We start from the raw sequence: 127217 nt of genomic DNA on the forward strand, positions 1-127217 counted from the left end.
CCGAAAAAGGTCAAACTGATCGATGCCTTGCAAATTCCTTGGTAAGCCGTTAAATAATTTCATCGCTGCATAATGGACATTTTTTTCCCTTAAAGTTATTGAGGAGTGTATGGGATAAAAGTAGGGTTCAGTTCCTCTTGTGTTATTACCAATACAGTCCTCAAAGTAATACTGGTGCTTGTGGAGAAATGGAAGTAGTCTATATATGTAGAGACCACAAACTGTCAGAAGGTTGTTTTTCTAAAGTGACCCCGAGACAATTCTCTATGTCCAAATGATAGTATAGATCTTGTTGCACATATGCAATAGGTCATTCATATTTTTATTAATTCGTTATCAGCATAATCAACATTCAAATAAATCGGTAGGTACAGGTGAATGTGCTTGGCTCTAAAGGTGGACGATGTATGCCGTTCGAAAGAAATGTTGGTTCAGTTCAGCCTTAGAGGGCGGGAATAACAATCCGTCAATTTTTTTCCAAGTTAAGTGGATTGCAATCATCTTAACTGCCGTATGCTCTATTGAATGTTAACACATGAGTGTTAATAATATAATATATATATTATATATATAATAAATATCATCAAATTCTGTAAATCCATATATTCTACAAACAAAGCATTCTTAGTATGTGAACAATTGATCGAGGTTACAATTGGGAATTTGTGAAATGTCACTCACTGCTTGGATGTACGTTGGAAACTTCCGGAGAATTTCAAACGTTTTTTTTCCTTTACGGTAAAATGCTGAGTTGAAATTGCATCCACTGAAGGCATGAAATCCTATGGCAATACAGAGCACAAATTTGGACCCAATGATGCAAACAATTTGACATCAATGAATGTCTGAATATTGCCGGTCCAACATGCATCGAGATTTGGTCGTTTTTCTCGATGAAATTCATATTTTCCAACATAATGATCAATATATCTGTATCAGAACATCGCATTGATACATGAACATCAGATTTCAAGTGACAGACATGGAAAACCATATATGTGTTTGCTTCTTCGTGACCTGGACACGTTAACAATGGATCCGATGATCGTTGAATTTTACGTTGTTCAACTTCATATTTGTGGCATTCCATATAGTTTACCAAAACTGTTTTATTCCCAATCCACGATGCCATGTGATCATTTAACCAATCGTCCATTAAAAATTCAACGAGCGCGTGGTGGGTGCGGGCGTGGGAGACGGCGGAACCTGGGGAAAAATACAAAATTTCAAGTGATTTTACCAGGGCTGAAATTTTCTATATGTAATATTGATGTTAATCAGAAACATAAAAGTGAAGTCAGCCGATCGGCGGACGGTGTAAAATACGTCAGTCGAGCACGTGAACTTGGGAAAAAAATTTGAAAGTCAAGTGATTTCATCCCGAATGAAAACACCTCCATATTTCTTACATATATGGAAATATAAAAATGACCGTCAGCTGCTTTTCTAGCGGGGGAAAGACCGTTAGTCAGAGCAAAAATGTATGAGCGCGCTCATGCATTTATACGGCGCGCGGAATTGTCAATGATCTGACTGACGGTCTTTCCCCCGCTAGACAAGCAGCTGACGGTCATTTTTACATTTCAATATATGTAAGAAATCATATGGAGGTGTTTTCATTCGGGATGAAATCACTTGATTTTCAAATTTTTTTCCCCAGTTCACGCGCTCGACTGACGTATTCTCCACCCTCCGCCTATCGGCTGACTTCACTATTTTGTTTCTATTCAACATTAACATTACATATAAAAAATTTCAGCCGGGATAAAATCACTTGAAATTTTGCATTTTTTCCCAAGTTCCGCCGGTGCCGCCTCCCACGCGCGCACCCACCTCTACTTGACCAGCTGACGGTCAGTTTCGTCATTTGCAATGTGACTACAACATACAGTATGAATTTCAGCCGGGATGAAATTCCTTGAAAAAAAAGGCCCTGCCTCCCGGACTGTTTGTGGTTGTATTCTTGGGATCCCAAGGAACTGCAGGAGGCTTGATAGAACCAATCCCCAAAAATAGTCTCTGACAAGTCGCGCTTGTTCAATAATCACAAAGTAGCAACAAAATCACTTAACTATTCACAAAACTTACATCAAATTAATTTCAATTAATATCTTAGTTGTTGAGTTAAAATACTATTTTCAAATATTTCTACTTTTTGGAGCTCCAAAATGGTATGCGTGGAAAATGCAGTGCAACTTGTTAACAATAATTCAGAAGTTAGTTGACAGACCACGGTTTTTATCATATTTACTCTTCATCTATTTCTACTAACAGGAAGTACCTACATTGTACACCTACATAAGATCACTTGTTGTGACTCAAAATGTTTCAGGAGAATAAAAATTACAATTATCAATTAATTCTTGTATTTTCTTGTGAAATGTAGGAACAAAATAAAAGTAATATACCACATAGGATGTGGATTCTGTAGAGAAAATGGAACAAATACAATAATTCAATTGAGAAACATACACTAATTTTAAAATTCAAGATACTCAAAATTTGTCAAACAAATAGATGCAAATAACAGTGGAATCTGAACAAAAAAAATTAATTGCAGACGTTGATTATATAAGAAGAACAAATTACAAAATTACTTCTCTTCGCACCACTCGTTTTCTTTGCGTACTTGTTCTTCCTCAGAAGCTGTAAAGTCATTCTTGATGTTGAACGTTTTCCTTATCTCCTCTGGTGCCTTTCCCTTGATCATATTCGCAACTGTTTTACATGTAACGTCCAACAAACCTTTGATATCAAGATAATTGGCTGCCAGTATAAGTTCGAACAGGGTACCCTGATCAACCTTCAAAAAATCAGCATCCCAAGATGAAATATCATCAGTTCTTTTTTCCTTGTTTTCATCATCTTCCGGTGGTGGTGGGTCGTCTTTGTGGTAAGTAGCCCATTGAATGACTTTTTTCAATATAGCAGAATTCACGTTCGGAAGGGGAACAATTTCTTCCTCTTCATCATCCATACCTAAATCTTCTAACATAGTTTTTATTGTAACGGAACATTTTGCAATTTCAACATCAACGTTGAAAGTCTCCCCGTCAGATGATTGCAACTTGATTTGCGGCATCTGAAAAAATTCAATAATATGAAATGGCGAACCTACAGTTCCTAACACATCACATAAACCACAAATAAATAAAATGAATACTTACAATAATTATTTATGATATCTGAACTTTGAATTAGAACGAAATAAACAGTGACTGATTTAAGAGAAATATTTCAGATCGGTACCACAAATTGTTTACAGCAAAACGGATATTTTTTCTGACTCTTTTCTTTTGATTATGACTTGTTCATAGACCTTTTCAACATAGAAAATTTTATTTTTTTTTATATTATGTAGTCACACATCTATCTATATGTTATGAATAAATATATACATATTAATGGTTAATCTAATATGCTTATCCATTAACAAACAGATATATTATATAATTTTTCAGACGAAATATAAAATTATGGCAATATTTGTAAGAAGCATGCTTTCTTTTAGTAGATTGATTATGGTGGTCTATGGTTTATGAATCTCCATCTGTGGTGTTAACGGGTGAAGTTTTGGATTTGGATAATTTGAAATTGCTAATCACATAACAGAGTTGTTGATAATTCATTAATAATTGATTCGCAATAATGGATGAAGAATTACAGCATAATACCCTTAGTAATGATATGGATTGCAGTTCATTTTCGACTGGTGATATAATTCCTGCTACACCTGAAATCCAGATACTGAATAGACGTAGACGAAGCGGAAGGTGGAGGAAGTGTTCTACTGTCCGTTACTCTAAAGCTGAAAGTGCAGCTTATATGGATCTTAAAAATCCGGTGTGTCCTACTATCACCAAAACTTATGTATATCATAATTTTAGAAAATTATTGAATTACAATTCTGAAAAACATCCGGTAAACAACTATGTGAAGTTAATGGGACAATACAATATTAGCCCTGCTAATATTCCATATGTACAGGGTCTCGATTATGATGACAGAGAGTTTACAATATTCTTAAATATGAGAATGCTAGAAAAGTTGCCAGAATTGGATGAAGCAATTGAAGTTTTTGGACACCTGGATTTCCAAAACATTATGAACAAAGATGTCCCTATTATTGTGGTACATTTCTTCAGTCGAATGGATGGAAATATTTTGAAATACGCATACTGCTTGAATAAGCTGATTAAATTCGTTCCAGAAAGTTGTGTCCAACTGAAACAAGAAACTGAAAAATACCATAGCACTGTTATAGACTACCTTCAGGATCTAAGTTTGACCATCATATCTATGGATGATCAATGAAATGTTCAGTTCAAAAAAGGTAGATAAAAAAAAGTTTGTTTTTGTTTGAAAAATTTTTATATTGTTTTCCTGTTCATCAGTATAAGTTGTCATATATCACTCCTTGTTATAATATATAAGGTAAATGCATTTATGAATAGTGTTTTTGAAAAATGTATTGTTTTCTTATATATCTTTATAAATTGTCATCTATTGCTCATCTTTACAGTAGAATAAAATAAATGCATTTATGTATAGAGTGTGTAGAGTAGTGTTATAGTATTACTGAGCTTTATTTTTTTTAAGAGAACTTATATTTTATTTTTTTAATAAATGCAATATTAACACTGTAGTTGACTAGGTGTTTGCTTACAATAAAACACTACAATTTCAACTATTATTGTTCAGAGAATATGTAGTATAAAAATTTTTTGGAATATTCATAAGTAACAAATAATGCGGCTGTAGCTGGAATTGTCCTTACTAAGGTAGGTGTTAAGCCATGATAAAGTGCGGACAATCCCTCAACCTTGCTAATTTTCACAATTAATCTAATCAAGCTATCACCGTTGTTATTTACTTGAATTCGAGATTTAGCTACATCAATAGGGTAAGTAGAAGTCCAAAAGAGTGCACCTCCTACACCACCAGCTGTCATGGTCTTCCAAAGCCCAATTTCATCTTTTGTTTGCCCCTGGGATGTGAGTAATTGTCTGCAACCTTAAAAAGAATATAATTAGTAACTAATATACAGGTCTGGTGGAGGGTACTCTGGGGATAGGAACTAACCTATGAGAGGATGAGAGAGGAAAGTTAAAGGCAAATGGCATTAATTACACAAAGAAAAATTTTAGTTCATGAAGTTCTTGAACTGGTCAGAACAAGAACAAATACATTTAGGATACACATAAGATTTAGTAAATTGTATCTGCACTCCGGCTCTCTATAATTCGGAAACTTGAACTACAATGCGATTATATGCGTATGGTCCGTATATACAAATTTGGTAACCGAGAGTTACCAGGGTTGCGTTCACAAACTTACTCAGAGCAAGGTCTGAGTAAGCTCTGATTACCCGAAGCGTTCACAAACGTACTTTTAGTTCCCCAGAGTATGCTCTCTGAGCATGACCATACTCATACTCTACTCTCGGAGTAAGTTTATGAACACACCCCAGAGCAGCTAGTACGGTTACTACTGACAGATAATAGGGAATACTCCCTATTCCTGACGAAAATGATGTATTTTTCATGAAATATCTTTGAAACGTCACATTTTGACATAACTATTTCAACCGTTTCCCAAAACAATAGTACTTAAGAATGCAAAATAAAAATGGGTATTTTAAATTTAAAGCGTTTCGTTTCTATTGTACAAGTTGGCAACATCGATTGAAATGTGATAATAAAGGACAACAAATGCACTATCTTGATGAGGTAGACCAATATGGCCGTCTATGAAATCTGCGACTAACGAGGAAGGTAGTATAATTGTATGGGATTTTACGGCCGGTTGCTGTTGAGGCTCGCCAGTGAGTACGCGCCTCATGATGGCTGTAAATCAACAGCTGTTAATTTATAAACAAGCCGTTGTTCTTTTCATTTTCTAGTAGGCGCTGTTGCCATATCGTAAACTAGAAACGAAGCGATTTAAATTTTAAAACCTCATATTTAAAGAATGATTTTGAATAGTTTCCGGGGTGCAGGTAGTTCGACATATACGGATCGCCCACTTACTAACCGAAAGAAACCAAAGTCTATATACGGACCATATCCTATGACTGCAATTTTAATAATGAAGTGTTAAGTGTTCATAAGTGTGCCGACATTGAGACTTGCACCAATAGATTTCTTCCAGCAGCATCCAAGAGAAAATCTGCAATTAAATCTGAGATGAGCGCTGAAGTGTAGGTGCGCTATAAAATGACTCAAATATCTTTTCACAAATTTTTAACATTTTGTATCACCGTCGACGCGGAAGTTGGTTATTTTGGAGTTTTTGGACTGCAATTATAAATAAACCATAGACACACAACGCGTTTTTTTAATTCACCAATCTGGTGTGATTGAGGTGGAATATTATAATTTTTCGTGAAATTCACCTCTTCTCAAAAAGTAATATGAAGCAAAATTAAGTTTGCTAAGACTTATACTTATAGCCTATTGTGATTTTACTGGACGCAACCTAGAAAGTCCATTAGAGTTGTCAAAATATATGGAGCAAGAAGATATAGATTTAGAAAGTAGGCGCAACTCAGCAGATTATCTTGTCCTACTGATTAGAGGTAAGTTTGTCGATTCTGATGCAGAATGATCTGCGCATGATCATGATGGTGCTCAGAGAACGAGCTCTCGGTTAATCCTGGAAAAACGGAGATTATTCTTTTTTAGGAGTATGGTGCCTTGCAACTTCAAGCTTCCTAGCTTGTTTGGGATTGGGCTCGTTCTATCCGCGCAAGTCCGATATGTCCGTGTGATACAGGACCGCAAACTCTGGAATAAACACATTGAGGCCCAATCGAGTTAGGCTAATGTAATTTTTTGGGTCTACTTTAAGGGTACTTGGTAAGGGATGGGGCTTCAACCACACATTATGCACTGGTTGTACTCTGTACTGGTGAGGTATCTCTGGTGTAGTGGACTTGTGGACTTCCATGGGGAAGAACTGTAGCCGCACCATTATGACTAAATGCCCAAAGAAAAGCCTCTCTAAGCATTACAGGCGCTTTGAGATCCACCCCTACGGTAGCCATGGAATGTCTGTTGGGTTTACCTTTCTTACACCTTGTAATTACAGAGATGGCTATGAAGACATCTCTTAGAGTCTGGGAACAGGGACAATGGCGTGACAATGGACTGTTTAGGGGCGAGGGCTCTCAAGATGGTGGAGGATGTCAATGCGTCCCTCCTCCACAGAGGGGACCGCACGGGCACCAGCTTTTACTTCGCCGAACCCTACACGGCAATTGTTCCTGATAGAGGACCTACGGTCTACACCAAACAGGCTTCTTGTGCCTGAAGGTCCCACTTGGTTCACTGATGCCTCTGTGCTGTCCACAAGAATCATAGTGGGAATTGTGGGACCTTGTTTTAACCTGTCCATCCTCCTAGGGAAGGATTATACTCCGAAAAACACATCTACACCATTTCCAAATGTATTTCAGAAATCGTCAATTTTATTTCAGAAATCGTCAATTGTATTTCAGATTAGTCAATTCGATTTCAGAAAGCGTCAATTGTATTTCAGATTAGTCAATTCGATTTCAGAAAGTGTCAATTGTATTTCAGATTAGTCAATTCAATTTCAGAAAGCATCAATTGTATTTCAGATTAGTCAATTCAATTTCAGAAAATATCAATTGCATTTCAGAAAACATCACTTGTAATTCAGATCAGTCAATTTAATTTCAGAAATCGTCAATTGTATTTCGGAAATCCTAATTCGAAATTACACACATTTCATATAGGTTACAGAAATGGTTATTGGAAATACGGTTTATCCTCTTGAATCCTGAGATCAGACTGAAAGTGAGATAACTGTGATATTTGGAAATTCGGTTTAATGTAATGTAAAAAACATTACTGAAGTTCTTTGAAAAACCGTTAGATCTTTTTTTGGAAGACATTTTATGGGTTCGTGATTTCGTGAATGAGTCATATGGAGCATGGAGGGATTGCTTCTGGTAGTTATTGATGGTAATCTTCACAAATTGAACGAAGAAACGAACGAATAATAAGATTAAAGCAGTTCCTACATTCAATCATGAACACAATTATTGAAAAGAGAAATAACGCAACAGTATAGGCCTTCTTCAGCTGCTCGCGTAACGCGTGAATTCAGTATCATTGACATCAGATTCCATGAGTTCAGTGTTTTAACAGTGATTGCGGGAATTTGGACAAAATGTATCTCTTTTTTCAAATCTTCATTGAAAGCTTGCCAACGTTCTGAAGAAAATTTCTCTTTTTCAACTCACACTTTTTCACATTTCTATGTAATTTGAATGATATTCGTACTTTCTGAATCATAAATGACCGTTTCTGAAATACATATACTTCAATCTGAATTACAATTGACGATTTCTGAAATTCAATTGACTAATCTGAATTACATTTGATGTTTTCTGAAATTGAATTGACTAATCTGAAATACAATTGACGCTTTCTGAAATTGAATTGACTAATCTGAAATACAATTGACGCTTTCTGAAATCGAATTGACTAATCTGAAATACAGTTGACGATTTCTGAAATACACTTGGAAAAGGTGTATATGTTGTGAGAGTCAGGCAACCCCGAAACCCCTTTCAAAGGAAAAGGTTAACTCATATTCAGTAAGGGAATGCAAGGAAGTTCTGCGCGAGCTGGGCTCCAGTAACGTTGTAAACGTTATTTGGTGTCGGGCGCACTCGGGGCGTCCTGGAAACGAGAAGGCAGACATACTTGCTATGCGGGGGGGCCGCTAACTTTTGTTGTTCCGGCAATTACTGACTACCTATTAAACAAACATTCAAAAAATGGGACTGACTGGTTGCTCCCGGATGCAGGAGCACTGATGAAACTGTTGAACCTATTCTGTTCCATCTGCAAAAACCTTGTACAGTTAAAAGGATGACACAGATGGAAACACAACACCCACTATGGTAAGGGTAAGAGGAAACCTTATCTGTCTACGCTTAGTTTTTCGTTCGCCTGTCTCAGGGCTCGAGTCTCTTCAACTACAAGCGGACAAACAATGGGTCACTAAGCCTAGTTCAGCCCGGTTTGGCAGTGCACGTAAAAGAAGAGAAGGAGTAATTCAGCAATTTTAGGGAAACGCGATTACGTCGATGGAGGCTAATGTCAAGATAAATTGACAGAATTGGTATTGTCCGCAGTGACGCAGCATAGACAATGGGTAAAATTAGAAAGAAATTAATTTAGAATAACTTCTTTTGTGCAACAACACGGTTCATTTAATGAGTAAGTCGCAAGAAGTGCTGCAGATACTTTCATGACTTAAAAGAGTTAGTGGAGTCCAACAAATTTAAATTATTGAATTGATGTGGCTGATTCTCGATGAAAATCCATAATTGAACTTGAAACAGATTTTACTATTTTCACAAAATAAGTTTTCAAACCACAACACATATTTCACTATCCCAACAGCATCTTCAGGTGGGGTGAAGTTTGCCTTACCAATTAGTGAAAATCATTTAATCTGTTTCAGGTAAAATTTAAATTTATTGCATAGCAACATTTTTATGTGAGCTACACCAATGAGCACCAAATGTGCAAGCTAGCATGACGTAGATGGATGCAAAACCAGAATGCCCTAGTATTTCTGATTTCCTATAATGCCTCCTGTATCTCCTAAACCATAAGCTGTTCAGAGTTAAGACATCACAAAAGATTTCTCATGAAAAAAACTATATTTATAATGTAAGTATGAACAAAATCTATCCTTATATGAGGGGTTCAGAGCTGAAGTGAACCAAGTCCATTCAGCCTAGTTTTAAGATGAATGGCTTAGAAGTTGTTTATCACCAATTAATTCAAAAGTGACTTCTTTATTTATTATTATTCTTATGTAAGCATATGCTTACATTCTAACCTTTTAAAATCTAAAGAAGTCACTTTTGATAAACAACTTCTAAGCCATTCATCCCAAAATTAGGCTGCATGGACTTGGTTCAGTTCAGCTCTGAACCCCTCATATGTATGCCCAACCTGTTTGGCAAATGAAAATTTCACTGTGTAAGCCATAAATCAATTATCATTTTCTCCAATCATACAAAAATTACCTTCATATCCTCCAAAGAAAAAGAAATAACCTGGCATTTCCCTGGCAATGGTAGGAATAAATCCTCTATATAAACCTAGAATTCCCTCCTGCTGCAGAATACCTCTGACCAAGTTCATAGGTCCAATTTTAGAAGCACCTTCAGATTTTGTCTCATATAATGCTTGGAGTTTGCATTTTATTAATTCTGTAGGACATATAGCAAGGGACGCAACAAATGAAGCCATTGATCCTGCACAGGCGTTCTCCAATGTTGTCAATTGTTTGAAACTGTTATTATTTATTTTTTGAATAATTTTTTGGCAGATTCCATAAGATAAAAATAGTATAGAGTTTTCTGCTACATTGCAAACTAGGGCTGGTACTGTGCCTGCATATAATCCTTTTATCACACCTTCTGTCTTAATTGTTTTTTTCATACATTGCATCATACTCTCATTTACCAAAGGAAAAGTTTGCATCTTCACTTTAACTGTATCCAGAGGTTGTCCCACATACACCACTGCAATGCCCCCTGAAAAAAAAAAAGAACTAATAATTTATAACAATAGAGTCTCTGATAACAAATTCAGTTCTTCAGAACAAGAAAATAAGCCCAAATAATACCTAATGATCCGGAGGTTAAATCTATAAGTCCGTCTTTCAGATGATTTGTACCTGATGAAGTCATGTTCCCTTTATAATTTTGTTCTTGATCTTATTGAAATACCTATACATTTCTTTTTAAAAACCGAAAAATTCTTAGAAAATCTAACTTGTCACATTGTCGCCCATCATAGAAATTAAACTTAAAAACTTAGGTTAGTGTATCATAACCAGACATTGAACTCTATGGTTCCCATAGAGTTCAATGTAACCAGATCATAACCTGATCATAACCTAATTTTTTGATGTTTATCGTGTTCTGTGTTTGACATTTAGGTTAATTAAAAATAAATAAACAAACAACAAACATGAAAATCAACATTTCTGGCATTATTGGTGGTTGATAGCTAAAAAACAAAAAATTATGTCTGGTGGTTGTTCATATTTCTTATGGCCTTGTCGTTTGATGAAGCCCCTCCTCATTACTTATTATTTTTCAACGAAGAGGGGCCTGCAATGAGAAACTAATTATTATTTGATCTATGTGGAAGTTAGCAAACTAAATATTGCAAAATGAGTATTATGGAGTGCCACGAAAAAGGAATCCTTCGGGAATTATCATATGAAGAAACAGTTCATAACTCTTTAAATTTGGATACTTTTTTCTGCAAACATATTATTGAGAAGAGTTATATTGCAATTTATATGATGCATAATATACATATACCTGCTCTTATACTCAGGTGAGGCGAGGAAAGCTAAATGAGTATTTTGTATTTTGTAGTTAATCTAAGAAAATTCAATAAACCTAAAATATGCCATTACATAAATATCGTTAACATTATAGGCATTTTTTTTTTAAAGTATAATAATTTCTTGAGGTCAGTCTTCTATAAAGTTTCAATGCAATTATATTATGCTTTTCACTAATGAGAGTTTCAAAAACCACTGCACAATTTTCTTCCTGAGCTAGACATCATCAAAACTGATTATACACAAAATTTTGTTTGCCTTCGATGATATGTCAGTAATCGATCAATGAAGCTTTTAACTTTTTCAATATTCATATTGAAGGGGCAACAGTTTAGAATCGTAAAATGGTTACATCATAACGATAGTAATTTGATGCAAGAATGATATTCAAACTTCTCACAATTTAATTATCGATTGAACACTGATTGATATTGATCAGTTCAATTAGGTCCCTTAAGTAAATCACCAAATTACTTGCATGAGGTCTCAAGAGGAAATGGTAATTGTAGTAGTACTATTTATTCTTTTGAATGTCAGCAATACTTAATGAAACGAAGTGTGTATGATTGAAGTTCTTTATTAAAATTAACTACAGGAAAAAAAACAACTTTGACATTAAATTTGAATGAAAAAAAACTTCTAAACTTTAAGAAAACTAAAAATTTTTGGATAGATCATGCTAAAAAAATTATTTAGATTGAAGACGCCATGCATCTAATTGATTATAGATTCTGATTTAGTAGTGGCCATCTCAGTTGATCTGTAATTAGTTTTTGTTATTGTAGTATGAAAAGATGCAAGCATGTGTTCATACCTGTGAATACAAATTATTTAGACCAAGAAATACAGGAGCTAATGGAAGAAGCAAACATTCAATACTTGGTGTCCCTAAACGATAACAATAAGTCATTTAGAAATTTTGAAATACTTGGTCATGTAATTCTAGGAAATGATAAAATAATATTGAGGAAAAGAGAAATGAAGGTGGAAAATCACATATCAGACGAGTCATTATTATGTATTCTACCTACTTCTGGTACAACTGGGAAACAAAAGTTAATTAGAATTGAATCTTATTGTATTGAGACAAATGTGAAGTCTTTGAGGTGAGGTGAAAATTTATGTGAAATAATTATCATCACCTGAAATGTTTCAGCAAAATATTCAATTTGGTTGAAACTGATGTGATCTTTTTCGGAACTCCTCTAACATTTGACCCATCATTAGTAGAACTGTTTCTTGCTCTTGAATCTGGAGCTAAACTTCTTATTGTTCCAGAAAAAATCAGATTGAATCCAGAAAGGCTTTTTCGAACATTATTTTCTGGGCAAAAGGAAATTTCAAAAGTCACATTTTTTCAGACAATACCGTCCTTATTTACAAGATGGACAGATAAACAAATTCAGTTTATATTGAAGGAATCTTCTTTGAAATTTCTGGTGCTAGGAGGAGAAGCTTTTCCCTCGAATATATTGGAATTTGAGAGATCTGTGAGAATCTTTAATATTTATGGAATTACAGAAGTTTCTTGTTGGGCCACAATTTACGAAATAACAGATGATAGTAACATATTTCTAGGAAATCCTTTGGATGAAACAAAGTTAAGAATTTGTGAAAATGGAAAGGAAGTCATCGAAGGTGTTGGTGAATTATACATAGGTTAGTTAAGGTTCCAACCCATAATGTTGTAAATATGAAAATCAAGAATTTTGTTATTTTTAATAGCACCAAAAACATTAATGGCCTTTTGTACAGTTTCACTAAATAATGATTTAATTCTCAAACTACATTCAAACAATTTTCATTAATTAAGTATAGTTTAAGGATTCAATCATCGCTTACTGAAACTGTGCAAACAGCCATAAAACATTAAGGGAAAGAAATAGCAGGGGTTTTTCCCGCACTTTTTGGAAAAGTGCCTCTTTGCAACATCAGCTGCGTGCGGGAAAAAGGTTGTAGAAATTTTTTTTTACCATTTTCAACTAATTTTTCAAATTATTAAGGATAGCCTTAATACTGATACTATCTTTCCACTGTTATTATGCTCAATAAAAAAAAATTATTCTGAAATAACTTTGGCTTAAAGTCTCACATGTGTGACGAGATCGCAAATCAATTATAATGGGGAATTCTCCTCAATTTGGGTTATCACTGCATATGCAAGTTTAAAATAAATAATTATGAGTTTCATTCATGATTTTTTCAAATTCACTGCGGAAACTATTCAAAATCATCCTTCAAATATGGAGTTTTTCCATTTCAAATAGGAAGTGATGCAAATTCCAATTAAAAAATGAATGGGCATTTTCCTGCGAATTCTGTGTAGAATTTTTTTAATCAAGATAACAGTGGAAAATGAACAATAATAGTTGCTGAAAATTTCATCCTTCTAATATTAAAAGGCAAAAAACTGATTGCCTTTGTGACATATCCTGAATAGGGAATATTTATCTAAAATTTCAAATACTTCGAGATATCTGCACATCAAAATTCAATGGGGAATCCAAAAATGTAATAGTTCATTGGGCAGGCCACTTGAGAAAACGTTATTGATAGCTACTCTAGTATAACCGGACATGGCAAAAACTGGAAAAATGAATTTTCTGAACCACTTTCACAGTTCTTTATATAATTTTAGATGAGATTAAGAAAGAATAACCCTGCATAAATTTTCAGGTAGTGAAACAAGACATTGTTATGTAAATGATGAGATCGAAAAGGTGGAATGGAGATCCACTGGAGACATCGTACTAAAAAGTCATGAAGGTCTCAAGTATTTAGGTCGAAAAGACAACAGGATAAAACGTTTGGGACATCGAATTTTCGTGAATGAAGTTGAAAAAAAAATTTCTGAGAATATAGAACTCACAGCAAAATGCATATGGAATTTAAAAGATCATAAGTTGCTTTTATTCATTCTTATTCCATTATTTGAACCAAGAAATAGATCAAAAATACTGGATAAATTAAGGAATAAGCTACTACATTTATTACCAACAGAACAATTTCCAGATTTTTTAGATATTGTATCTACATTTCCAGTTACTGAAAATGGTAAACTTGACAAAAGGACTTTGATTGAAATGTATGAACAAAACAAAGATGAACTAAGGAAAAATAAACCCTCTTGTGTTTTTCTAATGATATTGTGCAAATATCTTGGTCATAGTTTGCACAATATTAAAAGAATAAAAAATTTCACATTTGAAGAGTTAGGAGGCAACTCACTATTATATACAATGGTAACAAATGATTTCAAAGTCACTTTGAAATACGATCTACCTTCAGAGTTCCTCTCGTTACTGTTCAATGGGAGTATTGAAAAGTGTTTGAACTTTTTGGACAGTTTTCATGACTGGGATAAATATAGAAGTAACGAGCTCAAGAATGAGGAGCATGTGCAATTGATTAAACGAACCAAGTACTCCGCTAAAGTTGAAGTTGTGTGGAAATACAATTTGTTGGGTTGTGTTGATGCTACTCCATTACTTTATGAGAAACGGTAAGTTGAATAACTTTCATTTCATTCGTTTTACGCGGTGTTGTCACAGACAGAGGGTAGTATTCATCTAAGTAAATTATTTAACCAAAAATCCCCCTCGAAAATATTCAAGATGGCGGAATTATTATCCCCTGAATTTCGATGCGATTTGATTAAAATTGAAGTACGTGACTGTGGAAGATGACGACGCAAGTGGTCGTGACATATGTCACGTCTTGTCTAAGTTCTCACCCTAGTCGAAGTAGTTTGAATAGCGGTGCGAAAGCCCTTGGGAAGAGGAAAACGGAGCGTAGAACCAACCCCATCCTGTCCGAGTTCTCACTCCACCGTAACCTCCCTGGCTGTGTGCAAGCCTCTGGTAAGGTGAAAAGGTACGAAGAACAGAATCCTGCAGTTGTACTTTCTTCCGTCCTGTAATTTGAGGCTGAATTTGAGATCGGATACCCTTTTCTTTCCGTTTAATTCACTCTGTAAAATAATCACTATCTGTACATAATATCGAGAGAATCGTTCAACAAGCAATAGGAGACTATTGACCTACAATAGTTATCACCAACCCCCTATAAGAAGAAAACCTTGTCTTCGACTAGAAGCCACCAGGGTAGGTTTGCTATTTCCCCTATAAAGAATAGCCTGCGCTCGATAACTCTGAGGAAAAGCCGTTACGCTACATATAATGAAATATACAGGGTCGACCACAAAGTTATTGTGGAGTTTGATAGTTAAATTTCTATCACTGATTCACAGTAATAACCTGCGTAGTTCGTTTTAATAAAAAAAAACAATGGTGCAAATGTTACGAAAATGTTGATCTCTTCGAAATATATTTTACACTATTCTGAAGCAAAATGAAAGAAAAAGATTCTAATTTCTAATTATATTTTTTAGGGGAAGAACATATGTCGCCGTGGGAAGTTTCTCCAATTTTTTTGCCATATTGGATGCCCTCACTGGAGAAATACAATTTTGCAGGCAGTTTCCAGACTCCATAGGAAGTGAAGCTTCAGTGTCGCCATGTTTGAATTTTCTATATTTCGGATGCTTCGACGGACATTTGTACTGTATCAATTTGGACGATTATAATGTTTCTTGGAGTTATCGAACGGAAAATTCAATTAAATGCAAGCCAAGCTTTTGTCTGAACAATGGAGCTCTTGTTTTTGGATCCTATGATAAGCACATTCACTGCATCAGAATTGAGGTAAACACTTTTAGAATGTCAATCAACTCGGTCATGAGAAAACATGTACAGAGCATCCCATTTTGGGTGAGACATCCAGGTTTCTCGCTTGTTATTTAAGAAAGAGCTTTGCGTTCTTGTCCTACTTTTTTGTGAAACTCAAGTTGGCCTAATCAGATTTTGCATAACTGTTTCCGTTCATGAGATACAGGGCGATTTTGGAAATTGATACTCTCAGATAGAGAAGAAATACCCAATAAAATTTTTATAATTGATACAAATTTCCACCATTGCATAATATCTTAGTAATTAAACTGTTAATTGCTGTCCATTTTCCCTAATACATAATTGACAATATAAAAGGGTGGTTTTGTGAATCCTGGATAGCTCCTCTGTTGATGCACGAAGTTCTTCGGGAAGGTTGTGTCTGAAACACAATAATAATTCATAGCGATTACAGCTAGATCAGATTTGTTTTTTTTTCTCTCCAATGCCTACTTGATAAAACAACGCGCCTTAATGCATAGTAGGCATAATAGCAACAAGGATGTTTGTATCATCCATGACTGACTACTTTTAACAATCGAAAGCAATAATCCTACTATTAAAACTTGGGAAATTCATGGCCACCTAAAAAAAATTATCATTATGTGATGTTTTAGTGTTTTAAAGCATTTCTAGACATTCTACTTATATAAAATTATACATCATTTTGAAGGGAAAAAGTAACGAATTCAACGAGGTAATAAAATACAGGATGTTCCATTAAAAAAAATATAGGTTTGTGTCGAAAAAAAATTAGTACGCCACTGAATTCTACGGAGAATTCTGTATCAGACGTAGTTTTTAGCTCAGCATTATTCCTAATAACTCCGGAGATAAAGGAGGGGTCCGAAAGTATAAATTTCCAATATCCCCCTGTATATCATAAACGGAAACATTTATGCAAAATCTGATTAGGCCAATTTGAGTTTCACAAAAAAGTAGAACAGGAACGTGAAAACCGCAAGGCTCTATTTAAAATAACAAGCGAAAAACCCTGCTGTCTCACCCAAAATGGGATGCACTGTACAGGGGTGTCCCAATATGAAAATGAGCCACCCCAGACATGCCTCATATTATAATGTAATGTAAAGTTCTCTGGTCTAATCGAATTATCTTCTTTCTTAATGTCTAATTTATCAACAAAATTGCTTCACTAATTTATATATATATTATATATCTATTATATAGTGTGGTGGGGAGCACAATACGGCACATTGCAAAAAAAGCAACAATACCCCAGCAAAATGTGTATTATGTAATGGTCCGCATCCAGCGAACTATAGAGGGTGTCAATTTTATCATGACCTAGTCAAGAAACCTGAAAACGATAATAATAGGTTGAACATACAAAAAACATCATTCAACAACAAACATATGGATAATCAATTACCAACACAACAGCCGCAGAAAATGAATTACGCTGAAGCTCTACGCAAAAATAACAAAACTACAACACAAAATGAAGAAAACAGTTCAACAATACTAAGTACCTTTTTAACAGAATTTAAAGGCATGTTTCAGCAATTAATGCAACAAAATAGCATGATCTTGAGCATGCTCTCAACGCTGATCAACAAAATTCATTAAACTAATTAGAATAGCACAATGGAATGCCAACGGACTCTTGCAACACAAGAATGAAGTTGAAACTTTTTTACAACACAACTTTATCGACATCCTCCTCATAAGTGAGTCACATTTCACTGATAGGTCATACTTCAACATACCAAATTACATCACCTACTCTACCAACCACCCAGACAACACAGCACACGGCGGAACAGCAATTCTAATTAAAAACACAATAAGCCACTATGTAATGCCAGAATACAAAGTTGATCACCTTCAAGCTACTTCGGTCAAAGTAAGAATGTTCTCCTATGAATTGACAATATCAGCTGTCTATTGTCCCCCTAAACACAATCTGAAAATTAACCACTATAGAGATTTCTTTACCACATTAGGCACAAAATTCTTTGTCGGAGGAGATTTTAACAGTAAGAATACTCTCTGGGGCTCACGATTAACCACCACCAAGGGACGAGAGCTGGCCAAATTGTTGCAGGGAAAAAACTACTCCTTCTTGTCTACTGGAAGTCCTACATACTGGCCCAGTGATCCGAATAAAACCCCTGATCTACTAGATTTTTTTATAACAAATGGAATAGCTTCATCATATATGGATGTATGTTCAAGCTATGACCTATCATCAGATCATACTCCAGTAATAGCGTCACTGAGCACCTTGATAATCAATAAAAAGTCTCCACCAAAACTACATAATCGAAAAACCAACTGGGTTGAATACCGCAAATTAATTCATGAGCGGGTCTCTCTTTCCTTGAGACTGAAGGAAAAAAAAGAAATCGAAGAAGCACTTGATTCATTTACAACTATTCTTAAGGATGCAGCCATCCAAAGTACTCCAAGAAGTTGCAATGACAACAAACCAGAACCAATACCATTAGAAATTAAAAAGCTCATTGCTGAAAAACGCAAAATAAGATCTAGATGGCAAAACACACATGCTCCTGCAGACAAAACAGCATTCAATAATATAAGCAATAAACTTAAAAATAGGCTAAGAGAATTGAAGGAAGAATCATTCAATATATATATCACCGGATTGAACCGATACGACAACTCAATATGGAGACCTATAAAATCCAAGGTAAAACCAACAGAACAAAATGTCCCAGTGAAAAACTCAACTGAAACCAATGCTAGATGGGCTAGAAGCGAAAAAGAAAAGGCGAAATTGTTTGCACATTACCTGACAGAGGTATTCAAACCAAATGACCAGGTCATTGATGAAATTGTTGAGGAAAATATTTCTAACATCCCTACAGAAACTCAAAATATAAAGTTCTTAACACCTAAAGAAGTATACAAAGAAATCACTCATCTGAACCTTAAAAAGGCACCAGGTATTGATGGAATAACTGCAAAGATGATCAAAGAACTGCCTAGAAAAGGGATTGTTATGGTAACCTACATCTTTAATGCTATATTGAGACTCGGGCACTGGCCCAGATCACTGAAAACAGCAGAAGTACTCATGATACTGAAACCGGGCAAGAATCCACACGAAGTGACATCATATCGACCCATAAGCCTTCTGCCAATAATCTCGAAAATATTGGAAAGATTATTACTTCAGAGAATAAACGCCGAAATTCCCACAGATCATTGGATTCCTTCACATCAATTCGGATTCAGACAAGGTCACTCAACTGTCCAACAAACGCATCGAATAACGCAAACCATAAACCAAGCGTTTGAAAAGAAGCTATACTGTACTTCAGTCTTTCTGGATGTGAGTCAAGCGTTCGATAAAGTATGGCATTCAGGACTCCTATTCAAGATAAGAAATATTCTTCCTCTAAAATTCTTCAATATACTGAATTCATACCTTACAAACAGACAGTTTAGAACTAGAGTAGGGCATGAAGTATCAGATTATTGTCCCATTCAAGCTGGAGTCCCACAAGGAAGCGTGCTGGGCCCGTTCCTTTACCTACTTTATACCTCGGATCTACCAATAACAGCTCACACTACAACAGGAACATTTGCTGATGACACAACAATAATGGCAGCACATGAAGACCCAGCAACAGCGACTAAACTAGTACAAGAACACCTAGACAAATTACAAATCTGGATGAAAAAGTGGAAAATAAAAATAAATGAAACCAAATCAAAACAAGTAGACTTTACACTGAGAAAGCAACATTGTCCTCCAATCAAATTGAACAACATAATAATTCCACAAGCTACATCAGCAAAATACCTAGGCTTTCATCTAGACACTAGACTAACCTGGAGGGAACATATTATCAAAAAAAGAAAACAAATTGATCTGAAAGTCAGGGAAATTAATTGGCTCATCGGAAGAAAATCCAAGTTACCACTTATAAACAAAATATTGTTGTATAAAACTATCATCACCCCAATATGGACATACGGGATAGAAATCTGGGGATGCGCAAGCAAATCCAGCATAGCTCTGATCCAAAGAACGCAATCGAAAATACTTCGCATGATGGCCAACGCCCCATGGTATGTGTCCAACCAGACTTTACATGAAGACTTAAATATACCATACGTTGAAGAAGTCATCAAGCATAGAAGCAAACATCACCACGCAAGAATGGAAAACCACTCAAATATTTTACTCCAACCCTTACTGGCAAACACCTTATCAAGAAGATTGAAGAGACATTGGCCAGCTGATTTAATGGAATAATGAGATTCTCTCACTGGAGATAATCTCCCCGCCCTTTGACTACTTGTTAACACATTAACTTATAGAATATTATTCTGATTGTTAATAATTATTGAGATTAATAATACTAATTTATATACAGGCACTCACTCTAATTTATTTACAGTCACTGATTTACTTTTTACTACTTAATTGGTAAACTCTTCAGGATTCAATGTTACTCGACTTTATTCAGAAAACTAACTGCCTTGGATTCCACCGCGCGTATCTTGTACGTTGATGCGTCTCTGCTGGGCAATGTTCCAGAGTAGCCGAGAGATGTCGCGAAGTTTCTATCGGCGGCAGGGGCGTATTCAGGGGATTCGGATGTTACCCTGTCCCCTTCTTAAGACATTAGGTCCCCGAAAACTCTAGTTGGTGCGAGTGGACCTAAAAGCATCTGCCTCTGCAACACTCTTGTATTTCGAAATAACATTCCACAGTCTCTTAATTCCTTCGCCGTATGACGGGTTGAAACTGCATATCAGTATCTTAGTTCCAGTTTTATTGAAAATTACACTCGACATGTTTCGAACGATTCTGCAGTTCTCAGCTGCAGCAAGAGCTCAGGTTCACGGCTAAATTTCTTCCTGAAGACGAATGCTATTCCTCTGGACATACGACAATCGGCGACACGATGGGCCAGTGAATAATCTTCAGGCACAGAGAAAAGATCTTGCTGCTGCTCAATGATAACTCCGAATGTTGCTTTCCCAGTTCCACCAAAGCTTGCCATGAATTGGTCGAAGCTCATCTTATCATGCTCCACTTTCTGGGTGGTTGTCCTTCTCAGATGAGCTTCGTAATGTTCATCGTATTTCGCCAAACGATTTTCATGGACCACTCGTCTCTTTTCACTGGGTGGTTTTTGGATACGGTACACATTACATCGTTGATCCTTTTTATCATCTCGTATGTTCTTTCCCAATCCTTCTGTAACTTAGGTGATAGGTCATATTGAGTCTTCATACACTCGCTATTTGGAACATGTAGTGCTCGCCAGCTCTATGCATTCCGGGCTAACATCCAAACTCCAAGTCATAAGGCAACCTTATTTCTCGACCGAACATTATACAGGCTGGTGTCTGTACTGACGATCTGAAGGCCATGGTGAATAGATAAAGGTACCTGTCCCAGTATTTTTGATGATCAAAGACCACTTTAGTAAGATATTTTCCTACAGTTCGATTTATTTTCTCGACTATGCCATCTGACTATGGGTGAAGGGCGGGCTAATCATCACTGTGATCGTTCAGCAAATCGGCCACTGTCGAGTCCTCTTTGTTTGGAAGGGCATAAGCCTCAACGGATGTGGTGAAATAGTCCATCGCCACCAGTATGTACTTTATCCCATCTTCTGGGAATGGGCCAGCAATATTGATGGCGACTAGTTCCAGAGGACTGCCTACGTTATACTGCTTCATTTGCTCTTTACGATTTCCCATCAGGCAATTCGATCAACCACATAATCTGTATTTTCAGCACCAGTTCTTGACGTTTTCCTTTTATTCGACCCAGTTAAAAAGCTCTCTTACTTTTTCTATGGCTTTCTTGACACCGAAATTTCTGTCGTGTAATACTGTAATATTTCTGGCACTTGATTATTGCGTTTTGGAGCACGACATACGTCAAAATTGAAAGAGTTGATTTTCTTGGAAATTTAGGTGCTACCTGAGGATTCTTCGGATCCTCAGGAAAACGACGACCAAGACTACTGAAATAGGGAATACTCCTTCTGACGAAAATGATATATTTTTTATGGAATATCTTTGAAACGTCACATTTTGAAATAACTATTTCAACCGTTTCCCCAAAAAAAAATTATTTTAAGAACTTCAAAATGAAAAATAAAAATGGGTATTTAAAGTTTAAAGCGTTTTGTGAGAATTGTACAAGCTGGCAACATCGACTGAAATATGCCTTGATAATAAAGGACAACAAATGCATTTTCTTGATGAGATAGACAAAGGTCGTAAAATTTCATGGGATTTTTATGGCCGGTTGCAGTTGAACCTCGCGCCTGTAGATCAACAGCTGTTATTTTATAAACAAGCTGATCGGAGATTGTTCTTTTCATTGTCTTGTATGCGCTGTTGCAAAATGTTGAACTCCGCACAAAGCGATTTGAATTTTGAAATCCCATATTTGATCAGAAGTTTCCGGGATGAATTTGAAAAAATCATGAATTAAACTCTTAACTTATTCAGTACAAACTTGCATATGCAGTGATAACCCAAATTGAGGAGAATTCCCCATTGGGTAGACAGCATAAACTCAGTTATTTGTGGTAGATAGCCTCATTTTGCTGAGCGTCTTGACCTGTCACCCCTGACTTGAGGGGCTACTAGCTCATGGGCGGTCCTACGACGGCGTAAAGGAGGTAATCAACCTCCCTGCCCCCCCTGACCACTTGTTTTTCAAATTTCTTCTTCAATTCATGAAATAATAAAAAAAATTCATAATAATGAAATCTATTTCATAGAACCACTGCTGAATTTAATTTGTACTGCAATTTTTTTCCAGAGTGGAGAAAATATCTGGAAAACATTCATTGGAGAGAGTGTAGTTACAGTTCTGATAGTCCACCAAGAGAAAGAGCAAATTATAGTCACAACCTTAGCAGGTTCTTGCATATCAATTTCAGAAAAAACAGGGGCTATATCGTGGCAGCTTAAACTGGGAAACCCAATATTTAGCACACCCCTCTTATTAGATAATAATTTGATCTCCTGTGATGTTTTAGGAAATTTATACTGTACTAATCTAGATATGTGTAACAATCTTTTCATGAACAAAGTTGGAGGAGAAATTTATTCTTCGATTAAATATAAGAATAATCACTTCATTGTTGCATCCACCAAAGGAATATTGTATAAATGTGAACTGATTGTGGATGAATCCGTTTATACTATTGACATTGCCAAGAGCATAAACATAGGAATTTCGGTTTCGTCAACACCTACAATTTTTGTAATGAAAGACAAAACTCTTGTTGCTATGTTTACATCAACAGGTTATTTTTATTTGATAGATTATGAAACTTTTGAAATTGTCTTTCATTGGAAATGTCCCGGTGATATTTATTCATCGTGTGTTATTGATAATAATAACAAGAAATTATATGTGGGATGTAGAGACGATAATTTGTACTGCTTAGATATAGCTGTTACATGATGAGCATGATTTCAATTGTTGCTGTATGGAAAGAATTAAAAGCTTTTATGTTGTGCATAAATAAATTATATTTTATTATATGTGCTTGATTGATCACGAGTAAGATATATGAATACTTCAAAACATTTTGTTTAATTATTTACATGATATGAAAAAAAGCTATTTTTCTTAACTATTTCCTAAAATCTTATCGAAATTGTCACAGAAAAAATCTGGATTTCAAAGTGACGCCACTTTTCGATTCCAGATTAATAAATGTGAACCGTGAACCACCCGATAACAAGTAAAATCGCATTGAGTTCGTCCCAGACGTTCAAAAAAAAACTTAGCTACAACGCCACCTACTGAGACCTGCCGTGAGACTAAACTAGGTAAACAGGGCCCCCACCCCATTCATAAAATTTCATTAAAATTGTCAAAAAAAATTCTATAACTCAACTGACCATTTACCGAGTTTGGTAATGAATCTAAACCCCACACATAAACAACACCCAATCCTAACCTACAGAAGAAATAATCTCATCAAAATTCAGGAGTTCAGGGGGAAACACAGGTACATCACACAAGCTATTTTCAAAGGAGAGTTCCTTCCGTTCAAATTCACTCACCTTCCCATTACTATCTGTATATCATACCGAAAAAAAAGTTATAGTATCAGATCCCGCTGCAGAATCACTACGTTAATTACGTATAGTATAGAGTCAAACACACATTTTTACATACGTTTATGGATAGGAGAATACACTGATAACACCACAGCATGTAAAAAGTGGCCGCAAATAATTTTAATTAAATTAATGCTAATCAATATTCCAGGAGAAATTTCGTTCACTTCGTTTTGAAATAAAATATCATCCACATCATAACAATGCATGTAAAGAATACTAAAATCCATAGCTGCCGTTGCACACTCGGCCGCAACTACCTCGCAGCCAAGTGTAAGCACGTAACATTTCGATCTATTTCTACGTTCATGACGTACACGGACGTTTTTGATATCAAATTAAAGCTAATTTTTTTTCGAATATGATAATATATGGGTGTCTGTGAAAAAATAGCCGCGTGTTAGGTTTACCATCTGTTAAAAACGCGAGATGGAAAAAATAATGCATACTAAGTAAACCCCAAACATTGCGTTTCCAAAATTATCCCTCAAAGTTGAAAATATTGAGGTATAAAAAAGTTGTTTTGAATTTACCCTTGTAGTTTGATCCTCCCAAAAGTCCCAATCAAACACGAAACTACTCAAAAGACTTTATTTTCCATATGAAACATTTTTACAAAAATATTAATACATAAACATATTATAACTATTAGCCGAAGTTATCTCTTAAAAAATCTTATCACAGATAAATTCGAATTTTAGCATTGAAACAATCGAAATGCTTTTATCGAAATAATTTTAATCGAAGAAAGATTAATAGCAAATAAATAGATACTTAATGAATTGAAATAACAAAAAAAAGGTAAGTTAATACTTTCAGATATAACCAGTTGTATCATAACATCTCAGTTCATGAATACAAAAGTTCGAAGTGACGTAAAACTTCCTCTCTTCTAGGGTTTCCTTCACATCTATGCTGATTATTGGATGCCTTCCAACAATTATTTTTTTCTGATAGTTTCGAATATCTAATCGTTTCCAACAAGAGACATTGTAGAAATAAACCTTAACATAGAAAAATGTAATGAGTGAAAGCCAGCATAACGAAAATAAATAAATTGAGGGCTGCCAACATTGGAGTGAAAATAATATGCCTCTAATGAACACATAACAATATATACTTTTAAGGTAATCCATCCATTCAATTCGGTAGATTTGAATTTGGTATTAATTTGGAATTATAATTTTTTCAGGTTCTTATTATAATTTTTCTTACTTTTAACGAATTTTGTCAGAGATTACTGTTATTGCTTAGCTTGCATAGTGCCAATATAAAAAATACTACCTGAAACTCGCATTTGTAATTCTGAAGCTGCATCCACATTATGCCAAGCGGCCCTGCCGATCGGAAAAATCTCATCGGCAAAGCCAAGGAGCGAAGACGCATCCACATATGTGTCGGCTTCGCTGTCGGCATTCATTCATTTTTACTTCTCTAGCAAAATATCATAAAATATTTTTTTTATTTTTCTTGCAATGCCGACGGTGCATCTACATGCGTATCGGCACAAGTCGGCGATGCATCCACATAGCCAATCGGCACACTGCGGCATAATGTGGATACAGCTTGAAGGTCAAACTATGAGAAAAAATCTACGATTATGTATATACACAGGTCATTCGTTGAATGAATACTCACATCTCCAGTGTCAACACCCAAAAGTAGGGTGTTTCCATACACAAAAATGCAAGTTATGAATGATCTGAGAGTATCCCATGTATTGAACAGTTTTCTACTGCATTCATCGTTTGGTCCAATTATAAAAAATTCTATGTATTCTTCCTTTGCAAAAGAATCATCTCTACCTAGAAAATAAATATCGAAATTAATAATTTAAAATGATAGTTTAGTTATTTAGTTCGGAAAATATTTCTTCATTATGGTGATAGATCTGAATCATCAGCTTTCTATAAATAAAGGAACTGAATTTAATGATATTCACTAGGATGAGGTTTTTAGCACTTATCATCTTCCGCTGTCAAATAAGCATCTTCCTGTGGATAAAGGTAATATGTTGGTAGATTTTCACGAAGTTAGTATTATCTGAGCCATCTAAAGTAGTATATACAGCGTCATTCTTTCTAAAGGGGGGTCCACACCGTTTTAGTGGTCAGTTCAAAAAGAGAAAATGAATATCTTAGGTCAGAAACAACTAATTTATATGGGGATTTCATTATAATTCAATTCAATCAGTTCGTCATCTCGGAAAGTCAGAAATTTTTTCATTCGTCAAACGGAAAAAATAAAAATTTCAAATTTTTTTTATTGAAGAACAAATATTCATCCATGTTATTAACTTTCCGAGGTGAAATTTTCTCTTCTATGAATTTCCAGATGAAAAAATTTCTCGAAAAGTCTCGCCATTGGCTACAATTCGTTTCAGAATTGAAAACAGACGTTAAGTGCTATATTTTCGACGAAGTGAAAACTATTGTAATATTCGTAACTTCCATTTATCGTTCAAGTGTTCTGGCAACACCCCACATTCCCACTTTACGCCTTATACGGATGGCGAGAAAGTCCCATGGTATAAACTCCTCTTAACCTCATAAAGAATTATACTCAGAACTGCGATAAATGAGGGGTTCAGAGCTGAAGTGAACCATTCAGCCTAGTTCTGAGATGAATGGCTTAGAAGCTGTTTATCACCAATTAATTCAAAAGTGACTTCTTCAGATTTTAAAAGATTAGAATGTAAGCATATGCTTACATAAGAATAATAATAAATAAAGAAGTCACTTTTGAATTAATTGGAGATAAACAACTTCTGAGCCATTCATCTCAAAACTAGGCTGAATGGACTTGGTTCACTTCAGTTCTGAGCCCCTCAAATATTTTCATGAAATTCATTTTCAGTGTGTTATCAGGAATGACGTTTTTTCAAATTGAGCCCCTAATGGAGGACGCTAACGTTAAAGGGCAAGTCGCTATGACCAGTTTGTGATCTTCTCGGATAGGAATATTCTTCTAAGAGCTCAAATATAGAGATTCCAGAGGGAAAGCTTTAGGGTATCAGTGATGTCAGGCATGATTGCAAGCACATCAAATTTCGATGGGAAATCCAAAAATGTGGTAATTTATTGGGCTTGTTGTATGAAAGAAGAAACTTGTTAGCTACTTCTGGTATATTAAGATGAAAAAAAAAATTTACTCTTCATCCCGGATAATATAATGAAAATATCTCTTGTAGTTCTCCATATAATTTCAGGTGGAGTTGAGAAAGAATGATCCAGTTCACTCTGTGTGAGTATAGAATTACTATAGATGATTGTGGTAATACCATGAAGAATCTATTGTGATAGCGAAACACATGAAGTGGTAAAACCTCATTCTAATGAAAATCAGGTAATTCACTTTCAAAGTTCGATTATGGATTTTCATCAATGGATGATTGACTTACTCATCTGAGGATTACAATAAGCAGCTTAGCATTGGGGAAAGTACCTAATAAATGGAAAAGGGATAAAGTAACCTTCATTCCAAAAACAGGGGAAAAAACGGGACTGATCCTCGATCTTTTAGACCCATTTGCTTAACTTCCTTTTTGCTTAAAACGATGGAGAAACTACGCAAGAACAGGGAATGTGGAGAAGGTATCACTACACAAATATGAGCATGCATACAGGGCTGGTCGCTCAACAGGGAGTGGAATAACCCTAGACAACAAGCTTCTGTGGAATAAGCATATTAGAAATACTTCTAGTAGTGCAATAAGAGCTTTGACGGCGTGCAGAAATCTATCCAGTCAGACTTGGGGCTGCAATCCTAAAAAACTACGATGAACTTGCCCAACTAGAGCACTTGAGGTCATCACAGATCTCACTCCTCTACATCTAGTGATAGATAGGCCATCCTCAGAATATCTAGAGAAGGTACAGGCAATGAGAGAATTAAAAGTCAGAGAGTCTGGTCCTCTCTAAACAAGTACAAACCTACCTAGTGATGTAATGACTAAAAAGTAAGCATTGAGAAGCACTTAACACGATGCTTCGTAAAAGAGAAATATGAGAAAGCGAATACACTATCCGGCATTTCAAATTTAATACTATTAAATGGTATGTATACTGACGGTTCAAAAATCACGACAAGGGCTGGCGCTGGAATATACAGGGCAAGCAACCAATGTACAGGGTGGGCAAAATTCGTTGTCTACTGAGGGGATCTCGAGAACTATAGCAGCTAGAAGAAAACGGATGACACATTCTCGAGCTCTTTTTTCGTGACAATCCAAATCTGTTCTCATAACTTTTTTGTCTTTGGAGTTACAGATCTGAAACATGAACCTTCTTAGGCACTTTGATACGTAGAACCTACTGACAAAATATTTTTTTCCAATTCAAAAATATTAGGCTGCGGTTTTCACCATTCTTTGTTTCTCCAAAAATGAGCTCGGAAATGTGTCATCCGTTTTCTTCTAGCTGCTATAGTTCTCGAAATCCTCTCAATAGATAACGAATCGGGTCCTCATTACTTGAGTCTCAATTGTTGTACAACTCGCGCGTTGCAAGACTTCTGCATTCGAAACTTTGTGGAACCATCTGATGTGCATTATCTGTCTTAGATGACGTTGTTGCGTTGTTCAAGCTGTTTAATATGTCGCCTGTAGGGCGTCCAGCTTTCGCTTTCGTAAAGAAGCGTTGGGAGGACGACTGCTTTGTAAACAGCTGTATTGGTCTTCGGATTGAGGTCGTGATTTTGAAACACTCTGACCTTTAGCTTCCAGAATGCCCGTGATACCGAATTGATACGGTTGTGTATTTCCATGTCTAGGTAAGCCCTAGTATTTATGAAGCTACCCAAGTATTTGAACTGCTCGACCTGTTCTAGAGTTTCATTCTCCAGGCTGATACGGTACGGCTCTCTCAATCGAAAAGTCTTTCGATCGAAAGTTTATTCAATAGAAAGTTCTCTGCATCGAAGAGTCACTCGACCGAAAATGACGCCCACTTTCTCCTGATTGGCCAGATTGGTCGGAACGATTCGGAACGACTCGGAACTGGCACTCTTTCATCTTTGTCTTATCATTTCTGAAATTTGACAGAGAATTTGGACATTTAATTCTGCAGTACCAAAACGGTTGATTGTTTACATAACCTTTAATCTGGAAATTTTTCGACTTTCCTCAAAAATGAAATCAATTTGAATAATCATTTCGACGAATCAAGTAGGACCAATGATAATATGATGAAATGCATTGAAAGTGCTCTCTAGGATACATTCACTGATCAAACGGAATATATTTTCTATATATAATAAAAGTAGGTATCCATAAATTGTATCATTCTCTCATAGTACTAAGTTTAATCAAATGCAACCTTTGTTTTCAGGTAGTGTTGAATGATCAAAATACTGCAATATTCTGTATTTGTTTATAAGAGAGGAGTGTAGGGCAAGAGAACCTCACTTCTCAAATGTACCAAGATTTTCGAATTAAATGAGAATGTGATGACGATTAGTTATAATGTCATCTTAACATATAAATTCTACTGATTGAGGCGAATAGGGCAGTTGGCAATCAGAAAATTTTAAGACCTATCACATTCAATGCTGATTTTTCTTAACTCGAATAAATAATATAGATTACAAGAGACTAAGTACAAACAATGAGTATAATTTACAAACGAGCCATTCAAGAGATTCTCCTCAAACTATGGTTTCAGAAAGTGGATAATAAAAGGACAGATGGAATAACAGATACCTGTGAAATCAATAAAATTATTGAGAAAAACAGTGAACTGCTGATATAAGCTTTGCCGATAAGAAATATTTCAAAATTGCCTAATACAGCAATGAGAATCATACCATATGTCAAGTCATTGTATTGGAATAATTAAATATAAACTGTAGGTTGAATTTTCAAGATGTTCATTTGATTCATAAAACCGAATAAGATGTATTATCAAACATTCCAAATATTCTCCTCATACTATGATGTATACTTACTCTAGATACGAAGAACTAATAGGTAACATTTTGTTTCTTGATGGATAAGTTTCATTCACACTGATTCGAAGTGTCTGTTTTGAAATTTGCATGGGTTTTTCCCAACACCAATATATAATATAGATTACGAGAGACTAAGTGCAAGCCATTATTATTTTATACAAACAAGAGATTCTCCTCAAACTCTGTCTGAAAGTGGATAATAAATGGACAGGTGCATTAATGAATAGCCATGAAATTATTTGGTAAAACAGTGAACTGCTGATATAATAAGCTTTGCGAAGAAGAAATATTTCACAATTGCCTATTGAAACAATGAGAATCATATCGTATGTTAATTCATTGTGTTGAAATTATTAAATATAAACTATAGGTTGAATTTACGAAATGTTTATTTCATTCATAAAACCGAAAAAGAACTTTGATAATACATCGTAAATATTCTCCATATTCTGTGATATTACATATCAGGAAAAGAGGTCAAATTACTGGGTCTTCTAAATATTCTTTATTGAAGTCATTCTAGCTTTCGTTCAGTTTCTGGACTTCTTCAGGGACAATGTCCATTAATTAAAATATTGTATGTATTTATTCTTAGTTTCTGAAGAAGTTCAGAAACTGAACGAAAGCTAGGATGACTTCAATGAAGAATATTTAGAAGACCCAGGAATTTGACTTCTTTTCCCGATATCTAATATCACATCATTTAAAGAGGTCCAGATTTCCTTTAATCTAATTCTGCATATTCTCTTCACACTATGATGTATACTTACTCTAGATACGAAGGACTGATAGGGATAGTAAAATTTTGTTTCTTTCATTTATACTGATTTTAACTGTCTGTTTTGAAATTTACCAAGTAAAATGTTACTCTGATCTTAATTTTTCCCTCATTTCAATGTTCGATTTCAAAGATATACTGAAATAGTGATAGGCATTGTGAAATAAAAGAACACATTTAAAAAATCTATTTCAGTGAAAAACACACTCCGGAATATAAGACTAAAAGTCAATGTTAAATTACTCAATCTCAGATTCAAAACCAACTGGCAAATCTTGGATATATTGGAAATCTGGTGAGCAGGTGGTTTTAGTATTTCCCGTTCATTGGGTTACTAGGAATATATCGAGTGCAGTTGTCTCACATCTTCAGTGGGATATTTGAATGTTTTCAATTTACCTACAAAGATTTTCTTGTCTTGGAGAGCATAGGATAACAGAGTAGGTAGCAGGCAGGCATCAGGTTGAAATGATGTATCATTCTTGTAGGTGCTGAAATGTTTAGGGATCTGGCAAATCTTGTATATATTGGAAATCTGGTAAGAAGGTTATTCTAGCATTTCCTGTTCCTCCATGACTTCCATACAATAATACCATCTTGACTGAAAACCGTCTCTAACATGGTTATTTGAAGACACTCATTTACAATTCTTTGGCGTAGTTCGTCCAAATTTCAGGCCGAGTCACAAAAATCTTGGACTTAAGATGGCCTCACAAGAAGTCCAGAGGGTTCAGGTCAGGTGTTCCGGCAGGTCAGTCCATATAGGACCTCTTCTTCGTAGGTAGCATCATGGGCGCCCGCAGGGGGTGGCCAGGGGGGCCATGCCCCCCCGTGAGATTCTGGTCGCCTTATTGTTTTTCAGCACAACACCTTCAATATTATCCTTTGTTTTGTGAAACTCATTGGTCAGAGAGATATAAATCTTTGCGAGTTTTCGCTGAAAACTTTGAAACTATATTCAAAAAGAAATTTCAATGAATTCCTCAACAACAAAAAGAGCTGCTCAGTTATGGGCTGCAATAAATTCTTTCACTTTTGTGGTTTATTTAACGATAGCCAGTAAATATTCAAATATATTGGAATCAATAGCAAATACACTACAAGGTGTTTTTATCAATTTTGTAGATGTTCAACGTCACATAAATTTAATTATAGATATATGTGGAAAACATCGTTCCGATGATCCATGCTTCACAGAAATTTTTTCCGAAGCATCATCTATTGCTCAGAGTCTCAATATAGAGATTGGAAAACCACGAATTTGCTGTAGACAAATGTCTACGTGTGACGGCAGGTCACTCCATAGGACAGGTGCAATAATGAATTGCCATAAAATTATTTGGTAGAACAGTGAACTGCTGATATAAAACTGTAGGTTTCGATATCAAAGATACTGAAATAGTGATAAGATTTGTTAAATAAAAGAACAACTTCAAAAAAAAAATCTATTTCAGTGAAAAACACACTGTCTTGCGGGGGAAAGACCGTCAGACGGTCTTTCCCCCGCTAGACACGCAGCTGACGGTCATTTTTATATTTCCATATATGTAAGAAATATGGAGGTGTTTTCATTCGGGATGATTTTCAAATTTTTTTCCCAAGTTCACGCGCTCGACTGACGTATTTTCCACCCTCCGCCGATCGGCTGACTTCACTATTATGTTTCTAATTAACATCAATATTACATATAGAAAATTTCAGCAGGGATAAAATCACTTGAAGTTTTGCATTTTTTCCCGAGTTCCGCCGCCTCCCACGCCTGCACCCACCGATGGTATTGAAGCCGACGATCGGTTTCGTCATTTGCAATGTGACTACAACCTACAGTATTAAATTCAGCCGGGATGAAATTCCTTGAAAAAAAGAGACCCTGCCTCCTGGACTATAAGCAGAGTCTGCAGATCGGGTCATTGACGATGCTAAGCTTTTTGAGATGGGCTCTGAGTCTACAATGTCCTGTGAAAGCCGCCATTATAGATCTCCGATTTGTTCTAGAAAATCCTAGCCAACGACTGGTGTACGGGCTGGGAGGCACTATGCGAGTGACGCAGTCCAGGATGGTTGCGCCAGTACTCCAGGACCTTTAGCCTTATCCAGCTGTTGTTCCGGTCCCTGATCAAGGAATTGGAAATTCCTATACTAGGTTCCGGACCAATAAGCGTTGATGTTGCGCCTTCTCTGGCTAGAGCATCCGATGCATCGTTGCCACTGAAGCCAGAATGTCCACGTCCAGGTACCCAAATCAGTTGCAGTCTGTTTGAGGGCCTGTTTCGATATTGCTGGTTTTACTGGCCAGCAATCGAATAACAATAGAACTCGAACGACTGGGCCAATAGGCATCGTCTCTGAAATACTGACAGTAATGTTCAGGAATATCGGAACAGACGGTGAACCTACCAATTTGGATAGTTTAGATCTGCATTCAAATACCTGTGCCGAGTTGCATTTGTCTGCTGCGAGAGATTTAATTGCAGCTTGACTATCCGTTACGATTTTTATTGACCTACTCGCCCAACCAATGTTAAGCAAATGGTTGGCGCATAGATCAATAGCGAAGATTTCTGCCTGAAATGCTGTCGCCGACTTTCCCAGACTGGCACTGAGTTCGGTCAGCGGTCTACGACTGTAGAGACTCCGGCTCCAGATCCCTAGGGTTCTGGAGCCATCAGTAAACCAGCAAGGTCCTTGTAGATAGAATTCCTTGTGACGGAGTCATTCGTCTCTGCTTGGAATCAGAGAACTGAAGGTTCCATCCGTGCTGGTTCTCGTGATTATCTGATCAGTTCTCATGCCCATCACCTCGTCTGTCTCCAGTTGGACTGAAAGACGATTGGGCAAGAAAATGAGTTTGTCAGGCTCATTTACGGTAAGGTGGTGGAGCCTGTGATTGCTAGTCTTGCCTCTACCTGGATAAAAATGTGAAGGGGAGGAAGGTCTAATAGCATCTCCATGGACGCAGTTGGGGTAGAGCGGAATGCCCCCGAAATCATGAGGCATGCCGTTGTCTGGAGTTTCGAAGATTTGTTTTGGGTTAGGACGCGTTCTGTGCAGGACCACCAGGCGATACAGCCGTAGGTGATCAATGGTCTGATCACCGTGACCAAGGGCGGATCCAGGATTTTTTTCTGGGGGGGGCACAACGGGCAGACGAACAAAAAAATCAACAGTAACTGTGACAGTAACTTCAAGTTTATTTTAAAGAGTTTAAGTATGCATAGAAAGATCTGTCCGTCTGGGGGGGGCGTGCCCCCGTGCCCCCCCCCTAAATCCGCCCTTGACCGTGACGTATAGCCAGCGGAGCTGCTTCGGCGCTATCCCCCAAGTCTTTCCACAAATCCTTTGGCAGGCCCATAGGGAGTGCCTGGCTTTGTGGAAGACTCTTTCCACATGGGAGTTCCAGTGAAGCTTCTTATCCAGGGTAATGCCTAGATATTCGGATTCCTCTATGAGTTGAATAGTCTTACCATAGAGAATTGGGGGAGAAATTTGGAACTTTCTTCTCCTGGTAAAGGGAACAATCAAGGTTTTGCAGGGGTTCACGCCTAACTGCCCCCCATCACACCAACCCTGAATTACTGTTAGTGTTTCCTGAAGAGCAGCTGAGATGATTGCATCGTCATTGCCCGTCAGTCACATTCGATAGAAAACTTTCGTTCGGCAAACATGTTGAGATCATTACTACTGGAGTGAAGAAGAATTTGGGTTTTATTTGTCGAAATCTACGAGTTCTACTACATTTTTCGGACGTGGACCGCATGAAGTCCCTCTATTATTACTTAGTGAGATCTGGCCTGGATTATTCTTGTGCCGTATGGAACAAACACCATCGATTTACGCTGGGTCGCTTGAGAGGTTTCAAAGGAGATTCTTGAAATATCTTTCCTTTAGACGGGATAAATTTCATCCACCTCGGGGTACCCCTGACGGTATATTGCTTCTGAGACATCAGTTTCTCTCTTTGGAGGATCGTCGATTGCTCCACAGTGTAATGTTTTTGTTCAATGTTCTTCATAATTCCATACACCGTCCCACTATCTTGCAGAGGCTTTATTTTCGTATCCCTAGTCTGTCTGGTCGCGGTCAAAGCTTGTTCTACGGGCTCAGAATCGTACTGACCTTTTGAAGTTTTCACCTGTGTCTTGCATCCTCAGAATGTGGCCGCTCCATCTGAGTCGGGCCCTCGTTACTTGAGTCTCAATTGTTGTACAACTCGCTCGTTGCAAGACTTCTGCATTCGAAACTTTGTGGCACCATCTGATGTGCATTATCTGTCTTAGATGACGTTGTTGCGTTTGTTCAAGCTGTTTAATATGTCGCCTGTAGGGCGTCCAGCTTTCGCTTCCGTAAAGAAGCGTTGGGAGGACCACTGCTTTGTAAACAGCTGTCTTGGTCTTCAGATTGAGGTCGTGATTTTGAAAAACTCTGTCCTTTAGCTTCCAGAATGCCCGCGATGCCGAATTGATACGGTTTTGTATTTCCGTGTCTAGGCTAGCCCTAGTATTATTTATGAGGCTTCCCAAGTATTTGAACTGCTCGACCTGTTCTAGAGTTTCATTCTCCAGGCTGATATCTGTTTGAAGGCTTTCTGGCGGACTTACCAGGATTTTGGTCTTGTCGATATTGAGTCTAAGGCCTAAAGCTTCGTATATATGTTTATAGGTGTCCATCATTATCTGTAGATCCTCTGAGCTGCTAGCGATGAGTGAACAGTCGTCTGCATATTGAAGTTCCGTGATGAACTTGGTACGGGTTTTTGCTCTTAGGCGCTTCAGGTTAAACAGGCCTCCATCAAATCTGAATCTTATCCCAACACCTCTTACGGGCATACTCATGTCTGCAATTATCGATACAGCTATGGCGAAAATATTGAACAGTAAAGGCGCTAATACGCAGCCTTGTTTTATTCCGGAGTTGGTTGAGAAATGGTCGGTTGTGGAGCCATTATGCTGTATTCTAGCGGTGTTGTTGGTATGAAGGCTTTTACACAATGGTAGGAATTTTTCGGGTACTCCAAGACGTTCCATGATTTTCCATAGCGCTCTCCGATTCACCGAGTCGAATGCCTTACTTAAATCAAAGAGTTGTTACTTTTTGCTTAAATCGATGAAGGCTGTATAAATCCTTGATTGTTGTTCACGGGACTTCTCTTGTAGCTGTCGCAGTGTAAAAATTAGGTCCACCGTACCTCGATTTGGTCGAAAGCCGCACTGGGATTCAGGTAATAGCTTTTCTAAGAGTGGAACCACGATTAGCCATAATCTTCGAGAGAATTTTACCGGCTATACTAAGCAATGATATGCCCGTGTAATTGTTGCAATTCGACGTATCGCCTTTGTTCTTATAGAGGTTGATAACTGAAGCGTCTCTGAAGTCTTGTGGCACATCTCCCTGTTTCCAGATCTTGCGGAATAGTGTTAGGAGACTATTGACAATGTCTTCATCCAAGGCTTTGAATATCTCCGCTGGAATGCCGTCTAGACCAGGTAACTTATCATTTTTCATATTTTTAATCGCACTTATGATTTCCGACATTGAGATTTCGTCATCAAGCGATGTCATCGGACTATACGCGGGAAGCAGGTCTAAAATGGATAAATCCGAGTCGTTATTTTGATTCAAGACCTGTGAATAATGCTCCTTCCATCTTTCGAGAATTTTTCTATCATCAGTTAGGATAGCTGCATGAGCATCACTTATAGGAAAGCTGGCTTTTCTGCTTGGACCGTAAACAGTTTTAATAGTCTTCAAAAAACGCCTGTAGTCATGGTTATCGGCGTAAGCTTGTATTTCCCTTGCTTTTTCTTTCCACCAGCTATCCTTGATTTTTCTTATTTCTTGACGGACCTCGCGTTTTATGTTTATAAAACTTTTTTGGGCTGCAACATCGCCAGGCTTGTTAATTGCGGTTTTCATCGCTTTGTGTTTTGCGTCCAAAAGGGGTGCGATATGAGTTTCGCTGTCGGCAAACCAGTCTGGGGATTTTCGGGAGCGTTTTGTGCCCAGTATTTCTTTCGCTGTATTTGTAAGAGATGTCTTGAAGCGAAGCCAATGAGTCTCAATGTCGTCGTTATAATCCGGTGGTGTTAGGCTATCTTTGACGGCAGCTGTGAATCTTTCCTTTGTAGAAGGGTTTTGTAGTTTGGAAATTTCAAGGGCTCTTTTAGATACTTTGGCTTGCGTTGGTATTTTGGGCGCATTGAGATTTTCATTCTCGAGATTACCAGCCTATGATCAGTCCAGCACTCCAGATCTGCTCTGGGTTTAGTGACCAACACCTCTTTCAGATCTTTTCTTCTCACGATCACATAGTCACTACATGGTCATAGTTCCCGAAAGGCTAACCGAGCCACATAACGACCCCACTGACCCCAGTTCAAATAATAATAAAAATGAGGGCCTTCTTTTGACTTGATTCTCTCGAATATGCTACCCATGGGCGCCCACAGAAATTTTTCTCAGGGGGGGCAAAATATCATCTTTGGCTAGTTTTATTGAAAGAAAAATTTCTCTAACAGTAACTATCGAAAAATTTCTAGAAAGATGGAACAGCTGCATCGAGTTCCATAAAATCTTCAGATTTTCAACAAGAGTAGTTGCTCTTTCAGAATATGTATCACATTTCCATCTACGGTTAGTTTTATTGGAAGAAAAATTATTCCAACGGTGATTATCGAAACATTTCCAAGAAGATGGAATAAATTCAATGATCGTCAAGAACGAACGGATGCATATCGAGCTCCATAAAATTTTCAGATTTTTAACTTGAGGAAATGCTCTTTCAGAATATGTTTCACATTTTCATCATCTACGGTTAGTTTTATTCATAGAAAAATTATTCTAACGGTGACTATCGAAAAATTTTCAAAAAGATGGAATCAATTAAATGATCGTCAAGACCGAACAGCTACATCGAGCTCCATAAAATCTTCAGATTTTTAACTAGAAGATTTGCTCTTTCAGAATATGCATCACATTTCCATTTACGGTTAGTTTTATCGAAAGAAAAATTACTCTTACGGTGACTATCGAAAAATTTCCAAAAAGATGGAATAAATTAAATGATCGTCAAGACCGAACGGATGCATCGAGTTCCATAAAATATTCAGATTTTTAACTATAGGAAATGCTCTTTCAGAATATATATCACATTTCCATCTACGGTTATTTTTATTGAGAGAAAAATTACTCTAACGGTGACTATCGAAAAATTTCCAAAAAGATGGAATCAATTAAATGATCGTCAAGACCGAACGGCTGCATCGAGCTCCATAAAATCTTCAATGTTATACATATGGCCGACCTTAGATGCGAAAGATTCAATATCTAGTAATTTGGAATTCTTGGGCAAAATATTGAACAAAGAAACAAGCATTTCATGTTCTTTTGAGAATCTCGTTTCAAGGGCTGGAATCAGATGATATATGAATATTGGGTGAATATAGATTTTTTGAAGTAATCTTCAGCTGAAGATGCTTCATAATTAATTAGATCTGTACATTTGTCTACAGCAAATTCGTGGTTTTCCAATCTCTATATTGAGACTCTGAGCAATAGATGATGCTTCGGAAAAAATTTCTGTGAAGCATGGATCATCGGAACGATGTTTTCCACATATATCTATAATTAAATTTATGTGACGTTGAACATCTACAAAATTGATAAAAACACCTTGTAGTGTATTTGCTATTGATTCCAATATATTTGAATATTTACTGGCTATCGTTAAATAAACCACAAAAGTGAAAGAATTTATTGCAGCCCATAACTGAGCAGCTCTTTTTGTTGTTGAGGAATTCATTGAAATTTCTTTTTGAATATAGTTTCAAAGTTTTCAGCGAAAACTCGCAAAGATTTATATCTCTCTGACCAATGAGTTTCACAAAACAAAGGATAATATTGAAGGTGTTGTGCTGAAAAACAATAAGGCGACCAGAATCTCACGGGGGGGCATGGCCCCCCTGGCCACCCCCTGCGGGCGCCCATGATGCTACCTACGAAGAAGAGGTCCTATATGGACTGACCTGCCGGAACACCTGACCTGAACCCTCTGGACTTCTTGTGAGGCCATCTTAAGTCCAAGATTTTTGTGACTCGGCCTGAAATTTGGACGAACTACGCCAAAGAATTGTAAATGAGTGTCTTCAAATAACCATGTTAGAGACGGTTTTCAGTCAAGATGGTATTATTGTATGGAAGTCATGGAGGAACAGGAAATGCTAGAATAACCTTCTTACCAGATTTCCAATATATACAAGATTTGCCAGATCCCTAAACATTTCAGCACCTACAAGAATGATACATCATTTCAACCTGATGCCTGCCTGCTACCTACTCTGTTATCCTATGCTCTCCAAGACAAGAAAATCTTTGTAGGTAAATTGAAAACATTCAAATATCCCACTGAAGATGTGAGACAACTGCACTCGATATATTCCTAGTAACCCAATGAACGGGAAATACTAAAACCACCTGCTCACCAGATTTCCAATATATCCAAGATTTGCCAGTTGGTTTTGAATCTGAGATTGAGTAATTTAACATTGACTTTTAGTCTTATATTCCGGAGTGTGTTTTTCACTGAAATAGATTTTTTAAATGTGTTCTTTTATTTCACAATGCCTATCACTATTTCAGTATATCTTTGAAATCGAACATTGAAATGAGGGAAAAATTAAGATCAGAGTAACATTTTACTTGGTAAATTTCAAAACAGACAGTTAAAATCAGTATAAATGAAAGAAACAAAATTTTACTATCCCTATCAGTCCTTCGTATCTAGAGTAAGTATACATCATAGTGTGAAGAGAATATGCAGAATTAGATTAAAGGAAATCTGGACCTCTTTAAATGATGTGATATTAGATATCGGGAAAAGAAGTCAAATTCCTGGGTCTTCTAAATATTCTTCATTGAAGTCATCCTAGCTTTCGTTCAGTTTCTGAACTTCTTCAGAAACTAAGAATAAATACATACAATATTTTAATTAATGGACATTGTCCCTGAAGAAGTCCAGAAACTGAACGAAAGCTAGAATGACTTCAATAAAGAATATTTAGAAGACCCAGTAATTTGACCTCTTTTCCTGATATGTAATATCACAGAATATGGAGAATATTTACGATGTATTATCAAAGTTCTTTTTCGGTTTTATGAATGAAATAAACATTTCGTAAATTCAACCTATAGTTTATATTTAATAATTTCAACACAATGAATTAACATACGATATGATTCTCATTGTTTCAATAGGCAATTGTGAAATATTTCTTCTTCGCAAAGCTTATTATATCAGCAGTTCACTGTTTTACCAAATAATTTCATGGCTATTCATTAATGCACCTGTCCATTTATTATCCACTTTCAGACAGAGTTTGAGGAGAATCTCTTGTTTGTATAAAATAATAATGGCTTGTACTTAGTCTCTCGTAATCTATATTATATATTGGTGTTGGGAAAAACCCATGCAAATTTCAAAACAGACACTTCGAATCAGTGTGAATGAAACTTATCCATCAAGAAACAAAATGTTACCTATTAGTTCTTCGTATCTAGAGTAAGTATACATCATAGTATGAGGAGAATATTTGGAATGTTTGATAATACATCTTATTCGGTTTTATGAATCAAATGAACATCTTGAAAATTCAACCTACAGTTTATATTTAATTATTCCAATACAATGACTTGACATATGGTATGATTCTCATTGCTGTATTAGGCAATTTTGAAATATTTCTTATCGGCAAAGCTTATATCAGCAGTTCACTGTTTTTCTCAATAATTTTATTGATTTCACAGGTATCTGTTATTCCATCTGTCCTTTTATTATCCACTTTCTGAAACCATAGTTTGAGGAGAATCTCTTGAATGGCTCGTTTGTAAATTATACTCATTGTTTGTACTTAGTCTCTTGTAATCTATATTATTTATTCGAGTTAAGAAAAATCAGCATTGAATGTGATAGGTCTTAAAATTTTCTGATTGCCAACTGCCCTATTCGCCTCAATCAGTAGAATTTATATGTTAAGATGACATTATAACTAATCGTCATCACATTCTCATTTAATTCGAAAATCTTGGTACATTTGAGAAGTGAGGTTCTCTTGCCCTACACTCCTCTCTTATAAACAAATACAGAATATTGCAGTATTTTGATCATTCAACACTACCTGAAAACAAAGGTTGCATTTGATTAAACTTAGTACTATGAGAGAATGATACAATTTATGGATACCTACTTTTATTATATATAGAAAATATATTCCGTTTGATCAGTGAATGTATCCTAGAGAGCACTTTCAATGCATTTCATCATATTATCATTGGTCCTACTTGATTCGTCGAAATGATTATTCAAATTGATTTCATTTTTGAGGAAAGTCGAAAAATTTCCAGATTAAAGGTTATGTAAACAATCAACCGTTTTGGTACTGCAGAATTAAATGTCCAAATTCTCTGTCAAATTTCAGAAATGATAAGACAAAGATGAAAGAGTGCCAGTTCCGAGTCGTTCCGAATCGTTCCGACCAATCTGGCCAATCAGGAGAAAGTGGGCGTCATTTTCGGTCGAGTGACTCTTCGATGCAGAGAACTTTCTATTGAATAAACTTTCGATCGAAAGACTTTTCGGTAGACCGATCCTTACTCGGCTGATATATGTTTGAAGGCTTTTTGGCTGACTTACCAGGATTTTGGTTTTGTCGATATTGAGTCTAAGGCCTCAAGCTTCGTACATATGTTTATGGGTGTCCAGCATTATCTGTAGATCCTGTGGGCTGCTAGCGATAAGTGCGCAGTCGTCTGCATATTGAAGTTCCGTGATAAACTTCGAACGAGTTTTTGCTCTGAGGCGCTTCAGGTTAAATGGGCCTCCATTGTATCTGAATTTTATTCCAACACCTCTTACAGGCATACTCATGTCAGCAATAATCGAGACAGCTATGGCGAAAATATTGAACAGTAAAGGCGCTAACACGCAGCCTTGTTTTATTCCAGAGTTGGTTGAGAAATGGTCGGTTGTAGAGCCATTATGCTGTATTCTAGCGGTGTTGTTGGTATGAAGGCTTTTACACACTGCTAAAAAATTTTCGGGTACTCCAAGGCGTCCCATGATTTTCCATAGCGCCCTCCGATTCACCTAGTCGAAGTGGAAGGCCTTACTTAAATCGATATACATATGCTGTATAGATCCATGATTGATGTTCACGGGCCTTCTCTTGCAGCTGTCGCAGTGTGAAAATTAGGTCCACCGTTCCTCGATTTGGTCGAAAGCAGCACTGGGATTCGGGTAAAAACTTTTCTAAGAGTGGAATCAGACGATTAGCCATTATCTTCGAGATAATTTTGCCGGCCACGCTAAGCAACGATATGCCTCTATAGTTGTTGCAATTTGACGTATCGCCTTTGTTCTTATAGAGGTTGATAACTAAAGCGTCTCTGAAGTCTTGTGGCACATTTCCTTGTTCCCAGATCTTGCGGAATAGTGCTAGGAGACTATTAACAATGTTAATAGCTGGAACGCCGTCTAGACCTGGTAACTTATCATTTTTCATATTTTTTATCACACTTACAATTTCCGACATTGAAATTTCGTCATCAAGCGATGTCATGGGACTATACGCGGGAGCAGGAGTACAAACGCCACTTACTGGCCCAGAGCCTTTCTATGGTATAGGAATATGCACCAACAGGAGTTTCTGGCGAAGGAAAAAATCAAGAGAGACACTCTGCAGGAATAGATAATTCCAAAATATTCCTCCAGAATTTTTAGACTGCAAGAACCAATAAGTATTCGGATTTAAGCAAGAATAAGTTACGCCTCCTCACAGGACATTGTTGCCTCAAAAAGCATATGATGAAAATGGGGTTATCAGAAACTGACGAGTGTAGATTCTGTGGGAAGAAGAGGAAATTTCTATTCACATGATTACAGAATACCTCGCCATTGGAAGCCTGCGTAAGGAATGTCTTGGACAAGAATATTATAGGAGGAATGAGGACAGGGTCTCCTTGAAACCGTCTCAGATACTGGAGATCATTGGAACTAAAGAGCTGTAGGGCGAGCTGTAGAGGGCGCAGTTGTGAGAACAGCTCTTATGGGGGACACAGTAGAACTTAAGGTCGCATCAAACTATTATTAATAATAACTACTCAATTTTGTTATCTAGAGAAAATAAAATGCTTCCACTTACCTAGAGCAATAATGATATCATCTTTCAAAATCTGATACGTTATCCTAGAGGTTAAACTGAGACTTGTCTTCAGCTTTGCTGTTCTTATCAGTTCACACATTTGTGTAGTCTCTTCATCTGCATTATAATGGAACCTCTGCACTTCATTATTAATCACAACTGTACAAATTCCATTCCAAATATTTAAACAATTCGGATAAAGTGAAGAATAAATTCTTGAAAACCAAATTTGGATCAAAGTATTAGTATTACCATTGTTGTGGATTTTTACGATATTGATTCGACCTCTTGCTTTTTCATAGCAGATATAGTTCTTATAAACACTGAGAAAAAATATGCATGAAAAGATTAAAAGACAAAATTATTGTAAATCTCACCTATGATTGATTACATCTTCTATGAAAGTAGTATTACTCAAATCATTGAAACATTCAATAATTAAACTCCTAGGATAAGCAATAACTAAACACATATCCTTGTTCTCCCAATCTACAAAGTTTAATAATAAGATGGGATAGCAAAGTTGGGGAAATAATTTCACCAATGAAATTGATGTTTTTCACCCTTGTTGCTTTATGACGAGAAGTATAAAATGGTTTCCAGTGTTCTGTGAATATTCTAACCCTTCCATCTTCTGAACCCACAGCAATATAATGTCCTATAAGAAAATTTTTGAATGTAGAAGCACAACATTTTAGCTTTGTTTTGGTTTACGTTTTGTGTTAATTTTCATCTTAGAAGAAACTCATTAGGTCTATGAAATAACAGACTCTTAGACTATAGAAGTAATTCTTTACAAATATAACATCAACTCAATAAAAATGAACCAGTTTTACTAGGAATTTAATACCACCACATACATTGAATCACGATACCAAAACCTTACAAGACAATCCAAGAAATAAGCCACACATTATAGCTGAAAAGAGGAACAAACCTGAAACTGCTAAACAAGATATGCGGGGAATTTCTGCAGGACTGCTTACAATAACATATCTTATATCTTCTTGTAAATTCTGCCATGAAGACCAATTGCTGTATATTTTCTCCCATTTTTCCAAATCAATTCTATCATATTTGTCCACATAATCTACAAGTTCTTTCTCTGGAATTTCCTCATTACAACACCATTTCCAAATAGGCGTTTTCTAAAAATTAGTGGTACAAGTAAAATTTGATATAAGAATTCAACAATGGGTCCTTTGTTCCATTGTTACACAAAACAAATCTTTATGATACTTACTTTAGATAAATATTCCACGATCTCTTTCCAGTCAGAACTTACACATTTAGCAGTTCTCAAAGTTTTTCCGTCACATTTGAGAAGAATCCTCTCAATTATTTCAACTGGCAGTTCCATTTTCAAAGCACAATAAATGTTTTGATGATCACTGTTCAATGCCTAAATACTGTAGCTATTTTTAAATTTGCCAGGATGTCTATTCGCATCCTGTAGAAATTTAAGTTGATGTTTTTTGTTCTCAATAATGTCTTAATCACAGAGACGTCTTAAATTGGAGACAAGACTCAAATAAAAATAAATGAATGAGAAATCGAATAAAGAAACATTTGAGGTTAGATTTTGCCAAGGAGATATCTCCTTGGATTTTGCATTTGCGGAAATTGTAAGCAGTTTTTGAAATAGAATTTAGTCAATTTTATATCAAATAACTCGGCTTACAGCTTTCTATGCATACATAATGTGGAAAAATTATTATTTCAATTACATACACTGAAAAAAATTTAAATGCCGTATAAATGGCACCATAGATGAATGGCACAACAATTTGTGTTCTATGATCTGCGGCTGGGTGACTGTGCTAACCACAGACCTAATTTTCTATGGCTGTGGGCATAAAGTAAATCGGGTGTTTTCTGTCGCTGTGAGTTCAGTGGCTGTAAAGTCTAATGTTTTTTACATAGAGAAAGGTCTCTGGTTTTTTATTGATCTGGGCTGTGAAGTTCTATGGGAACTACCAAAGAGCATCAAATCAACCAAAAACTTCTTTCTCTATGGTATGAACCATAGACTTATTACATCTGTGGTATGTGGTATGTGTCATAGACAAACTAGTATGTTTATTCTGTGCAGACATCAGGGATATATCTGTGGTCTCTGGTTCTGTGGTTTCAACAAAGAGGTTGAGTTGAGTTCAGCCAAAATTTGAAAATTTATTGAGGTTGGAGCTCTATAATCTTTGGTTGGAGCATTTGAGCAACCGAGCGAGCAACTGAACAACAGCAACAGTTTTAATTTGATGTTGCGTGAGAAACCTCCAACAACATATTTTGGTATACCCATATTTTTTAAGAAATTAATAGAGAAATCGGGATATTCGCATTTTTTCGAAGAACCTAGAGCTTGTTGATATTTCGTGGAAACATTTCAGAATCAATTTTTTTAGTTTATCTTTACATGGGATCTTTACAAAATGAACTGGGAGAAGTCAGATCTTTGTGTGAAAGCACTGTCCAAGGCTCAAAACTCATATCTTGTGTCTGCTCCATGGTGCGAGTTGAAATAAAAAGGACAACATTCAAAAGTATTATAGTTTGCTTATATTTTCCCCCTGACTATCCAAAGTCACCACTGCTGATTGAATTGAGGAGTAAAACATTGTCTGCTCGTCTTCTAGAAAAATTGACATGCTCTTGTGAAACAGAGGCAAAAAAATTTCTAAATGAGCCACATATTTTGAATATTTTGAAGTTCATAAGAAGATATATTGATGAAACACCTTTAATTTGTTGTTATGATGAAATAAATGAATTGAAGTTGAAATGTAACCTGGATCAGGATGAGATAAAGTTAAAACAGAAGACTTCTTCTTTAATTTTCAATGTAACAGGAAACTTATACTACTTGAAATGTCGTATTATAGTACCAGATAATTATCCAGAACAGAAAATAGAGTGAGTAATTAATACCCCCGAGAGATTAGATTGATATCACAAAGTTTGCTTCAGGTTTTTGGAAGTTAAAACAAACTTCTCCAATGCATTGAATACACATATCATAGCTCAAGCAAAGGAAATAGCAAGAAGATGTGTCGAACCCCCATTGAAACCGAAGAAAAATGATACTCCATTCAAACCCAGCCCTTCCTTGAAGAAAAGTGTAGAATTTCTTATCAATTGTGTCAAGAATTTCCCTGAGGAAAAATGCCAGATCTGTGAAAAACGATGTCTTCCTGATGATCCAGCTGTAAATATCTTTTTAGTTTTAGTTGCATATTGAAGAGTGAATTACATCCCATTTCAGTTGTTAGAACATGATGAAAAATCACCAAAGCATGTTGAAAGAGTATATTGTGGACATCTTTTTCACTTGGATTGTCTCATAGATTATATGAAAAAGCCTCCATTTGGTAATAAGAAATGTAAAATATGTGGACACAAAATACATCATCATAAGTGGAATCTAACAGATAAATTAGCAGAAAATCGCTGGGCTCATGAGCAAGCTAGGGAGAGGGAGTTGGCAGAAGTGACAGATTTTTTTAATTAAATTAAAATGTGTGTTATCCACTTGCTTTCACGTGATTTTTTCATTATATACATTACTTGCCATATTTTTGAATTGAAATCATTATATGTAACAGTTACTATCTTCAATAAAGTATATATGTCTTTCACTAAAATATGAACTACTTCTGACCATAAAAAATTTATTGGTGGGGTACAAACTATTTTCTCTCTACTACCGAAGATGAATCTTTGCTGCTATACATATTATTTTACTACTCATATAAGTTTATAAGTGTTCTGTGCTACTTACTACACTTCTACTACTATAGACAGAGATAGTCTCTGTCTACTAATCTCTCTTCTCTTCTTTCCATCCAGTGAACTTTTCGAGTTCACTGTTTCCATCAGTGAACTATTTACATTGAACTCAATAAATAAAATAAAAATTATTGAATTCAATGACTATTTATGGAATCCATAAGCTCTTTGATCCTCTGCCATAAGCGAGCATCTCAGATCAATAAAAATTATTGATCTGAGGAGAGCAGAGTAGCGAGTATCCAGTCGAACTCATTCGTCTCATTCCCTAAGTACGCCCCTGCTCAGATAACAATGTTCTGTGGTAGCGAGTAACCAGTCGGAGATATGTGTAATATCTTTGAGTCGAACTAGTTCCCTAGTACCAAAGAGGATCTTTGCTAGTACCTGGTACCAGAGACAAGGAGTTGTCTCTGCCCTCTGTCCCTTGTTTATATAACCCCCTATAAACAAGGCTTGTACCAAAGAGGAACCTCTTTGCTTGTACCGAAGAGGAATCAGAGACTGTCTCTGGAGGAATAATCAGAGACAAGGTTGTCTCTGGGAATCAGAGAGGAACTCTTTGCTGGGAATAATGCAGAGATATAGAATATCTATATCTCTGGAATAATGTAATCTTTGGTAGTACGCCCTTACCAGAGATATATACAGAGACATGTCTCTGATATAACTCTGTTATATTTCTGGCCCCTACACGTCTGGAGAAAAATTATTATTGCTCGGTGGTAAACAACATTGAACTAAAGAAAGTTAGAAAGTTTAGTTCAATGGTAAACAAAGACTACAATCACAGAACACTAATATACACTCATTGAACTCTATGGGAACCCATAGAGTTCCATAGAGTTCAATGTATACACTACAATCAATAGTTTGTCTATGACAGAGATATAGAATCTTCTTCTATATCTCTGGTCTATGACTACAATTTTCTATGAATTTTATTGACAGTCAAAAGTCAAAACAATTTCTTTTATTAATCAAATATTTCTCTCAATGTAATGTTTTGATATGATATATTATCCAACATATGCTATACTTTTGGGAGTCCCATGATGTTAGGTGATTTTTTGAAATACTTGTTTGTGATAATCTCTTTACTTGATTTGGCTCATGGAAATATGGTACAAAAGACTGATTTCCCAGAATCTCATTCGAAGGACCATATTATTACAGAACAGACACAAGTTCCTTCTGCAGTAAAAAACATCAATAAAATCTCTGCGATTAATGCTTCTAAAGAAGACCTTACCCACCATCCTCGAGAAAATGTAGCTACTGAATCCACTTCTGATATTGCTAATGCACAAAAAAGCAAGCCAGAAATTGAAACTACTGCATACTATATTGTTCCCCGAAAAAACGATGGTAAAACAATAGTAGGAAAAAAAGGAGTTAAATTTGAAGCATCCATTGAAAACATTACTGTACTACCTGTTATAGATATCCATTCCAATATTTCCTCCACTTCTAGTATCCCCAAAGAAAATGATATAAATGTAACAGCACTTCCAAAAATTGATACTGAACATGAGGAACCTCCGAAAACTTATGTAGTTCTCATTGTAGCTGGTGTTTTCTCCATGCCTTTAGTAGCTTTAATATTTATTGGTTTATATAAGGTGGGTTCAGAATGGTGGCAGCATAGACATTACAGAAGGATGGATTTTTTGATCGAGGGCATGTATAACAATTAAAGAATACAATGATTAATGATAGAATTAAGAGGGTGGATCAAATATTTGGTCTCCAAAGTGATGAAAACGCAATATTTCTAATCCAGAACAGCTGTGACCATATTTCCAATTATACTGAATGAACTCTTGTGTTTAAATCGTGAAAAAGATATAGCAACATATTCTGATGAAAAATTTTTGGTGATTTCAGAAATATTTTTGTTATGGAATTTATAGGGTACATAAAAATTTTTGAGTAATGAAATATTTTTGAATATGTGATATGAAATTCTAAATATACAAAATTTTATAATGTCTTTTCAATTTGATATGAGTGTATTTTATTATATCTTCTGTGGCATTTTCAATAATACTCAGAAACTTATTAGAAATACAGAATACAATTAATTTGTGTTTTATTCACATATCTTTTAAATTGGGTTCCTAAATACATGGAATGGAATATAAACATTTGTTGTTGTCCAAAGATTGGAGTAAGATAATATATAGGGAATTCTCCTTCTGACGAAAATGATGTTTTTTTATGAAATATCTTTGAAACGTCACATTTTGAAACAACCATTTCCCAAAAGTAATTATTTTAAGTAATTAAAAATGAAAAATAAAAATGGGTATTTAAAATTTAAAGCGTTTCGTTTTCATCGCACAAGTTGGCAACATCGACTGAAATATGCGTTGATAATAAACATTGAACTCTAAAAGAGTTCTTTTAGAGTTCAATGATAATAAAGGACAACAAATACACTATCTTGATGAGATAGACAAAGATGGCTGGCTATGAAGTCTGCGACGAACGAGGAAAGCATTGCCTACTAGAATTCTAGTAGGCTATGAGGAAAGTCGTAAGATTTTATGCGATTTTATGACCGGTTGTTGTTGAGGCTCGCCAGTGAGTACGCGCCTGTAAATCAACAGCCATTATTTTATAACAAGCCATTGTTCTTTTTATTTTCTAGTAGACGCTGTTGCCAAATCGTAAACTAGAAACGAAGCGATTTTAATTTTAAAACCTTATATTTGAAGAATGATTTTGAATTTGAATATAGTTTCCGCGGTTCATTTGAAAAATTCATGAACGAAACTCATAATTATTCAGTTTAAACCTGCATATGTGATATCCCAAATTGTGGAGAATTCTCCATTGCTTGGTGTCGCCTATCACAATCAAAAAGTTGACTCTCGGACTCGGATATAGTCACATCCATTTTCAATGCGAAAGGATAGGATAGTATACAAATTCATCCATGTAACGCCTTACGCCAGTGCCTTATGAGTACTGTGAACGTACGTCAATCGCGTGGAGTACGCTGTAAGAGCAAAGAGGTTCCTCTTTGGTCATAGGAACCATATATTCGAATAGCCTCTCTATGGAGGGTACCCTCCATAAGACTATCCTAATATAAAATAATAATATAATATATCCAATTTATTTATTTTCCAACTTAATACCTGTACCGTAAGAACAGATGGCGCTAAAGCTTGTTTTTCGATACAGTGACTCTAACGAGACAGTGGCGACAATTGTGGTCTCGTTTTCCATCGTTTTAGCAAGAATATGGCGGATTTGGTCACGTGACGTGACGTGAGCCAATCCGCATTCCGAGATCCGCCATATTCTTGCTAAATTTCCAATGGAGGAGTTTCCTACATGTTTGCCAACCTAGAAAAAGGTCTACCAACGGGGAATGATTGCTTTCTAACGAAACCTACTTCATTCTTTCCGCAATGATCAAATATATTTATGAAATTCTACCGAGCTTTTAAGAGTTTACTGTTAAAGAGAAAAAAGATTTTCATAACCTCGATCGCTGATTGGTTGAAATTTATGTTGGTATCAATTGACCGGTAATCAAGGAGTCATGGGATCGAGTCCTGTCCGAAGGTGTAACTTTTTCAGAATTCAATAATTTTTCTGCATGCCGTAAATTTTCTTCAATGGGCAAGTTTCCTAAAACTCCAAAATCGAATTTAAAATTATTTATGGAAACCCTTTTCCATTAGTTATCCAACACGTAAAAGATTCGCTTCAAAATTAAGATATTTCAGAAATATACCCTTCGAAACTTCGAGTATGTAAAGGCTTGTGACGTAGAATGCCTTCACTAAAGTCTAGTAATTTTTGTTAATTAGACAACAGTGGAACTGATCAAGATGTAGAATTCTATATCCACACATTTCAAAAAATTGTTTCTGTAATCTGTGTCTATATCATAGACATAGTCTATGACATTTTGTGTCATTGTTTGATATTTTTATTCACTGTTTGTGTTCCTTGTCAAATGTGATCACCAAACTTGATATTTATTAAGTCTATGATGATCATAAAACTTTCATGACCTTTATTGATTCGACGGGCGTTGCCGGATTGTGAAAATGACGTAGAATGTTCATAAGAAAGCACTTCTGAAATCAGAATTTTCGTAAGTGAATACAGATAGAACGCAATATGTTAAAATTCTAAAAAAATATATTTCGATATATTTGAGTTATAAGGATTTCAATGACATATATTTTGAAATTTAGGAAAATACCCCATTAATAATTACAGCATGTGTATGAGATACAGTTTAAGTACTACCTAGTTTAAGATACCTAGTGTAAGAAATATATACCCATCGCAGACGATGGGTTGCCTTTAGCTAAATTTAACGTTTAACAATGTTAACATTTGATTTGTAATCAAATGTAATTGATGAAAATCTAGCATAAGTCGACATATTAATATCTACACAGGGGCGTGTATAGGGGTGTGGCCCAGGGTACCCGGCGCAAAATTATCCTTCGAATCTCAATCCCAATTGAAAAAATTTATCTAACCTAACAATTTCGATGGAGTAAGCGTCTAATAATCTAATTTCAAACTTCAATAAAATCATTGAAAAATATTCATTTCGAGTTTTATGTGGAATAGTGGCAATGAAAAGGATTCGATTTAATATCATCGAGTGAAGAGACAGACAAGTGCTCAGAGATATCTTCCATATGCACACTACAAGAAACTGCAGTGATTTTGAACATACTACTACAAAATACGAGTACTGAAAATCGTGGAAGATTCGTATTAGCTCTCATTTTTCATTGAAAATAATTTCGCAATCATCAACTAATGCGAATCATTCTCTGATTTTCCTTTGGAATTTTTTCAGATGCTTGTCTGGATTACTAGGAGAAAATTTGAAATGTGCACTACAGAATCCTCTCTCCAATTTATTTATTTTTTTCAAATTAATACCTGTACCGTAAAAACAGATGGAGCTAAAAGCTTGTTTTTCGATTGGGCCATCTATTCTCTGTTCATTTAATCTATGATACTGAACCATTCATTGTCCAGCCATATGTTTATGTTTTGTTTCGTTTTTGTGATCCCGTACTTGAAATTCAAAGAAATTTTATCGAACTTCTAGGGGTTGTATCTCAGCCATCTCGGATATTTTATATAGACAATTTTTGGTTATACAACTCATAATGACGGGTTCTACCCTCTGTCAAAAAAAAAGCCCCACATTTGAAACACCCTGTATAATCTAGACAAGCATGGATGTGACACGCTTTTGACCAGGCAACCTATTAGGTACTGTATGAAAGGGAATGAAGTAACCATTCCTTAAAAAAATCAAATGAATAAATAACGGCTGTCTTCCTGATCGTACCTGGCAACTTCATATTTTATGCGTACTAAAGGAAAAGTAGGCAACACATGTCTTTCCAATTCCTCGTGTAATATTCTGCCGAGTAATGCTCGATTTTCATCAATAACAAATCAGGGAAGGAGTTCATAAAAAGTTGATGAAATTCGATATTATTTAATACTATTGGTCCCTGATTTAGCTAGGCAAACCATTCGCGATTCATCAATGTCATATATCGTCTAAATTAAAAAATGTGTCATCACCAAATAACATATGAGGCTATATATTTCTAATAACGTATCTCGTACTATATGTTTGAGGTTTTGTTGAAAATTTTTAAATGAAAAGGTGGTACACATATTGAACTCACTTTCAAACTTTTTCGATACGAGGTATACTTTTAGTTCAAAAATCGTAAAAATCATTTTTCACCCCTAAGATCGCCACCTACCCCTGTTCCGGAACTTTTACTGAGTTGTCTTTATTAATATCGATGAACTTTCAGTTTCTAAATATTAAATTATCCGACCAACCACATACTGCTAATAAGAATCTTTCTTCATTTCGTGTTTGGCCTTGGACTAAAGGCACTTTTAGAACATTTTTTGTTTATCAGTTTTTCAAATAATTTTAATTTCACAGAAATATGAGAGATACTCTGTCATCGTGAATAAACCCAATAAAATTCATTTAAATCGTTTCGACATCTGCCAAATTCGGAAAACATCATTTCAAATGTAAAATAATGAGGAAATTCAAAAATTTCTCGTTGCTCAGAAAAACATCCAAATTATACAGTGAAAACGATAATTTAAAGATAATTCCAAAACTACAGAAGAACACCAAGGGGACATTCAAGTTTCTGTCTGGTGATCTCGGTCATTTCGAAATCGTCCATACCAAAGACATCAATACAGAAAGCCAGATAATGAGGAATGAATCAGATTATGGAAATCAGAAAATCATGGCACGCAGAAAAGAATTACAGGAGAATCCAATGAAAAAATTGATCATTTTGTACAGACCGTTGGTTGATTTGGATATTTTTAATTTTCAGAAAAATTTTAACTTCAATTATAATAGTTTGTGTACGGAGTGGAACAGATTTGTGATGAAAAACGGGGAAAATAATAATTGTGAGTACTTGGTTCGCTTGAATTTAAATTATAGCAGCAGGAACTTTTTTCTTCTCAATGACAATTTCTATGCCATTATACAGATTAGAAGTAATAATACTTTGGTCTCGAAGAGAATCTGTCGTCACTGTGAACGTAACCTTTTTTTTGCCACTTTGATACTGGTATCTCAGGAAAATATGCTTCTTTAGCCTAGCAGGTACTGAAAGATTTCTCTTAGACACTGACGCAAAGTTTCATTCACCAAGGGGTCAGACGGTATTAACAAATATTTTCAAGGTCTTTTGCATTGGAATGAATGCAGAATTTTCGTCTCAAATATTGCATCCCCATAGATCAATTTCCTCTATGTCCATTTGGTTCGAGAATGTTTTTGTATACGATTATTCAAGATAGCACTACTTTAGTGTAGCCCAATTACAGTATAAGGTCTTCGACCACGTGAGGCTTGCTGCTCCCCTCCAGATCTCTCCATCTTAAAGATAAAGATTCCCTCTCTACTATGCTAGTAGATCTCGAATTTCATTTCTGGACGAAGTTTATAGGTTGCTTTTGATAGATAGTGGTCTGATTTTAACAGAATGAAAACTTGTGTGCCCCTGGCCCAGAGTACTCACTCCAACACTTTTTCTGATTCACATCAATGCCCTCTGTAGGCAAAGAAAAACCTTATCCACTATTTTGCAGACAGCGGAACACTTCATTTCAGCATTTTCTTCGGAAAAACGACCTGAACATGAAGGTACAAGATATGGCTTAGCAGCATCACAACCGATGTGGTGTTTGTCAACAAAATTCTTACAAATTCGCTGTCAGTATTAATGCGAATTAGAAGATTCTGAAGCATGTAGCCTTCTTGAGACTTGTTGGAATCTGTCTTTCGTGGGACCTCATCTGGATAGCCACGTGGTGAACTTAACAAAAAGCTGGGATCTTTGCTCAAAGCTCGCAAATATTTTTACTCCTCCAACTTTGAAATACTACCGGGATTGGTATACCTATTGCTCTTACATTTGGGGTGCTAATAAAGCACCAACATTGCTCATACCTACTGGTTCACTCACTGACTCACTCTAGAATAGGGCTATTTGTCTGATAGGTACCTAATACCAATATTACCAACCGTTTGGTTTCTCCATCACATAATAAAATATAATAATAAATATTGTCCTACAGATACTTTCATCTTTCATGGCCAATGAAAAAACTGTGCGAACATTAAACTAATTTTTAACAATTTTTGTGAATAATTAGGGCCAATTTTATCACTGAGTTTTTCAACTTATTTTCATTTTTTTTACTATCAGGGGTTAGAATGTATCGAAGTGAACTATTTCATAACGAATCGGCCGAGTTACAAGAAATACGAATATACGGTTTAGCAAAAAAAGCCAAAGCTGCCATTATATACCTAATTTCCCAGGCAAAAAACGAATTGGACAATATTTTAAATTAATTTAATTTAATCATCTCGAGATTTATTTTTCCTGTGGCTTTCGATAATTCAAATTCGTTCTAGGATCTTTTTCATTAAATGTTCGTCATCTTCAATAATTTCTGGAGGAACGGTCTTTTCTGACGAGTTCCAGCTTCTGGTATAAAGGGGCTGTATGTGTGTGTCTCTGACTTGTACATATATTTCAACTCTTGAGGCCGAAAGAAACACTTTTTTCTCTATACTTTTTACCAATTCGCCCCATATATAAAAATATATAGCCATTTTGAGTTTTCATATTCATTGCTGTAACCCGTTACCGGGAATAAATCTACAAAAAGACATACAAAAAGAACAGACTTATAATTTCTTAGGGCTAATTGCGACTGTGTGCCCTCCTGTGACTGAAGAGACCCAACCGTGATCTACAGATCCTTCCACACTCCGGGCATGGATAGTCACCAACCAGATCTGGCCGCCGCTGTATTCTTCTCGAGTCTCCATGGTTGCGTTCACAAACTTACTCAGAGCAAGCTCTGATTACCCGAAGCGTTCACAAACGTACTTTAAGTTCCTCAGAGTATGCTCTCTGAGCATGACCATACTCATACTCTACTCTCGGAGTAAGTTTATGAACACACCCCATTATAGCTGTGCACCATAGACCTCCACTTTGACCTATCTAACGCTAGTTGTTATGATTGGCAATAACTGATTTCAGGGATTGATGTAGTGTATCCTTAAACCGCTTATACTGCCCTCCTGGTTTCCGGGCTCCCTCTGTCAATTCGCCATACAGATCTATTTTGGGGAGTCTTGTGTCTTGCGTCCTCAGAATGTGGCCGGTCCATCTGAGTCGGGCCCTCGTTACTTGAGTCTCAATTGTTGTACAGCTCGCGCGTTGCAAGACTTCTTTCTACATTCGAAACTTTGTGGAACCATCTGATGTGCATTATATGTCTTAGATGACGTTGTTGCGTTTGTTCAAGCTGTTTAATATGTCGCCTGTAGGGCGTCCAGCTTTCGCTTCCGTAAAGAGCAGCTTTCTTGGTCTTCAGATTGAGGTCGTGATTTTGAAACACTCTGACCTTTAGCTTCCAGAATGCCCGTGATGCCGAATTGATACGGACGATACGGTTTTGTATTTCCGTGTCTAGGTTAGCCCTAGTATTCATGAAGCTTGAAGCTTCCCAAGTATTTGAACTGCTCGACCTGTTCTAGAGTTTCATTCTCCAGGCTGATATGTGTTTGAAGGCTTTCTGGCGGACTTACCAGGATTTTGGTTTTGTCGATATTGAGCCTAAAGCTTCGTATACTAGGTATCCAGCATTATCTGTAGATTCTCTTGGCTGCTGGCGATAAGTGCGCAGTTGTCTGCTAATTGAAGTTCCGTGATAATTTTTGTTTTCATAATAATCTTTGCCACCGATGGAAACCTGACGCTATGAAGTTTTTCAAGCATTGAATTTTTATTCAAGGCTCGAATTTAACCTTCGAAATATATACCTACCCGTATTAGAAAATGAAAAATAAGTATAATAGAAAACCAAGCCTAAATTCACTCTATCTTATCCATTTGGTTTTCTTGATTTCTATTTTATTTTCGAGAAAAATATCGAATTCAGCTTGCAACCACCCATATAGTTTTGATATTCATCTCCAACTCCAATACATAATCATTTATCATCTGTATTTCATTTTGTACAAGAGTTCCCAATTTACTCAACGTTGCAAATATCTAATTCTGTGGATCTTTCAAATAGTTTCAAGAGTTGGGCTGTTCGAATTTTTGGTATTTTTATGGTACGTAATGATCATAATGGGAAAACTGAAAAACTTGGGTGATATCTTTTGTGTTCGAAAAAGATTCATCAAATAAATGAAAAACTATATCCCGAAACTCATTTCATTCGATAAAACCATTTGTGAGATAGAGCTGAAATTTTTTTTTAATGTTTTTCAACAGTCTGTATCTTTTAAAACGAGCCGATTCGGAAAAAATGGCGAAGGAAAAAAGTTTTTCTTTTGTCCTCAAGAATCTACTATTATTAAATATATTTGTATTTACGAGTCAAAGAGTCACCCTGTATTTTTTTCTTCAGATTATGATTTGGAATGCTTGGAGTGAGTATTTTTCCAGAAATAATATGAGGTGTATGAAATTTGTAGCCTTTCCTTACTTGTTCAGGACCTTCTTTATTTGTTGTTGAAGTTGAATATTCGAAAGAACTTATTACAACTTTAGAGTTGTAAAAAATTCTTTAAATTCTTTAATATTCTTTAAATTCTTCAAATATTTATAGATTTATTCATGTTTGACGTTTTCTCATGCAGGTAAGAAAGATCAAAAACCACATAACCAAGTGAAAAAATTTCTGTATTTGAAAACGTTGAGTAAAAAGCAAATAACAATTTCTCACCTCACATATATCTTTTGACTCAAATGAACTTCATTCCAGGTACTGCAGTAGTCCCTTGGTTGTACAATTCTAGAGCTCTAATTCCATATAACATTCAGCCATCCAACCTCATTTTCAAGCAGACTTCTCTGAACAACACAGCTCCTGAGCTTCCAAATACCTTCAAAATAGAAACATCGGAATATCATATGCAAGATCCAACACAAGATTCGAATGAAAATTATGACTATTGGAATTCATCGAAATTTGCCATGAGCTTGATCGAAATTCTCGAGGAAACGAAAGATGCCAAGGTAATTCCTATTATCACACTTTCTTATGACGAGTTTAGGCAGAGTAGATAACTTAAGAAAAAGACTCATGAGCAGATGGCTAACACGTGTATGCCATTTGCAAATTAGATTGGTCCCTTTCTTAGGTATTAGCGTTGATTGAAGTATACATGGTTAGAACTACACTGCGCAAAAAAATTAACGCACATTCTGAAAATCTCAATTTTAATGAAAGTTAACTATACATTGACTTTATAACTTATTTTTTATGTTCTCTCGGGAAGGTTTTGAACGAAACAAGACACATTAAATGGAAGAAAAATTCAGGATTTCACCGAATCTTATGTGAAAGAAGAGAAATGAACAATTTTGATAAGTGATTTAATACTTGGTATTTCCACCCCTTGCGTTAATTACAGCTCGGCAACGACGGTTCATACTCAAAATGAGTGATCTTAAAATGTTCTGGTCTAATCCTTCCCAGATTTCTCCGAGTTGGATTCCTAAGTCATTAAGAGTAGCTGGATGATTTTCTGAACTTCTCAGCCTTCTATTGAGGTTGTCCCAAACCTGCTCAATCGGATTGAGATCTGGACTTCTTGCTGGCCATTCCATTCGAGAGACTTCAAGCTCTTCAAGGTACTCTTGAACGACGCGCGCACGATGGGGTCTGGCATTGTCGTTCATAAAAATGAAATTTACACCAATGTATGGGGCAAATGGCACTACATGCTCTTCAAGAATGTTTCTTATATACTTATCAGCATTCATAGCTCCATTATCAACGACCACTAGGTCTGTGCGAGCAGTCAAAGATATTCCACCCCATACCATAATCGATCATTCCCGGAAACCAGTAGTATTCAGGAAATTGCACTGAGCATATCTTTCATGTGGACGTCTGTATACAAGGGAACGTCGATCACAATGGTAGAGGCAGAATCTAGACTCATCTGTGAAGAGAACTCTTTCCCAATCGGCCTCTTCCTAATGGATATGCTCTCTCGCAAAATCCAAACGCGCCCTTCGATGGGCTGGGGTAAGAGCTGGGCCTCTTTCCGCGACACGAGGCCTTAAATCATATTCTCTGAGGCGATTTCTTATTGTCTGAGTGCTAATTTGCACCTCATGAGTTTGCTCAAGCTGAATTTGAAGGAGGCGAGCGGTTGCAAACCGTTGTCTCAACAAAGAAACTCTCAAGTAACGTTCTTGAATGGCAGTTGTTACCCGTGGTCTACCCTGTCCTGGTCTTCGGACATTCATACCTGTCTCCCTGAATCGCTGCAACATTCTGGACACACTTGTATGGGAAACTCCAAACCTTTCTGCAATTCTTGTGTATATCCACCCTTCTTCTCGCAAAACTACCGCTTGGGCACATTCCTCTTGGGTCAAATTGCGTGTTTCGCGTTGCATAGCGATCGAGTGTAGAAAATCAAACGAAAGAAAAACTATTGATCACTAGAATTGATCGGGAACAACTGATTTTAGAATGGAGCCAATACATTCAAAATCTGATAATATCATCTTTTTTTATTCCTGCTGGGAAAAAATATCTTGTATTGAAGAAAACCGTTGAAAGTGGATAACATATGCATGCATAATTCTCATAAAAATAATCATCATTGTGAACACCTTCAGTTGTACAATAAATTTGAGATTTCCATAATGTGCGTTAATTTTTTTGCGCAGTGTATTTAGGGGGGACTACAGGGATATCGAAAACCGTTAGAAAACAGGATGGTTTGAATTACAAAAAAGTTGCGTCATTTAAGGATGAGTGTGTTGGTGTAAACAGTTCCAAAATATCTCTGATGGCTCCTGAAATAGGTATCTCGAATAAACTGAAAATCCATATTATCTTTTTTTCGTTTCAATTCTTTTGTTTTTGGAAGTAACTACAGGAAATTCGATTTGTAGTCATAATCCTATATAGCGATTATAGTGGTGTACTACTTTTTTGTAATTTCAGCCACCTTGTATTTTTGACGGTTTTTGATATTCCTATAGTCCGCCTTTAAATAGTTCTAACCCTGTATAGGTAATTCTCATGTGAATATTATATCCAATAGGAGATACAATTAATAATTAGTGGAATTCGTCATCAGACTGAAGAGAAAATTGTTTCGGTTGAAAACAACACAGAATCCCTGCAGCAAAAGCAGGCCGGCAAATATTTGACAAAATGTAGAAGAAAACAATCCGAAATGATAGAAATAGCTCTAAAAATCCTACTACCTAATTAGATTTGATATTTAGATGACTATAGTGATCAGAGATCATAGCATTTATGTTAAATGATACAGGGTATTTGCAAATGGTAGGTACGGCAAAAATGCAAGAAGCGATTGAATTGAAATTTCTTCAAGTACCATAGAGAGTTGTCAGACATCACCTACCGTCCTACTGCATTTGCTCAGCATCTTCAGTAAACACTCTGTATACAGATCGACTGAAATAACTCCGAGGAAAGAGCCTGGATCAAAAATTGTTTCAAATGAAGGTTTCTTAGATTTCAGGGAAACAACGAATGCGGACTTTCAATCTGACCTTGGAGTTGGATTTCAAGGTCATTTCAAGGTCAAGTAAATTTTTTTAATAGGTCAGATCATAAATTAGTTCAAATGAAAGTTTTTTAATCTTCTGGGGGACATCGAATGCAGATATTTAATTATTTTTCAGTTTTTTTGAAACACCCTGTCCAATCATTATGATTGCAATTCCTAAAAATTTCTTTCGCAATTCAAATCATAATCTTAGAGTCTAACAACACAGGGTACTAATAAAGCCTTTCTCCTTTACAGGGAGTTCGATCGAAGAACGATATATTCTTTGACATATCAAGAAACTGTAAGAGTTGTCCAGCTGTTATGGAAGTGAAAAAGTTCTCGTCAAAATTCATCCCAAAAAGGAAAGAATCGAAGGTTTTGCTGTTGAGCTGTCACAATTTCGAAAAATTCGAAAGGACTTTCACGAGGCTCTTGGCAAAGGACAAGATACGTTCTCTCAAGCCTCTATTTAAAAATTTCGAAAATCAAGATCAAGTGATGACGAAACTAGAGAGAGCTTTCGTCAATCACAAAATGCGAAAGAAAAACAAGGATGTGATTAAAAGGAACGTCATAATGTTGCAGTCCAACCTAATAGAAAATATGAAAGAACAATTAGATTTTAACGAGGATTCCAGAAAGAATGATGACACTCAAAACCAAGCAATTGAAATGATTAATTTGAATATTTCGAAGGAAAACGTGAAAAAAGAAGAAAAACCCAGCAACATAATGATAGTCAACGATGAAATCTTCAAGGGACTAGCAGAAGAAAGAATGAACTGTGACAACTGCAATATTTCCGAAATTAGAAAACAAAACATAATATATCTAAATAACTCAATCTTCAAGGAACTGAACAAGGATGAGGTGAACAAAATCTTGAGTAGGCCATACACAAGTTACAAGAACGAAGATCCAGAAATTTTTGTAAGAATACCTACGAGGCATGTCCCGAAAAAGTTGAAATCCTTACGACCGAATAAAGAATGCGATGAATATGACGAAATACCATTGGAGAACTTGATAGCAGTTGTTGCTGAAAAGAAGGGATCGGAATATGTTCAAAGGTCCAAAATGTGTTGGCAGGTATTCAAAGAATTCGAGGAAACCATGCAAAAAGCAAAAATTCTTAATTTTCCATCTCAAGATTCACCAAGACATGATAACAAACAGAAAAAAACCAGAAAATTTGAAAAACATGAATGTAATAATTCTGCACCCCCTCTGAAACCTCGCACTCAAAAAAGATCAACGCGAGGAAAAGAAGAAAATGAAGAAGGCGGATCTAAACCAAAATATACAGAAAAAGATTCTCACATAAAGGCCACTCCAAATAAGAGCAGAGCAAGATCTGATAATATTTTGAAACCTAAAATAAACGATAAGCCTACACCTGCAAAATTCATTGAGATCACGAGAGAACCTACACTTTCAAAAGTAAAAACGAAAAAAACCAAATCGAATAACAAAAGTAAGACTGATATAAGATCATCAACATTTGAAAAAGTGGGAATCCGAAATGTCAATATGAACATATCGACAATGGACAGATCAATTGAAAGAGTCGGTAGTGGAGCACCCTCCACTAATAATAAGAAATCCAGAAGCTTAGAAAAGAACAAAATGAAAGATGATTTAATAAAACCTCAAACAACTGCAACAACGAAGCCCAAAATGGAAAAATTAACGAATTTATCTGTGAAAAAAGCGAAACCGGAACCGAAACACTTGATGAAAAAGAAGAGTGGAAGGTTGAAGAGCATTTGGAAGAAAAATTGTACGCCCAAAAAAGAAATGGAAGAATTTATAAATCTCAAGAAGAATCGCAATTTATCTCTCAAACAACAACATTTGTTGCTCAAGGAAGATGAGAGTCCAGTGATAGAAGTTTTACATAAGAACACAATGAAATCTCCGTTATCTAGTTCACAGTCCGAATTTATCGGAGATCTTATCGAAACCCCTAAAAAGAAAAAAGTGAGAAGAGCTTCAAATTCACTGGATAAGTTCTCGAGAAAAATAATGGGGTCCAAGGATCTTGCAGATGAAACTGAAACCCAACTGATAATTGAAGAACTTTTAGCATCTTCTTTTCCCCCCGGACAACAAAAAACTCATCAACATACAGCCGAAAAGCCAAAGTCGAAAATACCTATACTTGGTACTCCAACAACCATAAAGAAGCAAATCGAAAAAGTTGTTGCTACGGCTTTAGCAACGAGGAAAATCAGAGAAAAATTCGACGAAAATGAATCCTTAGGTAAGATGACTCACAAGAAAGAAAAGTTCAAAAATAAAAACAGACCAGAAGAAGACAAAATCAAATCAGGCGAATCAGAGGAAGATGTCAACCTCGGAAGAATTGAAAAAAAATTTAATTCCGAGCAGTCAGATACCCATCCTTATACCGAATCGAAGAAAGAAAAATCGATATACACAGATTCGAAAAAAGAAATGAAGGAGATAGAAAAAGATAATAGACTTCAAATAGATGAAATTTTGGCTATGACTTCAACTTCAATACACGAAAAAATAAACCAACAGTTCAAGCATAATCCGGAGATGAAAAAAGAAAAACAAAGCGAGCAAGTCCAAGAAGATATAAGTGAAGAACTAGAGAAAAAATCATCTAAAACTGAAAATCATACGAAGAACAACGAAACCGATAGGTTTGATAATGGCAAAAGAGAAAACGACAATCCTGAGTCCCAACCGAAAACGCTTACTAAATGTGTTGGAATACAACAAGAATTTTCAATTTCCTCCAGTTCGACCACTACAAAAACTAAGGAAATTGAGGAAAAGGGAAATCAAACTATCGGAACAGAAGGTGAAACTGGAAAAAACGAAAAATCGAATAGTACAAATGCCGCACTGGAACTTAGAGAAGCTGGCGTAGATTCAGTAAAAGGAACAGGATTGAATATAGGGAGTGAACAAAAATTCGAACTCGGATTTGAAAAGGAAGGTGCTTCCAAAAAAGAAGTTCCAGAAATAAAAAATCAAAGTACGGAAATCGAAACTTTTACTGAAAATTTGAGCCTGACACCGGAAACTTGTTCTGGAAAAGATGATAAGCAAAGGGGAAAAAATACTATAGATGACAATTCGCACGGTGCATTACATAAAAAGGATCAAGTGAACCTAGAGGAGGATTCAAATTCTAAAAAAGTGAACATAACTAAAGCAGAGATCAACGAATGGCCAGATGATAATTTAGAGAAAAACAGAGAGAGTTTAAGAGCAGACATGAAGTCTACAGATGAGGGCTATTCTAGGGTACCAGACAATGAGGACATTAGAAGAAAACGACTCATCTATTTCGGGAAAAAAATGAAGAAATCTAGCCACGAAAAAGAAATATTCCGTTGCGGAATGAATAAGTCCCGAAGTGAAGTTGAAAAAACAAACAAAAGAAATTTATCAAAGCCTGAAATATTTATAGCGAATAACTCTTCAAACATCGAGCAACCAACAGATGCCGATAACTTTGTCAAGTTGCCTATAAAAGAACACATTGAGGCGAGTAAAACATCGCTTTCACAATATGAAATTCCAATGAGAACACAAATGAGTGAAAAAAGCATAGAAACAGAATGTAATCACAAGAATTCTTCCTTAGTCACCAAAAACGAGATCCAGCTCACCGATAGACAGAAAACAGCAGATCACAAAATAATATTAAAAGAATCAGTAAGTGACAATGTCATAATTATAAAATCAGCCAGAAGAGATTCGAAAGAAACCGTGAAAAGCACCCAAAGCGTCACAAAATCCATTTTGAAGCAAGTACAAAGGCAGTTGAATTTTCTCATGGAAAACTGTAAGCCTAAACTTAATAACCAGGCCGTGAAGAGATGTAGAGAAATTGCAGTAAAGCTAAGAAAATCCCACGAGAACCTTATGCGTAACGTACCTGCAAATGTATTCAAGATTTACCAAGAAGCCAAAAGAATCAGCGACAAACTATCAAACACCAACATCATTGCGAAAACATCTCAGGAAATTATCAGCAAGTTTACGAACACTTACGTCAAAAGAACCACAGACAGTGGAAGTCAAATAAAGCTCAAAGAAACCAGAAAACTGTCTTATAAACCAGAGAATAAGATTAAGTCGGTTATAGAAAACAAAGTCACCACAAAAATGAAACTGCTCAGAAAATCATCAGTAAACAAGAATAAAATCAAAAGGTATTCGAGAAAGCAAGATGAAAAAATTTCAACTGCTTCGAAAGGCAAGTGGAAGGAAGGGAACTTATCGCCATCAACATCGATTTCAGATATGCGAAATCGATCTATCGGTTCTCTATTCGCCGATACTGTCGCTTCAGCTTTAGCAAAATGCGGAGATATGGATAAAATCATGAGCAAATATTCAGACTCCCAACATAAACTGACGAGAGATCGAAAAATCAACAAAACTAGGACGGCAGAAAATGTCGAAGATTTTTCTAAACGAGATGAAAATAAAGTGGTTCTTCAGAAGGAGGACGAGTTTCTGATGAGCGATGGCGTTAGAAAATTAGTTTTTCATGTGACACTGGAGAAAAATGACCATAAGACGAACGGCGAAGAGTGGAAATGTTTTTCGAAAGCTGTTCTGGTTAAGAAATCTGACGAAGATCGTGAGAATCAATTCAATAAGGACAATCAGACTAAGGGCTCTACCGAAATTGATGACGGCATTCGAAAAAAATCTAAGGTCCAGCATTCGGTTCCCGACGAATCTGGTGAATATGATAAATCAAGAGAGGACAATGCTGCTAACTTCAGCAGAACAATTTTCAACACTCAAGAAGAAGCAGAAGCTCTACAAAAAGCAAAAGAAGATCTGACAACTCTGAAGATGTTACTCCAAAAAGAAAGAGCGAAAACTGAGGACGATAACTGCAACTCTGAAGATATAACTGAATGTGCTAATTTTAAAATGTACATCCAAGATAAAGATGTGCCCAAATCGTTGGAAGACCTACATAGGGACATAATTTCCGATAGATTAGGAAGATCTGCAGAAGGTTCCACTCCACCTCCTCCCCCTTCATTTGAAGACATCTCCTCTGATGAAGAAAAACTATTGAATATTGAATGTTCTAATCATGCTTACCCTTCTCGAACTGTTCATTTGGAGGAAAAATCTGAAGATAACGTGATTGAAAAACTTGGAAATATTTTGGAAAACAAAAATAATTTTGCCATAAATTCAAAACATCAAATTCAAAAATACTTGAAACTCAGCGATAATGAAGTAATTAAAGAAACTATACCAGAGGTTTTCGTTACCCCACTAAGCTCTAACACGGACTTGACTAAGAACCCCGATCAACTAGAAGTTAAACCCTTGGAATCATTGAAAGTTTCGGAATTATTACCACTCTTCGACAAGAAAACGGCTTTAAGTTCATGCGGAAAAACTGACATTGATCAATCGATTTCGATATCCAACGTAACTTCGGAAAAATCGACGAGAATACATCCAGAAGAGCAGCCAGAAAAATTAACGAGGAAAGAAGAAATCGAACGCTCTTGCAAGTTGAGCAACCATCCGAACTCGCTCGTATGCAGAGAAAGAAAAAACATTGTGAAAACCATTCTCGACAAATGCGAGACCCTAGAACAGAAAGTCGAGAACGTGCTCAGGAATGGGAATAAGGTGGAAAATTTAAAGGAAATATACACGGATCTTGAGCGCATGGGAAACTGCATCTTGAAGACCGTTTCCTCCAAGGATGAATTGTCAAAGGAAACATGCACAGTGCCCAAAGTTAACGCCAACATGAATCCCACCAGAACATTCGCAACAGCTTACTCCAGCAAGAGCTACTCTAGATTCAGAGATCGAAAGGCTGAAGGAAAAGAGAAGAAGAAAAAAGAGGAAGAAGACTTCAAAGTATTGGAAGAGATTCATGGCGAAGCCTTAGAGAACGAAATGTACTTCGGAACTGAAAGTAAAAGGTATAAAAAAGATCCACAGAATAAGGCACAAGCTATAAAGGCTCCAAAGAAAAATTCAATCTACCATGAAATAGTGAGAATGAGCGAACTCAATGATTTCGAAATAAACAAATCGAAAGAGATTGGAGAGATCCATGAAAAAAGTCACTTTATTGCAACAGATAACGAACAGCGAAAGTTACAGGCGGAAAAGACAACCAAACTAGATGACATCGAAACTGCAGCGACGGGCCCTTTAAAGCATAACAATCTAGACGTTTCGCCGAATTCAAAATCAAAAACAGTAGACAAGGAACAAGAGGAAACATTCCTTTCAGATGATACGGTAGAAACAGTCGTTTTCGAAGTGAAAACAACCCAAATTTCTGAAGAGTCCGCCGAACAAACGAATGTGAAAGATAGTGGTGAAAAAATAATAATTTCAGAAACTGCAGAAATACTTCAAGAGAAACAAAGTGACAATTCCGCCGAACAAACGAATGTGAAAGATAGTGGTAAAAAAATAATAATTTCAGAAACTGCAGAAATACTTCAAGAGAAACAAAGTGACAATTTCGAGAAAGGCGACAGTGAAACCTCTGGAATAATTCAAGATGTAGTTCAGAAAGATGAAGGTCTCGCAGGCGCTGAGATGACTGAGAACAATCTACCCATCCCCAGGAAACACAAAATCTTGGAAAAATTCGCTGCAATCAGTCAAGAGCCAGATTCCCCCATATTCAGGATAAACGACGAACTTACTTTTGACAGGGCGCAAAAAAGATTCGAAAAAATGACTCCAAAGACTAGAAGGAGTATCCCGAAGACACCCACCTCAAAGAGAGACGGAGAGCCTAGGATGATCTTACGTCTTTCCCCTTCCAAGGAACTCTACACACCTCCAAAGTCGAAGAAGAGCGATATCGACTTGAAAAAATTGCTACTTGAAAATCCGAAGGCCCTGATGCAGATAGCGTCGGAGATTCTGAGCAAAAATCAGTATCTGAAATTCCTTATGGAACTGCGATCGACGAAGGAATTGAAGGAGTATTGGATGACTAAAATTAAGGAAGGAATTGCCTCATCCAAAACTCTGAATGATCTGATAAAAGTGATAAATTACATGAAAGTCAAAACGGACCAGAAAGGTGCTAAAAGAGATTCTGTAGATTGCGCACAAAAAACGTCAGAAGACAGTACTGAAAAAATAGAACATTCGAAAGAAAGTGAGCAAGGATATGAAACTGAGAATCGGCCAGTTACAAGAGGATCTTCAGGTTCTCTCTCTAATAAATCGGACTTAGGGTTGAAAGAGGATAGAACCAGTCTCGAACTTGAAATGGATAACCAAAAACCCAAGACTGGACAATCCAATTTGAGGGCGAAACGAAAGAAAATGCTGAAAAATGAGAGTAAACATGACGCAAGTAGTCGAAGAAACATCAGCTTCCAACATAAAGATACCTACGACCATCCAGAATTCGGTTCTCTTCCTTACACCCTTGCGAAATATTTGGACAGCCCTCTACGAAAAGACGAAAGTAGCGTTGAAAATTCTTTGGAAGGAACGGAAGTCTCCAATTGTTTTTTAATCGAGTCTATAGATGAAAAAAGGTTGTCACATGAAGAGAAGATGGACGAGGAAGAAAACGAAGATAAAATGAGAATTGATGTTCTGAAACAAACAAAATATGCAAGGGGTCGGCCTGGAAATATTCTATCTGAATTGAAAAATGAACAAGTGAATTATGTTAAAAAAGAGAACAAGGAATTAGAAACAAATAAAAGTTTTCCTACCAAATACGAAAGAAATAATTGTATGCATGGTCATCAACACCAGGGTGTTTGTCACGAGAAAATTTGTTGTGGAATGGAAAAAATAAGTGAGGCCTCAGTCGGCAATCAGAGGGATTCAGATGGTGATGTAAACGACAAGAAAGAACAGCAAACAGCCATAGTTTTACCTGGAAGGGAACCCATAAAGATATCGTTGATCTCCGAACAAATCTCAGGATTTCCAGCTAGTTCGATGAAGGCAAAATCCGTAAAAAACGCCTTAGACAATTTGTCGGACGTATTGTCCAACTGTAGCAGTCCGGTATCATCCCTATGCAGCGACGGCACCCCTTATGCTTTAAGAAGAAGAACTCCTCAAAAACCTGGATTCAAGAGGAGCCATAGAGGCGAAATACTGCAGCGAAACTCTACTTATGGCACCAATTCCGAAAATATTCAGAAACCGCCTCAACGACCACCTACAGTTCACGGTCTCAACCTGAAAAAAATCGATAATCCACTGAAAAAGTTCGTGCGGAACCACGACGAAATACATAAAGCGAAAATGACAGAACAAATGTCGAACATAGAGGATTCACCTAAGGAAGACAGAAAGATTCGAGTTATCAAAACTAAATCTTTGTCCGAGGTGTTGAAGGAGGATCCGAACATCCTGAAAAAATTCCGGCAGAGGACGATGGTAGACGTTAATGCAGATCAAACGGAGGAAGCAACTAAAAAATTCGAGTACAGATTCCACGATTTCAGGAGGAAGGAGGATAAATGTTTGGAGATAAATGCGAAAAGGCAAGAAGAGCAGAAGAAGGACCTCTTGGAAAAGTTCAAGTGTCTCATACAAGCCAGAAAAGTGGCCACCGAAAGAACCAGGCAAAACATGAAACCAAACGAGAACCAACCTATTCAACCCAAAGTTTTCTCGAAGATCCTGGAGAAAATAAACTATTTCAAAGAGTTGGAAGATCCTCCAGACGATGAAAAGAGAACCATAACATCGGATAAGAACTCGGTGTCTCCAAAAGAAGGGCTTCATCCGAAAACCAAATTTGGCAACCGCAGATTCTTGCACACGAAAAGGAAACAGGTGAACGAAGATGAGCTGTTGACGTGGGTGCAGGAGCATCCAGCTGCTCCTGGGAAGAACATTGGCACAGGAAATGAGGATAGGTGCGATGCGAAGAAGCAGAATATTATTCATATACCCTGGACACCCACTTGTGAAGTTGACGCTAAGAATTGACTGGATTCGTTGGCGTAATGTTGAAATTTTTGTGATTGTACAAAGAATTTCCGAGTTGAAAATAAAGATATTGTCATATGCAATTGGGTACTTCTCTTACTATACACTATATCAGGGACAATTCATTGAAAATTGTTGCGATAAAATGTTGGTAGATTTTACATTCGCTTCTATCTTACGGTGACTACTTTAAATAAAATCACTTTATACTATCTCATCGAATGGGGCAAAATAGACCTCAAGGTCGCAGTGAAATGCAACCCCCTCAGCAAACTATGCCATTGAATGGTTGTGATATTCGAGTTTTAAAAAGCAACCAAATAATTTGTGTGTAATAGTATTCGCCTCTCCACTTGAAGTCTCTGGGTCCGTTCTACTGTTATAATTACTGACATGTGACTTTTATTTTTCGAAATCGGGCCTCTGTTATTGTGAGCATGAGGTTTGATAGACCAGTGAATAATGGCGCTTCAATCACAAGAGATTAATTAAATGAATGTTTGATAGACAATAGGTGAACATGTGAATAATCTCAAGTGATTTATGAAAGTCATTATACTCAAGGAAATAGATAGGTCGCGATAAAATTTAAATTATGCAGCTATCGTGGGAAAATGGTATTATCTAGAGTTGTAGATTTTCGTGAGATCTGGTAAAGAGGCATCGGATGATATTTTTCTAGATGTTGTTCAGCAACATCGGATTAGCATATTTTGATTTTAATTTTAATCATAAGAAACTTGCGATATCTCCTACGGAAGTCTCTTAAAATTACGTGAAATAAAGAAATAATGCATCGTTATTTCAAGATGAAGATCTAATTGATATTTATCGAAGTAAGAATAAGTTTCACGAATGACCAATATTTTTTAGACTACTCGGAAAACAAAACTATAATCCATATGATTTTCTTTCAATTAAATTTCCTAGCAGTATTCTGCTTCATAGAATTAATCAAATCAAATTTGATCTGTTCCATAAAATGGATAAATACCGGGTGGCCCACCACAGACGAATTAAAAATCGAAAATTGTTGAGAAACTATCCGGTTCAGGTGTAGGAAAACCTGTATAAAAGAGTAGGCAATTTTTGTTTTTCATAAATTGCTATTAAAAAACTCCTCATTTTGAATTTTTCGCCATATTCCCGAATAGGGGCGTATCCAGGATTCGAGTTTGGTGGGGGGGGGGAGGCACAACCCCCTCCTCCTTTCCCATCTCTCCCAACCTAAAATTTTCCGTTCTAATTTGAAAAAAATACTTTTTTATGCTAATGTGCAGACATATTCAGGCTTTCTCTATTCTCAAGATGAAAAGAAAAAAAAGATGTGGAAAAAAACCGGTTATCGGTCATATAACATAAGTAATAACACGAAAATATAAAACAAAATATGTATAGTCGTATTCAGAAACGGGTCCAGATCTGCCAGATTCGAGTGGACTATTAGAATCCACTGACGTGAATTTTCGGGAATAGGTTTAAAAATCATTTAAAAATTTAGTGCAAGCGAGGAAGGAGTTTTTGGTCTTGGGAGGTGGCACGTGCCCCCTGTGCTCACCCCTAGATCCGCTACTGTTCTCGTAAATGGTGCTTCTAAGGTATAAAGTGATCTGAAGAAACTCATCATAATTTGAGCTTACAATTCCATTTTTGAGGTCAAATACAGGGTGTCACAATTAAAAAATTCAAATTTGGTCTATATATGTGTTTTAGAACATCCTGTATATATGAAGATAATTTTAAATTGTGCTTTTAAACCCTCTGCACACATTACAAAAATAATTTCAAAATATCTTCATTAACTCCCTGAAAATGAGCTCCGACGCCGAAAGGGGCCACCAGGTATATCTCAAGCGCTTCTGGGAAAAATATTGTTTCTTTTTACTCTTGCGGAAAGTGTTCTCCCCCACTGCTTGGCCGAACGACACGCGAAACGTCAGATTCAGATTAGAATTAATCAAATTGGATTTTCTATTGTTCACTCTTTTGTGAAGCACAAAATGAAAGAACATAATGGTAACGAGACTACCTTACGACATTCTGCCGTCGTTAAAACTTGGTATTTCGAAAATGATGATTATCGACATCGTAAAATTCTGAGAGAATTATACTTTTCATTTTTACTCCCTGTTTCTTGTAGTAAACACAATAATGAATAAAGACAAGGAAGTAAAAATCTACAATATAAGTACTAAAAATTCGGGAAAGTCAATCGAAAACCATTTTCTATATGAAAGGAAAAACGAATGTGAACTAAAAAATATGCATGCGGTGTTCGATTATTATTTGTCTTTGTTGAATAAATATGAGTGAGTATTAAAATGGAAACAATAATTCAGAAATATATAAAAATACCAGTGTGAAATTAGCAGCCACTCGAGATGTAGCCACTACTATGCAGAATTCATTCTAGTAGACCGTTTGAGCAGTGGCGACGGAGAGTTTTTTCTCGGGGACTTTACAAATGATTTGAGATAAAATCGAGAAATGAATAAAGGCTTTGAAAAAAGTGTGCTTTTTCTTTTAAGTTGAACATGTTAATCCGTGAGATTCTTCATTCGCAGAACTTGAAAGAGTGGAAAAACAGGAGCGGCTTCACGGGGGCAACGATCTGGAGAAACGCCCTCTCATCTCAAGAACTCACAACCAAACAACAACAAAACCTGGGAATTTCTCAATTTTCCATTTCCTAAAATTAAGTGGTTCATTTCGTACTTCAATAGAAACTCCATATAAATAAATAAATATTCATTGCCTTTGTCACTCGTTACATTTCACAAACAGAGCTGTGCGACATAACGGAAACGTGTTCTCATGGCCTAACTGTATTCACGTCTACATAGCTTGGCACACTATGAAAATATTTAACACATCTCTTCATTAGGCGAACTTGGATGATTCAATCAAGAAGTCGGAGGTATAATGTCTTGAGCATATTTACGCGAGTTCCAGTGCCCAAATTTCCTCGTCCTAATTCTGAACGCACCCAATTACCTATTTGTTTAATCGTCTGTGATATTCACTAGCTAGAAGATGGTGCTGAGGCAGAAATCAAGACGCAGATATAAAAAAGCATTAGAATCATTTTTCCTACTCACGTTCTGAAAATATTACTTTCCACACACAATGACGTTGAAAAGAGGCAATTTTACAAATGCATATGCGTGCATTTGCGTAAAAGGAATAGCAGCGTTTTTCCGCAGGCGAATATTGAAGAGTAGCCTCGATCATAACATTTTGACATGTCTCTATGCGTCAATAGTAAAATTCTAACTTATCTCTAAGGGCTGAGCACACAAAAAATTATTTACTTCTTGTCTTATGACAATACTCCATCAGCTTCCAGCTTTCAATTTCAAGCAACAGCAACTGCGTCCTAATTTTCAACCCCTGACCGTCAGTTAGCTGTACGTTAACAATAGTTGAACGTACTTTATTCAGTGTTGATTTAAATTAAAGTTTCAATGTCAGGCGTTTACTCCCTACAACCTATATCATGTCTCCATGCCCGAACTCAAGAATTTTTGATATACTTACCAAGACTATCACGAAAACTCTCCGTGAAAGTGTTTGATTTAACTCGGAAAATGGCTTTTCCGCACTCGACTGCTGGATCGAAACTTCTGTCTCTTGCTGAAAAGTATTACTTTCCACATTTGCTAGGAAAATAATTATTACATGTTGGACCACAAATGGGGAAATGACAGGATGCCTGAATATCCAAAGTTGATTCATCATCAACACGAGTCGTTTTTAAATATTTTTTATTGCCCAACCCCTCCCACCGAGCCTCCTATACTTGAACAAAATAATAGACGAACCCTGAATCCGCTTCTGTTCGGTTATATTATAGTTATATGTAGCTTCATCGAAACTGAGATTTTATAAAGAACATATTCACTCAAAAAAAGTCCATGCAGGTATACAAGGTGAGTCTTTGACTAGTACAAATATTTTAACAGTAGATTCTTGAAGTCAAAAGAAACCCTTTTTTTATATCCTTTTTTCCGATTCGGCCCTGATAAAAAGATATGTCCATATAAGTTTTCTTAATGAGCTGTGCCACCCCTGGAAAAACAAAATTACCTTCAGAATCAGAATATGTGACACTACACATCTGAGGATCAGTGGATCTTTCAAACATAATTACTTTTTAATTTTTGAATATCAAATTACACGAAAACGGCGCATTATACGAGAAAATATGAGGAATACTTTCATTTTAAAAAACGATCAAATATTCATAAGATGGCGTCGAACATATAGTTTCAAGAGTTGGGTTCTTTGAATTTTTGGTATTTTTATGGTTCGTAATGGTTTTAATGAAAAAACTGGAAGACGTGGGTGATATTTTGTGTTGTAAAAAGATTCAAGAAATAAATGGAAAACAATATTCTGAAATTTATTTCATTCGATAAAACAGTTTGTGAGATAGGACTAGAATAGCTATTTATGTAACAAGTACATAAATTAGGTCTTTATGGACGAGTCCAAAAGTTTATGGCAGAGCGAGCAAAGCGAGCGAGGCCAATAACTTGGGCGAGTCCATAAAGCCTAATTATGTACAAGTTGCATACAAAGCTTTATGTTCGACTGCAATGCAGAAATTTTATTTTCTGAAATGGCTTATCACTGAAAAACATTAAGTGTGCTTTTGATTATCTTACCTTAGTAACCAGCGAACCTTAGCAACCTTAGTAAACACAGTTGTTTACTTCCTTAATTTTGTGACAAACGTCACAATAATCCAAAAAAATGGATAGTGCTGGAGAAGAAAGCGTAGAAAATTTAGCCGTAAACGACAAAGAATCTCTCTTACCCATTAATTTTAAAAGTGCTTATAAAAATATGTACGCAGCCTATAACAAGTCGTGTAAAACGAAGGACATTGTAAAATCAACAGAATACAGTATTCTGGCTTATTCAATAGTGAATTGAAAGCTCACAAAAGTTCTTCGCTATGGACTACATAGATGAATCGGAGAGTACTAAAATAAGTTGTACCACCAGAATATTGGGCCAGGAAGTAGTTGATGATAGCATCAAGAGTATTGCAGATCGAAAAGTGTGCTTCCACTTCGAGCTCGACTTCCTCAGGCATGCATTTTTAGGATAACAAAAAATTTGTTTTTAATATTCACTACCACACTAATGCTTAGAAAAGTCATTCATAATTTTGTTTCAAAGTCAAAGTTCAATTTTTCTTCCTTGAATAAAGTGTTATTTGCATCTAGTAGTGTTGTCCAATAAAGTGGTGTCCAATAAAGTAGTCAATTATGGACACTAAACGAATTCATAAATAAAGTGTTTATGATTCAGTCGAACATAAATAATTTTTTTGTTTGCCTGTATCTTTTAAACCGAGCCGATTCGGAAAAAATGGTAGGGAAAAAAGTCTCTTTTGACCCCAATAATCTACTGTTGAAATATTATAATTGTTCGAGTCAAAGGTTCGCCCTGTATATCTCCTGATTTGGCCGATACATGATGAAAATAAAAAATTCATAATTAAACTAAAAACTGATGTTTACTGGGGTGAGTTAACACGCATCTAGCTATAAAGAACGATACCATCCTCAGGTGGGTATGGGTGGAGATAAACTTAACAACTTAGTTTACTTTCGCTTAACTGAAGATACTACCTATCCATCGGAGATTTCAACTGTAAATCCCCATTATGGAACAGCATAACAGAGAATAGAAATGGCAAAAAACTCAAGGATTTCGCCGAAAAACAAAATGCCATAGTTATTTGACCAGAGCTACCGATATATCTTGCTTTTGGAAGAGGAATACCAGATGTAATAGATATCGCGATATTGAAAAATATAACTCAAGAATTCTCGATTGAAACTTTGGAAGATGGAACCTCAAACCACAATCCCGTGGAATTGACAATTGGAGAAGAACCAAGAGAAAAACTGCTGGAAATGAGAGAATATACCAATTGGACTAAATGCAGCCATTTAATACAATCGGAAATAACAGAAATTCCAACAATAAGCACTCCAGACGATCTGGAATGTGCGGTTGATAAACTGGAAGAGATTATATTGAAAGCTTACGAAAAAAGCACAAGAAGGGTGAAGAGACCAGCACCAAGTCATCCGCATGGCGATACGCCTAAAGAAGTAAAAGATCTTATACAAGAAAATCGAAGACTCAGAAGAATATATAGGATGAACAAAAATGATCTAAATAGAAGGAACCTCAACCGACATAGCCAAGTTCTGAAAAATGCCCTGAAAGATCTAAGAACAAGCAGATGGAACAAAAGGGTTCAAGAACTGAATACAATAGATCATTCTGCATGGAGAATGCAAAAAAGCCTACGAGGAGAAAAGACTGAAATTCCACCCCTACACGGAGAAAGGGGAATGGCTTATACCAATACTGATAAGGCAGATGCATGGCGGACTCGATCGAACGAGAATCGAGAATAAATTACAGGATAGACGACGATAATGAATGTTTGGAAGAACTGGTTGAAGAAAGAAAACCAGCGACTGCTGAAATAGACAAGCCAACATCGCCAAATGAAATCAGGGAAATAATTAGAAGTTTGAAGAAGAGGAAAGCTCCCGGAAGCGATAAAATAACGAATGTTATGTTAAAGAAATTACCTAGAAAAGGTATAGCCGCTCTAACAAATATCGCGAATGGAATTATGAGGATAGAACACTACCCAGAGAACCATTCAAAGAGAAAAAGTTTCCACAAAACTACAGACCGATAAGTCTACTGTCGGCGTTAGGAAAAGTAGTAGAAAGAATTATCGCCACGAGGCTAAATGAGGAAACCAAAAATCTGGAACTAATACCACCAGAACAGTTCGGATTCAGAAGAGAGCATTCAACAGAACAACAATTATTAAGGCTCACAGAGTACATAACAGAGGGATTCCAAAATAAACAAGCTACAAGTCTTATTTTACTAGACGTCGCCAGAGCATTCGACAGAGTATGGCATGAAGGATTAATATATAAGATGAGATGTGCTGGATATTCGATCAAAATATGCAAGTTGATCAGGAATTATCTCAAAAATAGAAGATTTTTCGTAAAAGTGGGAGGAGACTGCTCCTCAACAAGAGATATAGAGGCTGGAGTACCCAAAGGATCAGTACTTGGGCCACTTCTGTACAACATATACATCCACGATATTCCGAAAAATCCAAGAACCATGCTAACATTATATGCTGACGACACAGGCATAGCAACTCGACACCGCAACCCAGAAGTAATAGAACGAGTTCTACAAGAGACGATTGACGAAACAAATGACTGGTGCATAAAGTGGAAAATCAAGCTCAATGGACAAAAGAGCCAAGCAATATTACTACAGAAGAGAAGACTGCGACCCACAACAAAACTGGATATTGACGGGGAAGAAATCGACTGGAAAAATGAAGCCAAATATTTAGGAATAACGCTTGACAAAGGACTTACCTGGAAAAGTCATATCAAACAAGCAATCGACAAAACGAAAGCAGCGATGACTCTATCCTCTGATAGGAAGAAGAAGCCACATGTCGAAAGAGACAAAATTGAAGATAATCAAAGCCGTTGCTAGGCCTCAACTGACTTATGGATCAGTTGCCTGGGGTTTCGCGGCAAAGAGCCATATCAAAAGAATTCAGGCCACTGAAAACAAGCTGCTACGATGTGAAATAGATGCACCTTAGTTTGTCAGGAATAGACAGATTTATAAGGACCTGAAATGGGAAACCATAACGGAATTCATGAACAGAAAAGCAGAGAAATTATTCGAAACAGCGAAAAACCATCCGAATCAAGAACTCAGGAGACTAGTGGATTACGACCCAGAGGAAGACAAAAGGAGAATGCGAATTTACCGAAGGAGACCAAGAGATCAATTAAAAAGAGATTAAAATAACAACAGAAACTTATTGAAAAATTCAATAAAGTGTTAATCCAATAGAGGATAAACACATAAATCCCAGCACGATAGTGTGCAAGAAGAAAACCGACCGAGAGATGAACGGTTTATGGGCAAATGCCCGGAACCAAAATTCAAGAAGCAGTTGAGTGTTTTTAGTGGGTCTCGAGCTCTGGAGAGTGAGAAACCCCACACTGTTCCCCCTCAGGAGATGAGGGTGGTTCGTCTGTCTTGCAGATATTCCCCCTGCTACACCAAAAAAAAAAAAAAAAAAACTATAGTGTTCTGAAAAACAGTGAGTAATATAATATAATATAACTCTAGATAACGTGAAGCACAATATAGAGTCGAGTGGGTAAAACTCAACGCATCAAAATGCATATCTTGGGTAAGTATTATTTTGAATTCATTTTAATGCACGACAATGCAAAACAGCATTGTGGTGTTGTAATATTGTTATTAACAATATTTGCTACATGCGGTTATCGTTAGATATCAACCTCATCCAAATATTGGTTAACAATTTGTTGACCAATCATCCAAACTCATCCAAATATTGGTTAACAATTTTTTATCCAACGACAAGAATGGTCTGCATGTAGCCAGGATCTGAATCCAATTGAGCTTCTCTGGAATGAAATTCAAAGAGACATTCGTATTCAATTGGGTGCAGTTATCTCCGGTAGAGGTGGGCATACGAAGTATGTATTGAAAAATGTCAATTATGTTCTTTTTGTTTCAAATTACTGTAGAATTCCAGGCTTTTATTTGAATACGTGTACAGAGTTTGTCTCTGAAGTGTATATTCAAAAGAAATCAAGATATCAGGGTGAAATAAAAACTGAAAGATCACCAAAAGGATGGTCTTTGTAGTAAACTGAGAGTGAACTCTACAAATTTCCCGAAACGTTCCACGGGATCTTAAGAAATTTGACTACAAATAGTGTCTGAGTATTTCGCAGAAGTGCCTCCGGTGGATAATTCGAGCTAATAGATAATATATGCAAAAATGAATTATCCCGTTCCAAATTGAATCAACTCAAAATAAAGAATAACCTACTAGAGATGAGCAACTCGAAATCTGCCCATCAAAGTGTTTTTTCATGGTGAATTGATTATATAGTTTATTCTCACATCATCTCAGATGCCTAACGGTCAAACTCGACTGTTAATAAATTGCAGTTATTCCGTTTATAATTCTGTATGAATACATCCTCGATAAGAGCTGTTTGAAAAAAAATTACGTTATCCGAAGGAGATGGACCTGGATTCTCGAAAATCTGTAGTATTTCCGAACTGATTCACGATTCAAAATGAACGAGGAAATTCCACACGTTTCGGAGAAGACTTTCACCAGCAATTGGGTCTTCGGTGGAAGCGGTTTCAATGGGGATTTCTTGCGACCCCAAAATGTTAGGAATTGGGCCATACCGACGCCAGCCACTTCGTTATTTCCCGTATAGAAGTTCTCTTTCACTGTGGCACGCCCGCTAGTGGTTTCCGATGATGATCATCTGTTACTCAAGCTTACCAGCAGTTCAACCTATTTTCTTCAAAACAAAACAAAAATCCTCATCATTCATTATGTCAAGCATTTGAAAGAGCTGTCTGATTTTCTATTGTATTTTCACTGCAGACTGAGAAAATTTTTCATGACCCGGTTAATTCAAAAATTTTTTGCATGATCCATATGTTCGAACTAGGTTTTTCCTTTCATAAGGCCCCCAGTTTAGGTTTAAGCAGAATTTAACGTCGAACTCGGCTTCGATCTGATCTGACCGGTACAATTGGGACTATGTTACTCACAAAAATTATAGAATGGTTACCTAATACAAGAATAAAACAAAAATATAAATCTTGGCCCCCGCAAATTGTAATTTTTCACTTTTTTGTATAGGAAATAGTTTTGTAACCAGTGGCGGTAGAGCTAAATGGAGGGGCCCACCCGCAGGATTTTAGCCGAAGGCTATGTTATTTATGATAAGTTTTTCTTGAAGTTTTTCAGACACTAATAATAAAGAAAAATTGATGAAAATTATATAGAGGGTGAGTCTTTGACTCGTACAAATATTTTTACACTAGTCTTGAGGTCATAAGAAGCACTTTTTTCCAATTCCATTTTTTCCGAATCGCCTCGGTGTAAAATATGAGGGCTGTTGAAAAACCACAAAAAAATATTATTTTCAGTTCTATCTCACAAACAATTTTATCGAATGAAATGAATTTTGGAATATAGTTTTTCATTATTGATGTTTCGAACACAGGATATTACCCACGTCTTCCAGTTTTCTCATTATGACCATTCAGTTCCATAAAAATACCCAACTCTTGAAACTGAGTTGGAAGCTATCTAATGAATATTTGAACTTTTTTCTTATATTTTTTTATATAATGCGCCGTTTTCGAGTAATCTGGTGCTCAAAACTCAAAAAGTATCTGTAAAATTTGAAAAATTGGGTACTTTGGCTGAATACAACTCTATTTGAAAGATCCACAGATGTGTAGTGTCACAGAAGTAGCTTGTTATTCTGAAGGTAATTTTGTTTTTCCAGAGTGGTACAAGCTCATTATGAAAACTTAAAATGTATATTTTTTTATCAGGGCCTGATCGGAAAAAATGGTTTAGGAAAAAAGTGTTACACTGACCTCAAGAATTTACTGTTGAAAGATTAGTATGTACGAGTCAAAGACTCATCGTTTGAGCCATTCCATTATACAGAATTTTTTTTTTCGAAAAACAAATTATTTCAACACCCCGCAGTTACTGGTTTTCTAGTGTCACTGAAGATATGAAAGAGAAAATTGCTCAGAAGCCTGAAAAATTCTGACATTATAAGAACGATCAATAATTAAATACAATAATACAAAGATCAGATTTAACAAAAAATATCAACATGCTGATTTCACAAAGGATTAATTTTTATTCTAATAACGGATATATCCGTTTCTAGCCCCCTATTCAATTCTCCGATCTGGTTCAAAAATTTTATGAAATTTAAAGAAGCCGCCCAATAAAATGATCATCAGGTGGAGTTTACAGAGAGTGCCGACAAGTTTGATGAACATAAAAACTCTTAAATAGGGGAGCTCAGGGAGTGATATGCTGGGAGTGGAAACTCTATACCTACGTTTTTTCAAATATAATTTGGCTAATTTCTCTATTTTTCGGGATTATTTGTAACCTTCATTGTTTACTATTGAATTTATATGTTTTGTTCATTATAATAATATCAGAAAAATATCGTGAATCGGCAAGTACCACCGAATAAAATTACGGGAGCCCTATTTACTACTTTTTCGTTTAGCTTGGGGGCTCCTTAAGTGCCGGGGCCACCCCTCGCCGCTGGGTCTGGGGGGCCTTCTGCTACGCCACTGTTTCTACGAGAATGTACCATGGAAAAATATTTTGTGCCCTTAGTAAAAAACACGTTTTTCAGTTTGAGCTGTAGATATGCTCATTGCAAATTTTCTATATGTCAAAGTTTTGTGTCAGTTTTGTACCGAAATTTACCCTGGGGGCTTGGGATTTAGGATGATTAGGGGAATTGGGGGTGATGGAGATATGTTTCAGAAATGATGGGTGAACTTGGATAACATATGAAGTAGGTACTAGAGCTTCAGGGGTGTTCTGTTTTGGAACAAAGTTTTGTAATATACAGTTTTACTCCGAAATGTACTTTTCCTACCCCCAAATAAAATAAGTAGATATATTATATTATCTACCGTTTTCAATTCAGGGAATGAAGGCACGTACACCCACCTTTTTTTGAAATTGATAATTTTCTTTATGTAAATATTTTGTACTAGTTTTGCTCCAAAATACGAATCAAAAGACATTAGCCCTGATAAACAAAATAATAATAGTAATAATTATCTGAAATCAAGAACGATACAATATATTAAAATTTCTTTATAAATTGAACCAATATTTATGTGACAACGGCGAGTAAACTTTTGTTCTGTTTGATGTATATAATACATAGAGAGTGCAATTTATATTATGTATTTCTAATAAATTAAATGAAGCACGAATTTATAGAATCCGAACAAATTTTTCATTTACCTATTTTTTCGAATATAAGGTGTGTTGCACCTAGGCTGGTCGATGTATTCTGTGATTTATCCATTGAAAAGAATTGTCAATATGATATTATTTTTTATAATATAAAAGTTATAATAAATTTATTACGAAAATAGCATATTTAAAAAGAAATTAATAAGTAAATTTTGCTGAATAAATGGGTTCCCAAAAATCGTACAAAGGCAAATTCTGACCATTTTTTTTTTCACATTTTAATTTAAGGTTTATCTGAAAACTCCTAAAATATTTTTAGTAGGTACTTAGAAAAAATTTTCATATTTTCTCAAATAATTCTCAATTCGAATATGTATATATGTATAGGGTGATTCACCTCGATGGCCCTATTAGTCGTTTATGGCAAACTAATCACAATTTTTTGCTGAAAATTTGCATGTTAACATTTTCAACAATTAATTTTCTCCCTAAAATATTTTCAGGATTGTTGAGAATCCATTGAAAATTGATAGAATGACATATTGATTTATCAAAACATCATATTTTAGTTTTTTGAGAAGTAGAAAATGGTAAATAGAGTGAATGAGTTCAGCAATCAAGGCCCTTTCCCTGTTCCGCAAAAACCCAAAATGGAAGTGACTTTCAAGGGTTCCACAGCAGACGAATCCCTCTTTTTGAATAACAAGTAGTTATGAACATGATCATCGTTCCAAATAAATTATGAACAAGAATTCCATTATCGGTCTCAGGAATAGAAATATTGTCAAAATATTCTCTCAGGGACGTTTCGACTCCTTTATTTGGCCTTCCTCAGACGTCAGAATGAAAAACACAATCCGCTGTTCATTGAATTTATTACATCGATGTATAATTTCCTCCTCCGTTTCGAAATTTTGCCGGTTTTTATTTTTATTCCTGAGTACTTTCATATAAGTGTTTATTATTCTGACGCCAATAAAGAGTCGAAACGTGGCTAAAATAATAGATTATACATATTTTTTCTTCTTTCCTAGATCGAACCTAGAGTTTTTGTTCATAATTCATGGGGAAAGATACTCATGGTCGGTTAACAAGAAGTTATTTAAATTTTTCAAAGACTGGTACACTACAGAATAATATGGAAGCTGTATAGTTTTAAGATCGTTTGACTTTGCTGTCTTCTCTGTTGTGAACTGTGATTCCCTCTTATACCACAAACTTTGATTAGGAGTGTTTGGCGTTTTTTCTGGTATTTTTAAGGCTTTATCAATCCAATACAATAATGAACCTTTTTATGAAATTTGCAACGTTTTTTGTAGTTATCTGATATAATTCTATTCACTATTGACTGAAGAGGTTGATGATTCAGTGGTTTGCAGAAAACCCAAAATTTTCCCCCAAAACTCTCTCATTCACCTGCGTTTCAGCATGACGAAGTCTTGGACGTGTAAAACCGCCTATCAAGAATGTCCAACATCTTCAGCACCGAACTACAGGTCTGTAAGAGGTAAGTGGGTCATCGTATATAAACCCAAGTTCAAGGTATCGAGGAACTACTCGAAGTAGTGCCGCAAGTGAAGAAGCATCTTCATAGTGTCTTATTACCTGTTTACTTGTGCTGTCCGTTATCCTGGTGAAAATATCTTGCAAGGTGAGCGACATTTGTTTTTGTCCGTAGTTTCGAGAAGGGCCAATAGATTTTATCGGGGTGGTTTTACCAAGAATATTATATGACTCATCACTGGTGGATTTTAAGAGATTTTCAACAAGGCACCTAATACAGAAAATTTTTTTCCATCACTTGAGAAATTTTTGGATATTTTATATTTACTTGATGTTTATCCGCTCTTCCTATTAAGTATCTTCAAAAATAATCCAATAAATTATTATAAAAAATTCTATTTTTGGGGTTGAAAATGTTTGTGTTCCTTCAGAGAAATCATTGAATAGAAAACCAAAAATAATTATTGTATATCTACTTTTCGAATGAGCATACCAAGTAGGCACTCAAAATAGAAAATATAATTTTAAATTTTACATATTCGGCGCAGATCATGTGAATTAAGATTAGCATTTTACGTATATTTCAAGAATACTATAGTATATTATTATTTGTTTATATTGTATCTTTCATCTTATAATTCAGATTTTTTTCTATACGATTTTGTGAACAACGAATAAATAGGTACATGACGTACATGTTGAAGATGTACAAAAAATGTACAAAATCCATAATATAGTCAGTTATCATTTCCGCTAAAAAATATCTACATATCCGCCTATCATATTTGTCTCACAAAAAATGGAATTCTTTTGAACATTATCAAAGCTAATTGTCCAATTTGATGACAAGAACTTCTAATTTTTCCAATATTCAATATACTGAAGATTATATTTTTTGAAGTCCCAATCATTTTTATACAAAATTACCCTCTAAAATGAGTTACTTTTAACGCTCAGTGTATAACAGAAAACGAAAAACCTGATTCAGTTTGAATTTCCTCCAATTTTTCCAAATTCTTCTTAGATATAACAAAATTTTCTAATTGTATTTATTTAAACATTTTATAATATGACCTTCGAAGTAGAAGTACCAGAGCAGGTTTACACAACAAGCATAGGTTATTTATTGACACCCCCTATCTACAATGCTCATACCTGTACAGAGAAATGATTGATTTACTGTCGAAGTCAGTTATGAATGCGGCGTTTTCGTTAGTTCGTGCTTGCGAAGAAGAAATTGTCTTAAACCAGTGACTCAAAATTAGATTTGGTTAATCCCGAAGAAATTTGGAAACTTTTGACAATTCTTCCACTGAGCATCAGGTTCAACTTTTTGAACGACACCTGTACTTGAGGATGTTATTTTGATACTCACCATGTCATTATCTGACTTATGCAGATTTAAAAACAAAAATTTTACAATAGCATATTGGAATCAAATACTTAACTTCAAAACATTGATTTTGATTGATCAAAAATGCATAATGCTCAATTAAGATGAATTTATACGATGTTTGTAATTGTTACATGGCATGAGATAATTTCCAATTTTTTGAAAATCTTTGCATAAATATGTTACATTTTCTGCAATTGAAATCTGACAACTAGACAACTAGTGTTGAAAAAGAATTTTTTGTTCAATACATACTTTGTGAAATCAAAGTATCAAAATATGAAGAATGTTACTTCTTTGCTTATTTTCAATGTCGTCTCTTCTCCATAAATTTTTGTCTGTTTTCTCTTTAGTTAGTTGTTGAATGAACAATGGCATAAAGAATTATTACCTAGTGATCTCAACTAGGTCTCAGGTATTATAGCAGATTCTAATCACATTCCCGAATCCATATTTCCGCATCATCTCATTATCTTAATTACGAAGTACCGATGTTTCACTTAATTACCCATTCATTTTTTAATACCATCAATACTAGCACATCTCAGAAAACAGTTATCTAAATTACAAGTAAATCATCTAATCTTAGCTCGAGAAGGCCTGAGTTTCAATCAGTTCGTTGCTATTAAGAAAATAACTGTTTGAAGAGTGTATTAACTCAATTAACAAGCAGAAGTGGTGATCACCAATACGAATGATGTAAACTGGCTCATTGGACCTCATCAATACATAATCCATATAACTGCTTGAGGGTCGAATATAAAAGAATAATTGGATAAGTACTCAAATGAGTCAGGAGATTTCGCGAGGTTATTGAAATTCATAACCAGAGTAGAGCTGACACCCATCCAGATATCGGACTCGCCCAACGCTGCTTGGCTATTAGGAAAAAAAGTATTTTTTCAATCTTTCAAGTAGTAACTAGAATGGTACTTGACTGCAAATTATTCCTTTCGCTTTCTAAGATCGGCACGAAATATTGTACAATTCTTTTTTTCACCACTTTACAAATATTACTGAGTTTATTTAAGGAGAAGTAATAACTTATTATGCGTATCGGAATGGATGAAGATATTGAAAATGAGATAAGCAATTACTCAGTAAAGAATTTTTCAACAGTCGTGGACAAAATGTGTGACTTTTCACATATTATAACAATTCGGCGTTAATAATTGATATAATGATATGGTCGTAAATACTATTGAACTATTTATCCCTGAAGCTCCATGAGATTTTATCCAAATCAGATATTCCTTGCTGTCAACAATCATCATTACGATATTATATCCGATGAAAGTGAAAACACAGCAGAAGACAATAAATTCTTCGTCATCTGTTTCTTTCGAACATACCTATCACTGCATTCCAGCTCTCAAATTCTAGAAAACGAAATCTAACGTACTGCAGGATGTAGACGTCATCGGAGTGACTTTATTAAGGATGCAAAAAATGGTCGAGTTCCGTCAAAGAGAAAGTATGATCCTAAGGAGTCAATCAAATCGATGGTTCGTCATATATGCAATTTCATATTTGACTCAACGATATGAATGCGGATTCAAAAGAAAGATCAACAATGAATGTTTTCGTTTTTCCTCCAATATTGGTTTTCAAGTCTGTATTGAAACATACATTACTTTACCTTATCGAATTTTGAATGAGCTTATATCTAACATGTAAATGTATGATGTACCAATACAAGAGAAATAATGATACGACGATGGACTACGAAGAAAAACAAATATAGGTGTGAATGAATGGTTGCGAAAAAATTCAAGTCTTTCATATATATTTGTTAAGACGGCCCCTGCTTAAATAGAGGAAAAAAATTATATAAAAATGTTTTGTTTTCGAAACTATTCATTTACGATCTGTATATTGATGTAATGAAATGAAAACTTCACTATGTGATATCGGGAAATAAACCTTCTAACAATCCATTGCTTTTATGTCGACAAACTGTCGTATATCAAAGAACCGGGTCACTTTCAACATAGTAGGCCAAGAAGTGGTCGACGATCTCGAAGAGTAATTATCAAGGTTCTTCAACTACATAGTTACTCGTCTGGGTCGGAACCAGATTTAATCACCGATAAGTTAATAATTCCTTTTGGCGATAGCACAAGTAGGAAATGTTCTTTCGACGAAGAACAATGTGAAATAAAATGATTAATTTTTTTCTATATGATTCTACGAAACATTAATTTTCCTTATATTGATGATTAAAATATCTCATTCTTGCGTCACCAAAATGAGACAATTTACAAAATTGAGAGTTTTATTTTCTTACTGAGGTGGTAAGAACAATGACAACAGTAGCAATTTTAAAATTCCGCTTTTGAACATAAAGATGCATGGTGAACGGTTGCAAAATTATAACATTATTATTGAATGCAGAAAGCTTGACAAGTTGTGTCTAAAATCATTGTCCTATTGTTATCTGTTGAATTCAATAAAATTTTGACATGTAATGATAATGAACACATCTTGATGGAAAGGTTTTGCTCCATCCAGCACAATTTGTTTGGATGTGACATCACACAATAAATCTCTAATTCTTGAGAAATAAATGGAGAATAACCTCAAGATGGTATCTCTATTTGTTCTGTCTGAGTTACAGGTTGTTTTGATTTGAAATTTTTAAATTATTTTTGCCGAGCACTTCAAAACAATTCTACCTATTATTGTCAGATTTGGCAGAAAGCTTAGGTAATGAGTACATACCTTGCTAAATAATGTCAACTAAACTCTTGTTGTTACTACCAGGGGCGCAGGAATGTTCAATCCATCCTAAATTCTATATGCCACTGGCATGACTACAATTTTATAAAAATTTTTTATTTTACAATACTATCTGCGTCATCTGCGTGAATATTGTTCACAGGTATTGTTTATATTTCACTCAATAACAATCTCAGTTGATATTGGTTCTACAAAAACGTTTAAATTGGCAAATATGAAGCACCCTTTTTTCTGGGCATTCAGAATTAAATTGTTTAGTTTGACATCGATATTTTTTTTTACTTAAAATAAAAGTTAAGTTGCCCATACTTACGTCTTACGCTAAGCCAAAGTTTGGTTTTGCTTAGTTTTTATAAAACCTGACACAATATCAACTTTTTCACCATCAGAATATGTATATCATTTTTAATAGGGTGAGTCTTTGACTCGTACAAATATTTCAACTGCAGATTCTTGTGTAGTATCGTGCCTTAGGAATTGTGAAAATTGAGAATTTTTGGTTATGTTCCTAATATTGTAGGTACTTCTTCAGAACTTGTTTCTTTAACAGAAGAAGAAAATGTAATAATGCGGACATAACAAGTAGGTAAAGTAAGTATGTTTATGAAAAAATATTTCAAAATTCAAGAAAAACTGATTATACTTACTATCATTAAAACTCATTTTCTTCAATATGTACTCATATATAGATATATGCAGGGCGAGTCTTTGACTCGTGCAAATATTTTAACAGTAGATTCTTGAGGTCATAAGAAAACCTTTTTTCCTTATCATTTTTTCCGAATCAGATCGGTTAAAAAGATACAGGCTGTTGAAAAACCATAAAAAGTAATTTTTAATTCTATAACACAAATAGTTTCATCGACTGAAATGAATTTCGGAATACAGAATCCTTTTCAAACACAAGATATCACCCACGTCTTCCAGTTATCTCATTATGACCTTTTCCTACCATAAAAATACCAAAAATTCAAAGAAGCGAACTCTAGCAACTAAGTTGAAAGCTATCTGATGAATATTTGAACGTTTTATAAAATAAAAGTATACTTCACATTTCCTCGTATAATGCTCCGTTTTCGAGTAATTTGTTGTTCAAAAATGAAAATTATCTGTGAAATTCGAAAAATTGGATACTTTGACAGAATTCAACTCTTTTTAAAAGATCCAAAGATGTGTAGTATCACAGATTTAGCTAGTTATTCTGAAGGCAATTTTGTTTTTCCAGGGGTGGCACAGCTCATGATGAAAACTTAAAATGGCTTTATCTTTTTATCAGGGCGGAATCAGAAAAAATGGTATATAGAAGAAAGTGTTTCTTTTGACCTCAAGAATCTGCTGTTTCAATATTTGTACAAGTCAAAGACTTACCCTATATATCAACTCTCAAATTATGAATAAAAGTAATGTCAACGTTAAACAAAACAATTTAATTGATCCATATAATCTGTCGTACAGCTGGTTTAGATTTAAACGAAAAATGTATATTCTTCGAAAACTGACGAAAAAAACCTCAATATATGATTGAAATCATTAATTTGAAAAAAAATAGGTTATATAAAGTTTTAAGGGTTTACGATGTTTTTTTGGCGTAGAAAAAGCATTATTTCTCTAAAACGGTCCATTTAAGTGCAGTGCACCTAGAGCAAGACATAAAACATTATTAGCCCCATAAAATAAATGAAAGCTTTTAGTCTTCGTTCTATGTATGGAGTGTGTCCTCCAATTAGAATGACAAGCCGTCAGTCCTTTTAACATACGACGAGTATAATCAATCAGAATCCAGAGTATTCGCGCGTTATTGAATTTTGACAATAATAAGCCTAATGAGCAACAGCGATTATTTCGGTGATATTGCAATATGCCTAGTCGCATTGAAAAAACCTAGGCGTATTATAATATGACTGATTTTACAATAAGACTACGACATATACATAATTTGTAACTGATGAGACCTTATAAAAAGCTCAGGCATTTGGCATGCAAAATGGGATGCACACTTCTTATAGAAAGAAGGAAGATTAAATTTGACTAACTAACCAGGTCAATATTTGGAGTAGGTACCTACTAGCTACACGGAATAACCAAATATTTCTAGCATTGCCTGAAATCGATAATAATAACAAATTCTAATAACGTATACGTTATACAATATAAAAGCTTTGAATGTACACCTTCTTGTTTGGTGTTGTGTTTAACGTACCCTGACTGTGAAACAAGCAATGCTGGGTAGTTAGCAGATTCGAGGATGTACCTTTAGACACTAGGAGAATGGGTTTAGAGTCAAAATACGCGAAAAATTGGAAAGGTCTAAAGAATTTTGCAAAAATCCATGAGGACTGAGTTAGTGAAAATATGGAGATGCTACGCTAAAAGCGAAATGTTAGGTCTGCTTTGTAAGATACCTGTTGACAATAAGGAGAAATGAATCGATGGTGAAATGGAAAGAAATTTCATTCCTTATTTGAAATCATCAAGTTTTCTAATGACCACGTCCAATCTCCGTTTATACTAGGACAACACAATCTTTCACCGAGTTATTACATCGGATAAGAAGAGAAGTAATGGGATAAATCCACTCAGTATCCATGCTAGTCATACGACATCAGTTAAGCTCAGATGCTTATTTCATTTATTTCTAAACTTTCTTCTTCAATAAACTTCACCTTTTATTAGATAAAAGTAAAATTCATTCGAAACATCCACATTAAAGCAATACATAATATTCACTCAGGATAACCTCTAAGTTATTCAACTTAGAGGTTATCCTGACAGAATGAACGAATGATCGTTCGTCACTAAATACACCTCTGGGTGAGGATCCCAAATTTATTGATATGTACATATTGCCTTTGCCATGTTTGATATGATAAATTTTTGATACGAGATTTCTTCATTTTCAAATCCTAATTTAGACATATCAATTATTTTCAGTTATATATTTTTCACGTAATGTTTTGGTAACACCGTTTTTTTTCATTGTTTCTACATATATAAAGTGTATCACTACCTACTCATCCAGTGTTGCCAATGGTAATTTATGGAAAAATCCGAAATATCTGACAAAAAATCCGAAAAAATCCGATGCTTTCGTAACTTAATCCGAAAAAAATCCGCTCGTTCATCGAGCAATTAAATAATTAAAAAAACAGATGAACAATTTTCTATTCTCAATATTTCAATCATTTTTTCAATGTGAAAAATCTTCACTAGCCTTTTTGAGCTGCGAATATGCTGCCCTCTAGTGGTAGCTGAATTTTGTACCAGGTCTAGAATACCGAATACGTTATTTATTTCATTACCTAAACATAAACAAATACTTTTCCAAAAATCCCCATCGATCCCGCTTGTACAGTTTTTTTATTTGAGGTCAAAGCTCGCACATTTTCGTAAACCTCAAGAAACTTTGCAGATCATACAATTCTTCACAAAAAAAATATTTTAGAAAGTCGTATTTCGTATTTTATTTATTTACACGCACACATTTTCGCTGGTTTCTCCACTTCCCAATAGGAATATTCCACGATATATTTCGACCAATAAATCATAACGGGACATCTAGTGGACGAAGCCCCTACTATTGATTTGAATTATTCAATCATCTAGGGGCAAGAGCCTCAATAATTGATTTGAATAATTCAATTCCTTCAGAAATTCTTTGAAACCGAAATATTTTTAAATCCGAAAAAAATCCGCAAGAGCTAAAAAAATCCGCAATTCGGATAAAAATCCGCCGATTGGCAACACTAACTCATCGGAAATATTCCAACCATAGAATCCAGGACCTCACAAACTATGTATGTTTAACCCAAATTACCTGTCCGAGTACATACAGGGTCTTTAACTTTAAAATTATATCATATTTTATCGCAATTTTTCGGTTTTCCAATACGTAAATATTTTACTCTAATTGACAATTTATATTTTCAAGATAAAGATGCCCAATAATTTAGATTATAATGTGTATAATTCATTAAAGTTTTCCGGGTTAATTTATAGCATTCTTCATGCAAATGAAATTCTTATCCATAAACACGAAAAATATTATGTTGTTTATCGAAATTTGCGATGATTAGAAAATACATCATGATAAAAACAAAATAATTGTGCACTTTTATGTGCAACTTGAAATATGTATATCGAAAAATGATGACTTTATTCTAATTGAAGAAGGATGTAGTATTCAAGAAGAAACTAGTGGAGCATCGAAAAATCGTAATAAAATTGTAACCACTCTATAGTGGCAAAAAATTGGTACGGATTAAACAGTCAAAGTGTCATACCCCAATGGTAATAACCACTAACATTAATTTGACATTATCCAGCTAGATTTCTAGCACACATACCTCTTATCTAATATGAAAATAATAGGTAAAATACTTTTGAAGTCAAAAAACAAGCAAATTTACCTAGTGGAAATCGAACAAATCCTACAAAAGTGTAGGTATTTCTCCGCCAGATGTCACATCAGTTTTCTGAAAACTCATATGTTCTTTCTCGTCTGGAATATAAGTTCTGCATTTCATTTTGGTTGTGATAATCGATTGCGGTACTGATGACGACAAATAAGCGTGGAACCGGTCTACTTGCTGCTCTTTCGATCGATGACAGCAGGCTTTCTGCAGTTCTCTTCGCAATTTATATTTCCACTAGTTCATTTTCGTTGTTTATATCACATGACCTTCCTTACAGGACGTTAGATCTTTCCCTTAATTTTAAAACTTTCAAATAAAACACCCTGTAACCCAAAAAGGTGTTTGAATTTGAATATTCATAATTCATATTTTGATAATGATGCACACTGCAGGTATGGAAATTCGTGACTTAAAATGAATTGAGCTACGTAATTCAAAACAGATTATCAGTTCATCTCAATTGAGCACCAGGCAATACGAATTTTGTAAAAGAAAACATACCACTCAGAAGTGCAAAATATAAAATGAAATCTATTAGTTTATGTAGAAAGACTATTTGAGGAAGAAGTGATGGGCAAATATGCTCGTCACTGATGAACAACTATGCTTTTCCAGAATGTTAAGAGATATAATATGAATAAAATTTGGACAGTAGGTATATTACGTATTTTTTGTTGAATTTTTAACAACTTTGAACTTCTGCTTTACTAGGAACTCTTGTCGATTTCGAAATTCGTAATGAAACACCTATGATGTATATCATTTACTTTCCAAAGTTTATTTCGGTATGAACAAAAATTAAATTAAGAGCCTAGGTATCCAAATTCCAATGAAGTTGTATCGAGGCTAAAATTCTCGGTCCAAGAACTCAATTTTAGCTATTTGTTTGAAATGAGTATTTTTCCAATACGTATCACAAATCTGGGTTGAAGGGGACTTACAAATTATATATATGTATATATTAAGCAAAACTGCAAAACACCTACAAAGTAAAATATCGGTCATGAAAAAACACTGATAATAGAATATCGACATCTTTAAAATTAACATCCACAATTTGAATCTTCCTTAAGAACGACCACTAATCTCGAGATTAATAATTATTATAGTATGGCCCATATCAAAACTTACCAGGAAATTAAACGGATACTTTGCATATTTAAAGGTACACCGACTCGTCTCAACCTTATAGCCTTGTCCTTGTAACAGTGAGGATCCCGTTAAACGTCCTCAATTTACCTTGACATTAGTCGGCAAATCAAGTCGCGTCCCAGATAAAACTAGTGTTTCAGTGGAATTCAATGTTTTTTCTTTTTTTTCTCATGGGTATGGTTTGATTTAGTTTCTTCGAAAGATTAACAAAATTATGTGTTTGTTGACCATTATTGAAGATGTTTTCGAATAAAACCTTGGGAATTATACGTGCAGCGTGAGTCGTTGACTCGTACAAATATTTGAACACTAGGTCAAAAGAAACACTTGTTTTTTAAACCATTTTTTCCGATTTGGCATTGATAAAAAAAGAAAAAGATATAGTATAGGCATTTCAAGCTTTTATAATAAGCTATGCAACCCCTGGAGAAACAAAATTCCCTTCAGAATAACTAGCTAAATCTGTGACACTACACATCTTTTATCTTTTAAACAGAGATGTATTCAGCCAAAGTACCCATTTTTTTAAATTTCACAGATTATTTTTAATTTTTGAACATCGAATCACTCGAAAATACGAAAAGTACTTTTAGTTTACAAAAAGTTCAAATATTCATAAGATAGCGTTCAACTTAGTTTCAAAAGTTAGGTTCTTTGAATTTTTGGTATTTTTATGGTACGTAATGGTCATAATGAGGAATTAATTCATTTAAATAAATGGAAAACTATACTGCGAAATTCATTTCATCAGATAAAACCGTTTGTGCGAACTAAAAATAACATTTTTCTATGGTTTTTAACAGCCTGTCTCTTTTGAACCGAGGAAAAAAGTGTTTCTTTTGACATCAAGAATCTAGAATCTACTGTTAAAATATTTGTACGAGTCAAAGACTCACCCTGTATATGTCTAGAGTACATATTGAAGAAAATGAGTTTTCTGATAGTAATCATCAGTTTTTCTTGAATTTTGAAATGTTTTTCCATATAGGACTTTGTTATGTCAGAGGATTGCATCTTCTTCTGTTAAAAAACAAGTTCTAAAGAAGTACCATATTAGGAACATCACCAAAAAATTCTTAATTTTCACAATTTCCAAGGCATGATACAACACTGCTTTTTCAGCAACATGAAATTCTGATTTCGAATTCATTTCTTCAATGTAGGCCCCTTTTTTCGATAACTTTCATGGTTATGATGGTTTTAACTAGAGATCAAAACTTGAAAACTGTTGATTTTTTCTTGAGTTCCCAAATAGTTTTCATGTATTCTTCAGTTTTCTGAATCACTATGTAGGTGGTCCGAAAGACAATGCGATTTTTCGAAAATGACTTCGAAAAATGTCAATAAAGCCCAGGCGTACAGTTCAAGTTCAGCTCAACTCACGGCCGTTTTCAATAAACCTATCTATCCATCGTTTCACTTACTGACGATTGGTAACCATTGGAAATCATTCTAAAATATATCTACAGATAGATCATAGAAACGAAATCAGATCATCAGATGGTTATTCTATCTTCAGTAAGTGAAACAATGGATAGATAGGTTTATTGAAAATGGCCGTTAGACAATTCCCTACAATTTTTTTCTCATAGTTTCGATTCAATTCTTCATGAAATTATTGCAATTAAAACTTTCACATAACTTATCTTTCTGATATGATATTTTACTTACTGCAGAAGATCAGTTAAGTACAATAATAGAAAAAGCACAAAATTTATTGAATCCCGAAATAAATGATAAATATTTATACATGAGGTGTACCATTTCAAGAATGAAGTCGAAAAAATAAATATCTTTGAAATGAATGACATTTCAGAAATACCAGTAACGGGATGCTTTTCGACAAATCTGCGACTAAAAAACTGCATTCAAAGTTATTAGTTGTCCCATTTAAAAAACACCAACTCTTCTCTTTTTTAATGTCTATAATCCATTATGAGTAGGTATCACATGAAAAATAAAAATTACTGAAAGAATAAATGTTTTGGAATTTTTCGAATATCTCGAACATAAACCAACCAGTAATTTTCAAAAACGCCCTGTAACTCGAGAACAGATCAAGATATCATATGATCTGATTACTGATATCTTATGATTAAGTCTTTATGTTCTCAAGATGCTTTCTTCTTTCAGTTAGCATTGAATTTGGGACATCCTGTATAACCGGCCGTTTCTTCTTTCTTCAGATGACATGAGCTGAACGTTTTTTGTTGGATGCCCTAGTGCCCAGGCCATTTGAAAAAAATGGAGTTCACATTTAACTCAAACAGTTTTCATGACATGTAAAAATCATCATAACCAAGAAGTTTTTCGGAATAACAATAACAATTTTAGTTAGATTCAGAAAATGATATAAAAATTGGGTAATCCCTTTCGAAAAAGCAGGGTGGTATCGTGTTTCTACTCTTTCGCACCATCCTATTAATTCAAAAATAATTTTAGCGTATGCGCTATTCAGAGTTGATTTCACCAAAGTGTGAATCATTCTCCTAGTCCAGAATTTCTAAGAGTTATTCACCGATCGAGCACTTCTGACTCACTCTGTAGGTATATACCAACATGTATCTCAGAGTTGAATGCATAATCATGATTATTCATTTGATAAATTTTCTGCTGTCTGTAAAACTAGAAAAAAACCATTGTTTTTTATGAAAAGTCATGAGCTTATTCTCAATACTAGAACAATTTCTTTGAAGAGCTTCTGAGAATTAATAATTGGTACCAAGAAGAATCAGGATAATAGTACATAATACAAAATTATTGATAAATAATGTAGAGTAGTTCCGAGCAAACTGCCAACTGCTATGTTATAATTACTCACATAGATAGACCCTATATTAAAACACAATATATTCTCGAATTGGATTTGCAAAACGCATATTATTTGAAAAAAAAATGGTTGTCAATATGCTACTTTCAGGTACCTCTGAATTCATTCAGAGGCCAAAGCTCTATTCGGCATATTATTAAATCTGCCTACGAACGTCCCAGTTTTGGATAAGATAAACTAGTATGAGAGGTCACTAATCACTACACTAGTACATTCAGTTCTTGTACTTCTCGTAAAAGATAGAAACTTGTCTTACTAGTGCATATAAGCTGATGCCTACAAGCATGCATCGAAATTAAATTCAACCCAAATTCTTCATGTTCAGTTATGAATGTCATACCATAACCTGGCCCATTCTCATTTCCAATTTGGCCAGCACACTTTCGAGAAGTCGGTCATATAGAATCTTCAATGCAAATATTACTGACTGTAATCGTTCCAAATCATAACTGTTCTTCAATTACCTACAACGCATATCGTGATGAACCTCGTCGATATTTACTTTCGACGAGCTAATTTGCTGTCATAGAAGTTGAATTGGCGTGTTGAAAAATTACTTGAAGATCATCAAAATCCAAGCACGTTATCCTACATTGAAAAACATGATAAATCTGTTCCTTTTAATGGTTGAAAAGAGATTTGTTTCGAATCCTCTCATCAATCAATTTCCAGATGCAAACGTAAATTGAATATACTACATGATTTTTGAAAAAAATATTTCATTGAAAAATGCGGAATAGTTTATACACACGAAAGTGCCAAAATTTTCGAAATTCAATAGTCTTTCATCATTCTGAACGAAAAGATAAGGTCATCCGCCTACTGTTTGTTTCAGTGGTGTTTTAAGGGAGTCTGATGCTTTTAACCCAACCATTTCCTGTAAAACCGGTCTGAAAATGTAGAAAACTCTGGCGCATCTTCAATAGTATATTATACTTTCTCCACAAGTGCGAAAAAATTCACCTCATTTTGATCATTTTCGATATCTAGCTCTATTCATTTCAATATCTCAATACTCGCTACTTCTATAACATTTCTGTTCAATCTGATAGATTACAGCATTGAGTATTAATACTCAAAGATTACATCAAAATTTTCGGGCCCAAATCCTCTGTCGTTATGATCACAAAATTAATATAAAGTGAAAAATGCCCCATATTTCATAAGTGATTAATTAATTTTTGAAAGACAATCAGTGAAAAAAAGCTGATTAATTGAATATACATACATGATTTTCGAAAAAAAATATTTCATTGAAAAATGAGGAAGAGTTTATACACACGAAAGTGCCTAAATTTTCGAAATTCAATAGTCTTTCATTACTCTAAGCGAAAAGATAAGGTCATCCGCCTACTGTTTGTTTCAGTGGTGTTTCAAGGGAGTCTGATGCTTTTAACCCAACCATTTCCTATAAAACCGGTCTGAAAATGTAGAAAACACTGGCGCATCTTCAATAGTATATTATCCTTTCTCAACAAGTGAGAAAAAATTCACCTCATTTTAGTCATTTTCGATATCTATCTCTATTCATTTCAATATCTCGCTACTTCTAACATTTCAGTTCAATACTGGTAGATTGCAGCATTGAGTATTAATACTCAAAGATTACAGCAATATTTTCACGTTCAAATCCTCTGTCAGTTATGAAATCAATATTGATTTCATAACAGCGGGTGTTATGTGTTGCGTATGCAATAATTTCATTTATTATCTCAGAATATTTCTGGTGTAATGAAGTTTTCATCTTTTTTGTACTTATTTTTTTTTTGTATTTCACTCCAGATTGAAATACAATTCCCCTATTCCTTTTCCACTCGTTTTCGACGAAATGGTATTTCTGTTAATACTAAATACTACTACTACTACTAAATATCTAAAATTTAGATATTTTTTATTTATTTATTTACCAAAGAGAATACTAACCCAACAAGAGTACTCACGAGTCCAAAGAAGTATTCACACAATGCATAGCACATCAAACAAGAAACATTTCAATTTATACACATTACAATATAAGAACCGAAAAAGAGAACAAAGTTAAACAACAAAATCCATTCAAATTTATGTGGTAAATATCTTCATTTTAATAAATGTTCCACTTAAAAACTAAATACTCACGTATATATACATGTATAAACATACGTAACCAAAGAATATAATAAAAAAAAAATGCAACTAAGAAATGGAACGTGCAGCTAACCCATGCCTCGAACAGCGCTTGAAACGAATAAAAGACACATTGAAAACATCGACATCGAAGGACTCGGTGTTGAAACTAGTCAACACTCACAGATTACAGATTACAGATTACAGAGTGTCAACACTCTACATAGAGGCGAATTCTGCGTGACATTTAATCTGCGAAAAGGCACGGCAAACTTGCCTATATGCCTATAATATTCGTAAATTTATATTTCTATTAATGAAATCTATATTTTCTTTCTATAGTTTAACTTATTCGAGTGCTGCCTCAAAGTTCTTGGACACATTCTGAAAATTGCTCCTCAAATTTTCTATTCACCTTCAATCACAAATTTGGGTAATAGAATGGTCCCCAGGATCTAAATGTCCAGTTGTAATTGAATACATACATTGAATATTCAATGAATATTTGTGAAAATTCAATTTCTTTTCAGATGCATCAACAAACGAGAGGATGGATATTATTCAGTCTGTTAGTTTCGAGTTCCATAGTAAGCACACTCTCCTACCCCAACATCATACCCACACATGAAATGCAGAGCGGTTTTCTACCTTCAAACCTACCATCAGATATGCCGCAACTTCCATCGCAGAGGCAAGACAGAAAATTCGCGGAAAAACCTAATGCCATCAAGAAAGTAGCATTAGACGACCTCAGCAACGATTTGGAAACAAATCAGATTTCAGATGGAAACGGAGAGGGATTTTCGTGGTCCAACTTGTTGAGTAAGTAGGAAGTTTTGATTTTTTGCACGCATATAAGTAGAAGTGCACCCAAAATTCGCACTTATTAGAATTTGTCGTCAAATAGATAAGAAAATTCTGAAGGTTGATATTCTGTTCTTGAAAGCAGTGCTTATATCTTGTATCAGACTATTTTGCAGTTAAATATCAAAGTTATCACTAACAAGAAGAATTAATTCACTGATATGAATATCACTAAGTGTTACGATCTGAATTGAGCTAGAGAATTTGCCATAGTCAGGGCAACTAAATGGAGAACGTTCCACCGAATAAAAGCAGATGCTGACCATGGTTTTGGTCTCATTCGACCTCGTCAGAGCAATACAGCTTCTTCTCCGATGGAGAACGTTTGGAATTGATGGACTCTTATTGCTCCATTTAGTAGTCCTGACGATGGCAAATTGGCTTGCCCAATTCAATTCGTAACACTTGTTGGTATTCATATCAGCGGGTGGTATTATCGTTGATAGGTACTCTCCTTGAAGCCCACTCAGATACTGGAGTTCATTGGAGCTCTGGAGCTGGAGGCCGAGCTTCATGAAGGGCACAATAGACCTTAAGGTCGCAGTAAAATGTAATCCCTATAAAATATCACTACGTCCGAACACAGAATATCAACTACCGAATTGTCATATCCTACCTGACTACGTATTTTTATGAACTGAGAGAATCGGAAAAAGTTGACTTTCTCAATGGTACGAAGTAGGTCAATCTATAGATACCTTAGAATATAGAATATGTTCTAAGATAGATACTATAAAATATTTGTAACATTCAGCAATCATCAAGCTGACAGTTTTTTTTTTAATTACAAGAAATGGAAAATGAACATTTGTTGTTGGCCAAAGGCTGGAGTGAGACAGTTGCTAATTAGTTTTAGCCAATCACAATTGAGACCTACTTCACTCAAACATTGTTGTCACATAAATTTTCAACTCCAAAAAAAGGAAGTATTTAATATGCAAGGTACGCCACTGCTTAGTGTTGCTAGACAGAGGAGTCAATGTGTGCACTGCAACAAATGCATTTGTAAATTTGTATTGTAGTACTGCTACTGCAATGGCCATTCCTTGTTTTGAGATTCAAGGGTGAATTTGTGAACCCATAAAACGAGGGATTAAAATAAATTTTTTAGTCAAATTACATTTTATAGAGTCAGTAAGAAGAAACGCATAAATTCATACATCTCCGGTGTTTACATTTATGTATTAAAAAGTGTCCGAACGGGTAAATTCCTTTAAATTACGCAACTTTTCATGTATATTTGAGAGTGTGAAGGGGGGCACTTTTTGTGCCAGAAAAGTACAAATCTTTTGTTAGTCTTTTGCGGATGATTTGGACATTGATAAGGTTTTTTGATCGAACTTTTTTCAATATAGGGATGAAATGGTTAACAAAATGAATTTTAAAATATACTCATTTTGTCAATTTTGTGGTCAGTAACATAAATTTGAGGAGTGATCGATGTTTTTGTTCTGTTCTGAGTTTCAAACACTCAACTACTTCACAAAAATACATGAAAACTTGGGTAATAAAATGAAAATTGACCTGTTCTATTATTCTACAGAATAGTAGATTCCAAATATACGAATTTTTGTTTGTGCGTTACTTTTAATTCTATACATGTTGATTCACGAGTGATTGGCCATAGGCTAGTGGTAAATTCAGCTCATCTAGGCCTTTGAAAAATTGAGGATTTTGGCCTTAATTTTCGATATCTATAACGTGAGAATGAGTGCTCCGATTTCAATGAAATTTTGTGGGCTCGTTGACTTTCAATAACTCTTCAAGATGGCAGATGCAATTTCAAGGTAATCAGGGCAGTCCTCAGGATATTGTGATTTATCTTTCAAATAACAACAGGTCCTTTTGTTTGCATAGGAAGTGCAGCACTTTTTTACACTAGGTGTAATTCACAGTATTCACACTCGATCTTAGTATTCGTTTGTTGATTGGATTTACACCAGTGTAGAGGAGGTGCACTTTATCTACACCTAGTCAAAATGAGATGAGCTGTGAAATCCAAAATCGATATTGATGTCACGGACGCACAGTAATATATTTCAAAATGGATACGATTATTTATTATTATGAATTTAATTATTTTTAATTTAAAATTTGCGAGAAGTTCATCACTTCAAGACAGGATGAAAAACTAACAAATCTTCTGAGAAACGTAACCATATTTCCAATTCGAATTATTAGTCTATGAGCGTGACAACCTAACGTCAGTGTTTTTCCATTCGTTTGCGCAATTACACTGAAAATCGCTGATTCAAAGTGCACTACACCAAGAAACACACGAAAGGACCAAAAATCTATATTTTCTGGATAATTTGAAAAACCTCTGTTTTCAGAATTGAAAAAAGGACATTTTTGTCGATCAAATTCAATTTTTACTTCGCATGGCACACTTGTTACAAATAAGAAACGAACGAACGAAATCATATTACATGTCCATTTTTGAGAATACGGTCCTGTTTTCGATTATTTAGTAACAATTTTCATTGCCACCTACCGATACTTTGGATAGCAAAAGCCTCCCCTCAATTATTTCTCATTCTGCCTAAAAAATATACCTATTTTAAAAATGTATTAGTGAACTATGAATTCCTTCGAAATTATCAAATATTAGATAGCTTGACGGGTATGTTCGATCTAAAGGAAATGTATTATTTATTATTTCGTTAGTGTGATTGCTTTGCATATGAAGAAGTTCGTATTGCTCAGAAAATATGGATCTTTTGTAATTGAATATTCATTAGGTGAATTTATTTCGAAGAAATATATCACTCATCGTCATTCTGCTTAATATTTTATATTTCGGAAAGAATTCTTAGTTCAATATGTAATACATTTTTCAAATAAAATTTTTAAGTAGCATACAGAAGGCTTTAATTATTCAAAATCGCAGCATGGTACATTGAAAATTATGAATAAATAATTGAAAAAGGTCTGTATTCTCAAAAATGAACAACTTTTGGAACAAGTGTGCCATGCGAAGTGGAAAGTGAATTTGATTGAAAAAAATGTATTTTAAATCGGACTATTCGTCCTCAGATTATGGATATCGAAAATTCATGAATCACCCTATATATCCGAATCTAATGGCCTTTTGGTACAAAAGACGCAACTTTTTCTGAAAGGCCTAGAAGACCCTCATTCATCATTAGGCTATGGCTAATGAAACAGCCTGTATATCCTACCAGAACATTATCTAGACCTAGAGCGAGGGGATCGAGTCCACAGTCAGTTTCAATTAATTGAACTAATGTTGTCCACCCAGTTATTATAGTTTCAAGATTCAACCTAACTGAAAAGGAATACTAAAACAGTTTTTCTTTATATGGAACAAAGTCTCAACATCGTCCCAATTTAGGTGATACGGCTTTTTGTGGTTATTATTAGGAAGAAAATTAATCTAAATAAATTTTTCCTCCAAAAATCACCACTGACATACTTCATATAACTAGATGTAGAAGAAACAGCACAGCTTTTTTATCCGTCACCCCGATTTTCTCCTTTTTAAACGATCTTCCTGTTGGTAAAGGCTTTATCAACAGTACCCCTCTTACAGGCATGCTCATGCAGATGATCTTCAATCCTGGTACCGCCACTGGTCCCAACAAATCAGACAGTTTAGACGACAATAGCGTGGCACCATCTCCTTGGGCTAACCTTTTAGCTGCAGGCCTTAAGATCTTAACCGCCATCTTGGGTGGTGGAGCTAGCTCCGAGGGTATCGACAAAGTAGACAATGGTGGTTCACCCATGCAGGTTAGTGACAAGAGTTAAATAATTTAATAATTGAGTAGACTCAAGTGTCAAAGAGTACATATTTTCATTAGAATAACTTTCAAACCGCGCCTTAGATAATGATTCGGCATTATTCTACTAAATAGTAAAACCTCTGAAACAAAGTTTTTAAAATAATTGGGCTATGGTTTGTAATACCTGTAAATATAATGTTTTTTTGGAACACTGTAATATCCGGAATTCCATTCATGATATAATACACAAACAGTAACAGTACAACACTTGCTCTTACAGTCCTCTTGAAATTGAAAGGGCTCTTCAATAGATCCATGGGGAACACCTCCCCAGTTACTTATATATAGCAATAGAGATAATTCAAAGCATTCAATTTCGGTTAATGAACTTAATTCTTACACAATAAACCTTACAAGGCTTTGGCTTAGTAGCATTATAGTTGTAAATATAAATAAGAAAAATAGCACTAGTAGACGCTTGCATTGCACAGGGTATTCTGGCTGGAGTGCTTACCGCAGTTATGGGAGGCAGGGACCCACAGCAGGTGAACGCTTTAGCTAAACAAGCTGGTGAGGTATGTATATAAAAACGAATAACATTTATTTTGAGAAAATACTAAAACAAATAAAAATAAAAATCGGCGTCTTGAGTATATTTCCGAGTAAATATTTGCCTCTCTGTTTATTTTCGATAAACCTGCCTAGCAGACCGATTTGGTATAAATCTAATTATTACTTTGAACAAAAAATGACAAATCCTGTGTTAACGAATAACGAAATTTTTCATATATCCTTTTTTTTCAAAAGTGTAATGTTTTTCTTGAAATTCAATTCTTTCAACTTTCCCAATCTTTTGCGTCTTTTGGTGAGGTACATCAATTTATTGTTGCAATAATTCGAGTCTCAAGTGATATGTATATAAAACTTGCACCTACAAGGCCATTGAATACGAAACCAGAATGGAAGCTTTATCACAAAACACTAACAAATATTATGAAATTAAAGATATCAGCCGTTTCCATCTGCATTCAATATGTCTTTTGTTCAACCTTTCCCCCAACGCTAAATCAAAAATTTCATCTGGAGTCCCCATTTTCAGTTCGTGAACATCCTCGTGAACCTACTCAACGCCCTGAAGACCTCCTTCTCGCATAGATCCATCATGGCCAGAAACATCGGTAGGAGAGACTCTATGAGCGAAGCAGCAGTAGCTGGTATAACCATGATGAAGGGATACGTAAAATCGGTCAATGCATTGAGCGTTCCTTGCCAACAGAAGACCATCTGTGAGGCCAACAGGGAATGCGCCATGGACATTGGACAATCTTCACTCTTCTGTCATCTTGGAAAGTAAGTAATAGTATTTTGTTTTCTCTTGTAATTGTGCCGCTCGAATATGCTTCCAGTGGACACACGGGCTATAGGCTAAGGCCCATTGTTTCTCCGCATGAAGAGACACGCTCACAGAAATGCCGCGTGTCCCTATAATCATAGGTGCTCTTACACCAGCGGCATAAGGAACAACCAGTTAAGCCCATTCTATTCAAACTGTTGGTATAATAATTTGAGGACCGGTTACCCAACTAAGCTATTTCATCTCAAGGAGTTTTTGACCTCAAGTTCAAAGGAAGGCCCCAAATCAGAGACAACCGTCAAATTGTTATGCCTGGACTGCCTGAGATCTCTCCTTGTGATCTCATACCCTCATCGGAGGAAACTCTCCTAACGAGCCATATGGAAAAGAAGTTATTGACAGATGCAAAGCGCATATTCCGTAACTTTAACTTGCGCCGAGAACCAAATAACTTACTGAAGGTCCTCCTTTCTCATTATCAGGTGCAATGTAACTAGAAAGTCTTATTTGCTGAAATAGTGGCTCCTTTCCCACAAAATTAAATCAATGATTACATTGAACGTCAATTTGTTGACGTGCGATGAAGGTGTCTTTAGAAAAAGACCTTATGTTATGCCAAGACGCTTGAATGAATAGGTACTAAATGCACTTTTTTGGGATAATTCTTGTTGTAGATATGATTGATATTACTAGGTGTTCTTATTTGAATGTTACTCAGAATATACGCTTCTTTTCAGCTATGCCGCCAGTTACATGATTGACAGAACCAGTTCAACAGGATTCAGCGTGTTGTACGAAGCCGGTAGGAGAGGTAGGGCAGGTGATAACTGCCACCAAACCTACCAAGAGTGTCGCCAAGCCTGAACATGAAAGCCGATTAGATACCTATAATTTATTTGTATGATAGATAACTTTATTTATTGAAAAGCACCGGTACAGATACCGTATCGCTTGGTGGTGAAGAACGAATGATTTACAAGCGAAACCCCAAGATGGACAACAATTTTTTCTTGTTGTCCGTTCTTCGAAGATTCACTTTGGTTTATTTAAGTTTGTACAAATTTGACACTTTAGAAAAAATGTCTAGCTAGTCAATGAAAAGAAAACGGGAGTGCCAAAATAAAAGAGACACTGAAAAGTTAAGCTTCAAATTGAAACATTTATTTATTCTCCTCTTTTCCTCATAGGTTGTCTCTTTTTATTTTTTCGCTCCCTTTCAAATGCGATGTCTATTCTTTCACCATTCTGTTCAAGATCACGTTCAGAACCAAACTAGAAATCAATTTCACACATCATAATATATGTACGTTTTTTGTTATAATTTAAACTCAAGACTGTTGACTGAGAGAAAAAATAAGATTTTGTGTTTTTCAGATCAGTATTGTGATTTTGGTGCAAACCAAAGTTATTGAAATCCTCATCTGAATAAAATTTGATTACCTACATATTTCTATCTTCATTTATTCATACCTCCTTTCGAACCTCTCTTAACTCTGCCGCCGATAGCATTTTTTATGCTTTTCACAAACCCAATAACTCATATACATCAATTAACTGCAGGAATGGGGAATAATTAAAAATGTTCGGTACCTATGAGTATTGTGGAAATACAGAGTGAGATTCATATGAATATGGAAAGCCTCAATTTTCGCGCAAACGGATAGCACGATTTTAATAGATTTTGGTGTGCAAGAATATTGTGATATGGCCGATGTTATGGTGGTATATACATTGCTGTCAGATCTTTCCTTTTCCGCAATAATAATAAACATTTTTATTTCAAAAGGATGACCCTGTATATTTTTTGCCTTTTAAAATCCTTAAGAATTACTGATTTTTTCATGTGAGTTCTCTATAGCTAAATACTAAAATTACACATTATTTTCGCCGAAGTAGGAATAATAAATATGTATATTGCAATGGCTATATGATTTAATAAACTCGTTTAATTCGGCCAATTCCACCAAACGGTGATTAAACTCCGCTTAACTTAAACTCAGATCAAAATTCAAACGAACTCTTTCTAACATTGACCTTTGCTTTGTCTATGAAGTGTAATATTGAGGGTAAAGAAACCATAAAGAACACAGACACTCCATTTTAACTGAAGTTAAGATGCGTAATCGATATAAATCGGTGAGTTTCTTTCCCCAATGCGATTTACTTCTAATCTCGGTTCATATACAGGATGTCCCAAAACTAGCGAATCAAACGTCGCACCACGGTAGAGCAGTAGATCAAATACTATCGAATGACACCAACATTAGTTGAGCGAAAATGTACCGTTTTCAAAAAATGCTAACCTGAAATTGCCGATTTTCGGTCTATTTTTCTAATCCCTGGGCCAATTTGTGATTAAGGACAGCGTTTTTCGCCCATATTATCACCACTATAGAGGGGGTTTATTCTGAGTAATAAAAATTATGTAGAAAAAACAATTGTTTTAATTTACATTTACTTGGGTTTTCGATTAACTACTTGGAATAATTCTAATAAGGTGTGATGAAACAATAATCTAGGATTAATATGTTTTAAAATCGTTATCCCTTGTCACAAACTGGCCCTGTGATTGAAAAAAATGGTTCGAAAATCGGCAACTTTAGGTATTTCATAAAATTCTGATTATTTTGGAAACGGTACATTTTCGCTGAACTAATATTGGTGTCATTTAATAGTATTTGGTCTACTCTATCGTGGTGTGACGTTTGATTCACTAGTTTTGGGACACCCTGTATATCCTATCCTTGGTGAAATTGGCAATTGGCCCTGAATGTTAGAAATATTAATATGTATATCCACATTTGAGTGGTAGGAAATTCAGGAATTTTGGAATAACATACATAATATCACCTTCACTACTCGAATGTGTACATACACAGGGTGTTCTACAAGGTCTATGACAAACTTTGGCAGATGGTAGCTGTGCTTATTCTGAACATGTTTTTTCTTAAGAACATATATCCGATTCGTTTTTGTTCAGAAGATACGAGCATGCAGTTTGCTGCATCGGAATTCCATCAAGTAGTTTTTAATGAGATTAGATTCCGACATGATAAACAAGCTGCTTCATATGACCCCATAAATAAAAATCTAAGGGATTTAGATTAGTTGAACGAGATGGCCATTGCATGTATTGGTCCTTCTTGAACTATACATTTATTTGGGAAATGTTTGTTCAGCCAACAGACTACTTGTCTCCCTCTATGTGGTGGTGCACCGTCACTCTGATACCATAAATTTCTTATTTCCAACGAGATTTCCAACAATGTTTAGCTCTGAGTTATCAATGAGGTTGTTGTTGTGCTCAAAAAAAATGTATACACATCTGCATTTAAACGATTATTTATAACATGAAAACTCTGAAAAGTTGCTGACATCGTATGTGTCTAATGGCATATGGATTCTGCAGTGCCCATACATGTTCATTATGGTTATTGTTAATACCATTCTCAGTGAAACAAGTGTCAAATGAATAATTAAAATAACGTCAATCACCATGTCAACCGATATATTCTGTCGGCCTACTTAATCAAAACATGAAAAAAAAATTCAAATGCTTGTAACTCCTAAACGAAAACGAATCGGACCTATGTTCATAGGAAAAAAAATGGTCTAAAAAAGCACATTTACCTTCTGTCAAAGTTTGTAATAGAGCTCGTAGAACATCCTGTATATTTAAACATTTAAAGATAATTCAAATGAAACGAGTTAATTCAATCATATATAGCAATGGAAATGTATTAACTTCGGCTAAGATAATGTAGCTATAAATCCGAAATTGTCGAAATTATGGCATTTAGGTATACATAAGGAAAATATTCAGTTTTTCTTCTTCTTCTTTCACATTGCATGCCTGTTCCATTCCGGGAATTGACTCCCTTCTTCTACCCCTTATCCATCTCACGATATCGTCTGTTTGACACTTTTCTCTTATTGCCGCGTTCCTCTGCCTAGAGTATACCCAGCTATTTTCCTCGGAGTCTTCATCTCAGTTTTTCTTAAGATTCTTTTTGTCACTGATATTTTAGCCCTTGTCCTAACTGGTCGCACACATGTTTTGTATTTCTTAAGGCTTTCAAAAAGCAGAAAATATACAGGCTGGTCCTTCTGAGATAAAAATTCTGAAATATAGAGATCGGACAACAATGTACACACCTGGACAAAACAACAGGACAGAAAATTTTTTCACCAATTTTATTTCAAAGTAACTCAAGATCGAATTTTCTCGAGCAGAATGAAGTGAAGGACATATTGAAGATTCATTCTGTATGGAACTTATGGCAACAGTGGATTTCCACTTTTGTTTGTATTTTGAAAAGAATAAGATTTGAAATACCGATGATCGTGAAAATCGTCTGTTGAATACTTATCTCAAAAAATATGCAACACCAACATTATTTTTCAATTTAGATTCAATTTTTGCTTTAAAGAATTCTAATTTGGAAGAATTGAGTTTTTGGAATGGCCAACTTTGCAAACACTTTCGTGCCTACCTGCATCATGATTTGTAATTTTGACTATTAATTGTGATAAATTATTCTTATTATATGATTTTCACTTCAAACCACGACACGTGTTCCGCTATCACAATAGCAGCTTCAGGTGGGTGAAGGTAAACTTTACCTTTCTTCCCAAAATTATTTTTACGGACGGAATTCGTGTGAAACTCTGTATATGACACTTCGTAAGTTATCCAGGTGACTCTGTTCTAACAGAGTACTATGGAGAAATTCCTCAGACTCTAGTCTGAGGAATTTCTCATACTCTAGTCTGAGGAATTTCTCCATAGTAGCATTGAGTATTAAACCCACCTAGAGGAACAACCACAACACGGTTCAAAGAAATCACAGATTACAGAGTAGAAAGTGAAAAGAAAGAAAAGTGAAAAGAAAGAAAAGAAAGTGAAAAGTGAAAGAAATGAAGCCAAAATAAGCTGTAGTTCCTTCTCCGGTACGTAGGGGCGCAGCTGTGCTTCGAAGAACTGAAATTTTTCACCCTAGCATCTGGCGGTGGGTGACTGAACTATTAGGCGATGTTTCATGAATAGGCTATAGGCTAGACGTTGACATAAAGTAAGTCAAGTCATGGGTGTGTTCTGTGGACCAAAGATTATAGAGTAGATTCTCTATAATCTTTGCTGTGGACGTTGAGTTGATGATGTTCAGGTCCGGCGTATGGAAATATCCGCTGTATTTCATCATAATGAAAGACTGCGATTGTGAATAATCAATATAATCATGAAAAATAATGAAGGTTTCATTCTCAGTTCAATTTATTTTCCGTAGAATCGCTTTCTTTCTTCAAAAAATCATTTATATAAATGAATAAAAAACCTATCTTGAAAAATACTCAATATTATCATCGAGTTTCAATATACCTACGTTACAGAGTGTTCGGTAACTGAAATATTTTAATTGAATTGGGTACAAGCATAAAAACAATCTTTTCGAGGTTTGGCTTCAAGATACTAATTTGAAAATAGGTATGATGAATGAGAAATGATAGTTTGTTCGTTTGTTCTCCAAATACATATTGATATATTGCATATTGAAATATTGCATAAAGTATTATAAACCTCAATGATATGTCGTCAGAAGCTATATAATCAACCTGCAATAGACTAAAATAATTAAAAGACAGGATAAACTCTCAATTATAGGAAAACACGAAAACAATAAATATTAAATGATTGACCTCTTAAATTCCAGATCGAATGAAGCGTTCACAAAATGATTTGAATAGAAGCGATGTACAATATTCATATTCACTCAATTAAGGATTCAGCAGTAAACCTATAAAAAAGAAGATTATGATCGTAACCTAGGGGTTGGATAAGGTTCATCTTTCCTCCACATAAGATATTTATAGTTAAAACGTTTTTTGTGCAGACTCGATTCTTTTTTTGCGACATTCATATATTTGGTCTCAAATTATATTATAATTCTCCAATCTAATATTTATTAAGCTGTTAAAATATATATAACCGTGCTTGAACTTTGAATATTCATCAACTGCACTGCAACTGCAAGTGTTTCTTGGTTGGGCATTAAAGAAATGTACCAACCCAAACGCCTTAAAGAAAGTTAAGATTAATTAACTGGCTAACTATCAGGTCTTCAGCAAAATCTTATATTCAACCGTGATGACAGTAATTGCAACTAATGCCAGAAACAAGTGTCCTATTAATTTTGAAAATGAATCTTATCTCTAAATTCCCAAGGAAAAATTTATGGCAATTATGTGAGGAGATAGTGGATGAAGAATTTATTGAAGCACAAATACACAAGATACATTCAGAATAAATTGAATAAAAACAGATATTTAATAAATACCTCAGATGAATTCTATCTGTGAAGAGCATACATATTTGAAAAAATTTACTCAGAGAGTTAGTCTGAATAGAACTGCTCACTTAATGTAGTTTTCAGGGCATTTTCATCTTTTCAGTTTAATTTTGTAATATTAGTATCAGTCTAATTTCCTGGCCATTGGGGTGAAGTACCAACCAGGCGCGTCTCCAGGTGGCGGATAGGAGGGGTCCTTCTGCTAATGATTACAAATGAAGCTGAGGACTGTGGGACTATAAGTTGGCTCGTAGTCTTAAAAACACTACTGGTAGCCTTCCAAAATCCCACCGCGGACCAACTTCTCCTGCCCAGCTGTAGTGTCGTGGCTAAGGGCCTGCACAGGATTAACGGCGCCAACTTTACCGGACAGTCAAGGACTGGCGGCAGTTGACAAACCATGCAAACTTGTTTGCGGGGGATCTTGCCTTAATTGGCCGGATCGAGAGGAGACAACCTCATCAAAAACCCCCTAGTTCAAGGTGGAACATCCTATGCCGAAGAACTTCCTCTTTGAGTAGCTCATTGGGTTAAGATGAGTTCCTAATAGGCGAACTCCGGACACCTGCCGCCCTCCGGTTTCAATATGGCTTACCAGGGTAAGGGAGCACTGCCCTGGCGGACATTTATTTCTTCCCTTCTCGTGGGACCGCTTATGGATACCAAAGAACAAACAAACTCACCAAAACCAGTCGAGACGGGGATCAATCCTATCTCGACGACCGAAACCTCGAAAGAGGAATGTGCAGAAATCGGGGTGAAACCTGATTCTGCCATTACAAACCCAACCCTAGGCGCGGAGGAGAAATCCGGAACCGCACAAGGGGAGGGTATCCCCGAGGCTGCAATCGCTGTAGTCGCTAAGGAGGTTGAGAAGATGAATCTTACCTCCAAACGCAGGCGAATGGCGGGAGCAGCCAAAAGGCGCCTGAAACGGCGTAAAGTAAGCCGCAACATCTAGTGATGGCGCGGCTCTTCAAATGCCTGCAGGCTAATGTGCAACATTCCAAGGCTGGATCCTACCTCCTTGGAAAACGAATCCTGGACGAGAGGATAGATATCGCCCTCATCCAGGAACCTTGGGTTACTTCCCGAGGCAGAATCAGCGGTCTCAGTAACCTTCCTGGCAAGGTAATATCACTTGGATCTGGGGAATCACCCAGGTCCTGTATCTTTGTCAGGAACACTATTGACATTTTTGTACTTACAGGATTCTGTTCCAGAGATGTAACATCCATCCTGGTAAAACTTCCCATGGAAACGGGCACTAAAGAACTGGTCATCTGTTCTGCCTACTTCCCTGGTGATACCATGTTCCCCCCGCCAAATGAAGTGCGAAAATTAGTTGCCTTCTGCAGGGGGAAAAACCTTCAACTCCTCGTTGCTTCCGATGCCAACTCCCACCACACTACGTGGGGTAGCACGGACATCAACGAAAGAGGTGAGCACTTATTTGACTTCATTCTAGAAGAAGCGCTTTTTGTATTGAATCGGGGCTCTGTTCCAACCTTTGTTACGAAAAATCGGGCTGAGGTACTGGACATCACGCTCTGCTCGCAATACCTGAGCACTAAAATCACTGACTGGAGGGTTTCTGACACGCCCTCTGGCTCAGACCATAGAAATATTCAATTTAACATTGAATTAGGCGGTAAACCCATTCAGGAATATCGCAATCCCAGATTAACCGACTGGGATGGTTATAAACTATCCCTGCAACGGAATCTGAGATCCATCAACGTCAACGTTAACAATCATGAAGACCTAGAGAGGCTGGCCAACTCAATTGGCCAAGCTATAGTCTCGGCATATCATGAAAACTGTCCACTAAGAAAGAAATCCGACAATAGGAAAGTATCTTGGTGGAACTCTAAATTAGAGAAACTTCGTAAAGAGGTTCGGAAAAAATTTAACCGAGCAAAATCAGCAGGTGAGTGGGAAGTGTATCGTCAAATCCTCACCTTGTACAACAAGGAAGTAAGGAAGGCCAAAAGGGAGTCTTGGGAAAACTTCTGCAGCAGCATCGAAGATGCTGCAAGCGGGACAAGACTCCATAAAATTCTCTCCAGAGAGCCGTCTTTGACGCTGGGATCTGTTAAAAGATCAGATGGCACCTATACGGCCTCTGGGGCGGAAACCCTTAAGATCATGGCTGACACACACTTTCCGGATCACGTGCTGATTGATTCCGCATCTGCGGAAGAAGGTAACTTCACCAGTCGCCTCAAGCGACCCTGCAAGGAATGCTGGAAATTTTTCAACAAACTTGTCACTGCGAGCGCGGTGAGAAGGGCAGTTTTATCCTTTCTCCCATACAAAGCGCCAGGTGACGATGAAATATTTCCAGCTCTACTTCAGCACGGACTGGAATTCTTAATGTCTTACCTCATTAGGCTCTTCAGATCCAGCTTGGCATGGAATTTTATACCATCCAACTGGAGGAAGGTCAAAGTCGTTTATATTCCCAAGGCGGGAAAAACAGACTCACAGCCTAAATCATTCCGACCGATCAGTTTAATTTCGTTCGTGATGAAAACTCTTGAAAAGATACTAGACGAGCACGTCAGAGAGGTGATTCTACGGAATCATCCCCTGAGTGCTCATCAGTATGCCTACCAGAAAGGCAAATCCACAGATCTTGCCCTCAATAATCTTGTCGGCAGGATCAATGAATCTCTCAACTCCAGGGAGATTGCAGTGGCTGCCTTTCTGGACATTGAGGGAGCCTTTAATGCTGCCCTTACTGAATCTCTAGTGAGGGCTGCCAAGGTTAGAGGTGTCCCTCCTACCATATCGAATTGGATCAGCACAATGCTGAGCTCCAGAAACATCATAACCACGCTTTGTGGCGAAGCACTTAGATTCAAAGCAGGCAGAGGTTGTCCGCAAGGAGGTGTACTATCACCCCTTCTCTGGTCACTTCTGGTTGATGATCTAATTGCAATTATCAGCTCGCTTGACGTATATGTCCAGGCTTACGCTGACGACATAGTTGTTTTACTGGAGGGCAATGACGATGCAACCATCTCAGATGCTCTTCAGGAAACACTAACAGTAATTCAGGGTTGGTGTGATGGGGAGCAGTTAGGGGTGAACCCCTCCAAGACCCTGATTGTCCCCTTTACCAGGAGAAGGAAATTTCAAATCTTTCCTCCAACTCTCTACGGTAAGACCATTCCACTCGTAGAGGAAGCCAAATATCTAGGCATTACCCTGGATAGGAAGCTTCTATGGAACTCCCATGTGGAAAAAGTCGTCCACAAAGCCAGGCACTCCCTATGGGCCTGCCAAAGGATCTGTGGAAGGACATGGGGGATAGCGCCGAAGCAGCTCCGCTGGCTATACGTCACGGTGATCAGACCATTGGTCACCTATGGCTGTGTCGCCTGGTGGTCCTGCACTGAACGCGTTCTAACCCAAAACAAACTTACCAAACTCCAAAGAACGGCTTGCCTCATGATTTCGGGGGCATTCCGCTCTACTCCAACTTCGTCCATGGAGATGCTATTAGACCTCCCTCCCCTTCACATTTTTGTCCAGGGAGAGGCAAGACTAGCAACCCACAGGCTCCACCACCTCACCGTGAACGAGCCTGACAAACTCACTTTCGTGCCCAGTCGTCTGTCGGCCCAACTGGAGGCTGACGAGGTGATGGGCATGAGAACTGATCAAATAATCACAAGAACCAGCACCGAGGGAACATTCGTTTCTGTGATTCCAAGCAGAGACGAATGGCTCCATCACAAGGATTTCTATTTACAAGGACCTTGCTGGTTTACTGATGGCTCCAGAACCAGTCAGGGATCTGGAGCCGGAGTCTACAGCCGTAGACCGCTGACCAAACTCAGTGCTAGTCTGGGAAAGTCGGCGACAGCTTTTCAGGCAGAAATCTTCGCCATTGATCTGTGCGCAGGCCATTTACTTGACAGTGGCTGGGCGGGCAGATCGATAAAAATCCTTACGGATAGTCAAGCTGCGATCAAATCTCTCGCGGCTGACAAATGCAACTCGGCACAGGTATTTGAGTGCAGATCTAAACTCACCAAATTGGGAAGTTTAAACAGACTGCAACTGATTTGGATACCTGGACACTCTGGCTTCAGTGGCAACGATGTATCGGATGCTCTGGCCAGAGAAGGCGCGACATCAACGCTTATTGGCCCGGAACCCAGTATAGGAATTCCCAATTCCTTAATCAGGGACCGAAACAACAGCTGGATAAGGCAAAAGGTCCTAGAGCACTGGCGCAACCGTCCTGGATTGCGTCACTCGCATAGGGCTATTTCAGTGCCTCCCAGCCCATACACCAGTCGCTGGCTAGAATTTTCTAGAATTAATCTGAGATCCATAATAGCGGTTTTTACAGGACACTGCAGACTCAGAGCCCACCTCAAAAAACTCAAGATCGTCAACGACCCACTCTGCAGACTCTGCTTAGAGGAAGACGAAACAATTGAGCATATCCTCTGTGACTGCCCGGCGGCAGACAGGGTCAGACTCGGAGTTTTCGGCTCTCCGAAGATGATCCTAGAGGAACTCAAGAATCACTCCCCCTCCGACATCATCTCCTTTTTGGGTAGGATGGGACTAGAGGGAGAGATTAAGCTCTTTGAGCATGCTTGTGTGCTACAATAGACCGTTGGTCGCGGTGGCAGGTTTGGGTTAGTCCGTCCAACACACCCAGCAATCAGTAATCAGTAATCAGTAAAATCAGTCTAATTTCCCTTGCGAAGTTTTGCTAGCCTCAAACGCATATCGGTTCATTTGAGAACAACCTTCAACGTTCCAGATGTTAGAATTCCGGTACCTACATCCTTCAATAGACGAAGTTGTTTCACAACCCTTCTAACGATACAGACTGGAGGGCACTGAAACACGGATTAGGTACAGAGTAGATGAACAGATGCACTGAAATAATTTCCTCTTACTTTTTAGGTTTAGGGTTCCTGAACTAGAAAAATCACGATTACTATAAAAACCGAAAAAGTAAAAATGTGTTGATTCATCGAAATTTATCACAGGTATATAATATTTATAAAATTCATTCATTCATTGCTGTATCCCGTTACCGGGAATAAATCTACAAAAAGAAGAAAAAAAAAATTGCGAACAGACTTGTAATTAGGGCTAGTTACGACTGTGTGCCTTTCTGTGACTGAAGAGACCCAACCGTGACCTACAAATCCTTCCACACTCAGGGCATGGATAGTCACCAATCAGATCTGGCCGCCGCTGTATCCTTCTCGATTCTCCATTATAACTGTGTACTAAAGACCTCCACTGTGACCTGTCTGACGCTAGTTGTTCCCAGTTATGATTGGCATTAACTAATTTTAGGGATTGATGTAGTGTATCCTTAAACCGCTTATACTGGCCTCCTGGTTTCCGGGCTCCCTCAGTGAATTCGCCGTATAGAGCTATTTTGGGGAGTCTTGTGTCTTGCATCCTCAGAATGTGACCACTCCATCTGAGTCGGGCCCTCGTTACTTGAGTATCAATTGTTGTACAACTCGCGCGCTGCAAGACTTCTGCATTCGAAACTTTGTGGAACCATCTGATGTGCATTATCTGTCTTAGATGACGTTGTTGCGTTTGTTCAAGCTGTTTAATATGTCGCCTGTAGGGCGTCCAGCTTTCGCTTCCGTGAAGAAGCGTTGGAAGGACCACTGCTTTGTAGACAGCTGTCTTGGTCTCCAGATTGAGGTCGTGATTTTGGAACACTCTGTCCTTCAGCTTCCAGAATGCCCGTGATGCCGAATTGATACGGTTTTGTATTTCCGTGTCTAAATTAGCCCTAGTATTTATGAAGCTACCCAAGTATTTGAACTGCTCGACCTGTTCTAGGAGTTTCATTCGCCAGGCTGATATCTGTTTGAAGGCTTTCTGGCGGACTTACCAGGATTTTGGTCTTGTCGACATTGAGTCTAAAGCCCAAAGCTTCGTATATATGTTTATAGGTGTCCATCATTATCTGTAGCTCCTCTGAGCATATTGAAGTTCCGTGATAAACTTGGTACGGGTTTTTGCTCTGAGGCGCTTCAGGTTAAACAGGCCTCCGTCAAATCTGAATCTTATCCCAACACCTCTTACCGGCATACTCATATCTGCAATTATCGATACTGCTATGGTGAAAATATTGAACAGTAAAGGCGCTGATACGCAGCCTTGTTTCATTCCGGAGTTGGTTGGGAAATGGTCGGTTGTAGAGCCATTATGCTGTATTCTGGCGGTGTTGTTGGTATGAAGGCTTTTACACACTGCTAAGAATTTTTCGGGTACTCCAAGACGTTCCATGATTTTCCATAGCGCTCTCCGATTCACCGAGTCGAATGCCTTACTTAAATCGATGAAGGCTGTATAAATCCTTGATTGTTGTTCACGGGCCTTCTCTTGTAACTGTCGCAGTGTAAAAATTAGGTCCACCGTACCTCGATTTGGTCTAAAGCCGCACTGGGATTCAGGTAATAGTTTTTCTAAGAGTGGAACCAGACGATTAGCCATGATCTTCGAGAGAATTTTACTGGCCACACTAAGCAACGATATGCCCCTGTAATTGTTGCAATTCGACGTATCGCCTTTGTTCTTATAGAGGTTGATACCTAAAGCGTCTCTGAAGTCTTGTGGCACATCTCCCTGTTCCCAGATCTTGCGGAATAGTGTTAGGAGACTATTGACAATGTCTTCATCCAAGGCTTTGAATATCTCCGCTGGAATGCCGTCTAGACCAGGTGACTTATCATTTTTCATATTTTCAATCGCATTTATGATTTCCGACGTTGAAATTTCGTCATCAAGCGATGTCATCGGACTATACGCGGAGAGCTGGTCTAAAATGGATAAATCCGATTCGTTATTTTGATTCAAGACCTGTGAATAATGCTCCTTCCATCTTTCGAAAATTTTTCTATCATCAGTTAGAATAGCTCCATGAGCATCTCTTATAGGAAAGCTAGCTTTTCTGCTCGGACCGTAAACAGTTTTGATAGCTTCGAAAAAAGGCCTGTAGTCATGGTTATCGGCGTAAGCTTGTATTTCCCTTGCTTTTTCTTTCCACCAGCTATCCTTGATTTTTCTTATTTCTCGACGGACCTCGCGTTTTATGTTTATAAAACTTTTTTGGGCTGCAACATCGCCAGGCTTGTTAGTTGCGGTTTTCATCGCTTTGTGTTTTGCGTCCAAAAGGGGTGCGATATGAGTTTCGCTAACGGCAAACCAGTCTGGGGATTTTCGGGAGCGTTTTGTGCCCAGTATTTCTTTCGCTGTATTGGTAAGAGATGACTTGAAGCGAAGCCAATGAGTCTCAATGTCCTCGTTATAATCCGGTGGTGTTAGGCTATCTTTGACGGCAGCTGTGAATCTTTCCTTCGTAGAAGGGTTTTGTAGTTTGGAGATTTGAAGGCGCTCTCTTAGATACTTTGGCTTGCGTTGGTATTTTGGGCGCATTGAGATTTTCATTCTCGAGATTACTAGCCTATGATCAGTCAGCACTCCAGATCTGCTCTGGGTTTAGTGACCAACACCTCTTTCAGATCTTTTCTTCTCACGATCACATAGTCGAGGGTATGCCAATGCCCTGAGCGCGGGTGGCGCCAGGTCCCCGTTGAATTGGGTCTCGTAATAAAATAGGTGTGACAAGTTGTCAGAGGAGTTCAAAGTGGGTGCGTATACTGCAATGATGTTCACAAACGTGTTATTCGCTGCAGGAAAGCGTAGAGTCATTAAACGTTCTGAGATACCAACTGGATTTTCGGTAAGTTTGGCGGCCAGGTCGTTTCTAATGGCAAAGCCAACGCCATGTTGTCTGATTTCGCCTTCCGGCAAGCCTTTCCAGGAAAAAGTATACGCTTGTTCTACCAAGCTACCTTCGTCCGAAAAGCGTGTCTCGCTTAAGGCAACTATTGCAATGGATGTTCGTTGCAGTTCTTTATCGATTAGGGCAGTACGCCTCTCTGGTCGGTCAGCCTTGTGGTTGTCTAGCAAGGTTCTGACGTTCCATGCTGCAAAAGCTATGTGCTTTTCATTGGTGTTTGTTCGATGATTCACTCGCTCAGGCACCCTCCCCCGGAGATCCGAATGGGAGGGTATTTTACCTCCGGATACAAATTTTGTCCTGTTCGACTGATCCATCTTTTTGTAGGAGCTGCGTTAGAAGGTGTTTAAAAGCAGCACTGGTATCGCTGTCAGTGCAACTTTGGTTGCGGCTACGACTAGATTATCTTGTGGCACAGGTATCCTGAGACGACAAGGTCTGAGACGTAACTTGAGCAACGCATAGAGCCATTTCCTGCTCAAGCCAATGTTTAGGCTAGGTAATTGTGGAAAACAGAGTTATACCGCTCATGTTCGGTCGCCAGAGCCTCGTTCGTAAGAACAGGGTGCACCGCGAGTAGGTGAGGTTGGCATTTGAGAGGAGAGGCTATAATACGCATCCTTCCCCCTTACACCCCTTTATAAAATAATGAAAATAAATAGGACAAATTTAACATTTATAAGTATCCTTTGAAAATATTTAAAGTTTTAGCGGCAGTGCGCCATGCTTATATAGTGTGTCGAGGTCCCTAATGCATCTCTAATAGCATGTTCGAAATCTGTTGAAGGAACTTTAAGATGCATTTTTTTCATCGCCATAATTTCTACTGGAAATATATATTCCATCATCCCCCATGTTGGCTACATATAAGTGTTCCGTCGCAATTTGCACAATTCTATTTTCTGCCTATCTTTCTCATTAAGTACCCAGAGAAGTATGCAATTGAGTTGGACTCTAGGGCATTTTGTCAACAAATTCTTCATTCTTTGTCTCCTCCTCACAAACCTCGCTATTGTCCGACTCAATCGAAGACGTAATCCTAAGATTATAGAGTTAACTCTATAATCTTTGATCTACACCTACCACATCTATCGGATATAGTTTACCACAATCGGCTTGTGGTAAGTAGGAAATCACCATCTTCCTGACAGTTGGAATTTTCTGTTTTTTTCACATTGAAGAAAAAGTATGACTTCTTATGAGACACTCCGAACATACTGTAAAGCTACCTATTATTTGATCCTTTCTAACAAAATAGTTTAATCGACTTATCGTAGTTGCTACACAGGTAGAATTGATGTATATGTTACGGCTAAAGATAGGTGTGAGCATAAACCTAAGATTAGTCGGCTAAATTTAGGTTTATATTCGAGGACCGGCTAAAGTTCGATAAAATATTAATCTGCGTCAGGGGATTTCATCTTTAGCCGGCTAATGTGCACATTACCCAAAACGGAATGGCTAAAAATTTATTCGATGGACACGCGGAGATGTGATGTGTCATGAATGGTCGGATGGTAGAGGACGAACGCACAAGGCCACTTTATTGTTTGAATTTTTAGAATTGAAATATGCAATAGAGCATGGAATGTATTGGGGTTGTATTACATAACGCCCATACCAAGTTATTTTCATCTGTTTAGGAGACCATATAATATGACCACACAAGGAAATGAGATATTAGACATGGAAAATTTTTTCTGTAAACAAAAGTATATTTTCCCTACCATTCAATAATTTGGTTTATGGAAAAATTACAAAATAGTTTCTAACGTTGCAATTTCTTTCCAACCAATTCTTTCACAAAAAAGAACAAAAAAAAACTATGAACATGAAAATAGTTGAAAACACTTTCTTTAGCTGATTTTGTTAAAATTTTTTCCCGATTCATTGAACATACGGGTTCCAAAATACGGCCTGTCGCCACCCTTGATGGATCATCTCGGGGGATACAAGTGCATTCATCGTAAAGCTTATCAGCCAAATAGTCCGGTTAACTACAAACAAGATTGGGTAGATAGGGTATATTTTTCTAGAATTTGACCTTTGGTATTTTGATGAAGAAGTTCGCGGCATCATTCTTTTCTTCATTATCTCCTTTTGCTCATTCAATTCCCCACAAATTATGAATAATAACAAGATGAAAAATAATCATTAACACTACAGTTTTCCCTCACACTCAAAATAGCATGTCTCGAATTTTGCCATCAAGCGTATAGATTTTTAGATTCGTCAATAAGAATTCGTTGAGATACAGTTGAAACAAATATATGTTCATTCTCCAATTTCTCAACTGCTTGACAGAATTGTTTTCTGCTATTGAAATATGTGAAATTCATACAAAAATGCATTGCATTGCCTTCTACATTTTTATCCGATGGGATGTGGATACACTTAAATTTAGCCGGCTAAAGATAGAAGAAACTAGCATTAGCAAATACCCGAAGCTAAACCTATGTTTAGCCGGCTAATCCTAAGTTTATGTTCACACCTATCTTTAGCCGTAACATATATACCAAATGTTCATCTTATATAGGTATTCCGAACTTTTTCTTCGCCGTCGTTTCCCAAACTTTTGGAAACCTTAGATATATATTATTACCTCTTCTTCATGAAATGATTTCTTAAGAAGGCCCACATTGGAGAATTACCGAATAGGTATCATTGATTATTAATACCTAATGATACGTTACGTACACAATGTTAGGTTAATTGTGTTCAAATTCAGAAAAATATAAAATGAAATATAGGTAGTATAATTAAAACCTGTGGCAATAATTCGAATGAAAAAAATGAAAATATATTTTTTACTAATTATGAAATCACTTCCCAATTCAAATTCATCAATTATTCCAGGAATTTAATAGTGTACTGTCCGTTTGCGCGCTTATCAGTGCTACGCAAAAAAATCAATAGTTTAGGACGAATATTTAGTTTATCATTCAAAGTTTCATTTCGAACCGGACTATGTCTGTTAGCCTAGTTGCACACACACCGATTTTGGACGGCCGATTTTATTTCGGTCGTCCAAATTCCAATAGTGAACCACGTGTGGGAACGGGACATTGCACATACGCCGACCACTGATCGGTGACGGTAAAATGCCGGTGAGAAACCGTCCAATACAGGCAATAACGGGATGTAGTGGCGTACGTGACTAAGTACACGTTTATACAAGCACCGATTGTTTACCATTGAACTCAAGAAGGAGTTCTTTCTTGAGTTCCACGTTTTTTACCGACCATTTCAGTTGACTTTAGTAGGCTGATCGTTTGGACGGTAAGAATCCGGTTAGTGTGCTAGCAACTGCTACCGATAAAATATCGGCCGATTTTATTCTGGGCCGTCCAAAATCGGTGTGTGTGCAACTAGGCTAAGGGTCCGTAACTCAGTTTCTCGCGTATTCTTGAATGAATTGGGTGTTGCTCAAAGTTCTGTTCTGGGGGCTTTACTTTTTATCTTCTTCATTAATGATTTGCCTGAATACATTGTTGAAATTAAAAACTATTTAAAAGAGACCATTTTCATTCGTTGCTTAGGCAATGAATTAAAGTCCAAAAACTCAGTTAAATTCTTAGGTTTATTTGTTGATAGTAATTTGAAATTGAATGATCATATACATCATGTATGTAGAGAATTAAGCTCATCTTCCTATGCTTATTCGGCAAATAAGAGATTCTCTCCCCCTTGAATCAATTATAAACACGTATTACAGCTTGTGCTATACCCATATTGCCTATAATATCATCGTCTGGGGAAATTCCATAGATTTTGATAGAGTTTTCATATCCCAGAAACGTCTCATGAGAATAATTTTTCGGGTTGGTCCTCATCAACACTGTAAACCATTATTTGTTGCTAACAGTATTATGACTGTGCCTTCTATATATATGTATAAATGTTTATTATATGTGAGAGACAACGAATCGATCTTTGTGAAGCTGTGTAATTTTCATTGTAATTCTACTAGAAATACCGAAACTCTATCTTTACCTCTACATAGAACCACCAAGTTTGAAAAATCTTCCTTTTATCAGTGTATCAAGCTTTACAACCATTTGCCTGATTCTGTTAAAGTAATGAGTAGGGGAGACCGGGGTTGGTTGTGACGGAGGCTGGTTGTGACAGAGGCTTTTGCGCTCAATTAATAGATATCAGTCGCGTCGCGATTATTCCAATAGAGCCAGCTATAGCTATTACGTATTGCGCCTGACGGTGGCTTTGATCGCTAACGTACCGCGTGTGTTTGGGTGATTTATGTATTTTCGAGGTGCCTTAGGAAATAAAAGTGACTTCAAATATTGTTGTGTGAAGTGACTAATGTAACACCTGAAAAAAGTATTGTGGCGTTAAAATACTAATTCAGGTATGCTCTTTCTCACATATATAAAATTATTTGGCAATTCATTGAAATAAAGTTGGAAATAAGAGAATAAAGCAGAAATGTGCTTTGGGGTTGGTTGTGACATTCCAAAAACACAGCCCAATAGTAAAACCAACCACATTGAGGCCCCAAGCACCCCCAAAAATTCACCATCTAAGACATATTCCCTTTCCTTTCCAGATTTAGAACTTGAAAATTCACCAGGACCTTCTGGCATCACAACATATTTTTTTCCAGAAGATTTCAGACCAACACCAAAGGCTGGAAAACATCTAGCTAAAAGAAAAGGGCGAAAACCTGGTAGATCAGCCATATGGACAGATACTCCAAATAATAATAATAATAATAATAATAATAATAATATATTTCAATCCTTTCAGACATTTGAAAAAAATGTATAGGACACGTACAAGAAGAAATAACTCGATAGATCGAGAGAAAAAATAAACTAATCAATCAAAATTTATACAAAAAAAAAATTCAGGTATGCTATAGAAACATTTATCGAGCAGTAATGATTTAACATGATATTTGAATTGCCTATCGTTCATAATTCTATAAGAGTTGGGCAATTTATTGTAAAGTTTGATGCCTGTGAATGATGGTGACAATTCATACTTGGCAGTGTTATGTTTTGGTATGCACAGTATTTCCTTATGTCTCGTCTCATATTCATGGAAGTCGGAACACTTATTCAAATGATTCAAATTAGAACGTATATATAAAAGACACTGTAAGATGTAAATACAGGGGAAAGTCAAAATCTTATGTTCCTTGAAAACTGGTCTACATGAATCCTGAGGTCTTAAGTTGAAAATAAGTCGGATTGTTTTTTTCTGGGCCCTGAACGCCCTAATGCTATTTGTTGAGTTACCCCATAACACAACATTATAACTCAAATGGCTGTAAACCATACTGTAATAAATACCCAGCAAAGCATCAGCTGGAAGTGCACTCTTTAGTCGCAATATTGCATAGTATGAACTGTTGATTTTTTTACAAATGTGATCGATATGATCATGCCATCTCAAATGTGTGTCCAAATACAAGCCCAGAAATTTCACACATTCCGTTGACTGCAAATTGCCATTCTGGTTTACAATAACAAAAGGTTCAGAAGCTTGGTCACGAATTTGAAATTTAACTATTTGGGTTTTATTAAAGTTAACTATTAATGAGTTTTTGTGACACCAATCAATGAAGCTCTGAATTACAATTTCACAGAGTGATTTAAGTTCCATTAAACTAATTGCTTTGATTGCTACGGAAGTGTCGTCGGCAAAAAGAATTATTATAGAAGCAATAATATAATCAGGCAACTCATTAATGAAGAGTATAAAGAGCAGCGGTCCAAGAACCGATCCTTGAGGTACGCCTAGATCAGACTCATATTCTTGAGATTCATAGTTGTTGATTTGAACATAATTTTTTCTATTAGTAAGATAGCTGTTGATCCAGTCCAGAAATATACCCCGGAAACCTATTTGGTACAACTTGTCTAAGATGAAATGGTGATTAAGGCAGTCGAAGGCCCGCGAAAGGTCAAAGAACAGGCCGGCGACGTAGGAACCACTGTCCAAGCACTCATAGACGTACTCCACAAATTCACAGCTCGCAGTCTGGGTGGAACGACCAATTCTGAAGCCATGCTGCCTACTAGTTAGGATGGAAAACTGAGACAAGTAATCATGCATTCGCTTATATACAATTCTTTCGAACACCTTGGAAAGCTGACTAAGTATGGAGATTGGTCTATAATTCGCTATGTTATCGATGTCGTCTTTCTTATGGATAGGTAAAACCCTAGCTAACTTAAGGGCAGATGGAAAAAGGCCTGTGGAAATCGATTCGTTCACGAGATCGGAGAAATATTCCGCAATTAGAGGGGAGATTGATTTTAAAATTCTGGCAGATATTCCGTCATGACCAGTGCTACTACTATTCTTTAAACTGACAATGGTGTTGCAAACTTCATCTGGCAGTACAGGAAAGAAAAAAAAATTATGATTCATCAATTTGTGAGTGGTACACTTGTTTGACATAGAGTTACCATAATAGTTGCTCAGCGCCAGCCTGTTCACCTGACTAAAGTAATTCACGAATGCATCAGCCACTTCCTGAGGGGAAGATAGCTTTTTATCGTCGAGGGTTAGTGTAATATGCTTCCGAGTACTAACTGTGCCGTGTTCATGCTTAACCAGTTTCCAAACTGCTTTGTTAGTATTTGCAGATTCTAAAATGAAATTTCTGTTATACTCAATTTTCGTATCTTTGACCAGCCGAACGTAATCAGACTTGGCTTTTCGGTATTGAACATTAACCCTGGGCGTATTTAAATTTAGAGCCAACCAGTGCAAATTACGTAAATGGTCTCTGGCTTGAAGTAACCGATGGTTAACCCATTGTGGTCTTCTTGATAAATTAGAGTTCAATTTTTTCAAAGGACAAGCAATCTCAATTTTGGATTTCAATATATCGATGAAATTTTGGAATTTTTGATCAACGGTTGGAGAGTGAATACTATTGAAATCAATGTTGGAAATCAATGAATTGAGTTCATTGAGATTATTTTGAGAAACCATTCTGATTGTTTTAATCTCCCTATTGGTTTTCTCTACTGGGCGATTGACGTATTCAAGGACCACTGCTCTGTGATCGCTAATAAATGGTTCAACAACTGTAACATTCACAAGAGACTCATCAGTATTAGTTACAATATAATCAACTTTGCTGGAAGATGTTATCCCATGCTTATTTGTGAAAACTCTTGTGGGCTCTGAGGAGCCAACGAATAGGTTCAGACTAATAAATAAATCCTCGAGCAGCTGACGTGATAAATCCCCATCGTCCAGGTAATTCACGTTTAAATCACCACATAAGAACACTATTCCATACTTCGAGATACAGTAATTCAGTACATACTGTAGGATATTCAAAAATAAATGAATATTGCCAGTTGGGGGACGATAAACACTGATAACGCAGAATGATGACATACCGAAATTATACTTAACCCCGCAGATTTCACAGTGCATTTCAACTGAAAACTTATCAAGGTTCAATTGCTCAACTTGAAGTTCGGAAAGCACATAAATTGCACATCCTCCATGTATTCGAGAGCCCCTAGAGTAATAGGCACCAATCTTGTATCCTGGGATGGACATGTGAGGAATCTGCTCCGGTGAGCACCAATGTTCGGCCACGCTGACGAAGTCAGGTTTCATAGAGCCAAGGAACATCTCCAAAGTAGTGAACTTGTTAGAAATACTTTGAGTATTTAACTGGATTATTTTCAGTCTAGTAGATGTTTGAATGTCGAAAGAATTGTTAGAATTCACAAACTTGTAGGTTCTGCTCGGCGCCGACTTAAAAAAAATTTGTTCACTGTAACACCTTCGGGCCAGAAAGTGGGATCATTCAATTGGGATACATATTCTGAGGGAAAACTCAACTTGAAAGAAGAATAAATGTCAGGTTGTTTCGACTTTAGTTGTTCGCATATGAAGTTCGGAATAGACCCGTTAAGAAATTTGTTTATATCATCGACTGTAGTTGATGGATCAAGACGAGAGACATGAATATGGGATAGATATTTTTTGGGTGCACTGATAAGAGTAGTAGTCTTAGATGAGCCAATTATGAGACTACTGCGTTTTCTTTGTTTATGAACATCCGAAGGTATTTCGTGTCGGTTTTGAATCGACTTCTTCCTTTTAGATTTAACAGTTGTCCATTCTGAAGCACCGACCTTATCCTGGGATCCTACAATTTTTTTCACAATTCGAGGAGCCCCCTCATCAAGTCGAGACGACTCCGTAGAAACATCAACAGACAGTTCGACGCCCCCTGAATTTGGTTCCGTGTGTTTCATACTCTTATCATCAAGGGAATTCCGGTCGGCTGTTATCACAGATGTAGTATTGTTGTTGATCTTTTTTAAAGATTGAATTTCCTCGATAAGTGCGTTCATTTGAGCATTCTGCGAGATTATTATGCTTTTCAAATTCGCTATTTCAGAATACAGCGGATGAAGAGCCTCCTGAATTGCTCCTTTAATAAAGGCATTTATTGGAGTACCTATTTCGGATGAATCACCTCGAAGAGCCGCGGATCCCGAAGAAGTTTCACACCGATCACAGATCCAATTGGTTATGGGTCCATCCTCACGCATTTTATTGAAATTTTCCACAGATATATTCACACACTTGACATGAAAACTGCGTGTACAAATCTTGCAATCGATAGGATCGTCATACCTATCAATCTTGAGAGAACATTGAGAGCAAGTTATAACTCGTACTCGCGACATGACGGCGGAACGCATAATATAAGAAGGAATTAGAAGAAAAACAAAAGAAGAAAGATTTGAAAGAACAAAAGAAAAAACGAAGGAAACCGGTGTCAAGAGAAATATATGCAAGGGTAAAGGTAAAGCTAAAGCACAGACCATTTAAGCTAATAGCAGTTCGGAAGATGAAGAGGAAACTTTCTGTTTAATTTGTCACGAACCACGAACCTTTTTCCATCTCTCGACCTAAAGAAAAATGGCTGCAGTGCACCAGTTGCTCTAGATGGGCTCATGAAGAATGCCCGGATAAAAGTCCATATTTTGTATGCATTCACTGCAATTCCGATGACGATATTTAGGGGCGTCACAACCAACCCCATAAGCGTCAAAACCAGCCCCATGTCGGGGCAGGTTGTGACATTTAGAGTTTTTTTTTAAATTCTCAGTAGCCATGTTTGTATTGCTTTCAATTAGTTCGTTTCTATTTTTTTTACAGATATATGTTTAAACTAAATAAATATGCGTTTGAGAGCCTTGAGTTTTATTATCGAGATGTACAAATAATTATACTTTAAAATTGGCACAACCAACCCCGGTCTCCCCTAGATTAAATTAAAAAAAATTTTTTAAATCGCTAATGATTCGTTAGGCATACTATAGTGTTAGAGAGTATTTGCATGATAGAAATATGTTGTTCTAATAAATCTGTAACCATGTGACTTGTCCTATACCAAACATTGGGTCCAACAGGATCAATAAATATTATTATGACTTAAGCCTTGCGGCTTTCACACTCCACTCCAGAGGAAATTCACTTATCCCAGATGTCCTAGATATCAAAAGGATTAAGCTCTGTTGGAGCCCATTCCAGGTTTTCGGGCTCGTGGTGGTGGTCGGGTCCGGGTCGCTCCTCGGCTTCCTGCCGCCGGTTGGATTCTCCAGTGCTCCAACCGCACTTCCTGTCGGAGCAGACGGTGTTCCTCTGAATTTCTCACATACTTGCGTACAGTTCTCGCCGTTCCCAGCAGTACCGCCTTCTGCATGACTCTATAGATATTTTCGTCCAGCTGAAGTTTCCTCAAGTTCTCTAGTAGTTTCTTCGGTATCAGGCCTGTAGATGATATGACAATAGGGATGGTCTTGACATCTTTCAGCTTCCACTGTCTCCTGGTTTACTCCTCGAGATCTCTGTACTTTGAAATTTTTTCAGTGTGCCTATCTAGAAGATTGTTATTATTTGGAATCGCCACATCGATGAATAGTGCTCTGTCCTCATCCTTATTGAGCAATATGAGGTCTGGTCTATTGTGGGTTATTTTCCGGTCTG

General features: G+C 36.3%; 9 protein-coding genes and 2 long non-coding RNA genes across 19 annotated transcripts; 7 read left to right on the forward strand and 4 right to left on the reverse strand.

The window, feature by feature from the left end:
• Positions 1–2349: 2349 nt before the first annotated feature.
• Positions 2350–3329, reverse strand: LOC123309269 (S-phase kinase-associated protein 1). Its single transcript, XM_044892292.1, has 2 exons — positions 3168–3329; positions 2350–3082 (listed from the first exon to the last, which is right to left on the reverse strand). Exon 2 carries the CDS (start codon positions 3080–3082, stop codon positions 2594–2596), a length of 489 nt encoding a protein of 162 aa, XP_044748227.1. The 5' UTR covers positions 3168–3329; the 3' UTR covers positions 2350–2593.
• A 1352-nt stretch (positions 3330–4681) lies between these two features.
• Positions 4682–10872, reverse strand: LOC123309268 (mitochondrial ornithine transporter 1). The gene is made up of 3 exons (XM_044892290.1): positions 10681–10872; positions 10076–10588; positions 4682–5013 (listed from the first exon to the last, which is right to left on the reverse strand). The coding sequence occupies exons 1-3, from the start codon at positions 10742–10744 to the stop codon at positions 4691–4693; spliced, it is 900 nt and encodes a 299-aa protein (XP_044748225.1). The 5' UTR covers positions 10745–10872; the 3' UTR covers positions 4682–4690.
• Positions 6458–9432, forward strand: LOC123309270. Its single transcript, XM_044892293.1, has 2 exons — positions 6458–7433; positions 8565–9432. Exons 1-2 carry the CDS (start codon positions 7184–7186, stop codon positions 8756–8758), a joined length of 444 nt encoding a protein of 147 aa, XP_044748228.1. The 5' UTR covers positions 6458–7183; the 3' UTR covers positions 8759–9432.
• Positions 10873–11002: 130 nt separating the features above from the next.
• Positions 11003–23655, forward strand: LOC123309867 (beta-alanine-activating enzyme). Of its 2 annotated transcripts, XM_044893160.1 has the most exons (7): positions 11003–11402; positions 12198–12294; positions 12359–12518; positions 12569–13071; positions 14089–14914; positions 15803–16115; positions 22927–23655. In XM_044893160.1, the coding sequence occupies exons 2-7, from the start codon at positions 12207–12209 to the stop codon at positions 23575–23577; spliced, it is 2541 nt and encodes an 846-aa protein (XP_044749095.1). In that variant the 5' UTR covers positions 11003–11402; positions 12198–12206; the 3' UTR covers positions 23578–23655. The 2 variants fall into 2 exon arrangements, with proteins under 2 accessions (XP_044749095.1, XP_044749094.1); XM_044893159.1 differs by having other exon boundaries at positions 12198–12518.
• Positions 23656–24819: 1164 nt separating this feature from the next.
• Positions 24820–44922, reverse strand: LOC123309869. 3 transcript variants are annotated; one of them, XM_044893161.1, is made up of 8 exons: positions 44839–44922; positions 44401–44683; positions 44095–44305; positions 43699–43815; positions 43535–43646; positions 43158–43480; positions 25881–26047; positions 24820–25246 (listed from the first exon to the last, which is right to left on the reverse strand). In XM_044893161.1, exons 2-8 carry the CDS (start codon positions 44515–44517, stop codon positions 25058–25060), a joined length of 1236 nt encoding a protein of 411 aa, XP_044749096.1. In that variant the 5' UTR covers positions 44518–44683; positions 44839–44922; the 3' UTR covers positions 24820–25057. The 3 variants fall into 3 exon arrangements, with proteins under 3 accessions (XP_044749096.1, XP_044749098.1, XP_044749097.1); XM_044893163.1 differs by having other exon boundaries at positions 44401–44607; positions 44889–44906; XM_044893162.1 differs by having other exon boundaries at positions 44855–44888.
• LOC123309870 lies at positions 29095–30102 on the forward strand. The gene is made up of 2 exons (XR_006537297.1): positions 29095–29500; positions 29570–30102. It is a non-coding gene; the product is annotated as an uncharacterized LOC123309870 (long non-coding RNA).
• On the reverse strand, positions 40603–41613 carry LOC123309871. The gene is made up of 2 exons (XR_006537298.1): positions 41205–41613; positions 40603–41135 (listed from the first exon to the last, which is right to left on the reverse strand). It is a non-coding gene; the product is annotated as an uncharacterized LOC123309871 (long non-coding RNA).
• Positions 44923–45274: 352 nt separating the features above from the next.
• On the forward strand, positions 45275–46798 carry LOC123309216. The gene is made up of 4 exons (XM_044892203.1): positions 45275–45449; positions 45563–46070; positions 46125–46362; positions 46420–46798. The coding sequence occupies exons 1-4, from the start codon at positions 45416–45418 to the stop codon at positions 46663–46665; spliced, it is 1026 nt and encodes a 341-aa protein (XP_044748138.1). The 5' UTR covers positions 45275–45415; the 3' UTR covers positions 46666–46798.
• A 1084-nt stretch (positions 46799–47882) lies between these two features.
• LOC123309229 lies at positions 47883–49024 on the forward strand. The gene has a single exon (XM_044892217.1). It carries the CDS (start codon positions 47996–47998, stop codon positions 48638–48640), a length of 645 nt encoding a protein of 214 aa, XP_044748152.1. The 5' UTR covers positions 47883–47995; the 3' UTR covers positions 48641–49024.
• A 3948-nt stretch (positions 49025–52972) lies between these two features.
• LOC123309564 lies at positions 52973–69132 on the forward strand. Its single transcript, XM_044892739.1, has 4 exons — positions 52973–53405; positions 57300–57553; positions 60337–66450; positions 66541–69132. Exons 1-4 carry the CDS (start codon positions 53015–53017, stop codon positions 69049–69051), a joined length of 9270 nt encoding a protein of 3089 aa, XP_044748674.1. The 5' UTR covers positions 52973–53014; the 3' UTR covers positions 69052–69132.
• Positions 69133–82459: 13327 nt separating this feature from the next.
• Positions 82460–104509, forward strand: LOC123309558. Of its 6 annotated transcripts, none has more exons than XM_044892729.1 (6): positions 82460–82616; positions 97631–97922; positions 101491–101717; positions 102202–102285; positions 102810–103060; positions 103802–104509. In XM_044892729.1, exons 2-6 carry the CDS (start codon positions 97631–97633, stop codon positions 103926–103928), a joined length of 981 nt encoding a protein of 326 aa, XP_044748664.1. In that variant the 5' UTR covers positions 82460–82616; the 3' UTR covers positions 103929–104509. The 6 variants fall into 6 exon arrangements, with proteins under 6 accessions (XP_044748664.1, XP_044748667.1, XP_044748668.1 ...); XM_044892732.1 differs by having other exon boundaries at positions 101518–101717; XM_044892731.1 differs by lacking the exon at positions 82460–82616 and adding an exon at positions 97317–97569.
• The last annotated feature ends 22708 nt before the right edge of the window (positions 104510–127217 follow it).

This window comes from Coccinella septempunctata, chromosome 3 (genome assembly GCF_907165205.1).
Source record: "Coccinella septempunctata chromosome 3, icCocSept1.1, whole genome shotgun sequence".
Classification (NCBI taxonomy): domain Eukaryota; kingdom Metazoa; phylum Arthropoda; class Insecta; order Coleoptera; family Coccinellidae; genus Coccinella; species Coccinella septempunctata.

Bases quoted from the DNA above. Each gene is read 5' to 3' on its own strand.
- LOC123309269 (XM_044892292.1), bottom strand. From the start codon at position 3,082: ATGCCGCAAATCAAGTTGCAATCATCTGACGGGGAGACTTTCAACGTT.
- LOC123309270 (XM_044892293.1), top strand. From the start codon at position 7,184: ATGTCAATGCGTCCCTCCTCCACAGAGGGGACCGCACGGGCACCAGCT. The intron at 7,434-8,564 runs CACCATTTCCAA...GGAAAAGGTGTA, and splicing joins TACTCCGAAAAACACATCTA to TATGTTGTGAGAGTCAGGCA.
- LOC123309268 (XM_044892290.1), bottom strand. From the start codon at position 10,744: ATGACTTCATCAGGTACAAATCATCTGAAAGACGGACTTATAGATTTA. The intron at 10,589-10,680 runs GTATTATTTGGG...TTTTTTTTTCAG, and splicing joins TTTAACCTCCGGATCATTAG to GGGGCATTGCAGTGGTGTAT. The intron at 5,014-10,075 runs GTAATTTTTGTA...ATTCTTTTTAAG, and splicing joins TTTCTTTGGAGGATATGAAG to GTTGCAGACAATTACTCACA.
- LOC123309867 (XM_044893159.1), top strand. From the start codon at position 11,233: ATGAGTATTATGGAGTGCCACGAAAAAGGAATCCTTCGGGAATTATCA. The intron at 12,519-12,568 runs GTGAGGTGAAAA...GAAATGTTTCAG, and splicing joins ACAAATGTGAAGTCTTTGAG to CAAAATATTCAATTTGGTTG. The intron at 13,072-14,088 runs GTTAGTTAAGGT...ATAAATTTTCAG, and splicing joins TGTTGGTGAATTATACATAG to GTAGTGAAACAAGACATTGT.
- LOC123309869 (XM_044893161.1), bottom strand. From the start codon at position 44,517: ATGGAACTGCCAGTTGAAATAATTGAGAGGATTCTTCTCAAATGTGAC. The intron at 26,048-43,157 runs GTAAGTGGAAGC...TTTATTTTCTAG, and splicing joins TGATATCATTATTGCTCTAG to GTAGAGATGATTCTTTTGCA. The intron at 25,247-25,880 runs GTGAGTATTCAT...TTCTATGTTAAG, and splicing joins TGGGTGTTGACACTGGAGAT to GTTTATTTCTACAATGTCTC.
- LOC123309216 (XM_044892203.1), top strand. From the start codon at position 45,416: ATGTTGCGTGAGAAACCTCCAACAACATATTTTG. The intron at 45,450-45,562 runs GTATACCCATAT...CAATTTTTTTAG, and splicing joins ACCTCCAACAACATATTTTG to TTTATCTTTACATGGGATCT. The intron at 46,363-46,419 runs GTAAATATCTTT...ATCCCATTTCAG, and splicing joins GTCTTCCTGATGATCCAGCT to TTGTTAGAACATGATGAAAA.
- LOC123309229 (XM_044892217.1), top strand. From the start codon at position 47,996: ATGATGTTAGGTGATTTTTTGAAATACTTGTTTGTGATAATCTCTTTA.
- LOC123309564 (XM_044892739.1), top strand. From the start codon at position 53,015: ATGAGGAAATTCAAAAATTTCTCGTTGCTCAGAAAAACATCCAAATTA. The intron at 53,406-57,299 runs GTGAGTACTTGG...ACTTCATTCCAG, and splicing joins AAACGGGGAAAATAATAATT to GTACTGCAGTAGTCCCTTGG. The intron at 66,451-66,540 runs ATAATAATTTCA...AGTGGTAAAAAA, and splicing joins TGAAAGATAGTGGTGAAAAA to ATAATAATTTCAGAAACTGC.
- LOC123309558 (XM_044892729.1), top strand. From the start codon at position 97,631: ATGCATCAACAAACGAGAGGATGGATATTATTCAGTCTGTTAGTTTCG. The intron at 101,718-102,201 runs GTTAGTGACAAG...TGCATTGCACAG, and splicing joins ATGGTGGTTCACCCATGCAG to GGTATTCTGGCTGGAGTGCT. The intron at 102,286-102,809 runs GTATGTATATAA...CCCCATTTTCAG, and splicing joins TAGCTAAACAAGCTGGTGAG to TTCGTGAACATCCTCGTGAA.